This window comes from Lepus europaeus, chromosome 3 (assembly GCF_033115175.1).
Source record: "Lepus europaeus isolate LE1 chromosome 3, mLepTim1.pri, whole genome shotgun sequence".
NCBI classification, from domain to species: domain Eukaryota; kingdom Metazoa; phylum Chordata; class Mammalia; order Lagomorpha; family Leporidae; genus Lepus; species Lepus europaeus.
Genome location: NC_084829.1, coordinates 32,939,329 through 33,083,507, shown reverse-complemented (window position 1 = coordinate 33,083,507; position 144,179 = coordinate 32,939,329). Strand labels below are relative to the sequence as shown.

At 37.7% G+C, this 144,179-nt stretch overlaps 1 protein-coding gene across 1 annotated transcript; it reads left to right on the top strand.

Moving 5' to 3' along the window:
• The first annotated feature begins 45,414 nt into the window (after positions 1–45,414).
• On the top strand, positions 45,415–125,191 carry LOC133756493 (butyrophilin subfamily 1 member A1-like). Its single transcript, XM_062187167.1, has 7 exons — positions 45,415–45,424; positions 45,535–45,984; positions 119,441–119,461; positions 120,963–120,989; positions 123,270–123,296; positions 124,476–124,502; positions 124,677–125,191. Exons 1-7 carry the CDS (start codon positions 45,415–45,417, stop codon positions 125,189–125,191), a joined length of 1,077 nt encoding a protein of 358 aa, XP_062043151.1.
• Positions 125,192–144,179: the final 18,988 nt, after the last annotated feature.

Genomic DNA, 144,179 nt, shown 5'->3' with positions numbered 1-144,179 from the left:
AAGGTCCAATGCCTTCTATAAATTTTCAGAATCATGTATTTGGAAACACCTCTTAAATATCTAACATGGTGCAGTTTGTTTAACTAGTAAACTTAAGCACAACCATATAAAATGTTTTTAGTTTCTTTCTTTTTTTTAATTTTTTTATCAAACATTTATTTAATGAATATAAATTTCCAAAGTACACCGTATGGATTACAATGGCTTCCCCCTCCCAAAACTTCCCTCCCACCCGCAACCCTCCCCTCTCCCGCTCCCTCTCCCCTTCCAATCACATCAAGATTCATTTTCAATTCTCTTTATATACAGAAGATCAGTTTAGTATATATTAGGTAACGATTTCAACAGTTTGCCCCCATATAGCAACACAAAGTGAAAAAAAATACTGTTGGAGTACTAGTTATAGCATTAAATAAGAGTGTACAGCACATTAAAGACAGAGATCCTACATAATATTTTTTTAAAAAATTAATTAATTTGCTATGCCATTTCCAATTTAACAACAGGGTTTTTTTTTCATTTCCAATTATCTTTATATACAGAAGATCGATTAAGTATATAATTAGTAAAGGTCTCATCAGTTTGTACCCACGCAGAAACACAAAGTGTAAAAATACTGTTTCAGTACTAGTTATAGCATCACTGCACATTAGACAACACATTAAGGACAGATCCCACATGGGATGTAAGTACACAGTGACTCCTGTTGCTGACTTAACAATTTGACACTCCTGTTCATGGCGTCAGTTGTCTTTTGCATGTATCCTCTCTTTGTGAACTTTTGGTGCTGTGGTGACCAGAGACGTAGAGGCATCTGAACTCAGATTTTCTTCCAGGAGCATGGCTACCATGATAATGAGAATCAATAGCATAGATTTGTTGGGAATCATAGATAGTATCAAAGAGTCCTGGAAATTAAAGCCCAAATAACGTACAAAATATTTTCCATGCGCCGGCCCCGTGGCTGAACAGGCTAATCCTGTGCCTTGTGGTGCTGGCACTCCGGGTTCTAGTGTCGGTGGGGCACCGGATTCTGTCCCGGTTGCCCCTCTTCCAGGCCAGCTCTCTGCTATGGCCCGAGAAGGCAGTGGAGGATGGCCCAAGTGCTTGGGTCCTGCACCTGCATGGGAGACCAGGAGAAGCACCTGGCTCCTAGCTTCAGATCAGCATGATGCGCTGGCTGTGGCGGCCATTGGAGGGTGAACCAACGGCAAAAAGGAAGACCTTTCTCTCTGTCTCTCTCACTATCCACTCTGCCTGTCATAAAAAATAATAATAATATTTTATATGTTTACCTGCAGAACTAATATTGCCATTCATTTTCAGTCAAGAAAATTCCCTCCTTTTATCTAATTCTGTATATCATGTTACTTAGACAAAATTCGTTTTCCAGCAGCATGGTTGTTTGTGTGCCTATGTGTGTGTGCCGATATATTGAGTATAATTTTGCATTGCGTTTATATAAGTCGGAATTTCCTTATCCATTTTAAAACAAGAATATTTATATTGATTTTATCCATCTTATTTTCAGATGAATCTCAGAGAAATAATGGTAAATATTGTTTTTCATTCCCTTATACCCTCAAAATATTAGAAAATTCTTAACTTTGCATTCCACAACAAGACTATTTATATTGATTTTTTCATTGTATTTTTAGAGGAACTTCAGAAAAGATGTGGTAAATATTCCCTGACGGCCTTTACTCCCTTGACGTTAAAAATGATTGCTCTCTTGTTGTCTTTTGCATTTATTCCCTCTTCCCCTAATTACATGCCTTGATTTACACTTCTCCTGAATGTCTACTTTCTTCCCATTTATGGTGACTACTGGATTTCTCCCATATTCAGTTCTCTCTATTTCTCTTTGCCTTCATTTTCTATCATTCACCTTCCTTTTTTGTTTAGGCATGGCTTTCTTCCCTAGAGACATCTATTTATTCTGTGTCCAGATTCTTGACACACAAACATGTAAACCAAATGCATGCAAATATCCTCCTTCTTTTGTTCTGTATAGCTTGTTACTTAGAGAAAATTCGTTGTCCATCAGCATGTGTGTGTGTTTATGTGTGTGTATGTCCTCACCTTGAGTTTAAGTTTTGAATTGCATTTTTCATTAAAAGGAATTTCCAATGCTTTGTCTAACCAGAATATTAATTTGATTTTTTTCCATTTATTTTCAGATGAACTTCTGAGAAAAAATGGTAAATATTGTCTGACAGCCCTTTATACCTTATAATGTTTTCTTGATGTCTTTAACTCTCTCTCTCTCTTCTCATAGATGGCATCCTTTAGCTCTCCCTTCTCCAGACATGTGCTCTTCTGCCTTCCTCATTGTATTTTTTCGCTACTGCTCACTCTTATATCATGATCTCATCATTTTCCCCTCTTCTTTTCTATTCTTTATCATTCCGTTTTCATTTTTTATTCTATGTCATTCATTTCATATAAACGTTGCTTTTGTACTCCAAATGTCTCTGAAGTTTCATTATGATTGGTGAGATGATGAGAGTTAAGCAAATAGGCACATACTTTCCATTCAATACATAATTTCTGAAAAACTTCCTTGATTTAAGACCTTTATCAGATATTCCAAACTATAAGTGTCCATACTTTGCATGTAATAACTCCTCACCCTTAGGAAATGATTTAAAATTGCCAATTTGTTTGTGATTAACTTATATTTCATTTATATTTTTCATTTCAAGTGATTTAGTTAAGGTATAGTGTTATTTTCCTTCCTGGAATGCATATGAAGTAACATCCTTTTTTTTCCATGAAGAAAATTGTACCAAGCGTCATTTTATCTGGAAGACTATACTTTTCCTTCATAGAGAGAAAGTTTTGATGAATACAGGAGAAATGGCAAAAGAACCAGAAAGAAATAACACAACAAAATGAATTTCTTAAAAAACGTGAGAAATATAAATATGTAAACATCATATAAAATCTTGAAGCTTAATAAAGTGCATCAATGGTCAAGGAACAATCTAAAACAATATCTATGAATTCTAGATTATCAGCTCATCTTTCCAAAAGTATATGTAAACTTTTTAAGGAATATCGCTGAAGCTTAATGTCATGTATTAGGAATTAGATGGAATAAGAAATATTTTGGTCTTGTAATTCTTAAAATAGCTGTGGAAAACTAAATCTTTCTTAAACAACTTAAATATGGCCTCAAAGTTTTCATCATAAATTTCTCAGCGAATTATTCACGTTGGTTATTTAAATAAAACTATGCTTTTATTTTATGTACATAAAATGCATGCTGTACATTTCCATTGTAACAAAATTGCACAGTAGCCTTTTACTTTGATTCGTTCAAGTTTAATTTTTACATTTTCTTTATTTACCTAGGTGAGCAAATTTCAATTATTTCATATATACAGATTTAGGAGCATAGTGATACTTCCCGCCCAAAACTCTTTCCTCCTCCATTTATTTATTTTTCTTGTTTAATTTTATTTCTCTCACGCACTTGAGTCAGTCACCAACATCCGTTTTATTCAATAATTTTTCTTAGTTTTAATAAAAGATTTATAGGCTAGGAAACTGCCTCCTTACATGTAAGATATGGAGTAGGAAGGACCTTACTTAAAGCATTGTCACTTGATTGTTGGAACTTCTCCTGAGGCACATGATAAAAACCACAAGATAATACTTCATCAAAGATAATTTAAAAGTTCTGCCAATTGACAACTCAATTAAATCCTAATGGAAGTTCATTAACTGTGAATAATTAGAGATTATGACGTTTGCAAAAATATAGTCCCAGATATAATGGTAATTTGCTTTCTTCATGGCTCTCATATCTTCTAAGAAGGCTTTGTAGGTCATCAGAGATTGAGGAGAAAAATGGGTTGATTAATGTACAAAGTTATAGCTAGATAGGAGTAAGCAGTGCTGGGATGCTTCTGTGCAGTAGGGTGATAACAGATAGTATTAATGTATTGAACATTTCTCTAATTTAAAACACCCAGAAGATAGGATTTTGGATGTTTTCATTACAAAGAAATGCTAGATCTTTGAAGACATAGATATAGTTACCTCCATCAGACATTACACAATGTATACATGTACAAAAACATCACTAAGTGCCCACAAAAATGTATAATTTTATGTTCATTAAACATTTTAAGAAGTCTTGATCATACTATAATGTTAAATACTAATTCTAAAAATTATTTATACTTAAAGATATCTTGTTGATTCTGACATTATAGCGAAATCTTGGAAAATTAAAATATCAATTTCAACACACTAATGCCAAGATAATATGTGTTATAAAATATAATTACCTATAGAAGAAGGCAATGCATAGTCTCGTACAGGAGGCTTCAGTTTATGGAAAATCTCCATCATCTATTTTTAAATTTTATTTATTCATTTAATTTAAAAGAGACAGACATACAGAGACAGAAAGATTTCCAATTCTCTGGTTTATTCCCTAAAGCCTACAAAAGTCAGGCTGGGCCAGGTCACATTCAGGCACCAAGAACTCAATCTGGGTTTCCCATGTGGGTAGCAAGGATCGAGTAACTGAGTATCACAGCTGTTTCCTTGGTATGCACTAGCAGGAAGCTGGTCTCAGAGTGGAGCCAGGATTGGAACCCTTATGAAATGAGATGCTGACATTCCAAGCAGTGGGTTAACCAGGGCTCTAAATGTCCAACTCATTTTTTAACAAAAGTAAATGTTTTTATTTATTTATATAAAAGGTAGAGACACAGAGAGACAAACAGAAAGTATCATCTTGTAATTCCATTTTCCACTTTTCAAAGCCCTTCCATTCATGTGTGTGTACATATGTGTGTATGTGTATGTGTATGTGTATGTTGGCTTCGCTGAATTACTTTGATACTTTAATCTATAAAATAAATATGTGTGGCATAAATCTTAGTCCATTTTTCCTCCATTTTTGTATTTTCTATATTCCCTCTTTTCAATATTCTGAGCTAGAAATGTATTTCCTTATCAGTTTGTTGATTTTTTAATAATTATATTTATCCTACCACTTATATTTATTCTGCTAATTTATTTTAACAATAGAAGTTTAACTCATTTTCATATTCTTTGATAGTTTTAGCTGACTTTTTTTTTCTTTTTTTTAAACTTTAATGAATATAAATTTCCAAAGTGCAGCTTATGGATTACAATGGCTTCCCCCTCCCATAACTTCCCTCCCACCCGCAACCCTCCCCTCTCCCGCTCCCTCTCCCCTTCCATTCACATCAAGATTCATTTTCAATTCTCTTTATATACAGAAGATCAATTTAGTATATATTAAGTAAAGATTTCAACAGTTTGCACCCACATAGAAACACAAAGTGAAACATACTGTTGGAGTACTAGTTATAGCATTAAATCACAATGTACAGCACATTAAGGACAGAGATCCCACATGAGGAGCAAGTGCACAGTGGCTCCTGTTGTTGACCCAACAAATTGACACTCTAGTTTATGGCGCCAGTAACCACCCTAGGCTGTCGTCATGAGTTGCCAAGGCTATGGAAGCCTTCCAAGTGCGCCGACTCTGATCATATTTAGACAAGGTCATAAAGGAAGACAGGGTGAGGATAGTAACCAATGATCCTAAGAGTGGCATTAACCAGGTCTGAACAATTATACAGCATTAAGTGGGGAAGAGGACCATAAGTACACACAGGTTGGGAGTAAAGCCATTGGAGGTAGAGTAGAGGTTATGATTACGAAGGAATGAGGCCCAAGTGCGCTAGACAGGGTCTAGAACAAAGGACAGAGTCATTATTGGAGGAGCTAAGAAAGGTGCTGTCTAAGCTACAATTAAGTTTTCTGATTGAGAGGCAAATAGAACCTGACAGAAGGGGCTTGATAAGAATCTGGTGGGCTTTAGGCCTTGTAAGTTAAGAGGCCCAGACCTATCTATCTCTTCACATGGGGTATATCCTAAGGGAGGTGTGAACCTCCTTGGGGAAGGCACTCTGTTGACTTTCATTACTTAGCTGGCCTGGGAGGAGAGCTGGCCAGGTAAAGGCAGGTGGCATCTCTAACAAGAAATTTACAGTTCTGCCTGCAGTGTTGCTGACCCTACTTGGGCGTCCCCTCAGCTGCAGTGGTCATTTTCGAAGCTGGGCTGAGTGAAGGGCTTTTTAGCTTAGAGCCAATAAGATCTGTGGCTCTGACCTGGGCATCCTTCGACTCCAGGGCAGGTCCATTTCCAGTGATCCAACTCTTGGCAGAGCTGCCAGGGCTCTTCACAAGCTGACTTCTGCTGAAGCCCAGGCTTACCACATTGAAAGCCACTGCAGTGGACTGGCCTGTTGGGTCTCCTTGAGGGCAGATCACTGTACAGATCAGCCAGTAATAGGCCTGCCACCCATTGCTTCTGATGCCTAGCTTGCTTGTCCTCCTGGTTTGTGTTAAAGCAGACCAGAGGATGCAAGTCAAGGGAGTGCCCAAGTCCCATCTCTAATCTTCGGTGGCCTGAACTACAAGTCTATAGTCACAGGCATGTTCTGTAGTAGTTTTTCTAAGGCAGACAATGCCCATGAGGAGAATAATATTCTCACTTAAAAACTTTCTTTCCCTTTGGTCTGAAAGGGAGGTTTTTTCTACTTACTGTTTACTTCGCTGATGGTGAAGTAAATCTAGCTATGAGATTATTATTTAAGCTCTTATTTTGGCTATGCTGTTACAGAAAAATGTTAGCCATCTCTTTTATAAGGTCTAAAGATTAAATTGTGCATCCTACAGATTCCTTCATAATAGAATTAGTTTCCTACCTTGAGGAGAATAGAGAAATGAAAGAACAAGTTGGGCTTAGAATAGAGAAATGAGGGAGCCAAGTCCTAGATCGCTTGCTGACAATAGCAATATCACATGAATACTTAGCAAACCGTTTCACCCATTAGATAACAACTTAAGAAAACATTTACCAGAAGGTCCAATGCCTTCTATAAATTTTCAGAATCATGTATTTGGAAACACCTCTTAAATATCTAACATGGTGCAGTTTGTTTAACTAGTAAACTTAAGCACAACCATATAAAATGTTTTTAGTTTCTTTCTTTTTTTTAATTTTTTTATCAAACATTTATTTAATGAATATAAATTTCCAAAGTACACCGTATGGATTACAATGGCTTCCCCCTCCCAAAACTTCCCTCCCACCCGCAACCCTCCCCTCTCCCGCTCCCTCTCCCCTTCCAATCACATCAAGATTCATTTTCAATTCTCTTTATATACAGAAGATCAGTTTAGTATATATTAGGTAACGATTTCAACAGTTTGCCCCCATATAGCAACACAAAGTGAAAAAAAATACTGTTGGAGTACTAGTTATAGCATTAAATAAGAGTGTACAGCACATTAAAGACAGAGATCCTACATAATATTTTTTTAAAAAATTAATTAATTTGCTATGCCATTTCCAATTTAACAACAGGGTTTTTTTTTCATTTCCAATTATCTTTATATACAGAAGATCGATTAAGTATATAATTAGTAAAGATCTCATCAGTTTGTACCCACGCAGAAACACAAAGTGTAAAAATACTGTTTCAGTACTAGTTATAGCATCACTGCACATTAGATAACACATTAAGGACAGATCCCACATGGGATGTAAGTACACAGTGACTCCTGTTGCTGACTTAACAATTTGACACTCCTGTTCATGGCGTCAGTTGTCTTTTGCATGTATCCTCTCTTTGTGAACTTTTGGTGCTGTGGTGACCAGAGACGTAGAGGCATCTGAACTCAGATTTTCTTCCAGGAGCATGGCTACCATGATAATGAGAATCAATAGCATAGATTTGTTGGGAATCATAGATAGTATCAAAGAGTCCTGGAAATTAAAGCCCAAATAACGTACAAAATATTTTCCATGCGCCGGCCCCGTGGCTGAACAGGCTAATCCTGTGCCTTGTGGTGCTGGCACTCCGGGTTCTAGTGTCGGTGGGGCACCGGATTCTGTCCCGGTTGCCCCTCTTCCAGGCCAGCTCTCTGCTATGGCCCGAGAAGGCAGTGGAGGATGGCCCAAGTGCTTGGGTCCTGCACCTGCATGGGAGACCAGGAGAAGCACCTGGCTCCTAGCTTCAGATCAGCATGATGCGCTGGCTGTGGCGGCCATTGGAGGGTGAACCAACGGCAAAAAGGAAGACCTTTCTCTCTGTCTCTCTCACTATCCACTCTGCCTGTCATAAAAAATAATAATAATATTTTATATGTTTACCTGCAGAACTAATATTGCCATTCATTTTCAGTCAAGAAAATTCCCTCCTTTTATCTAATTCTGTATATCATGTTACTTAGACAAAATTCGTTTTCCAGCAGCATGGTTGTTTGTGTGCCTATGTGTGTGTGCCGATATATTGAGTATAATTTTGCATTGCGTTTATATAAGTCGGAATTTCCTTATCCATTTTAAAACAAGAATATTTATATTGATTTTATCCATCTTATTTTCAGATGAATCTCAGAGAAATAATGGTAAATATTGTTTTTCATTCCCTTATACCCTCAAAATATTAGAAAATTCTTAACTTTGCATTCCACAACAAGACTATTTATATTGATTTTTTTCATTGTATTTTTAGAGGAACTTCAGAAAAGATGTGGTAAATATTCCCTGACGGCCTTTACTCCCTTGACGTTAAAAATGATTGCTCTCTTGTTGTCTTTTGCATTTATTCCCTCTTCCCCTAATTACATGCCTTGATTTACACTTCTCCTGAATGTCTACTTTCTTCCCATTTATGGTGACTACTGGATTTCTCCCATATTCAGTTCTCTCTATTTCTCTTTGCCTTCATTTTCTATCATTCACCTTCCTTTTTTGTTTAGGCATGGCTTTCTTCCCTAGAGACATCTATTTATTCTGTGTCCAGATTCTTGACACACAAACATGTAAACCAAATGCATGCAAATATCCTCCTTCTTTTGTTCTGTATAGCTTGTTACTTAGAGAAAATTCGTTGTCCATCAGCATGTGTGTGTGTTTATGTTTGTGTATGTCCTCACCTTGAGTTTAAGTTTTGAATTGCATTTTTCATTAAAAGGAATTTCCAATGCTTTGTCTAACCAGAATATTAATTTGATTTTTTTCCATTTATTTTCAGATGAACTTCTGAGAAAAAATGGTAAATATTGTCTGACAGCCCTTTATACCTTATAATGTTTTCTTGATGTCTTTAACTCTCTCTCTCTCTTCTCATAGATGGCATCCTTTAGCTCTCCCTTCTCCAGACATGTGCTCTTCTGCCTTCCTCATTGTATTTTTTCGCTACTGCTCACTCTTATATCATGATCTCATCATTTTCCCCTCTTCTTTTCTATTCTTTATCATTCCGTTTTCATTTTTTATTCTATGTCATTCATTTCATATAAACGTTGCTTTTGTACTCCAAATGTCTCTGAAGTTTCATTATGATTGGTGAGATGATGAGAGTTAAGCAAATAGGCACATACTTTCCATTCAATACATAATTTCTGAAAAACTTCCTTGATTTAAGACCTTTATCAGATATTCCAAACTATAAGTGTCCATACTTTGCATGTAATAACTCCTCACCCTTAGGAAATGATTTAAAATTGCCAATTTGTTTGTGATTAACTTATATTTCATTTATATTTTTCATTTCAAGTGATTTAGTTAAGGTATAGTGTTATTTTCCTTCCTGGAATGCATATGAAGTAACATCCTTTTTTTTCCATGAAGAAAATTGTACCAAGCGTCATTTTATCTGGAAGACTATACTTTTCCTTCATAGAGAGAAAGTTTTGATGAATACAGGAGAGATGGCAAAAGAACCAGAAAGAAATAACACAACAAAATGAATTTCTTAAAAAACGTGAGAAATATAAATATGTAAACATCATATAAAATTTTGAAGCTTAATAAAGTGCATCAATGGTCAAGGAACAATCTAAAACAATATCTATGAATTCTAGATTATCAGCTCATCTTTCCAAAAGTATATGTAAGCTTTTTAAGGAATATCGCTGAAGCTTAATGTCATGTATTAGGAATTAGATGGAATAAGAAATATTTTGGTCTTGTAATTCTTAAAATAGCTGTGGAAAACTAAATCTTTCTTAAACAACTTAAATATGGCCTCAAAGTTTTCATCATAAATTTCTCAGCGAATTATTCACGTTGGTTATTTAAATAAAACTATGCTTTTATTTTATGTACATAAAATGCATGCTGTACATTTCCATTGTAACAAAATTGCACAGTAGCCTTTTACTTTGATTCGTTCAAGTTTAATTTTTACATTTTCTTTATTTACCTAGGTGAGCAAATTTCAATTATTTCATATATACAGATTTAGGAGCATAGTGATACTTCCCGCCCAAAACTCTTTCCTCCTCCTTTTATTTATTTTTCTTGTTTAATTTTATTTCTCTCACGCACTTGAGTCAGTCACCAACATCCGTTTTATTCAATAATTTTTCTTAGTTTTAATAAAAGATTTATAGGCTAGGAAACTGCCTCCTTACATGTAAGATATGGAGTAGGAAGGACCTTACTTAAAGCATTGTCACTTGATTGTTGGAACTTCTCCTGAGGCACATGATAAAAACCACAAGATAATACTTCATCAAAGATAATTTAAAAGTTCTGCCAATTGACAACTCAATTAAATCCTAATGGAAGTTCATTAACTGTGAATAATTAGAGATTATGACGTTTGCAAAAATATAGTCCCAGATATAATGGTAATTTGCTTTCTTCATGGCTCTCATATCTTCTAAGAAGGCTTTGTAGGTCATCAGAGATTGAGGAGAAAAATGGGTTGATTAATGTACAAAGTTATAGCTAGATAGGAGTAAGCAGTGCTGGGATGCTTCTGTGCAGTAGGGTGATAACAGATAGTATTAATGTATTGAACATTTCTCTAATTTAAAACACCCAGAAGATAGGATTTTGGATGTTTTCATTACAAAGAAATGCTAGATCTTTGAAGACATAGATATAGTTACCTCCATCAGACATTACACAATGTATACATGTACAAAAACATCACTAAGTGCCCACAAAAATGTATAATTTTATGTTCATTAAACATTTTAAGAAGTCTTGATCATACTATAATGTTAAATACTAATTCTAAAAATTATTTATACTTAAAGATATCTTGTTGATTCTGACATTATAGCAAAATCTTGGAAAATTAAAATATCAATTTCAACACACTAATGCCAAGATAATATGTGTTATAAAATATAATTACCTATAGAAGAAGGCAATGCATAGTCTCGTACAGGAGGCTTCAGTTTATGGAAAATCTCCATCATCTATTTTTAAATTTTATTTATTCATTTAATTTAAAAGAGACAGACATACAGAGACAGAAAGATTTCCAATTCTCTGGTTTATTCCCTAAAGCCTACAAAAGTCAGGCTGGGCCAGGTCACATTCAGGCACCAAGAACTCAATCTGGGTTTCCCATGTGGGTAGCAAGGATCGAGTAACTGAGTATCACAGCTGTTTCCTTGGTATGCACTAGCAGGAAGCTGGTCTCAGAGTGGAGCCAGGATTGGAACCCTTATGAAATGAGATGCTGACATTCCAAGCAGTGGGTTAACCAGGGCTCTAAATGTCCAACTCATTTTTTAACAAAAGTAAATGTTTTTATTTATTTATATAAAAGGTAGAGACACAGAGAGACAAACAGAAAGTATCATCTTGTAATTCCATTTTCCACTTTTCAAAGCCCTTCCATTCATGTGTGTGTACATATGTGTGTATGTGTATGTGTATGTGTATGTTGGCTTCGCTGAATTACTTTGATACTTTAATCTATAAAATAAATATGTGTGGCATAAATCTTAGTCCATTTTTCCTCCATTTTTGTATTTTCTATATTCCCTCTTTTCAATATTCTGAGCTAGAAATGTATTTCCTTATCAGTTTGTTGATTTTTTAATAATTATATTTATCCTACCACTTATATTTATTCTGCTAATTTATTTTAACAATAGAAGTTTAACTCATTTTCATATTCTTTGATAGTTTTAGCTGACTTTTTTTTTCTTTTTTTTAAACTTTAATGAATATAAATTTCCAAAGTGCAGCTTATGGATTACAATGGCTTCCCCCTCCCATAACTTCCCTCCCACCCGCAACCCTCCCCTCTCCCGCTCCCTCTCCCCTTCCATTCACATCAAGATTCATTTTCAATTCTCTTTATATACAGAAGATCAATTTAGTATATATTAAGTAAAGATTTCAACAGTTTGCACCCACATAGAAACACAAAGTGAAACATACTGTTGGAGTACTAGTTATAGCATTAAATCACAATGTACAGCACATTAAGGACAGAGATCCCACATGAGGAGCAAGTGCACAGTGGCTCCTGTTGTTGACCCAACAAATTGACACTCTAGTTTATGGCGCCAGTAACCACCCTAGGCTGTCGTCAGGAGTTGCCAAGGCTATGGAAGCCTTCCAAGTGCGCCGACTCTGATCATATTTAGACAAGGTCATAAAAGACAGGGTGAGGATAGTAACCAATGATCCTAAGAGTGGCATTAACCAGGTCTGAACAATTATACAGCATTAAGTGGGGAAGAGGACCATAAGTACACACAGGTTGGGAGTAAAGCCATTGGAGGTAGAGTAGAGGTTATGATTACGAAGGAATGAGGCCCAAGTGCGCTAGACAGGGTCTAGAACAAAGGACAGAGTCATTATTGGAGGAGCTAAGAAAGGTGCTGTCTAAGCTACAATTAAGTTTTCTGATTGAGAGGCAAATAGAACCTGACAGAAGGGGCTTGATAAGAATCTGGTGGGCTTTAGGCCTTGTAAGTTAAGAGGCCCAGACCTATCTATCTCTTCACATGGGGTATATCCTAAGGGAGGTGTGAACCTCCTTGGGGAAGGCACTCTGTTGACTTTCATTACTTAGCTGGCCTGGGAGGAGAGCTGGCCAGGTAAAGGCAGGTGGCATCTCTAACAAGAAATTTACAGTTCTGCCTGCAGTGTTGCTGACCCTACTTGGGCGTCCCCTCAGCTGCAGTGGTCATTTTCGAAGCTGGGCTGAGTGAAGGGCTTTTTAGCTTAGAGCCAATAAGATCTGTGGCTCTGACCTGGGCATCCTTCGACTCCAGGGCAGGTCCATTTCCAGTGATCCAACTCTTGGCAGAGCTGCCAGGGCTCTTCACAAGCTGACTTCTGCTGAAGCCCAGGCTTACCACATTGAAAGCCACTGCAGTGGACTGGCCTGTTGGGTCTCCTTGAGGGCAGATCACTGTACAGATCAGCCAGTAATAGGCCTGCCACCCATTGCTTCTGATGCCTAGCTTGCTTGTCCTCCTGGTTTGTGTTAAAGCAGACCAGAGGATGCAAGTCAAGGGAGTGCCCAAGTCCCATCTCTAATCTTCGGTGGCCTGAACTACAAGTCTATAGTCACAGGCATGTTCTGTAGTAGTTTTTCTAAGGCAGACAATGCCCATGAGGAGAATAATATTCTCACTTAAAAACTTTCTTTCCCTTTGGTCTGAAAGGGAGGTTTTTTCTACTTACTGTTTACTTCGCTGATGGTGAAGTAAATCTAGCTATGAGATTATTATTTAAGCTCTTATTTTGGCTATGCTGTTACAGAAAAATGTTAGCCATCTCTTTTATAAGGTCTAAAGATTAAATTGTGCATCCTACAGATTCCTTCATAATAGAATTAGTTTCCTACCTTGAGGAGAATAGAGAAATGAAAGAACAAGTTGGGCTTAGAATAGAGAAATGAGGGAGCCAAGTCCTAGATCGCTTGCTGACAATAGCAATATCACATGAATACTTAGCAAACCGTTTCACCCATTAGATAACAACTTAAGAAAACATTTACCAGAAGGTCCAATGCCTTCTATAAATTTTCAGAATCATGTATTTGGAAACACCTCTTAAATATCTAACATGGTGCAGTTTGTTTAACTAGTAAACTTAAGCACAACCATATAAAATGTTTTTAGTTTCTTTCTTTTTTTTATTTTTTTTATCAAACATTTATTTAATGAATATAAATTTCCAAAGTACACCGTATGGATTACAATGGCTTCCCCCTCCCAAAACTTCCCTCCCACCCGCAACCCTCCCCTCTCCCGCTCCCTCTCCCCTTCCAATCACATCAAGATTCATTTTCAATTCTCTTTATATACAGAAGATCAGTTTAGTATATATTAGGTAACGATTTCAACAGTTTGCCCCCATATAGCAACACAAAGTGAAAAAAAATACTGTTGGAGTACTAGTTATAGCATTAAATAAGAGTGTACAGCACATTAAAGACAGAGATCCTACATAATATTTTTTTAAAAAATTAATTAATTTGCTATGCCATTTCCAATTTAACAACAGGGTTTTTTTTTTCATTTCCAATTATCTTTATATACAGAAGATCGATTAAGTATATAATTAGTAAAGATCTCATCAGTTTGTACCCACGCAGAAACACAAAGTGTAAAAATACTGTTTCAGTACTAGTTATAGCATCACTGCACATTAGATAACACATTAAGGACAGATCCCACATGGGATGTAAGTACACAGTGACTCCTGTTGCTGACTTAACAATTTGACACTCCTGTTCATGGCGTCAGTTGTCTTTTGCATGTATCCTCTCTTTGTGAACTTTTGGTGCTGTGGTGACCAGAGACGTAGAGGCATCTGAACTCAGATTTTCTTCCAGGAGCATGGCTACCATGATAATGAGAATCAATAGCATAGATTTGTTGGGAATCATAGATAGTATCAAAGAGTCCTGGAAATTAAAGCCCAAATAACGTACAAAATATTTTCCATGCGCCGGCCCCGTGGCTGAACAGGCTAATCCTGTGCCTTGTGGTGCTGGCACTCCGGGTTCTAGTGTCGGTGGGGCACCGGATTCTGTCCCGGTTGCCCCTCTTCCAGGCCAGCTCTCTGCTATGGCCCGAGAAGGCAGTGGAGGATGGCCCAAGTGCTTGGGTCCTGCACCTGCATGGGAGACCAGGAGAAGCACCTGGCTCCTAGCTTCAGATCAGCATGATGCGCTGGCTGTGGCGGCCATTGGAGGGTGAACCAACGGCAAAAAGGAAGACCTTTCTCTCTGTCTCTCTCACTATCCACTCTGCCTGTCATAAAAAATAATAATAATATTTTATATGTTTACCTGCAGAACTAATATTGCCATTCATTTTCAGTCAAGAAAATTCCCTCCTTTTATCTAATTCTGTATATCATGTTACTTAGACAAAATTCGTTTTCCAGCAGCATGGTTGTTTGTGTGCCTATGTGTGTGTGCCGATATATTGAGTATAATTTTGCATTGCGTTTATATAAGTCGGAATTTCCTTATCCATTTTAAAACAAGAATATTTATATTGATTTTATCCATCTTATTTTCAGATGAATCTCAGAGAAATAATGGTAAATATTGTTTTTCATTCCCTTATACCCTCAAAATATTAGAAAATTCTTAACTTTGCATTCCACAACAAGACTATTTATATTGATTTTTTTCATTGTATTTTTAGAGGAACTTCAGAAAAGATGTGGTAAATATTCCCTGACGGCCTTTACTCCCTTGACGTTAAAAATGATTGCTCTCTTGTTGTCTTTTGCATTTATTCCCTCTTCCCCTAATTACATGCCTTGATTTACACTTCTCCTGAATGTCTACTTTCTTCCCATTTATGGTGACTACTGGATTTCTCCCATATTCAGTTCTCTCTATTTCTCTTTGCCTTCATTTTCTATCATTCACCTTCCTTTTTTGTTTAGGCATGGCTTTCTTCCCTAGAGACATCTATTTATTCTGTGTCCAGATTCTTGACACACAAACATGTAAACCAAATGCATGCAAATATCCTCCTTCTTTTGTTCTGTATAGCTTGTTACTTAGAGAAAATTCGTTGTCCATCAGCATGTGTGTGTGTTTATGTGTGTGTATGTCCTCACCTTGAGTTTAAGTTTTGAATTGCATTTTTCATTAAAAGGAATTTCCAATGCTTTGTCTAACCAGAATATTAATTTGATTTTTTTCCATTTATTTTCAGATGAACTTCTGAGAAAAAATGGTAAATATTGTCTGACAGCCCTTTATACCTTATAATGTTTTCTTGATGTCTTTAACTCTCTCTCTCTCTTCTCATAGATGGCATCCTTTAGCTCTCCCTTCTCCAGACATGTGCTCTTCTGCCTTCCTCATTGTATTTTTTCGCTACTGCTCACTCTTATATCATGATCTCATCATTTTCCCCTCTTCTTTTCTATTCTTTATCATTCCGTTTTCATTTTTTATTCTATGTCATTCATTTCATATAAACGTTGCTTTTGTACTCCAAATGTCTCTGAAGTTTCATTATGATTGGTGAGATGATGAGAGTTAAGCAAATAGGCACATACTTTCCATTCAATACATAATTTCTGAAAAACTTCCTTGATTTAAGACCTTTATCAGATATTCCAAACTATAAGTGTCCATACTTTGCATGTAATAACTCCTCACCCTTAGGAAATGATTTAAAATTGCCAATTTGTTTGTGATTAACTTATATTTCATTTATATTTTCATTTCAAGTGATTTAGTTAAGGTATAGTGTTATTTTCCTTCCTGGAATGCATATGAAGTAACATCCTTTTTTTTTCCATGAAGAAAATTGTACCAAGCGTCATTTTATCTGGAAGACCATACTTTTCCTTCATAGAGAGAAAGTTTTGATGAATACAGGAGAGATGGCAAAAGAACCAGAAAGAAATAACACAACAAAATGAATTTCTTAAAAAACGTGAGAAATATAAATATGTAAACATCATATAAAATTTTGAAGCTTAATAAAGTGCATCAATGGTCAAGGAACAATCTAAAACAATATCTATGAATTCTAGATTATCAGCTCATCTTTCCAAAAGTATATGTAAGCTTTTTAAGGAATATCGCTGAAGCTTAATGTCATGTATTAGGAATTAGATGGAATAAGAAATATTTTGGTCTTGTAATTCTTAAAATAGCTGTGGAAAACTAAATCTTTCTTAAACAACTTAAATATGGCCTCAAAGTTTTCATCATAAATTTCTCAGCGAATTATTCACGTTGATTATTTAAATAAAACTATGCTTTTATTTTATGTACATAAAATGCATGCTGTACATTTCCATTGTAACAAAATTGCACAGTAGCCTTTTACTTTGATTCATTCAAGTTTAATTTTTACATTTTCTTTATTTACCTAGGTGAGCAAATTTCAATTATTTCATATATACAGATTTAGGAGCATAGTGATACTTCCCGCCCAAAACTCTTTCCTCCTCCTTTTATTTATTTTTCTTGTTTAATTTTATTTCTCTCACGCACTTGAGTCAGTCACCAACATCCGTTTTATTCAATAATTTTTCTTAGTTTTAATAAAAGATTTATAGGCTAGGAAACTGCCTCCTTACATGTAAGATATGGAGTAGGAAGGACCTTACTTAAAGCATTGTCACTTGATTGTTGGAACTTCTCCTGAGGCACATGATAAAAACCACAAGATAATACTTCATCAAAGATAATTTAAAAGTTCTGCCAATTGACAACTCAATTAAATCCTAATGGAAGTTCATTAACTGTGAATAATTAGAGATTATGACGTTTGCAAAAATATAGTCCCAGATATAATGGTAATTTGCTTTCTTCATGGCTCTCATATCTTCTAAGAAGGCTTTGTAGGTCATCAGAGATTGAGGAGAAAAATGGGTTGATTAATGTACAAAGTTATAGCTAGATCGGAGTAAGCAGTGCTGGGATGCTTCTGTGCAGTAGGGTGATAACAGATAGTATTAATGTATTGAACATTTCTCTAATTTAAAACACCCAGAAGATAGGATTTTGGATGTTTTCATTACAAAGAAATGCTAGATCTTTGAAGACATAGATATAGTTACCTCCATCAGACATTACACAATGTATACATGTACAAAAACATCACTAAGTGCCCACAAAAATGTATAATTTTATGTTCATTAAACATTTTAAGAAGTCTTGATCATACTATAATGTTAAATACTAATTCTAAAAATTATTTATACTTAAAGATATCTTGTTGATTCTGACATTATAGCGAAATCTTGGAAAATTAAAATATCAATTTCAACACACTAATGCCAAGATAATATGTGTTATAAAATATAATTACCTATAGAAGAAGGCAATGCATAGTCTCGTACAGGAGGCTTCAGTTTATGGAAAATCTCCATCATCTATTTTTAAATTTTATTTATTCATTTAATTTAAAAGAGACAGACATACAGAGACAGAAAGATTTCCAATTCTCTGGTTTATTCCCTAAAGCCTACAAAAGTCAGGCTGGGCCAGGTCACATTCAGGCACCAAGAACTCAATCTGGGTTTCCCATGTGGGTAGCAAGGATCGAGTAACTGAGTATCACAGCTGTTTCCTTGGTATGCACTAGCAGGAAGCTGGTCTCAGAGTGGAGCCAGGATTGGAACCCTTATGAAATGAGATGCTGACATTCCAAGCAGTGGGTTAACCAGTGCTCTAAATGTCCAACTCATTTTTTAACAAAAGTAAATGTTTTTATTTATTTATATAAAAGGTAGAGACACAGAGAGACAAACAGAAAGTATCATCTTGTAATTCCATTTTCCACTTTTCAAAGCCCTTCCATTCATGTGTGTGTGTACATATGTGTGTATGTGTATGTGTATGTGTATGTTGGCTTCGCTGAATTACTTTGATACTTTAATCTATAAAATAAATATGTGTGGCATAAATCTTAGTCCATTTTTCCTCCATTTTTGTATTTTCTATATTCCCTCTTTTCAATATTCTGAGCTAGAAATGTATTTCCTTATCAGTTTGTTGATTTTTTAATAATTATATTTATCCTACCACTTATATTTATTCTGCTAATTTATTTTAACAATAGAAGTTTAACTCATTTTCATATTCTTTGATAGTTTTAGCTGACTTTTTTTTTCTTTTTTTTAAACTTTAATGAATATAAATTTCCAAAGTGCAGCTTATGGATTACAATGGCTTCCCCCTCCCATAACTTCCCTCCCACCCGCAACCCTCCCCTCTCCCGCTCCCTCTCCCCTTCCATTCACATCAAGATTCATTTTCAATTCTCTTTATATACAGAAGATCAATTTAGTATATATTAAGTAAAGATTTCAACAGTTTGCACCCACATAGAAACACAAAGTGAAACATACTGTTGGAGTACTAGTTATAGCATTAAATCACAATGTACAGCACATTAAGGACAGAGATCCCACATGAGGAGCAAGTGCACAGTGGCTCCTGTTGTTGACCCAACAAATTGACACTCTAGTTTATGGCGCCAGTAACCACCCTAGGCTGTCGTCAGGAGTTGCCAAGGCTATGGAAGCCTTCCAAGTGCGCCGACTCTGATCATATTTAGACAAGGTCATAAAAGACAGGGTGAGGATAGTAACCAATGATCCTAAGAGTGGCATTAACCAGGTCTGAACAATTATACAGCATTAAGTGGGGAAGAGGACCATAAGTACACACAGGTTGGGAGTAAAGCCATTGGAGGTAGAGTAGAGGTTATGATTACGAAGGAATGAGGCCCAAGTGCGCTAGACAGGGTCTAGAACAAAGGACAGAGTCATTATTGGAGGAGCTAAGAAAGGTGTGTCTAAGCTACAATTAAGTTTTCTGATTGAGAGGCAAATAGAACCTGACAGAAGGGGCTTGATAAGAATCTGGTGGGCTTTAGGCCTTGTAAGTTAAGAGGCCCAGACCTATCTATCTCTTCACATGGGGTATATCCTAAGGGAGGTGTGAACCTCCTTGGGGAAGGCACTCTGTTGACTTTCATTACTTAGCTGGCCTGGGAGGAGAGCTGGCCAGGTAAAGGCAGGTGGCATCTCTAACAAGAAATTTACAGTTCTGCCTGCAGTGTTGCTGACCCTACTTGGGCGTCCCCTCAGCTGCAGTGGTCATTTTCGAAGCTGGGCTGAGTGAAGGGCTTTTTAGCTTAGAGCCAATAAGATCTGTGGCTCTGACCTGGGCATCCTTCGACTCCAGGGCAGGTCCATTTCCAGTGATCCAACTCTTGGCAGAGCTGCCAGGGCTCTTCACAAGCTGACTTCTGCTGAAGCCCAGGCTTACCACATTGAAAGCCACTGCAGTGGACTGGCCTGTTGGGTCTCCTTGAGGGCAGATCACTGTACAGATCAGCCAGTAATAGGCCTGCCACCCATTGCTTCTGATGCCTAGCTTGCTTGTCCTCCTGGTTTGTGTTAAAGCAGACCAGAGGATGCAAGTCAAGGGAGTGCCCAAGTCCCATCTCTAATCTTCGGTGGCCTGAACTACAAGTCTATAGTCACAGGCATGTTCTGTAGTAGTTTTTCTAAGGCAGACAATGCCCATGAGGAGAATAATATTCTCACTTAAAAACTTTCTTTCCCTTTGGTCTGAAAGGGAGGTTTTTTCTACTTACTGTTTACTTCGCTGATGGTGAAGTAAATCTAGCTATGAGATTATTATTTAAGCTCTTATTTTGGCTATGCTGTTACAGAAAAATGTTAGCCATCTCTTTTATAAGGTCTAAAGATTAAATTGTGCATCCTACAGATTCCTTCATAATAGAATTAGTTTCCTACCTTGAGGAGAATAGAGAAATGAAAGAACAAGTTGGGCTTAGAATAGAGAAATGAGGGAGCCAAGTCCTAGATCGCTTGCTGACAATAGCAATATCACATGAATACTTAGCAAACCGTTTCACCCATTAGATAACAACTTAAGAAAACATTTACCAGAAGGTCCAATGCCTTCTATAAATTTTCAGAATCATGTATTTGGAAACACCTCTTAAATATCTAACATGGTGCAGTTTGTTTAACTAGTAAACTTAAGCACAACCATATAAAATGTTTTTAGTTTCTTTTTTTTTTTAAATTTTTTTATCAAACATTTATTTAATGAATATAAATTTCCAAAGTACACCGTATGGATTACAATGGCTTCCCCCTCCCAAAACTTCCCTCCCACCCGCAACCCTCCCCTCTCCCGCTCCCTCTCCCCTTCCAATCACATCAAGATTCATTTTCAATTCTCTTTATATACAGAAGATCAGTTTAGTATATATTAGGTAACGATTTCAACAGTTTGCCCCCATATAGCAACACAAAGTGAAAAAAAATACTGTTGGAGTACTAGTTATAGCATTAAATAAGAGTGTACAGCACATTAAAGACAGAGATCCTACATAATATTTTTTAAAAAAATTAATTAATTTGCTATGCCATTTCCAATTTAACAACAGGGTTTTTTTTTTCATTTCCAATTATCTTTATATACAGAAGATCGATTAAGTATATAATTAGTAAAGATCTCATCAGTTTGTACCCACGCAGAAACACAAAGTGTAAAAATACTGTTTCAGTACTAGTTATAGCATCACTGCACATTAGACAACACATTAAGGACAGATCCCACATGGGATGTAAGTACACAGTGACTCCTGTTGCTGACTTAACAATTTGACACTCCTGTTCATGGCGTCAGTTGTCTTTTGCATGTATCCTCTCTTTGTGAACTTTTGGTGCTGTGGTGACCAGAGATGTAGAGGCATCTGAACTCAGATTTTCTTCCAGGAGCATGGCTACCATGATAATGAGAATCAATAGCATAGATTTGTTGGGAATCATAGATAGTATCAAAGAGTCCTGGAAATTAAAGCCCAAATAACGTACAAAATATTTTCCATGCGCCGGCCCCGTGGCTGAACAGGCTAATCCTGTGCCTTGTGGTGCTGGCACTCCGGGTTCTAGTGTCGGTGGGGCACCGGATTCTGTCCCGGTTGCCCCTCTTCCAGGCCAGCTCTCTGCTATGGCCCGAGAAGGCAGTGGAGGATGGCCCAAGTGCTTGGGTCCTGCACCTGCATGGGAGACCAGGAGAAGCACCTGGCTCCTAGCTTCAGATCAGCATGATGCGCTGGCTGTGGCGGCCATTGGAGGGTGAACCAACGGCAAAAAGGAAGACCTTTCTCTCTGTCTCTCTCACTATCCACTCTGCCTGTCATAAAAAATAATAATAATATTTTATATGTTTACCTGCAGAACTAATATTGCCATTCATTTTCAGTCAAGAAAATTCCCTCCTTTTATCTAATTCTGTATATCATGTTACTTAGACAAAATTCGTTTTCCAGCAGCATGGTTGTTTGTGTGCCTATGTGTGTGTGCCGATATATTGAGTATAATTTTGCATTGCGTTTATATAAGTCGGAATTTCCTTATCCATTTTAAAACAAGAATATTTATATTGATTTTATCCATCTTATTTTCAGATGAATCTCAGAGAAATAATGGTAAATATTGTTTTTCATTCCCTTATACCCTCAAAATATTAGAAAATTCTTAACTTTGCATTCCACAACAAGACTATTTATATTGATTTTTTTCATTGTATTTTTAGAGGAACTTCAGAAAAGATGTGGTAAATATTCCCTGACGGCCTTTACTCCCTTGACGTTAAAAATGATTGCTCTCTTGTTGTCTTTTGCATTTATTCCCTCTTCCCCTAATTACATGCCTTGATTTACACTTCTCCTGAATGTCTACTTTCTTCCCATTTATGGTGACTACTGGATTTCTCCCATATTCAGTTCTCTCTATTTCTCTTTGCCTTCATTTTCTATCATTCACCTTCCTTTTTTGTTTAGGCATGGCTTTCTTCCCTAGAGACATCTATTTATTCTGTGTCCAGATTCTTGACACACAAACATGTAAACCAAATGCATGCAAATATCCTCCTTCTTTTGTTCTGTATAGCTTGTTACTTAGAGAAAATTCGTTGTCCATCAGCATGTGTGTGTGTTTATGTGTGTGTATGTCCTCACCTTGAGTTTAAGTTTTGAATTGCATTTTTCATTAAAAGGAATTTCCAATGCTTTGTCTAACCAGAATATTAATTTGATTTTTTTTCCATTTATTTTCAGATGAACTTCTGAGAAATAATGGTAAATATTGTCTGACAGCCCTTTATACCTTATAATGTTTACTTGATGTCTTTAACTCTCTCTCTCTCTTCTCATAGATGGCATCCTTTAGCTCTCCTTTCTCCAGACATGTGCTCTTCTGCCTTCCTCATTGTATTTTTTCGCTACTGCTCACTCTTATATCATGATCTCATCATTTTCCCCTCTTCTTTTCTATTCTTTATCATTCCGTTTTCATTTTTTTATTCTATGTCATTCATTTCATATAAACGTTGCTTTTGTACTCCAAATGTCTCTGAAGTTTCATTATGATTGGTGAGATGATGAGAGTTAAGCAAATAGGCACATGCTTTCCATTCAATACATAATTTCTGAAAAACTTCCTTGATTTAAGACCTTTATCAGATATTCCAAACTATAAGTGTCCATACTTTGCATGTAATAACTCCTCACCCTTAGAAAATGATTTAAAATTGCCAATTTGTTTTGTGATTAACTTATATTTCATTTATATTTTCATTTCAAGTGATTTAGTTAAGGTATAGTGTTATTTTCCTTCCTGGAATGCATATGAAGTAACATCCTTTTTTTTCCATGAAGAAAATTGTACCAAGCGTCATTTTATCTGGAAGACTATACTTTTCCTTCATAGAGAGAAAGTTTTGATGAATACAGGAGAGATGGCAAAAGAACCAGAAAGAAATAACACAACAAAATGAATTTCTTAAAAAACGTGAGAAATATAAATATGTAAACATCATATAAAATCTTGAAGCTTAATGAAGTGCATCAATGGTCAAGGAACAATCTAAAACAATATCTATGAATTCTAGATTATCAGCTCATCTTTCCAAAAGTATATGTAAGCTTTTTAAGGAATATCGCTGAAGCTTAATGTCATGTATTAGGAATTAGATGGAATAAGAAATATTTTGGTCTTGTAATTCTTAAAATAGCTGTGGAAAACTAAATCTTTCTTAAACAACTTAAATATGGCCTCAAAGTTTTCATCATAAATTTCTCAGCGAATTATTCACGTTGATTATTTAAATAAAACTATGCTTTTATTTTATGTACATAAAATGCATGCTGTACATTTCCATTGTAACAAAATTGCACAGTAGCCTTTTACTTTGATTCATTCAAGTTTAATTTTTACATTTTCTTTATTTACCTAGGTGAGCAAATTTCAATTATTTCATATATACAGATTTAGGAGCATAGTGATACTTCCCGCCCAAAACTCTTTCCTCCTCCTTTTATTTATTTTTCTTGTTTAATTTTATTTCTCTCACGCACTTGAGTCAGTCACCAACATCCGTTTTATTCAATAATTTTTCTTAGTTTTAATAAAAGATTTATAGGCTAGGAAACTGCCTCCTTACATGTAAGATATGGAGTAGGAAGGACCTTACTTAAAGCATTGTCACTTGATTGTTGGAACTTCTCCTGAGGCACATGATAAAAACCACAAGATAATACTTCATCAAAGATAATTTAAAAGTTCTGCCAATTGACAACTCAATTAAATCCTAATGGAAGTTCATTAACTGTGAATAATTAGAGATTATGACGTTTGCAAAAATATAGTCCCAGATATAATGGTAATTTGCTTTCTTCATGGCTCTCATATCTTCTAAGAAGGCTTTGTAGGTCATCAGAGATTGAGGAGAAAAATGGGTTGATTAATGTACAAAGTTATAGCTAGATCGGAGTAAGCAGTGCTGGGATGCTTCTGTGCAGTAGGGTGATAACAGATAGTATTAATGTATTGAACATTTCTCTAATTTAAAACACCCAGAAGATAGGATTTTGGATGTTTTCATTACAAAGAAATGCTAGATCTTTGAAGACATAGATATAGTTACCTCCATCAGACATTACACAATGTATACATGTACAAAAACATCACTAAGTGCCCACAAAAATGTATAATTTTATGTTCATTAAACATTTTAAGAAGTCTTGATCATACTATAATGTTAAATACTAATTCTAAAAATTATTTATACTTAAAGATATCTTGTTGATTCTGACATTATAGCGAAATCTTGGAAAATTAAAATATCAATTTCAACACACTAATGCCAAGATAATATGTGTTATAAAATATAATTACCTATAGAAGAAGGCAATGCATAGTCTCGTACAGGAGGCTTCAGTTTATGGAAAATCTCCATCATCTATTTTTAAATTTTATTTATTCATTTAATTTAAAAGAGACAGACATACAGAGACAGAAAGATTTCCAATTCTCTGGTTTATTCCCTAAAGCCTACAAAAGTCAGGCTGGGCCAGGTCACATTCAGGCACCAAGAACTCAATCTGGGTTTCCCATGTGGGTAGCAAGGATCGAGTAACTGAGTATCACAGCTGTTTCCTTGGTATGCAATAGCAGGAAGCTGGTCTCAGAGTGGAGCCAGGATTGGAACCCTTATGAAATGAGATGCTGACATTCCAAGCAGTGGGTTAACCAGTGCTCTAAATGTCCAACTCATTTTTTAACAAAAGTAAATGTTTTTATTTATTTATATAAAAGGTAGAGACACAGAGAGACAAACAGAAAGTATCATCTTGTAATTCCATTTTCCACTTTTCAAAGCCCTTCCATTCATGTGTGTGTGTACATATGTGTGTATGTGTATGTGTATGTGTATGTTGGCTTCGCTGAATTACTTTGATACTTTAATCTATAAAATAAATATGTGTGGCATAAATCTTAGTCCATTTTTCCTCCATTTTTGTATTTTCTATATTCCCTCTTTTCAATATTCTGAGCTAGAAATGTATTTCCTTATCAGTTTGTTGATTTTTTAATAATTATATTTATCCTACCACTTATATTTATTCTGCTAATTTATTTTAACAATAGAAGTTTAACTCATTTTCATATTCTTTGATAGTTTTAGCTGACTTTTTTTTTCTTTTTTTTAAACTTTAATGAATATAAATTTCCAAAGTGCAGCTTATGGATTACAATGGCTTCCCCCTCCCATAACTTCCCTCCCACCCGCAACCCTCCCCTCTCCCGCTCCCTCTCCCCTTCCATTCACATCAAGATTCATTTTCAATTCTCTTTATATACAGAAGATCAATTTAGTATATATTAAGTAAAGATTTCAACAGTTTGCACCCACATAGAAACACAAAGTGAAACATACTGTTGGAGTACTAGTTATAGCATTAAATCACAATGTACAGCACATTAAGGACAGAGATCCCACATGAGGAGCAAGTGCACAGTGGCTCCTGTTGTTGACCCAACAAATTGACACTCTAGTTTATGGCGCCAGTAACCACCCTAGGCTGTCGTCAGGAGTTGCCAAGGCTATGGAAGCCTTCCAAGTGCGCCGACTCTGATCATATTTAGACAAGGTCATAAAAGACAGGGTGAGGATAGTAACCAATGATCCTAAGAGTGGCATTAACCAGGTCTGAACAATTATACAGCATTAAGTGGGGAAGAGGACCATAAGTACACACAGGTTGGGAGTAAAGCCATTGGAGGTAGAGTAGAGGTTATGATTACGAAGGAATGAGGCCCAAGTGCGCTAGACAGGGTCTAGAACAAAGGACAGAGTCATTATTGGAGGAGCTAAGAAAGGTGTGTCTAAGCTACAATTAAGTTTTCTGATTGAGAGGCAAATAGAACCTGACAGAAGGGGCTTGATAAGAATCTGGTGGGCTTTAGGCCTTGTAAGTTAAGAGGCCCAGACCTATCTATCTCTTCACATGGGGTATATCCTAAGGGAGGTGTGAACCTCCTTGGGGAAGGCACTCTGTTGACTTTCATTACTTAGCTGGCCTGGGAGGAGAGCTGGCCAGGTAAAGGCAGGTGGCATCTCTAACAAGAAATTTACAGTTCTGCCTGCAGTGTTGCTGACCCTACTTGGGCGTCCCCTCAGCTGCAGTGGTCATTTTCGAAGCTGGGCTGAGTGAAGGGCTTTTTAGCTTAGAGCCAATAAGATCTGTGGCTCTGACCTGGGCATCCTTCGACTCCAGGGCAGGTCCATTTCCAGTGATCCAACTCTTGGCAGAGCTGCCAGGGCTCTTCACAAGCTGACTTCTGCTGAAGCCCAGGCTTACCACATTGAAAGCCACTGCAGTGGACTGGCCTGTTGGGTCTCCTTGAGGGCAGATCACTGTACAGATCAGCCAGTAATAGGCCTGCCACCCATTGCTTCTGATGCCTAGCTTGCTTGTCCTCCTGGTTTGTGTTAAAGCAGACCAGAGGATGCAAGTCAAGGGAGTGCCCAAGTCCCATCTCTAATCTTCGGTGGCCTGAACTACAAGTCTATAGTCACAGGCATGTTCTGTAGTAGTTTTTCTAAGGCAGACAATGCCCATGAGGAGAATAATATTCTCACTTAAAAACTTTCTTTCCCTTTGGTCTGAAAGGGAGGTTTTTTCTACTTACTGTTTACTTCGCTGATGGTGAAGTAAATCTAGCTATGAGATTATTATTTAAGCTCTTATTTTGGCTATGCTGTTACAGAAAAATGTTAGCCATCTCTTTTATAAGGTCTAAAGATTAAATTGTGCATCCTACAGATTCCTTCATAATAGAATTAGTTTCCTACCTTGAGGAGAATAGAGAAATGAAAGAACAAGTTGGGCTTAGAATAGAGAAATGAGGGAGCCAAGTCCTAGATCGCTTGCTGACAATAGCAATATCACATGAATACTTAGCAAACCGTTTCACCCATTAGATAACAACTTAAGAAAACATTTACCAGAAGGTCCAATGCCTTCTATAAATTTTCAGAATCATGTATTTGGAAACACCTCTTAAATATCTAACATGGTGCAGTTTGTTTAACTAGTAAACTTAAGCACAACCATATAAAATGTTTTTAGTTTCTTTTTTTTTTTAAATTTTTTTATCAAACATTTATTTAATGAATATAAATTTCCAAAGTACACCGTATGGATTACAATGGCTTCCCCCTCCCAAAACTTCCCTCCCACCCGCAACCCTCCCCTCTCCCGCTCCCTCTCCCCTTCCAATCACATCAAGATTCATTTTCAATTCTCTTTATATACAGAAGATCAGTTTAGTATATATTAGGTAACGATTTCAACAGTTTGCCCCCATATAGCAACACAAAGTGAAAAAAAATACTGTTGGAGTACTAGTTATAGCATTAAATAAGAGTGTACAGCACATTAAAGACAGAGATCCTACATAATATTTTTTAAAAAAATTAATTAATTTGCTATGCCATTTCCAATTTAACAACAGGGTTTTTTTTTTCATTTCCAATTATCTTTATATACAGAAGATCGATTAAGTATATAATTAGTAAAGATCTCATCAGTTTGTACCCACGCAGAAACACAAAGTGTAAAAATACTGTTTCAGTACTAGTTATAGCATCACTGCACATTAGACAACACATTAAGGACAGATCCCACATGGGATGTAAGTACACAGTGACTCCTGTTGCTGACTTAACAATTTGACACTCCTGTTCATGGCGTCAGTTGTCTTTTGCATGTATCCTCTCTTTGTGAACTTTTGGTGCTGTGGTGACCAGAGATGTAGAGGCATCTGAACTCAGATTTTCTTCCAGGAGCATGGCTACCATGATAATGAGAATCAATAGCATAGATTTGTTGGGAATCATAGATAGTATCAAAGAGTCCTGGAAATTAAAGCCCAAATAACGTACAAAATATTTTCCATGCGCCGGCCCCGTGGCTGAACAGGCTAATCCTGTGCCTTGTGGTGCTGGCACTCCGGGTTCTAGTGTCGGTGGGGCACCGGATTCTGTCCCGGTTGCCCCTCTTCCAGGCCAGCTCTCTGCTATGGCCCGAGAAGGCAGTGGAGGATGGCCCAAGTGCTTGGGTCCTGCACCTGCATGGGAGACCAGGAGAAGCACCTGGCTCCTAGCTTCAGATCAGCATGATGCGCTGGCTGTGGCGGCCATTGGAGGGTGAACCAACGGCAAAAAGGAAGACCTTTCTCTCTGTCTCTCTCACTATCCACTCTGCCTGTCATAAAAAATAATAATAATATTTTATATGTTTACCTGCAGAACTAATATTGCCATTCATTTTCAGTCAAGAAAATTCCCTCCTTTTATCTAATTCTGTATATCATGTTACTTAGACAAAATTCGTTTTCCAGCAGCATGGTTGTTTGTGTGCCTATGTGTGTGTGCCGATATATTGAGTATAATTTTGCATTGCGTTTATATAAGTCGGAATTTCCTTATCCATTTTAAAACAAGAATATTTATATTGATTTTATCCATCTTATTTTCAGATGAATCTCAGAGAAATAATGGTAAATATTGTTTTTCATTCCCTTATACCCTCAAAATATTAGAAAATTCTTAACTTTGCATTCCACAACAAGACTATTTATATTGATTTTTTTCATTGTATTTTTAGAGGAACTTCAGAAAAGATGTGGTAAATATTCCCTGACGGCCTTTACTCCCTTGACGTTAAAAATGATTGCTCTCTTGTTGTCTTTTGCATTTATTCCCTCTTCCCCTAATTACATGCCTTGATTTACACTTCTCCTGAATGTCTACTTTCTTCCCATTTATGGTGACTACTGGATTTCTCCCATATTCAGTTCTCTCTATTTCTCTTTGCCTTCATTTTCTATCATTCACCTTCCTTTTTTGTTTAGGCATGGCTTTCTTCCCTAGAGACATCTATTTATTCTGTGTCCAGATTCTTGACACACAAACATGTAAACCAAATGCATGCAAATATCCTCCTTCTTTTGTTCTGTATAGCTTGTTACTTAGAGAAAATTCGTTGTCCATCAGCATGTGTGTGTGTTTATGTGTGTGTATGTCCTCACCTTGAGTTTAAGTTTTGAATTGCATTTTTCATTAAAAGGAATTTCCAATGCTTTGTCTAACCAGAATATTAATTTGATTTTTTTTCCATTTATTTTCAGATGAACTTCTGAGAAATAATGGTAAATATTGTCTGACAGCCCTTTATACCTTATAATGTTTACTTGATGTCTTTAACTCTCTCTCTCTCTTCTCATAGATGGCATCCTTTAGCTCTCCTTTCTCCAGACATGTGCTCTTCTGCCTTCCTCATTGTATTTTTTCGCTACTGCTCACTCTTATATCATGATCTCATCATTTTCCCCTCTTCTTTTCTATTCTTTATCATTCCGTTTTCATTTTTTTATTCTATGTCATTCATTTCATATAAACGTTGCTTTTGTACTCCAAATGTCTCTGAAGTTTCATTATGATTGGTGAGATGATGAGAGTTAAGCAAATAGGCACATGCTTTCCATTCAATACATAATTTCTGAAAAACTTCCTTGATTTAAGACCTTTATCAGATATTCCAAACTATAAGTGTCCATACTTTGCATGTAATAACTCCTCACCCTTAGAAAATGATTTAAAATTGCCAATTTGTTTTGTGATTAACTTATATTTCATTTATATTTTCATTTCAAGTGATTTAGTTAAGGTATAGTGTTATTTTCCTTCCTGGAATGCATATGAAGTAACATCCTTTTTTTTCCATGAAGAAAATTGTACCAAGCGTCATTTTATCTGGAAGACTATACTTTTCCTTCATAGAGAGAAAGTTTTGATGAATACAGGAGAGATGGCAAAAGAACCAGAAAGAAATAACACAACAAAATGAATTTCTTAAAAAACGTGAGAAATATAAATATGTAAACATCATATAAAATCTTGAAGCTTAATGAAGTGCATCAATGGTCAAGGAACAATCTAAAACAATATCTATGAATTCTAGATTATCAGCTCATCTTTCCAAAAGTATATGTAAGCTTTTTAAGGAATATCGCTGAAGCTTAATGTCATGTATTAGGAATTAGATGGAATAAGAAATATTTTGGTCTTGTAATTCTTAAAATAGCTGTGGAAAACTAAATCTTTCTTAAACAACTTAAATATGGCCTCAAAGTTTTCATCATAAATTTCTCAGCGAATTATTCACGTTGATTATTTAAATAAAACTATGCTTTTATTTTATGTACATAAAATGCATGCTGTACATTTCCATTGTAACAAAATTGCACAGTAGCCTTTTACTTTGATTCGTTCAAGTTTAATTTTTACATTTTCTTTATTTACCTAGGTGAGCAAATTTCAATTATTTCATATATACAGATTTAGGAGCATAGTGATACTTCCCGCCCAAAACTCTTTCCTCCTCCTTTTATTTATTTTTCTTGTTTAATTTTATTTCTCTCACGCACTTGAGTCAGTCACCAACATCTGTTTTATTCAATAATTTTTCTTAGTTTTAATAAAAGATTTATAGGCTAGGAAACTGCCTACTTACATGTAAGATATGGAGTAGGAAGGACCTTACTTAAAGCATTGTCACTTGATTGTTGGAACTTCTCCTGAGGCACATGATAAAAACCACAAGATAATACTTCATCAAAGATAATTTAAAAGTTCTGCCAATTGACAACTCAATTAAATCCTAATGGAAGTTCATTAACTGTGAATAATTAGAGATTATGACGTTTGCAAAAATATAGTCCCAGATATAATGGTAATTTGCTTTCTTCATGGCTCTCATATCTTCTAAGAAGGCTTTGTAGGTCATCAGAGATTGAGGAGAAAAATGGGTTGATTAATGTACAAAGTTATAGCTAGATAGGAGTAAGCAGTGCTGGGATGCTTCTGTGCAGTAGGGTGATAACAGATAGTATTAATGTATTGAACATTTCTCTAATTTAAAACACCCAGAAGATAGGATTTTGGATGTTTTCATTACAAAGAAATGCTAGATCTTTGAAGACATAGATATAGTTACCTCCATCAGACATTACACAATGTATACATGTACAAAAACATCACTAAGTGCCCACAAAAATGTATAATTTTATGTTCATTAAACATTTTAAGAAGTCTTGATCATACTATAATGTTAAATACTAATTCTAAAAATTATTTATACTTAAAGATATCTTGTTGATTCTGACATTATAGCAAAATCTTGGAAAATTAAAATATCAATTTCAACACACTAATGCCAAGATAATATGTGTTATAAAATATAATTACCTATAGAAGAAGGCAATGCATAGTCTCGTACAGGAGGCTTCAGTTTATGGAAAATCTCCATCATCTATTTTTAAATTTTATTTATTCATTTAATTTAAAAGAGACAGACATACAGAGACAGAAAGATTTCCAATTCTCTGGTTTATTCCCTAAAGCCTACAAAAGTCAGGCTGGGCCAGGTCACATTCAGGCACCAAGAACTCAATCTGGGTTTCCCATGTGGGTAGCAAGGATCGAGTAACTGAGTATCACAGCTGTTTCCTTGGTATGCAATAGCAGGAAGCTGGTCTCAGAGTGGAGCCAGGATTGGAACCCTTATGAAATGAGATGCTGACATTCCAAGCAGTGGGTTAACCAGGGCTCTAAATGTCCAACTCATTTTTTAACAAAAGTAAATGTTTTTATTTATTTATATAAAAGGTAGAGACACAGAGAGACAAACAGAAAGTATCATCTTGTAATTCCATTTTCCACTTTTCAAAGCCCTTCCATTCATGTGTGTGTGTACATATGTGTGTATGTGTATGTGTATGTGTATGTGTATGTGTATGTGTATGTTGGCTTCGCTGAATTACTTTGATACTTTAATCTATAAAATAAATATGTGTGGCATAAATCTTAGTCCATTTTTCCTCCATTTTTGTATTTTCTATATTCCCTCTTTTCAATATTCTGAGCTAGAAATGTATTTCCTTATCAGTTTGTTGATTTTTTAATAATTATATTTATCCTACCACTTATATTTATTCTGCTAATTTATTTTAACAATAGAAGTTTAAGTCATTTTCATATTCTTTGATAGTTTTAGCTGACATTTTTTTTCTTTTTTTTAAACTTTAATGAATATAAATTTCCAAAGTGCAGCTTATGGATTACAATGGCTTCCCCCTCCCATAACTTCCCTCCCACCCGCAACCCTCCCCTCTCCCGCTCCCTCTCCCCTTCCATTCACATCAAGATTCATTTTCAATTCTCTTTATATACAGAAGATCAATTTAGTATATATTAAGTAAAGATTTCAACAGTTTGCACCCACATAGAAACACAAAGTGAAACATACTGTTGGATACTAGTTATAGCATTAAATCACAATGTACAGCACATTAAGGACAGAGATCCCACATGAGGAGCAAGTGCACAGTGGCTCCTGTTGTTGACCCAACAAATTGACACTCTAGTTTATGGCGCCAGTAACCACCCTAGGCTGTCGTCAGGAGTTGCCAAGGCTATGGAAGCCTTCCAAGTGCGCTGACTCTGATCATATTTAGACAAGGTCATAAAGGAAGACAGGGTGAGGATAGTAACCAATGATCCTAAGAGTGGCATTAACCAGGTCTGAACAATTATACAGCATTAAGTGGGGAAGAGGACCATAAGTACACACAGGTTGGGAGTAAAGCCATTGGAGGTAGAGTAGAGGTTATGATTACGAAGGAATGAGGCCCAAGTGCGCTAGACAGGGTCTAGAACAAAGGACAGAGTCATTATTGGAGGAGCTAAGAAAGGTGCTGTCTAAGCTACAATTAAGTTTTCTGATTGAGAGGCAAATAGAACCTGAAAGAAGGGGCTTGATAATAATCTGTTGGGCTTTAAGCCTTGTAAGTTAAGAGGCCCAGACCTATCTATCTTTTCACATGGGGTATATCCTAAGGGAGGTGTGAACCTCCTTGGGGAAGGCACTCTGTTGACTTTCATTACTTAGCTGGCCTGGGAGGAGAGCTGGCCAGGTAAAGGCAGGTGGCATCTCTAACAAGAAATTTACAGTTCTGCCTGCAGTGTTGCTGACCCTACTTGGGCGTCCCCTCAGCTGCAGTGGTCATTTTCGAAGCTGGGCTGAGTGAAGGGCTTTTTAGCTTAGAGCCAATAAGATCTGTGGCTCTGACCTGGGCATCCTTCGACTCCAGGGCAGGTCCATTTCCAGTGATCCAACTCTTGGCAGAGCTGCCAGGGCTCTTCACAAGCTGACTTCTGCTGAAGCCCAGGCTTACCACATTGAAAGCCACTGCAGTGGACTGGCCTGTTGGGTCTCCTTGAGGGCAGATCACTGTACAGATCAGCCAGTAATAGGCCTGCCACCCATTGCTTCTGATGCCTAGCTTGCTTGTCCTCCTGGTTTGTGTTAAAGCAGACCAGAGGATGCAAGTCAAGGGAGTGCCCGTGTCCCATCTCTAATCTTCGGTGGCCTGAACTACAAGTCTATAGTCACAGGCATGTTCTGTAGTAGTTTTTCTAAGGCAGACAATGCCCATGAGGAAAATAATATTCTCACTTAAAAACTTTCTTTCCCTTTGGTCTGAAAGGGAGGTTTTTTCTACTTACTGTTTACTTCGCTGATGGCGAAGTAAATCTAGCTATGAGATTATTATTTAAGCTCTTATTTTGGCTATGCTATTACAGAAAAATGTTAGCCATCTCTTTTATAAGGTCTAAAGATTAAATTGTGCATCCTACAGATTCCTTCATAATAGAATTAGTTTCCTACCTTGAGGAGAATAGAGAAATGAAAGAACAAGTTGGGCTTAGAATAGAGAAATGAGGGAGCCAAGTCCTAGATCGCTTGCTGACAATAGCAATATCACATGAATACTTAGCAAATAGTTTCACCCATTAGATAACAACTTAAGAAAACATTTACCAGAAGGTCCAATGCCTTCTATAAATTTTCAGAATCATGTATTTGGAAACACCTCTTAAATATCTAACATGGTGCAGTTTGTTTAACTAGTAAACTTAAGCACAACCATATAAAATATTTTTAGTTTCTTTCTTTTTTTAAATTTTTTTATCAAACATTTATTTAATGAATATAAATTTCCAAAGTACACCTTATGGATTACAATGGCTTCCCCCTCCCAAAACTTCCCTCCCACCCACAACCCTCCCCTTTCCCGCTCCCTCTCCACTCCAATCACATCAAGATTCATTTTCAATTCTCTTTATATACAGAAGATCAGTTTAGTATATATTAGGTAACGATTTCAACAGTTTGCCCCCATATAGCAACACTAAGAGAAAAAAAATACTGTTGGAGTACTAGTTATAGCATTAAATAAGAGTATACAGCACATTAAAGACAGAGATCCTACATAATATTTTTTTAAAAATTAATTAATTTGCTATGCCATTCCAATTTAACAACAGGTTTTTTTTTCTTTTCCAATTATCTTTATATACGGAAGATCGATTAAGTATATAATTAGTAAAGATCTCATCAGTTTGTACCCACGCAGAAACACAAAGTGTAAAAATACTGTTTCAGTACTAGTTATAGCATCACTGCACATTAGATAACACATTAAGGACAGATCCCACATGGGATGTAAGTACACAGTGACTCCTGTTGCTGACTTAACAATTTGACACTCCTGTTCATGGCGTCAGTAATCTCCATAGGCCCTAGTCATGAGTTGCCAGGGCTATGGAAGCCTTTATAGTTCGCTGACTTTGATCTTATTCTGATAGGGTCATAGTCAAAGTGGAAGTTCTCTCCTCCCTTCAGAGAAAGTACCTCCTTCTTTGATGGCCCCGTTCTTTCCACTGGGATCTCACTCCCAGAGATCTTTCGTTTAGGTCTTCTTTTTCTTTTTTTCCCATGATATCTTGGCTTTCCATGCCTACAATACTCTCATGGGCTCTTCAGCCAGATCCGAATGCCTTATGGGCTGATTCTGAGGCCAGAGTGTTGATTAGGACATCTGCCATTCTATGAGTCTGCTGTGTATCCCACTTCCCATACTGGATCTTTCTCTCCCTTTTTGATTCTATCACTTAGTATTAGCAGACACTTGTCTTGTTTGTGTGATCCATTTGACTCTTACACCTATCAGTGTCATCAATTGTGAACTGAAATTGATCACTTGGACTAGTGATCACTTGGACTAGTGTACATTGGTACATGCCACCTTGATGGGATTGTATTGGAATCCCCTGGCACAATTCTAACTCCATCATTTGGGGCAAGTCTGATTGAGCATGATGCAGAGATTCAGGTCACCCGAATTAAAATGTATCTTTGATTAATTTTAGCAGCTTAAATTTATGGACAATCTTATCTATAAGCCAATTAAAATAAAGCTCTTAATAAAATTTTCCTATGTGGACATACAATATGTACACACGTATAACATAAAATAATAGACCAATACAGCAATTTTAATAATAGCTTTTAAAATCTTTAACTCTTTTTGTAGATTGCCAATTGATTTGAATTGCTTTTTGTTTTTAGTAACCTCAGTTAACCATACTTTCTCTCAGTTGGTACTGTTAATACATTATTGGCTTCATCTGTTTACAGAGCCATCCCAAAGTACTGAATACAATAGAAGTGGCTGGAAAAAGTCCATAGGAACCTATAGGAGGACAGCTAAACCCAGAACCAACAACACTTTAGTTTTATGAGCAGCAAATCATATATAACTGTGGATGACAAAAGACTTTAAGTTGCCATGTTTAAAATTATAAACTCATCAACCAACAAGAGGCACTTGCTTACTTCACAGTATTTTTGAAAGCACCTGTAGGATTTTACAAGAATGTAAATCTTTAGGCTTCTGGGGCTTTCTCATTAAGATAACTATCATGTCTAGTAACACAAGATCATCAGACTTTTTTAATTCTCAAACATTTGTATTAATAGCATTTTCCATTATAGAAACTTAAAATTTGTACCGTGTCACATCTTGACAGTACTTCTAATATAATCCCAATAGCCTGATTAGTTGGTGTCTCTATAAGATGAGAGACATAGGTCCTTTGATTTTTTCAGTTGGGCCCAAACTGGAAAAACCAAAGTCCAAGATTTACTGGAAATTTTAGAGTCCAGATTGTTTGAAACTTTGATTTTTTGAATGCCTGTCAAGAATGCCAAGAAGGCTCAAAATTCAAAATATGTGGTTGAAATAAGATTCCTTAAAATCATGACATAACATAGACCAAATTTGATCATTGTTACAAGGTGATTATTCAAATCTTTGAAAATAAGCACATATTTAAATAACCCAGAGCTCTTAATAAAAATTCAGCTGTTTTTGAACAATTAGAATGTAACAGACATCAAGAGAACATAATAGATTACTTTAACACATTGCTTTAACAGAGCATCAGAGTTTAATTCTATGTCAAAGAGATATTGAGCTTCCTGTGATATTTTGCTGTGAGGTTTCCTTCCTTTACCTTCTTTCATAATGGTGACCATGTTTCTGTGTTTCTGTGTATAACACATCTTTAAGCACCTTTGGAAGGGCTGGACAAGTGGCGACAAATTCTTTCAGTTTCTGTTTGCTATGAAAAGTCTTTATTTCACCTTCATTCACAAATGAGAGCTTTGCAGGAAATAATATTCTGGGCTGGCAGTTTTTCTCTCTTAGTACCTGGGCTATGTCTCGCCATTCCCTTCAAGCTTGTAGGGTCTCTGATGAGAAGTCTGCTGTGAGTCTAATTGGAGATCCTCTAAGAGTAACCTGACATTTCTCTCTTGCACATTTTAGAATCTTTTCTTTATGTTTCACTGTGGTGAGTTTGATTACAAAATGTCGTGGTGAGGATCTCTTTTGGTCATGTTTATTAGGGGTTCTATAAGCTTCCTGTACTAAGATGCCTCTGTCCTTCTCCAAACCTGGGAAATTTTCTGCTAGTATCTCACTAAAAAGGCCTTCTAATCCTTTCTCCCTCTCCATGCCTTCAGGAACTCCTAGAACCCGAATGTTAGGTTTTTTAATAGTATCCTGTAGATTCCTGACAGTATTTTTTAGATTTCTAATTTCTTCTTCTTTTCTTTAGTTTGCCTGTTTCCTTTCCTGTTCTCTGTCTTCTAAGTCCAATATTCTCTCTTCTGCTTCACCCATTCTGTTTTTAAGGCTCTCTAATGTGTTTGTCATTTGATCTATTGAATTCTTCATTTCATTATGGTTTCTCATCACTATCACAGTTTCTTGTTCTACTAGTTGTTTCATTTCATTTTGATTCCTCCTTAATATTTAATTTTCACAAGGGAGATTTTCTATCTTGTCCATTAAAGATTTCTGTAGTTCAAGAATTTTTTTTTATTTTTGGCAGGCAGAGTGGACAGTGAGAGAGAGAAAGAGAGAAATGTCTTCCTTTTGCCGTTGGTTCACCCTCCAATGGCCGCCGCGCTGATCCGATGGCAGGAGCCAGGTGCTTATCCTGGTCTCCCATGGGGTGCAGGACCCAAGCACTTGGGCCATCCTCCACTGCACTCCTGGGCCACAGCAGAGAGCTGGCCTGGAAGAGGGGCAACCGGGACAGCATTGGTGCCCCGACCCGGACTAGAACCCGGTGTGCCGGCGCCGCAAGGAGGAGGATTAGCCTGTTGAGCTACGGCGCCGGCCTGTAGTTCAAGAATTTGTTTTTGAGAGCTTCTTAATGTTCTTATCAATTTTTTTTGATCCGCTTCTTGCATTTCTTCTATCTCATCATCTTCATAATCTTGAATTGGGGTATCTTTTTCATTTGGGGGCATCATAGTGTCTTCCTTGTTCTTGTTACCTCGTTTTTTGCGTTTGTTGTTTGGCATGTTGGAGATATTTGGTTTCTTCACTGTGTTGTTTTTTCTTGTTATACTATGGCTCTGGGTTAAGTGGACTGTCTGCTTTCAGTGGAGCCTTAGAGGCTTGAGATCGGTGTGGCCTGAGAGCTCTGTTTGGTTCCTCAGGGTTGAGGGTGTTTCAAAGGTGACACTCCCAGTTTAGGCGTGGTAAATCTCTCTTTCTTTCATTCTTTTTTTTTTATTCAAAAGGGAAGTAATTCCACACAGCTGAACGTAATTGGATGTAGTTATTTGAATGATATACCCACAGGAGCCAGAGATCGGAAGCTCTTTCCCAAGGACCACACAGGGAATCTCTGCTGCCCTCAGTGTGGGCTCCAATTCTCCTGCAGTCTCCCACTGGGTTGCCAAGTTAGATGCTAATCTCCTGTTATTTCACCCCTCCCCCCAGAGTCAGGTTTTTCTGCAAGGCTCAGGGCCGGTGCAGACCTGAGGTCGCCCTGCTTATGACGTATGTCCAAAATGGTGCCTGCTCTTTGTCTTGCTCGCCTTTAGGGGTGAGTGGAGAGAGAGAAACTCGTGTCCGTATCGGTCACTATTTTTTTCCCTCTCTCTCTTCTAGTTAGCCTGGTGAACTTTTCCCCACGGAGTTTCAAGCCTCGTTCCCTCTAGTCTCCTCTTCCCGCTTTCCCGCTTGTGTCTCGGGCTGTTGCGGTTCGGCTCACCTTGCGTTCCAGCACTGGTGTGTTGAGTCTGCCGCTGGTGTCCCGAACTTGGGCTCCCACGCTCTCCACGCAGGTCCACTGTGAATCACTAGTTCCAGAAGAGTTTCCTCTGCTGTTTCTTCCCCTACTCTTCCCTGCACCTGCAGTATCTCCACTTTTAGTAAACTGTCTCTTCCCGGACTATCAGTGTGCTCCCTTCCTATTCCGCCATCTTGCTGCTCTCCTTAGCTAACATTTTGAGATTTTATTTTAAATGACAAATATTATTTTTGGAAATTTGTGGCGTATAATGTGATGTTTTGATTCATGTATACATTGTAGAATAATTCAATCAGGTTAATTAACACATCTGGCATCAATTTATAATTTTTGTTGTAAGAATATAAAAATTCTGCTTTTTAAAGGAACTTTGAAATTTATATTACTAATAACTGTGGTCAATATGGTCTAAAACCTATTACTCAAGCTTAATGGAAACTTGGCACATTTTGATCAACCTCTTTCCTTTCTGTGTCCTTCTTCCCTTTTTAGCTTTTTTCTATTTTAATTTATTTAAGGTATCCAAATTGCATTATTTCATACATATATATCCAGAAATTTCTACACCATTTCTATGGTATTCCTTTTTTAAGATTTCTCATGTGAAAGCCCATAATATTGGCATTCTATATCTACTTATTACACTTAGCATAATATACTCTAACTATATCCATGTTATCCTTTGACATTTATATGAATTTTCCATTTTATTTTTCAGAAGAACTTCAGGGAAAAATTGGTAATTTTTCTGATATTTTTTCTTATTGATAGATTTGTGTGTGTTTTTTTTTCTGTCTTTTGACTCTTCACTTCATCTCTACTCTTTTCTGATTTTTCTTCTTGTGGAGCTCAAATTAAACTATTTATCTTCTATTTCACTCCATGAACTTTCATCTTATTAAGTTTCCCTCTGATCCTCCCCCTTCCTTTCTCTTTATCCCTTTTCCTCTCTGTACTGTATGTTCTTCGGCTTCTTCTGTCTTGCAGAAAATTGTTGTATCTTCAATATAACGTTATGAGATGAATAGAGGAATACAGTTCTTTCCACTGAATAGAAAACTTCCTTTAATTGTGTTCTACAACATATTTTCTGTAGCAGAGTGCTCATTATTTTTCACATGATGATATCTTAATTATTAACTGTGGATATTAGACTCCAAAATTCCTGGAAGATGTAAGTTCCACCTTTTATTGGCCTTTATACAGTTAGTATATACTAATATCAAATATAGTCTGGGGACTTGTTAATTTGTATTACTCAATTGTATTTTAAATAATCCTAGCTATTAACTATTTTCCCATGATCTTACAATCCTCTCTTTGCAATCATAGCTACTACTGCTCCTTCTTTTTGGTCTATGAATTTTGATCTATGATTTTTTTCTCATGTCATGACCTTAGTATGCATTGTTAGGTAAATTCCATTGGAAATATATTTTTAAAATACAAGACTTTGTTCTAAGATATTTCTACAAATTTTAGTGCCAAATTATAAGCATTAAAAGGAGCCTTCAAAAAGTTTGGAAAATGTAAATTATGAAAAAAACTAGATATAAATGTCAACATTTTTGTACCAAAATAAAACTTAACTTTTAATTCTTTTCATACAAAATTTCTGAAGCACCTTGTATTTTATTTACACCTCATATAGTTTTCTTCCAATTGGAGTGAAGTTTTCAGTTAGAATGTGCTTTAGAGATTTCTCTTACAGCTAATGAAATGAACATGATCTGCTCAATATTGCAGGCATGGACACTGACAGATATATGGTTTGAATTGTGTATTCTTTATAATATTAACAAAACCTGACTCATGAAGGTATGTTTTGTATATTTTTCTCTCAGATAGGAGGAAGGCTCAATATATGTTAGGTGAGTAATTATTATCTCTAGGAAACCTCCATTCCTATATCTTCAATGTGTTCAGTCTATATCTGTGTCCTATAACAATTATAGGATTCACGTAGTCACTGATTCCTTCAGATAAAAGTAGGCTCAATTCAAATTCAGTGAGTAATCCTTCTCTCGCCAAAAATTTTCATTTTTCTGTCTCTTTGGGATTCAACCCCTATCTTAACCTCTATAGTAATTGGTTATGATATAAAAATGCAACAAACAATGTCTATGTGGCAAAAACGAATTTCAATAAATCCCCCCTTAAATAAAATTTAAAAGTGTTTCAACATTGGGGTGAATATTTTTTAAAGATTTTATTTATTTATGTATTTGAGAGGTAGTTTTACAGACGGTGAGAGGGCGAGACAGAGAGAAAGGTCTTCCTTCCATTTGTTCACTCCCCAAATGGCCGCAATGGCCAGAGCTGTGCCAATCCGAACCCAGGAGCCATGTGCTTCCTCCAGGTCTCCCATGTGGGTGTGAGGGCCTAAGCACTTGGGCAATCTTCTACTGCTCTCTCAGGCCATAGCAGAGAGCTGGATTGGAAGAGGAGCCGCCGGACTAGAACTACCAGCCATATAGGATGCCAGCGTCCCAAGTGCAGGAATATTCCTACTGTGCTATGGCACTGGCCCCTGGGGTGAATATTATATTAGATTTTTATGATCTTATTTTTTAAAAATTTAAAATAAAATTTTAATTTCAGAATTATTTTAAATTTACAAAATAAAAATTGTGTAGTACAGAGTTCCCATATACTCCACATTCATCTTCCCCTTATTACCATCTTATATTGTTATATTTGTCACACTTAAGAAACCACAACAAAGTTCACTATTACTAATGTCTCATATGAGTATTTGTGACAATTAATGGAGCATACCCAGCTGATCCTATTTTTTTAGCCAAACTCCCTCTATCTTTCCCACCCCCTCCCTTGCAGCCTGTGGTGGTCACTACTCTGTGTCCATATTGAGGTTTTTGTTGTTGCTGTTTTCTTCTTTTAGCCCCCATATATGGTAGAGAACATGCAGTATTGTCCTGCTGTGTTTGGCTTATTTTCCTTAACATGATATACTCCAGTCCCATCTATTTTCCTGCAAATGATAAGATTCATACTTTTTTGTTGTTGAATAATATTACATTATATTGGTGTTATGTGTATATGTCTGTATACATACATACAAACATTTTCTTTATTCATACATCTGATGATGGATACGTTGGTTGATTCCTTTATCACAGTTACTAGGAATAGTGCCACAATAAACATAGTGGAGCAAATATCTCTTTTCTGACATAAAATTAATATAAAAATATCTCAGGAGGCCGGCGCCTTGGCTCAACAGGCTAATCCTCCACCTAGTGGCGCCGGCACACCAGGTTCTAGTCCCGGTCGGGGCACCGGATTCTGTCCCGGTTGCCCCTCTTCCAGACCAGCTCTCTGCTGTGGCCCAGGAGTGCAGTGGAGGATGGCCCAAGTGCTTGGGTCCTGCACCCCATGGGAGACCAGGATAAGCACCTGGCTCCTGCCATCGGATCAGCGCAGTGCGCCGGCCGCAGCGCACCAGCCACGGTGGCCATTGGAGGGTGAACCAACGGCAAAAGGAAGACCTTTATCTCTGTCTCTCTCTCACTAGCCACTCTGCCTGTCAAAAAGTAAAAAAAATAATAATAATAAAATTATTTTAAAAAAATATCTCAGGAACTCAAAAACTCAACAACAACAACAACAAATCCAGTTGAGGCTGGCGCCGTGACCCAACAAGCTAATCCTCCACCTGCGGCGCTGGCACACCAGGTTCTAGTCCCAGTTGGGGTGTCGGATTCTGTCCCGGTTGCTCCTCTTCCAGTCCAGCTTTCTGCTGTGGCCTGGGAGTGCAATGGAGGATGGCCCAAGTCCTTGGGCCCTGCACCTGCATGGGAGACCAGGAGAAGCATCTGGCTCCTGGCTTCAGATCAGCGCGGTGTGTTGGCCACAGCGTGCTGGCCGCAGTGTCCATTTGGGGATGAACCAATGGAAAAGGAAGACCTTACTCTCTGTCTCTCTCTCTCTCTCTCACTGTCCACTCTGCCTGTCAAAAAAAATCCAGTTGAGAAATCAACAGAAGACAAGAATAGACAGTTCTCAAAAGACTAAAAACAAAATGTCAATAATATATGAACAAATGCTTAGTTTCACTAGCCTTCAAAACTTCAATGAGATATCACCTCACTCCAGTTAGAAGAGCTATTATCAAAAAATAAATAAATAGAAATAAATATTAGTGAAGATATGGGAAAGAGCAACTCAGTTGATGCGAATAAAAACTAGTAAAACACTATGGGAAATAGTATGAAGACTTCCTTTTTTCACTGTTTAAATAATTTTCATTAAAGTAAGAATTTTATAATCCAAATTATGTTTTCTTCCTCAGTCATCATTTCCTTTAACAGAACTAACATTCTGTGCTAGTTCACGTTAAAAAAATTACAAAATTAAAGCACGGAATGTTATTACATTTTGTACTTGCTAAAAATTCTTTTTTCCAGGATCTATAATACATTATTTTGTCTTCTTATTTTACTTTGTTGCTGCTGTTTTTAAATCAATAAGTAAGATAGGACTACCATTATGCTTGCTAGGCCTGGCATTAGCTCAGTACATACGGTTTTACATTTCCATTCCTTTTTTACTTATTTTATATTTTGCAATGTTTTACCCATAATGTTTAAGGCTTTGTTGATTATATATTTTATCTCTGGTGAGGCACGAGTTTCTTTTAGTGGTCCCAACAGCTGCAACAGCAGTGTCACTGTTCCCTGTTTTCTGGGCAGCCTTTTCAGGTAGTACAGCTAGAACTTCATCAACTTTACAACACAAAGACTATGCAGGCTCAAGCATATGAAAAAGTTCAGAATTATTAATCTACAACAACATGCCAGAGGTTTTACAAGCAAGAGTAGAGTGTGAATGTACTGTTTCAGAACAGCCATATGATCCAGCAATCTCTGCTAGATATATATCCAGAATACATAAAATCATTGTGATTCTGCATTCTTCATGCCCTTTCTACACCTTTTCTCTTTCCACTTTCCTTTATTTCTTGCTCCCAACTTCACATGCCTACCTTTTATTGCTTTAATTTTTCTACATTTCCTCCACTTGATCATTTTCATCATCATGTCTTTGAAATCTGGAATACCAGAATAGAGGTGAGAAAAAGAAAGCACTGAAGATGTAGAGAAGGAAATGTGAGAAAAATGCTGGATGATATCGAGAAGTGCAATGATAAAAAGACACAGAAGGAAAAAAAATAAAGGATTATCAATTTTCTTCTCTTGCAGACTGGAGGAAAGCAGCATTATATCCTGGTAAGTGACACGGTTTCAAATAATAACCTATTATTTAAGATATTATACATGAGCATCTTCAATGTACAAAACATCATGAAGGAAAAGAAATCCAAAGCATATCTCCCATAAAAATGACATAATGCTACAAAATTTAAGACACTGGGATGAGTATTTTGACACAGAAGTTAAGCTCCTGCTCAGGACACCTGCATTCAATACTGGAGTGCTGATGAGTTCAAGTTCCTCTACTTCCAATCCAGCTTCCTACTCATGCACCTGGGAAGAGAGCAGATGATGGTCCAAGTACTTGGTTCTCTACCACTGCAAGGAGACTTGGATGGAGTTCTGGGCTCCTGGCTTTAGGCTAGCCCATTCTTACTCATTGCTGTAGATGAAACAGCTCTTGTTCTGTTTCTCTTCTCAACCCTCCATCACTTTACTATTCAAATAAACCTAAAATTTTAACACATATTGGATTGGAACATTATATTTTAATCTTTGTAAATCTTTGTATCATCTTACACTTTGAGGGAAAGTAGAATGGTAATTATGTACTAAAATTTGAACAAAGCAAAATAAGTTATTGAGTCAAAGTCACCATATTCCCTATTTCCTCCCCAACCTCTAAAAAGATAAAGGACTGCTATCTTGTAGAATTTTTTAAATGGGGAAAGTATTGGCATGGGTCAAGTCTTCAAGTCAGACATAATTTAGCAAGCTATAAACTGAAGGGCAAGGCTATGTAAGAGAATTTTCTTTAGTTGCTATTATTTTAAACTAAACCTGGGGAATTCATACTGTAAATGGTCAGGTAGCTTTCTTTCTCATATGGTGGTTCTCATGTTGATATATTTCTTGCAGATTGGAGGAAAGAAGAGTTCCAGGCTGGTGAGTCTATGATGGTGTACAGGGATCCTGTTCTTTGTGCATAGTCTCACACAAAGATGGGTAGAGGTTAGCAGAATCCACCTAGGGCCAGAGCAGCTCTCACAGAATAGTTTCTCTAGCCCCAGACTTCTGAGACTTTCCCTAGTTAGATGATGATGATTCTCTTGTCTTTGTAGTAAACGTGACCCTGGATGCAGACACTGCCCATCCTGCCCTCTTCCTGTCTGAACAGAGACGTGTAACATGGCAAGAAGAGAAGAAAGATCTCCCTGCCTCCCCACAGAGATTCGATTCCCTTCCCTGTGTGCTGGGTCAGCTGAGTATCACCTCGGGGAGATACTACTGGGAGGTAGATATTGGGGACACAGTTTCCTGTGATCTGGGAATCTGTAGAGACAATGTAACAAGGAATGGGAGAGTAACAATATCCCCACAAAATGGTTTCTGGGCCATCAGGATTTATGAGGGGGATTTCTGGGCTCTCACTTCCCCGGAAACTCATCTAACTATGAGAGAGTCCCCACGTAGGGTGGGGATATTCCTGGATTATGAAGATGGAGATGTGTCGTTCTATAACATGACAGATGGATCCCATATTTACACCTTTACCCGGATTTTGTTCCAAGGTGCCTTAAGACCTCTTTTCAGGCTTTGGAACTCTGACTCAGGCACCTTGATCATTGTCCACTGAAGGAGAACAGAGTGATGTTGTAATTTATAAGTGCACCCTATTTCACAAAATAATGACGTTGAGTCCCAACGTTGATTGCAATGGCAACTATTGAGAAATTGCATTTTTTTTTCTTTCTCCTGATTGGTTCATTGTCTAAATGGAGCTGTGGGCACAGATTTCTGATTGTTCTTTACCACTAATTTTCCTCTTCCTTAGTAATAGATTTCCCGACCTATTATACTCTAGTTTAATATTAGATTTCCTAGCCTCCTCTGCTGCATGTGACTAGATGTTGGCCAGTATAATGTATGTTAAATTGTGTAGTCTGACTTCTGATATTTTCCTTTAAAGGGAAATTATATGTCTTTCTTTGCTGTTTACTTTTTCTACTGGCTAGATATGAAATGATACATAATTACTTGAAGCATATTTTTGAGAGTGAAATAAGAAATGGAAAACACATAGACATTGTGATTTTAAATTTTTGACAACTTATTCTAAATATTCTTGTTTAACACAAGACTTCTTTGGAAAATAAACCTTTATATCTTTAAGCCATTAGTGTATTTTTGTGTGTCTTATTAGGAGATCTAATTCTAACTGATGTGCACTCCTCTTCAGGATGGCAGCAGACTTCCACATGTGAAACAGGAGGTTTAGCATCCTGAACTGCACACTTATCTTTTGTACCTATCCACTGCTTCAGTCTCTTCTGACTTCAATTCCCACCCTTTTCTACTTAAATAGGAATGAACAATAACTTCAAACATTTCCTTACTAGTAAGTGAAAACTTGCGCTCTTTGTCCTTCTGTGACATTTTCTTAGCAAAATCCCAAATATGGATGTTTCTATCCTTTGTGACACTAGCAGATAATGGGCTTTAAAACTTCATAGGTCTGAGCAGACTGGTACCTTGTATATTTGTTGTATCTTTCACAACCTAGATGACAACACTACCCCCCATGCTTTTCCAGCCATCTACATTTCCTTATATTTGTCCAATCAACTTTTAAAATAGTTCACTTATTTGAAGTTTCTATTCTACCCTCCCTTGTTCTCAATAAAGTACTCTGTTCCCACTTAGAAAATCAAAGTAACAATTATTATAATCCATTAGAAGGGAACTGTCTCACCTTTATAACAACAAATAAAACAATGCTATCTATCTGGGAATCTCCATTACTCCTTGCAGTGTCCGGCGTATAACAAATCTTCCGAGGCAGACAAATCAATTAATTCACAAGCATTTGTTGGGGTTCCGCTCCCGGGTGAGGTTCCAGGGCCCCAACAGAGCAACAGAGCAGGGGCCGGGGAAGTCGCGTGTCAGAGATTGGGAGAGCTCCTTTTATAGATTCAGGGCATGGGAGTTAAAGGTTGAGGCAGGTCTGATCCTCATTGGTTAACATTTAGGCACCTGCAGGGACCTTGACAAGGACTTTTCTTCCCCACAGGTACAGGTAGGGACTTCTCCATTCCCAGAAATATAGGCCTTCCTCCTTGCAGATCTCAAAGCTACCATCCCGACCTTTTGATGATAGGAAAGGGGGTGATGATGAGTCTCTCTGGCTACTTCCTGCTGACTGGGGACATTGTCTACAGGGGCCCACTGTGGGTATCTTGGAGCTCCACAGGGACAGGCATGTATGGATGGAGAAGCACCTCGTTGACTGCCTGGTTGCTGAAGGCCTCGGTTCATTCCATTATCACCTGCCGTAAACACTTAAACAGACACTGCAGTATACAAGTCAGGGTGAGAATAGCAACCAATGATCCTAAGAGTGGCATTAACCAGGTAATGAAAGGATTTCATAGAGGAGAGAAAATGAGGGAGGGTCTCTGGACCCTTGTGAGGATTGTTTGATGGATGTGGTTTAAATCTGATCCCAGCCAAGACTGTGAGAAAGGCCACTCAGCTTTTGCAGGTAGAGGGGTTTGTCTGTAGAGAAATTCTGAATAATCATATAACATTAAGTGGAGGAGAGGACCATCAATACACACAGGTTGGGAATAGAGCCATTGATGTTATAGTAGAGGCTATGATTACAAAGGAATGAGACCCAAGTGGGCTAGACAGGGTCTAGAACAAAGGACAGAGTCATTATTAGAGGAGCTAAGAAAGGTGTGTCTAAGCTACAATTAAGTTTTCTGATTGAGAGGCAAATAGAACCTGACAGAAAGGGCTTGATAATAATCTATTTGGCTTTAGGCCTTGTAAGTTAAGAGGCCCAGACCTATCTATCTCTTCACATGGGGTATATCCTAAGGGAGGTGTGAACCTCCTTGGGGAAGGCACTCTGTTGACTTTCATTACTTAGCTGGCCTGGGAGGAGAGCTGGCCAGGTAAAGGCAGGTGGCATCTCTAACAGGAAATTTACAGTTCTGCCTGCAGTGTGGTTGACCCTACTTGGCCGTCCCCTCAGCTGTGGTGGTCACCTTGGAAGCTGGTAGCCAAGCTTATAGCCAATAAGATCTGTGGCTCTGACCTGAATTCCTTTGACTCCAGGGCAGGTCCATTTCCAGTGATTCAACTCCTGGCTGGCAGAGCCGCCAGGGCTCTTCACAAGCTGACTTCTGCTGAAGCCCAGGCTTACCACACTGAAAGCCACCGCAGTGGACTGGCCTATTGGGTCTCCTTGAGGGCAGATCACTGTACAGAACAGCTATCAATAGGCTGCCACCTATCTTTATGTTTCTGATGGCTAGCTTTCTTTTCCTCTTGTTTTTTGTTAAAGCAGACCAGAGGATGCAAGTCAAGGGGGTGCTCAAGTCCCAGATCACTTACTGACAATAGTAATGTCAAATGAAAATTTAGATAGCAGCTTCAATCATTAGATAACAAATATAGCACTGTCAATATTAACTTTTTAAACTCTTTAACTGTTTTTTAATTTACCAATTGATTCGAATTTCTGCTCTTAGTAACCTCAGTTAACCATACTTTCTCTCAATTGGAACCTATAGTACATTATTGGCTTCATCTGTTTGCAACACCATCCCAAAGTACTGAATACAATAGATGTGGCTGGAAAAAGTCCATCAGAACCCATAGGAGGACAGCTAAACACAGAACCAACAATGCTTTAGTTTTATGAGCAGTGAATCTGATATATAAAACTATGGATGACAAAACACTTTCAGTTGCCACGTTTAAAATTATAAACTTATTATAAACTCAACAAGAGGCACTTGCTTACTTCTCATAGCATTTTTGAAAACACCTGTAGGATTTTATAGAACATTTAACTCTTTAGGCCTCTGTGGCTTTCTCATTAAGATCCAAGATTTCTTCTGTAACCTACTGTGACATCCACACACCCTCTTAAACTTACTTGGAACATTCCATCATTTCCATTCCTGTCTAGAGTAAACTAGCCATCAGGATAAAGTCAATCTTACAAACTTTGTCCTTGCTTTATTCAAAATAACTCTTTCCCTTTAACCTTCCTTACCAAATGCACATTTCTATAATATTTTTAACACAAATCTAACATGCTGAGTATACAAGAGTTTACAATAAATTAGCAGTTACACCTAAATAACTTAAGATGCTGATATGATATATCTCTACTTGAATTCAATTAAAATTAAAATTGCATCCATCTAAAACAAGTACTAATTACCCATTGCTGTTTCATTGAGTACTGATTACCCAGAACCCTTTAAAATAAATTGCAAAAATTAACTCAGCAAGTTACAAAGCAACATTTTCAAAGGTAGTGATCTTCCTAAATTCAAAGAAAAGAAACCAGAGGAGGAGGCTAGAGAGCCACGTGTGCAGGAACAGGTCCTTTTAAAACTTTGCCAGAGGGCAGCCAGGGAAGCAGGAGCAGCGAATCCCATTAGGATTGGGGTGAGGAGCTTGACACTGGTGGTTGGGCCACGTGGCCACCTGGCTTCCAGCAATGGCAGCAGGGAGAGGCAGGACATGGGGTGGGGCAGGGCGGAAGAATGCGAATATGGGGGCGGAAGGTTCCTGGCTAGCTGTGGCGTCCCCAGGAACTCAGGAGGGTCTGAAAAGGTGGAGGGTGGAGAGTTTGGCAGTAACACAGAAGAGGCATCCTTAGGAGGTGGGGGCCCGATCTTGGCCAGCAAGACCTGGGCTGTGGAGCAGGCAGAGAGGAAAGTAGGAGAGAAGGGAGTAGGACAGGAGCAGAGGTTACAGAAAGCCTGGACATATGGGACCAAGGTGTTTCGGCACCATCTGCAAGGTGTCTGGCGTATAACAAATCTTCTGAGGCAGACAAATCAATTAATTCACAAGCGTTTATTGGGGTTCCGCTCCCGGGTGAGGTTCCACGGCCCCAACAGAGCAACAGAGCAGGGGCCGGGGAAGTTGCGTGTCAGAGATTGGGAGTGCTCCTTTTATAGATTCAGGGCATGGGAGTTAAAGGTTGAAACGGGTCTGATCCTTATTGGTTGACCTTTAGGCATCCACAGGGACTTTGACAAGGACTTTTCTTCCCCACAGGTACAGGTAGGGACTTCTCCATTCCCGGAAGTATAGGCCTTCCTCCTTGCGGATCCCAGAACTACCACTCCTCCCTCTCAGTTACATTAATACAAACAACTTCTTCCTATATAAGGAACAACAGCTATTCTCTCCATCAGTCCTATACTGACCTGCCTGGTTTGGGGAACAATCAGTTATTTCTCTTACTTTTTCTACTTACTCCTTCTCATGAATCTTAAAAAACTCAAATTCTGCCCAATCAAAAGTGTAAGAGTAAATTTTCCATGAACTCTATATCCTCCTATATATTCTTCTTTTTCCTTATATAATCAAAATCCTCAAAATAGTTATCTAACTACATAATGTTTTCCAATCTTCATATTTCTCTTAAATGTTCTCTGTTCTAATGATTGAATTGTGTCCTACCCTCAGTCTCACATGTGAACTTCTAATCTCTAGTATCCAATAATGTGACTCTATTTGGCTATAGGATTATTGCAGATGCAATTACGTAAGATGACATTACACTGAATGAGGGTGTGTCTTTAATACAATATGACTGGTATCCTTATGAAAACGTGAAATTGATACAACTTTCCAGCACATAGGGAGAATCCAAAAGCATAACATCTACATGAATGTCATAGAGATTTTCTCTTATTTTTGTCTAGTAGCTTTTCAGCTTCACATTTCACATTCATCTTTTTAACACTTTTTAATTAAATTTTTATGAGGTGATGGCCTAATTGTATGCCTATACATCTACAGCAGTTTGAAATGAAGGAGTACCATACCTTTCTAGAAAGTAGAGCTAATAACTGCACAGCCACCATCTTCCAGAGGTCACAAAATAAGTCTCGACAAATTTAAAATAGCAGAAATCAGATCAATGTCTTTTCTGAACACACTGCAATAAAACCAGAAAAAAATTACTAGATAAGTATTGGGAAACATATAAGTACACAGACATTAGACAGCTTACTCCTGAACAATCAATGGATTCAGACACATACAATCAGAAATGAAAATGGAGACAATATGATTGACATCAAAAATATAAAATTGTGGCCGGCGCCGTGGCTCAACAGGCTAATCCTCCGCCTTGCGGCGCCGGCACACCGGGTTCTAGTCCCGGTCGGGGCACCGATCCTGTCCCGGTTGCCCCTCTTCCAGGCCAGCTCTCTGCTGTGGCCAGGGAGTGCAGTGGAGGATGGCCCAAGTGTTTGGGCTCTGCACCCCATGGGAGACCAGGAGAAGCACCTGGCTCCTGCCATCGGAACAGCGCGGTGCGCCGGCCGCAGCGCGCTACCGCGGCGGCCATTGGAGGGTGAACCAACGGCAAAAGGAAGACCTTTCTCTCTGTCTCTCTCTCACTGTCCACTCTGCCTGTCAAAAATTAAAAAAATATATATAAAATTGTAGGAGATTACCATTAACAATTGTATGACAACAAATTTGATACACTATGAGAAACAATGACCAGATCAGCCCTTGTCTTGACTGTTGAGGAAAACTTACTATTTTATTCCTTTTAGTATTTTTTGTCCCACTTAATACCATTGGTTGAACTCTGTAATTAATACACAGTTATTCTTAGGTGTTTAAAATTAACTAAAAAGTGATCTTTGTTAAATATAAGAGTGGGGATAAGAGAGGGAGGAGATATACAGTTCAGCACATGCTCAATGGGACTTATCCCTAATGGTAGAGCTAGAAATGTGCCAGGGGATTCCAATTCAATCAAATCAAGGTGACATGTACTAATGCCATCTCACTTGTTAAAGTGTTCAGCTTAAGTGCATAATTGGTCAAAAAGATAGGTTAAGTGCCAAAGAGATTTCACAAATAAGACCAGTGTCTGCAAATAATGAAGGATAGAATTAATAGGGAGAGAATGATCCTACAGTGGAAGCAGGATACACAGCAAACTCATAGAGTGGCAAATACCCTAAACAGCACTCTGGCCTCAGAATCAACTCTTGGGGCATTTGGATCTGGCTAAAAGGTTCATAAGAGTCTCGCAGACATGGAAAGCCAAGACACTGTGGCAAAAACGACCTGAATGAAAGATCTCGGTGAATGAGATCCTAGCAGTAGAATGGGCCATCAAAGAAGGAGGCACCTTTCTCTGAAAGGAGGAAGGAACCTCCACTGTGATATAGCCTTGTCTAAATAAAATCAGAGTTCGTGAATGCAGGAGGCTTCCATAGCCTTGACAGCTCATGGCAAGAGCCTCGGGTGATTACTGACATCATAAATAAGAGTGTCAATTATTAAGTCAACAACAGGAGTCACTCTGCACCTGCTCCCTATGTAGGATCTCTGTCCTTAACGTGTTGTACTATGAGAATTAACAGTAAAACTACCAGTAGAACAGTACTCTGTGTCTTGTGTGGTTGTGTGGGTGCAGTCTATTGAAATCTTTACTTAGTATATACTAAGTTGATCTTCTGTATATAAAGATAATTGCAAATGAATCTTGATGAAGAGTGTGATGGGAGAGGGAGTGGGAGACAGGATGGTTTTGGGTAGGGGGGAGTTTATGGGGGGAAAAGCCACAAAAATGCAAAAGTTGTACTTTGTAAATTTACATTTATTAAATAAAAAATAAAGTTAAAAATGCCAAATTCTTAAATATGTATAAATCAGCAATATGAAATCATGATTAGGGTGCCTGAGGAGATCAATAAATAGTATAAATATTCAGCTAATAACAAAAAATTTCCCTTCAAAGTAAAGCCCAAGACCAACTGGCTTCACTGCTGAATTACACAAAAGATTTAAACAAGAATTAACAAAAATCTTCTTAAAAAATTTAAAGAAATGGAAGAGGAGGGAATTCTTCCAAATTTACATTATTCACTCAACATTACATTCATACCAAAACCAGAAAAGGCCACAACAAAAAAAGAACATTTGGGGCCAATCTCCTTAATGAATATGAGTGCGAAAGCCCCCAGCAAAATACTAGCAAATAGAATTGAACAGCCCACTAAAATATCTTCCAGCATGATTAAGTAGGGTTCATACCAGAGATGCAAGGATAGCTCAAAATATGTAAATCAATAGACATGATACCCCAACAATAGAATGAAGGACAAAACCAATATGACCATCTTAAGAAATGCAGATTAGGCATTTAATAAAATCCACATCCTTAATGGTAAAAACTCTCACCAAATTTACTATACAGGAAACATATGTCAACATATTAAACCCATATATAACACGTCAATAAATAACATCATATTGAATGGGGAAAATCTGAAGTTTTCTAAGATCTTGCACTATACAGGGGTGTCCACCTTCATCACTTTTATTAAACATAGCCCAGGTGGCCCAGCTAAACCATTAAACAAGAGAGGGGAAAAAAAAGTATCAAAAAGTATCAAACTGCAAAGGACTAAGTCAAACTGTTGCCGTTGCATAATCTTATATTATAGGAAATCCCTAAACTCCACTGAAAAGCTGTTAAAACAAATAAAACAAATTAAGCAAAGTTGCAGAAGATAGTCAATGTAAAAAAAAAAGTAGTGTTGTTAGATACAAATAGTGAACTATCTGGAAAAGAAGGTTATCCCTATAGGACTTTTTAATTGCTCAACTTTTTAATTAGCAGAGCATTAAGCCTTTGACTATAATGTCATTTTAAAAGGTTATCTCAAAAATTTTAAAAAAGGGGGGGGGAGAGAGAAAAGAAGCAAGGGAGGGAGAGAGGGAAAGAAAGAGGGAAGAGGAGGGAGGAAAAAAGACATTATATTCTTAGAATTCCATCTTGAACAATATTAAATCTGTTCTCTTTATATTAATATCATAAAAATAAAATTAAGAAAAGGAAAGCAATCCCATTCCCAATAAATACAAAAAGTGAAATTCCTGTGAATAAATTTAACCAAATAGAGGACGAATCTCTACCATGAGACATGAAACTGAAGCTATTAAAAGAAAACCTAGAGAAAACACCTCACAATATTGGAATTGGCGAGGATTTTATATATCAGACTGCTAATTGCACAGAAAATAAAAACCCAATAAACAAATGTAATTTAGTCAAACTAAAGAGCTTCAGCCAAACAAAGAAAACAATACCTTGATGCAAACTACAGAATTCAGAAAATATTTGTGATCTATACATCTTTACAGAATATGTAAAAAAAAACTTAAATAACACAAGAAGAAAGCATCCAATCCAATTAAAAATGCACAACAGATTTAAACACATTCATCAGAAGAAGACATAAAAGAGACCAACAGATAGATCAAAGTGCTCAACATCAGTAACCATCAGGGTCATTTCATTTTTACTTGTTGATCTTAGTGGAGTAGTAAGTGTTTGACAATAATGTAAACTTAAAACATTATCTCAAATTTTTTTATGGAGAAAAAAGTAACTTTGGATTACACAAAGCACTACAGAGTCTTGGATAATTTCACTGTCCTGCTCTTTGGTAGTAAGACTCGAATAAGAGAGTGGAGCAGAGCTGAGACAGATTCATGCTTTTAAGTTCATGAGCTGCTTGTCATTCCTTCCCTGCTCTGTGTTAGCTTAACAACCCATCTGACAATCAGATGACTCCTCCCCCGGATGTACCTCCCCTCACCTGGGACATGGGGACAGTACTATGTAACCACTCCCCTTCTCTAAGTTCATAGGAAGCCTGGTAAAGGGAAGGGGATCACTCTTTCCCACTCTCCTCCTCTCTCTCTCTCTCTCTCTGCTCTCATGGACCCAGTAAAAATAAGTAGATCTTTACTTTTCCTGGCCCACTCTCCCTAAATAAGACCTCATGTGCCTGTGTATTCTTCTCACTCTATAAATAATCATTACCACACTGCATGCTGTGTTTCTGCCTGTGCTTACACAATTCTTCTCTATGTAAAAGACAAGAGTCTGGAATAGAGATTTAGGCCATGCCCAGCTCACAACAACACTAGGTGACGTATGGCAGGTCACAACTTTCATACGGCATGTTTCTCAGCAAAGTTTCTTTTATATCCTGCTACTCTTAAAAAATGAAGCATAGGATGAAATCAGGAACTGTGAACTTGCATGTACTAGATTCTATATTTTAAACATATATACAGCTAAGCCCTTATTAAATAGTCACATCATTACATGCAAGGCTTGAATGCTGCACATGGTAAATATCAAGACACCACATTTGCAGGTCCATGGGCCACCATGGTCTTCAAACAATTCTCCATTGTGTTCAAAAGAAAAGTGTGCATGAGACAAAAACAATGTTTGGTTTGAGTATGCTCTGCCATATTGACTGCACAAGTACTGAGCTGAAGGAATTACAGTTGGCATCTGTGATAAACTGTGCCCAGTTTCAACACTGTAGCTCTCATTTTCAAGGTTAACATAAAATTAAACAAGCATGGGATGAAGATAAGCACAAGTAATAATTTCAGTATGCAACACCTAAAATGGTCCTAATATTCCCTAAATAGAAGAATTTGGACATGTATGCTATCCTTTCATATTATTTTTTTTAATTTTTATTTAATGAATATAAATTTCCAAAGTATAGCTTATGGGTTACAATGGCTTCCCCCCTCCCATAACTTCCCTCCCGCCCGCACCCCTCCCCTTTCCCGCTCCCTTTCCCCTTACATTCATGTAAAGATTCATTTTCAATTCTCTTTGTATACAGAAGATCAGTTTAGTATATATTAGGTAAAGATTTAAACATATTGCCCATATAGCAACATAAAGTGAAAAAACTACCATTGGATTACTAATTATAGCATTAAATAGCAATGTACAGCACATTAAAGACAGAGATCCTACATAATTTTTTTTTCAAATTAATTAATTTTCTATGCCATTTCCAATTAACACCAGGTTGTTTTTTTTTTCATTTCCAATTCTCTTTATATACAGAAGATCACTTCAGTATATAATTAGTAAAGACCTCATCAGTTTGTGCCCACACAGAAACACAGAGTGTAAAATACTGTTTCAATACTAGTTATAGCATCACTTGGCTTTAGAGGACACATTAGGGACAGATCCCACATGGGGTGTAAGTACACAGTGACTCCTGTTGCTGACTTAACAATTTGACACTCCTGTTCATGGCGTCAGTAATCTCCCTAGGCTCTAGTCATGAGTTGCCAGGGCTATGGAAGCCTTTAGAGTTCGATGACTTTGATCTTATTCCGATAGGGTCATAGTCAAAGTGGAAGTTCTCTCCTCCCTTCGGAGAAGGGTACCTCCTTCTTTGATGACCCCGTTCTTTCCACTGGGATCTCACTCCCAGAGATCATTCATTTAGGTCTTTTTTTTTTCCATGATATCTTGGCTTTCCATGCCTGCTATACTCTCATGGGCTCTTCAGCCAGATCTGAATGCCTTAAAGGCTGATTCTGAGGCCAGAGTGTTGTTTAGGACATCTGCCATCCTATGAGTCTGCTGTGTATCCCACTTCCCATGTTGGATCTTTCTCTCCCTTTTTGATTCTATCAGTTAGTATTAGCAGATACTTGTCTTGTTTGTGTGATCTTTTGACTCTTAGACCTATCAGAGCTATCAATTGTGAGCTGAAATTGATCACTTGGACTAGTGCGATGGCATTGGTACATGCCATCTTAATGGGATTGTGTTGGAATCCCCTGGCACATTTCTAACTCCACCATTTGCGGCCAGTCTGATTGAGCATGTTCCAAATTGTTCATCTCCTCCCTCTCTTTTTCCACTCTTAGATTTAACAGGGATCACTTTTCAGTTAAAATTTAAACACCTAAGAATAATTGTGTGTTAATTACAGAGTTCAACCACTAGTACTAGAACAACAACAACAACAACAAATACTAAAAAGGATAAAGTATTACATTGTACATCTAAAGTCAGGACAGGAGCTGATCAGTTCATTGTTGCTTATAGTGTCCATTTCACTTAACAGGTTTCCCCTTTGGCGCTCAGTTGTCACCGATCAGGGAAAACAAATGATATTTGTCTCTTTGGGACTGGCTTAATTCACTCAGCATGATGTTTTCCAGATTGCTCCATCTTGTTGCAAATGACTGGGTTTCGTTGTTTCTTACTGCTGTATAGTATTCTATGGAGTACATGTCCCATGATTTCTTTATCCAGTCTACTGTTGATGGGCATTTGGGTTGGTTCCAGGTCTTAGCTATTGTGAATTGAGCTGCAATAAACATTAATGTGCAGATGGCTTTTTTATTTGCCAAATTAATTTCCTTTGGGTAAATTCCAAGGAGTGGGATGGCTGGGTTGTATGGTAGGGTTATGTTCAGGTTTCTGAGGAATCTCCAGACAGACTTCCATAGTGGCTTAACCAGTTTGCATTCCCACCAACAGTGGGTTAGTGTCCCTTTTTCCCCACATCCTCTCCAGCATCTGTTGTTGGTAGATTTCTGAATGTGAGCCATTCTCACCGGGGTGAGATGGAACCTCATTGTGGTTTTGATTTGCATTTCTCTGATTGCTAGTGATCTTGTACATTTTTTCATGTGTCTGTTGGCCATTTGGATTTCCTCTTTCGAAAAATGTCTATTGAGGTCCTTGGCCCATCTCTTCAGTGGGTTGTTTGTTTTGTTGTTGTGGATTTTCTTGATTTCTGTGTAGATTCTGGTTATCAATCCTTTATCTGTAGTATAGTTTGCGAATATTTTTTCCCATTCTGTTGGTTGCCTCTTCACTTTCCTGACTGTTTCTTTCGAAGTACAGAAACTTCTCAATTTGATGCAATCCCAAATGTTAATTTTGGTTTTGACTGCCTGTGCTGTTGGAGTATTTTCCAGGAAGTCTTTGCCTGTGCCTATATCTTGCAGGGTTTCTCCAATGCTCTCTAATAATTTGATGGTTTCGGGTCGTAGATTTAAGTCTTTAATCCATGTTGAGTGAATTTTTGTGTAAGGTGATAGGTATGGGTCTTGCTTCAAGCTTCTGCATGTGGAAATCCAATTTTCCCAGCACCATTTATTGAATAGACTGTCCTTATTCCAGGGATTAGATTTGGATCTTTGGTCAAATATAAGTTGGCTGTAGATGTTTGGATTGATTTCTGGTGTTTCTATTCTGTTCCATTGGTCTATCCATCTGTTTCTGTACCAGTACCATGCTGTTTTGATAACAACTGCCCTGTAGTATGTCCTAAAATCAGGTATTGTGATGCCTCCGGCTTTGTTTTTGTTGTACAGGATTGCTTTGGCTATTCGAGGTCTTCTGTGTCTCCATATGAATTTCAGCATCATTTTTTCCAGATCTGAGAAGAAGGTCTTCGGGATCTTGATGGGTATTGCATTGAATGTATAAATTGCTTTTGGGAGAATAGACATTTTGATGATATTGATTCTTCCAATCCATGAGCATGGAAGATTTCTCCATTTTTTGGTATCCTCTTCTATTTCTTTCTGTAAGGTTTTGTAGTTTTCATCGTAGAGATCTTTAATGTCTTTGGTTAAGTTTATTCCAAGGTATTTGATTGTTTTTGTAGCTATTGTGAATGGGATTGATTTTAGAAGTTCTTCCTCAGCCGTGGCATTGCCTGTGTATACAAAGGCTGTTGATTTTTGTGCATTGATTTTATATCCTGCTACTTTGCCAAACTCTTCGATGAGTTCCAGCAGTCTCTTAGTAGAGTTCTTTGGGTCCCCTAAATAAAGAATCATATCATCTGCAAAGAGGGATAGTTTGAGTTCTTCCTTCCCAATTTGTATCACTTTAATTTCTTTTTCTTGCCTAATAGCTCTGGCCAAAACTTCCAGAACTATATTGAATAGCAGTGTTGAGAGAGGGCATCCCTGTCTGGTACCAGATTTCAGTGGAAATGCTTCCAACTTTTCCCCATTCAATAGGATGTTGGCCGTGGGTTTTTCATATATTGCTTTGATTGTATTAAGGAATGTTCCTTCCATACCCAGTTTGCTTAGAGTTTTCATCATGAAAGGGTGTTGTATTTTATCAAATGCTTTCTCTGCGTCTATTGAGATAATCATATGGTTTTTCTTCTGCAGTCTGTTAATGTAGTGTATTGCGTTGATTGTTTTGCGAATGTTGAACCATCCCTGCATACCGGGGATGAATCCCACTTGGTCTGGGTGGATGATCTTTCTGATGTGTTGTTGCATTCTATTGGCCAGAATTTTATTGAGTATTTTTGCATCTATGTTCATCAGGGATATTGGTCTGTAATTCTCTTTCAATGTTGCGTCTCTTTCGGGCTTAGGAATTAAGGTGATGGTGGCTTCATAGAAAGAATTTGGGAGGATTCCCTCTTTTTCGATTGCTCTGAATAGTTTGAGTAGAATTGGAGTCAGTTCTTATCTAAATGTCTGGTAGAACTCAGCAGTGAATCCATCTGGCCCTGGGCTTTTCTTTGTTGGGAGGGCCTTTATTACTGTTTCAATTTCTGTGTCAGTTATTGGTCTGTTTAGGTTTTCTATGTCTTCCTGGCTCAATTTAGGGAGGTTGTATGTGTCCAAGAATCTGTCCATTTCTGATAGATTTCCCTGTTTGCTGGCATACAAGTCCTTGTAGTAATTTCTGATGATTCTTTTTATTTCTGTGGCGTCTGTTGTTACGTTTCCCATTTCATCTCTGATCCTATTGATTTGGGTCTTTTCTCTTCTTTTTTTAGTTAGTTGGGCCAATGGGGTGTCAATTTTGTTTATTTTTTCAAAAAACCAGCTCCTCGTTTGGCTGATTTTTTGTAATGTTTTTTTGGATTCAATCCTGTTGATTTCTTCTCTGATTTTAATTATTTCTCTTCTCCTACTGGGTTTGGGTTTGGTTTGCTGCAGATTTTCTAGATCCTTGAGATGACTTGAAAGCTCATCTATTTGGTGCCTTTCCAATTTCTTGATGTAGGCACCTATTGATATAAACTTTCCTCTTAACACTGCTTTTGTTGTATCCCATAGGTTTTGGTATGTTGTGCTGTTATCCTCATTTACTTCCAGAAAATTTTTGATTTCTCTTTTAATTTCTTCTATGACCCATTGTTCATTCAGGAGCATGTTGTTCAATCTCCATGTGTTTGCACGTGCTCTAGGGATTCCTGAGTTGCCAAGTTCCAATTTCATTCCTTTGTGGTCTGAGAAGCTGCATGGTATGATTCTAATTCTTTTGAATTTGCTGAGACTTGCTTTATGGCCTAGTATGTGGTCAATCCTAGAGAGGGTTCCATGTACTGCTGAGAAGAATGTAAAGTCCTTAGATGTAGGATGAAATGTTCTGTAGATATCTGTTAGATCCATTTGGGCTATAGTGTCATTTAAATCTACTGTCTCCTTGTTGATCTTCTGTCCTGTTGATCTGTCTATCTCTGAGAGTGGAGTATTGAAGTCCCCCAGTACTATTGTGTTGGGGTCTAAGTCTCCCTTTAAGTCCCTTAACAAGTCTTTTAAATAAGCTGGTGCCCTGTGATTAGGTGCACATACATTGATAATCGTTATATCTTCCTGTTGAATGGATCCCTTAATCATTATATAGTGCCCCTCTTTGTCTCTCCTAACAGTTTTTGTGGTAAAGTTTATGTTGTCCGATATTAAGATGGCAACGCCCGCTCTCTTTTCATTTCTGTTGGCGTGGTATATCTTTTTCCTGCCTTTCACTCTCAGCTTGTATGGATCATTGTTGGATAGATGGGTTTCTTGTAAGCAGCAAAAGGATGGGTTTTGTTCCTTAACCCAATCAGCCAAGCGGTGTCTTTTAACTGGACAGTTCCAGCCATTAACATTCAATGTGACTATTGAGAAGGAGTAACTTTGCCCTGCCATTAGCCAAAGATACTTTCTAATATATGGTTTGAGATTCCTGTGATCTTTTGGTGTGAGGTTTCCTACCTTTACCTTCTTTCATATTGGTGACCGTGTTTCTGTGTTTCTGTATGTAACACATCTTTAAGCATCTTTTGCAGGGCTGGACGAGTGGCGACAAATTCTTTCAATGTCTGTTTGCTGTGAAAGGTCTTTATTTCACCTTCATTCATAAATGAGAGCTTTGCAGGATATAATATTCTGGGCTGGCAGTTTTTCTCTCTTAGCACCTGGGCTATGTCTCGCCATTCTCTCCTAGCTTGCAGGGTTTCTGAAGAGAAGTCAGCTGTGAGTCTAATTGGAGATCCTCTGAGAGTAATCTGGCGTTTCTCTCTTGCACATTTTAGGATCTTTTCTTTGTGTTTCACTGTGGTGAGTTTGATTACGACGTGTCGTGGTGAGGATCTCTTTTGGTCATGTTTATTAGGGGGTCTATGAGCTTCCTGTATTAGGATGTCTCTGTCTTTCTCCAAACCTGGGAAATTTTCTGCTAGTATCTCACTAAAAAGGCCTTCTAATCCTTTCTCTCTCTCCATGCCTTCAGGTACTCCTAGAACCCGAATGTTGGGTTTTTTAAGAGTATCCTGTAGATTCCTGACAGTATTTTTTATATTTCTGATTTCTTCTTCTTTTCTTTGATTTGATTGTTTCCTTTCCTGTTCTCTGTCTTCTAAGTCTGATATTCTCTCTTCTGCTTCGTCCATTCTGTTTTTAAGACTCTCTAATGTGTTTGTCATTTGATCTATTGAATTCTTCATTTCATTATGATTTCTCATCACTATCACCATTTCTTGTTCCACTAGTTGTTTCAATTCATTTTGATTCCTCCTTAATATTTCATTTTCACGAGAGAGATTTTCTATCTTGTCCATTAAGGATTTCTGTAGTTCAAGAATTTGTTTTTGAGAACTTCTTAATGTTCTTATCAATTTTTTGAGATCTGCTTCTTGCATTTCTTCAATCTCCTCATCTTCATAATCTTGAATTGGGGTGTCTTTTTCATTTGGGGGTGTCATAGTGTCTTCCTTGTTCTTGTTACCTCGGTATTTGCGTTTGTTGTTTGGCATGTTGGAGATATTTGGTTTCTTCACTGTGGTGTTTTTTCTTGTTACACTATGGCTCTATATTAAGTGTACTGTCTGCTTTCAGTGGTGCCTTAGAGGCTTGAGATGAGTGTGGACTCTATCCTTTCATATTATGCCAAGGTTGCTCTGAGACTTCCACGATTGAGTAATAAAAGACATTGAGCTCTGTGATACTGTGAAATATACATTTGGTCTTTGCATCTAATTTCCTGGAACATGGTTTCCAAAATCCTTGAACTCCCTGGAATGATGAGAATGTCTTCAGTGCATTAATGAGATAACTGGAGCCTAAGGGATCCTAGATAGTTTTGGAATGGGGGCAGATCATCTGAAAAACCAAGGCATACTTAGAGCTTTGCGATGTTGAATCACATCTCCCAACCTCCATGGAAGGGGGAAGGGCTGATGATTGAGTTTTTCACCACAAGGACTATATATTGAGAGTTCCAAACAGCTGGAGAGGTGGAAGTTTCTGGATAGTGGCACTACCAGAAAGCATATGCAAACTCTACACCCCCTCACATTCTTTACCCTATGTATCTCTGCCATCTGTCTATTCATCTGTACCTTCTGAAATAACCTTTATAATAAATGAGCAAATATATTAAATTTTGTGACCCACTCTCTTATATTAGTCATACCCAAGGAAGTAATTATGGGGACCTTATATTTTTAGCTGTTGGATCAGAAATGTTAACAACTGACTACCTGTGACTGGCATCTGAAATAGAGGCCCATCTATGGATCTGACCCGGCCACTGTGGACTATGACACAGTCATTAGGTAGACAGTACCAGAATAGGCACCCAGTTGGTGTCTCATGGAGAATTGCTTGAAATGTGGGGAAACAATCCTCATACATCTGGTTTTAGAAGTGTTGAGAGTAGGAAGAGAAAAAGCACACATACCCCACCACCGGTTTCTCAAAGCCTCTTTGTCATCTTCTCAATCTCTTTCTTGGATCACTCACTGCAGAAAGCAAGCCACCTTTCAGGCGCAGCCCTTGGAGGAAGCCACCATGGCAAGGAACTTGGGCCTCTTAAGACGACATGAGTAGCACATCTTGGAAGCACATCCTTCATCCTTCATCAATCCTTCAGGTGTCTGACACCAGAGCTGACCTTAACTGCAGTTCTGTGAAACTTTAAGCCAGAAACATCAGCTAAACCACCTTAGATTAATTATCAGAGATGTTTTGTGATGTTTGTCATCTTCAGCTGCCGAATTATACAATAGTTTGTTACGTAGCAATGGGCACAGCCCAGACTGACAGAGAAACCGTTTATGATTAATTAAATCAACATCTAAGCAAAATCTTGGAAGGCAGTGCCTGGAGAGTTTTAGAAAGTATATTTAACCGAACTATTCACTGCTTGAAAATGTGTAAATTATGTATAGCAATTGTCATTAACCTCCAGCAGAATCAGAGGCAATTATTCCACTCCATGTGTTAACCATGTCTCTTATTTTCTATATTCTGATACAATGACCAATTGGGCTATTCTGACCATAGAGGGTTTGGCCTTCCCAGGGTTAAACAGTTACTAGACATAGTAAACAATTGGCCATAAAATGTGCTTTCCAAATAAAAACCATCAATCTAAAACCACATCTTTAATGGAGCCTTCACCTGCTCCAGTCACCACAGACCAAAAAACAAATAAGTACAAATAATAGCTATGCCCAAAATTTGCTGAAATTTTTGAAACAAGTAAAAACCTGCCTATTTACCTTGCTAATTCATTCTCTTGGGCTCTAGTCTATGTCTCCCTTCCCTCTGACTCATGACCATGCAAAGTGCTTACTCATGTTGCCTTCCTAAAGCATGTCTTGTACTCTCCTCTGGGACTGATAACAAAATACTATACTTTCTTTCATTTTTTAAGCTTAATTTACTTATGATTGATAAATATAAATAGCACAAATGGTATATATTTAAAGCACACATGCGTCTTGAAATTTTATGTACATATACACACATTGCGAAATGATCAACACAATCCATGTAATTAACCTATCAACTACCTCGTGTAGTTATCATTTTTGGCTAATTTTACTTCTCATTACATCTTTTAGGTCCACGTATACTGTTCCAAACAGCAGGATCTCTTTCTTAATGCTGAATTATATTTCATTTTACAAGAATACTCTTAAAAGTATCTCAGTCAAGTGGAATTAAAAGATGTTTATTTTGGGAAAAAATTGAAATTCATATTCAGCCTTATTTTTTTAAGGTTTATTTATTTGAAAGTCAGAGTTACACAGAGAGAGGAGAGGCAGAGAGAGAGAGAGAGGTATGTCTTCATCTGATGGTTCACTCCCCAACTAACCACAACGCTGGAGCTATGCCTATCTGAAGCCAGGAGCCAGGGGCTTCTACTGGGTCTCCCATGTGGGTTCAGGGACCCAAGGGCTTGGGCCATCTTCTACTGCTTTCCCAGACCATAGCAGAAAGCTGGATCAGAAGTGGAGCAGCCTGCTCTTGAACTGGCACCCATATGGGATGCCGGTGCTTCAGGCCAGGGCATTAACCTTGCTGCACCACAGCACCGGCCCCTCATATACAGCTTTTTAACAACATACACTTTCTGTGATCTTTTGGAAGACCATCACATGCCAATTTTTCTTTTAAAAGTTCTTTATTAATATGAATAGAACAAATTTCATTTATTCTACAGATTTATATGATTATAAGGTAAACATATTCCCAACCCTTTTTCTTTCCCTCCCACTCTCCCCTCCATTTTTTTCATTAATTTTTGCAAAAACAAAATTTCTATAATCACTGGGTGAATGCAACACTAACGATAATATTCAACTACCAAAAAATAGAAAGACCACGGTTCCACATGAGTATAAAAGAGGGGTAAAAATAACAATCAAATCACAAGATATCTATTTTATTCCTATATTTTTTGTGTTCTATATTAGCTACCACATATCAGAGAAAATATATGATATTTATCTTTTGGGTACTGGTGTATTTCACTAAGCACGATAATCTCTTGTTGCATCCATTTTGTTGCAAAAGAGAGAATTTCATTCTTTTTTGATGGCTGAGTAGTATTCTATAGTTTACATACACTACATCCAGTTACGTGTCAGTGGAAATTTAAGATAGTCACATATCTCAACTGTAGTGAATAATGATGCAATTAACACAAGAATGCACTCATCTCTTCGAGATAGTGATGTTATTCCCACTGGATGTATACCTACAAGTGCACTGCTGGCTCATATGCTAGTTCCCTTTTTAATTTTTGGAAGAGCCATAATACTGTTTTCTATAATGGCTACATGAAGTTACATCCCCGGTAATGTTACACAAGAGTTCCCTTTTCTTCACAGCCTCAAAATTTATTTTTTTTTTTTACTTTTTGAATACACTAATTGGTGTGAGCTCATATTTCATTGTGGTATAGATTTACATTTTCATGATGATTACTGTTATTGAGCACTTTTTCATATATTAGGTGCTCATTTGCAAATCTTCTTTGAAAAATGTCCATTTGAATCATTTGCCCATTTTTAAACCAGTTCATTGTTTTCTTGCTATTGAGCTGTATGGATGCTTTGTATATTTTGTATGTTATTCATTTGCATTGTATACATGGTTTGCAAACGTTTCCCCCATAATACAGGTTTGCTTTTTATTTGATTGTTTTCTTTGATGTATAAAAACTTTAATGATTTCTCACTCATTTTTGTTCTCATTGTTATGCCTTTTGTGGTTGTGTCAAAAACTAATTTTCAAGACAAATTTTATGAAACTTTTCTCCAAATTTCAGATTTTATTTATCTGAAAGATAGAGTTACTGATAGAGAGATCTTCCATCCACTGATTCATACCCCAAATGGTCACAATGGCTGTAGCTCGGCCAGGCTAAAGCCAGGATCCAGGAGCCCCCTCCAGGTCTCCCACTTGGGTTCAGGGTCCAAGCACTTGCGCCACCCTCTGCTGTTTTCTCAGGCATTTTAGCAGGGAGCTAGATTAGTAGTAGAGCAGCCGTGACTTGAACTGGCACCCTCATGTGATGCCGCTGCTGCAGCTTACCCCTCTATGCCACAATGCCAGCCCACTGTTCAAGTCTTTTGGCTATATACCTAATAGTGAGAATGGGAATCCTGGATTATATGGCAAGTTTATTTCTAGTTTTTAGAGAAATCTCCACACTATTTTCCACAGTGGCTGTGCTAACTTACATTCCCAACAACACTATATAAGTGTTCTCATTTCTCCATATCCCTGTCAGCATTTGTTACTGTGTGTTTTGGATTTTAGCCATTCTGACAGAGGTGAGGTGATATCTCATTGTGGTTTAGATTTGCTATTCCCTGATGACTAGTGATGTTGAGCATTTTTTCATATATTTGTTGGCCATTTGTATCTCTTCTGTTGAGAACTGTCTATTGAAGACTTTTGCCCATTTCTCAACAGGATTGGTTGTTTTTATGTTGTTGAGATTATTTAGTTACTGATATATTTGGGATATTAATCCTTTGTCCAATAGGTGGTTTGCAAATATTATCCCATTCTATTGGAAGGCTCTTGACTCTGTTGATTGTTTCCTTTGTTGTGCAAAGCTTCTGAATTTAAAATAACCCCAGTTGTTTAATTTTTCTTAATTGACTGTGCTTTGAGGGTCTTATTCAGTAAGTTAGCCCAACACAAATATCTTGGAATATTCCCGGTATTTTTTCTTCCAGCAATTTCATTGTTTCAGGACTTAAATTTAGGTCTGTGATCCATCTTGAGTTGATTTTGTATATGGTGAGAAGTATGGATCTAATTTCATTCTTCTACATATGTACATTTTATTTTGCCAAAATCATTTGTTGAAGAAATTATCCTTACTCCACTGTATGGTCTAAGTAATTTTGTCAAAAATAAGTTGGCTGTATGTATGTGGATTCATTTCTGGGCTCTACATTCTGTTTCATTTATCTATGTATCAGTTTTCACATCAGTGCCATGCTGTTTTAATTATTATAGCTTTTTAAGATGCTTTAAATTCAGGTATTGTGATCCCTCTAGCTTGATTTTTGTTGTTCAGGATCACTTTGCCGATCCGAAGCCAAGAGCCAGGAGCTTCTTCTGAGTCTCTCACGTGGGTGCAGGGGCCCAAGGACTTGGACCATCTTCTACTGCTTTCCCAGACCATAGCAGAGAGCTGGATTGGAAGAGGAGCAGCCAGGACTACAACCGGAGCCCATATGGGATGCCGGCACTGCAGATGAAGGATTAACTTACTGCGCCATGATGCCAGCCCCTCAGGATCACTTTGAGTATTCTGGTTCTTTTATGATTCCTATGAATTTTAGGATTGCTTTTTCTAATTTTGTATAGAATGTCATTTGTATTTTGATAGAGAGTGCATTGAATCTGTAGATTGCTTTGGGTAGTATAGACATTTCAGTGATATTGATTTTTCTAATCCATAAGCAAGGAATATTTTTCCATTTTGGTGTCCTTGATGATTTATTACATCAACATTGTCTTTAAATACACATTTATACTCCTCTCTCTTTCTCTCCTCCTCTCTTTCTATCTCACTCTTCTTTATGATATTCTCATAATACAACTTGACTTGCTTGGTGTTGTCTGCAAATCCTATAGTTTTTTTTATTCCTTTCATTTTTTTTCCTCCACTACTGTCTACTTTCAGAACATTTATCTTCTGTCACACAGATTCTTCCATTTGCTCAAATCTGTTTAGTGTATTTCTAACTTCATTCATTGTAATATTCAATATTAGCACTTCTCCTGGGTTCTTTTTTTTAAAATTTCACTTAACTGAACTTCTCATTTTCTCCTTATACTGTTTTCATTTTTGAGGTCTATATCTGTGTTCTCTTGTAGGTCATGAACTTCCTTAGAACAATTATTTTTAATTCTGTGACAATTTTTAGATTTCTTTTAGGAACTATTTTTATTGCTTTAGAGTCAATTACTCGAAGTTTATTGTGTTCTTTTGGTGGTGGTGTTGTTTCTTTGATTCTTAGGGATTATTACAGCTTCGTGTAGGTATTCACACATTTGAAGTAGTAGCCATCTTTTCCAAACACTATGGATTGACATTGGTGAAGAAAAAACTTGAGCTGTTACTTAGATAGACATTCAGGAACATGGCTGGTCACAAGAGCAGTCGAGCAACATTGGGTGCCAAAGTGTTTCTGCCCTGGGGTGGACATGGTCACAGTGTCATGTTGGCTAAGACAGTTAGTGTCCATGGCATTACAATTGCATGATCTTGGAAGTAAGAAATGCAGGGGATCTCTGGATGCAAGGGTTAATGATGACCTCAGTGGCACTTTTGTTTTTAGTATCAGGGAATCAATCCAGGCAGCTGTGGGGATTGAGACCAGACATACTCATGACTGAGCTACAGAGGCTTGCTATAAGTACATACGTGGCAACAGAGCCTGGCTTCAGGAATGCTTACTTTAGTAAAGCCAGGAGCTGGGGCCAATGCAGACTGTGTGAATAATCACAGCAGTGGGATCTGGCTCTCTGTATACACACAGCTACAACATTAAATGTTAACAACGGGCACATGTGCAGCTTTGTGGCCAGCTGTGGACACAAACGTGATGACGGGATCTGATAACAGATGCTGGTACCAGGTAAAGGAGCTTCAGCTGGCAGCATTCACATTTCCAGCAGCAGTAGCCTGCTTTAGGAGCCATCTGTATGCACATAGTTGTAAGGGAGCCTGAAGACACAGATAGTTGGGGAAACAGAAACCTGCAGCAGGGACCCAGGTCATTTGTGTGTTTGTGCACAGTGACTGTACTGGGTCATGTATGGATTTCTTTAATTCATGATTTTTCTTCCCTTCTGAGAAAGACTGTGATTAATCTCTTGAATTCTGTTTCAGGTGTTTCATCACTCTCTTCATCTGCACATCTAATATTGAAGTGTTGTGTTCATTGGGGGTTATGTTGTCTTCCTTATTCGTGTTTTTTGAATTTCTAGATTTATTCTAAGGCCTTTTGGGAAATACTTGTTGATTTTTTCCTATGATGGATTTTCTCTTTGAACTATGTTGCTGTGACTAAGTGGATTGTCTGCTCTTTCAATGAATCCACAGAGGCATGTGCTGGGTCTCTAGTGAGCTCTGGTCAGTGCTTCAGGATTGGGTGAGTATCCAGCGTGACACCTATGTTAGATTGTGGATCTCCTTAGCAGGAAGGAGGCTATGATCACCTATCTTGGGGTAATCATACTCTCAGCTCTTCCCTTCCAAGGTGATCAGTACCTAGGTGTTAGCCTGATGAACTGTAAAAAGGATCTGTGCAGTCCTTAGTGTTAGCATGGATTCTGCTGCAGTGACCCACACCTGGGAGCTCTAAGCCTGTGGAGCCACACCCCGTGATTGTCCAGAGAACCACCTATACCCTGCACCCTCTCTTGCAGTCACTGATTTCCCACAGTCTCCGCACAGAGGGCTCCCACAGTCCTTGGGTGCAGAGGACCTGCTCTGTTCTGCTGGCCTTTCCTGTCTACAGAGATGCAGAGCTGTTCCCAGAGACAGCTGAGCTGTCTGTGGGTGCCCTGCCTAGGGGATTTGAACCCCAGAGCCTACGATATCTTGAGAGGTTGTGGACTCTACACAGTCCAAGTGGGTGCACGGCCCCTGTAAATCACCCCAACCAGATTCAGTCAGTGGGGAACTTGGATTTTTCCTCTGGTAAAATCTGTGGACGATGGCCATTTCACAATGGCTCCTTCTCCCCACCTGTTGCCGTTTGCATGCAACCAAACTGCTGCTGCCTCCAATGCTCCTCTTTCTCATTTTTAAAGGGAAAAGTTTAGGTTATTGATTTAGGATGGTTCTACTTTTTGTGCTCTTACATACAAAGTTCCAAACCTCCTTCCAGGCACTGCATTAATTACATATTATACATTTTGGTTTGTACAATTTTCATTATCATTCAATACAAAATATTTTTAAATTCACTTTTGATTTTTTCTTTGGTCCATGGCTTAGTTGTTTTGTTTAATGTCCAAATTTTAATTAAGTTCGGGCTGGCGCCGTGGCTCAACAGGCTAATCCTCCACCTTGCGGCGCTGGCACACCAGGTTCTAGTCCCACTGGGGCACCGGATTCTATCCCGGTTGCCCCTCTTCCAGGCCAGCTCTCTGCTATGGCCCAGGAAGGCAGTGGAGGATGGCCCAAGTCCTTGGGGCCTGCACCCGCATGGGAGACCAGGAGAAGCACCTGGCTCCTGGCTTCGGATCAGCGCAGTGCGCCGGCTGCAGCGGCCATTGGAGGGTGAACCAATGGCAAAAAGGAAGACCTTTCTCTCTCTCTCACTATCCACTCTGCCTGTCAAAAATTAAAAAAATATATATTTTTAATTAAGTTCAAATTTTGCTTCCACTTTGATTTTAAATTTAATTCCATTTTGAGTAAATAATGCCCTTTTAAATTTTTATAAATTTGTTTTCTTGCCTAGAATATTGTCTATAATGGGAAATGCATTACTTAAGCTTGAAAATAATGTGTGTTGTGTTGTTGCTGGGTGTAGTGCTCTGCGGTTGTTAGTGAGATCATGTTACTAATAATGCATAAATTTTCACATCATTTTCATTTTCAATGTAGTTGTTTAATCAGTCATTGTGAGTTATTGAAAGACTTGACAGTTACTTTGAAATCATTTCTCATACCATTAATTTTAGGCAATTGCTTTATATACTAAGAATTCTGTGTTTAGGAGTGAAGGTGGTTATACCTGTTAGATCTTGCTTCTGTATCAATAACTTACCATTATAAAATATTTCTTTTTTCTGCAATAGCTTTTTGTGTGTTAGATTCTACTTTCCCTGAAATTGTTATTTTTTATTTTTATGCTTGAATAATAATTATTTTCTTGTTTTGTTTTTATCCAATCTTGCTTTTGAATATAAATTTTATTTCTTGCAAACTACATATACTTGGATGATGATCATATCTCTATCTCTTGCTTGGGGTATTAATATGTTTAAATTTAACATATTTTCAAAAAATGTTCTATTAATACTATTGGTTGAACTCTGTAATTAACATGCATTTATTCTTAGCTGTTTAAATTTAACTGAAAAGTGATCCCTGTTAAATATAAGAGTGGGAATAAGAGAGGGAGGAGATGTACAATTTGAGACATGTTCAGTCAGACTTGCCCCAAATGGTGGAGTTAGAAATGTGCCAGGGGATTCCAATACAATCGCTTCAAGGTTGCATGTACCAATACCATCTCACTAGTCCAAGTGATCAATTTCAGTTCACAATTGATCACACTCATAGGTCTAAGAGTTAAAGGGATCACACAAACAAGACTAGTTTCTGCTAATACTAACTGATAGAATCAAAAAGGGAGAGAACGAAACAACTTGGGAAGTGGGATACACAGTAGACTCATAGAATGGCAGATGTCATAAACAGCACTCTGGCCTCAGAATCAGCCTTTAGGCATTTGGATCTGGCTGAAGAGCCCATGAGAGTATTTTATGGAATGCCAAGACACTCAGGCAAAAAAAAAAAAAAACCTTAATGATAGATCTCTGTGAGTGACATCCCAGTAGAAAGAAGGGGGCCATCAAAGAAGGAGGTACCTTTCTCTAAAGGGAAGAGAGAACTTCCACTTTTTTCCCATTTTTTTATTCAGAAGATCAATTTAGTATATATTAAGTAAAGATTTCAACAGTTTGCACCCACATAGAAACACAAAGTGAAACATACTGTTGGAGTACTAGTTATAGCATTAAATCACAATGTACAGCATATTAAGGACAGAGATGTGGGAACATGAGGAGCAAGTGCACATTGACTCCTGTTGTTGACCCAACAAATTGACACTCTAGTTTATGGCGCCAGTAACCACCCTAGGCTGTCGTCATGAGTTGCCAAGGCTATGGAAGCCTTCCAAGTGCGCCGACTCTGATCATATTTAGACAAGGTCATAAAAGACAGGGTGAGGATAGTAACCAATGATCCTAAGAGTGGCATTAACCAGGTCTGAACAATTATACAGCATTAAGTGGGGAAGAGGACCATCAGTACACACAGGTTGGGAGTAGAGCCATTGGTGGTAGAGGTTATGATTACGAAGGAATGAGGCCCAAGTGCGCTAGACAGGGTCTAGAACAAAGGACAGAGTCATTATTGGAGGAGCTAAGAAAGGTGCTGTCTAAGCTACAATTAAGTTTTCTGATTGGGAGGCAAATAGAACCTTGATAATCTGTTGGGCGGCTTGATAATCTGTTGGGCTTTAGCCCTTGTAAATTAAGAGGCCTGGACCTATCTATCTCTTCACATGGGGTATATCCTAAGGGAGGTGTGAACCTCCTAGGGGAAGGCACTCTGTTGACTTTCATTACTTGGCTGGCCTGGGAGGAGAGCTGGCCAGGTAAAGGCAGGTGGCATCTCTAACAAGAAAGTTGTGGACAGCACTGTTGGAGATGTACTCAATCATCATCTCATCACCTGTCCACAGACACTTCCTGAGAGCACTGCAGCTCTGTTCTGGTCTCTAGGATCCGGGTCAAGTGTGTGGTTTCTTTTTAATATTTGATGGAAGCTAGATTTCAGTGAAATGGTGGGCCAGCAAAGCAGGATGTGGCCTTCTAATTTTGGGGGGAATTGGATAAAAGAGTCTCAGACAGAGACTCTGTCTGACCTTTTGCTACTATCTGGAGAACGAGGATAAAAACACTAACCGCGAAACTTCGTCATATCACTGTATACATCCTATTGAAGAATTTTAAATGATTTAAAATTCCACTATGAAAAATTTCTTCTACCTGTATTCTTTAAATTGATAATTTGAAACTTCAGTGAAGTGAGCGGTTTTACATTTAATTAGTTTTTTCTATTTGTTAAAATCATACACTGTACTATTAACCCACAAAATGCATTTTATGGTAACCTGTATTTCACAGTGGAGTTTCAAAAATGATAGGTTTTTCATTTATTGATACCTACAAATGAATAAAAAGCAGTTATTCTTAAACCAACCCATCAGTGAAAAGGCAGGGAATGTCAGGCAGTATATAAATGCAAACCCAACTATGCTTTCTACAGGAAAACCTCAACTCAATGTAACTGAGGAATATGAAATATTAAGTGACTACTCTTCTTCTTGCTCAGAATAAAAGAGCACAGAACATTTCTTAAATTTATTTCTTAAATATTATGTTCTGATAATCTGTATCAACATGTGCATCACTCAGTACTCTTCAAATTAATCAGAAAATACATGACATGCATGTATAAATTTGCTATGTCAAATCTTTGTTTAAAAAATACTTGTTTACTTATGATGTCTATAAGCTGAAAGCATTTTCCCCTTGAAATCATATATTTTGAAAATATTTCCTGTAAAATATAATAAGAATAGTTCAGTGATAAACTTTAGGAATTAAATACAAACATCTGATCATCATTTCTTTTTTAACCTTTATGAGATTTTATAGTCTCTGAAACATCCTTATTGATAATAAAATGACAAGAAGAAACCAAACATAATTAGATTTTTAAAGGATGTAAATAATGTCTGGGAACACCTTACATATTTATTATCTGCTTTAATAATTGAATCCTAGAGCTAATCAATGAAATACACCGAAATTAATAATTTAACTAGATCAAAAATAGAGAGAAAATTACAGATATAAAATGTGAAAAAATAAAAAAATAATACTCATAAAGCTAAGAGGAAAAAAATTGTATAGAGAATGGAATGTGACTTGAAATACTGGGAAGGGGCTTCAAAAAGTTCAAGGAAAATGGAGTTAAAAGATAAAAATACAAATTTTATTTCTCAACTTAAGGAAAATCTAGTTCAAAAGAATTTTGTAAGAAATGATATCAGTAATTCAGTCCATCCACAAATAATGGAGAGTTCTAGAAACTTAACCATTTTAGAGCAGTCTTCTTTGCATTATTAACTAGAGTAGCCTTTATTTTTTTTAATTAGCAAATTAAAAGAAGGCAGAAGCAGCCAAACAGCGACAAAGAGGTGTAAACCTAATGATTTTCCATCAATCTGTTACAGTTCACAACTAAACACTGGCTCTTCAGTTAAGGTGATATTTTTTCTAGTAACAAAAAGTCCTAAGTAATTTATCATTTAAGAATTCAAGATAGAAATTCCTTACTCATTATTTATAAATTTCAAGGTTCTATTTTTAGTAGAGTGTTATGGAGTTTTTTTTCTGTGTGTATGTTATTGCATATATATTCTAGAAACAATGTAATCCTAAATCCACATTTTTCAATGTAGTTTCTGGAGGATATTTTTACCATAGACTTAGAATGAACAAATACATTTTAAGCAATTAAAATTCTATATTCCAGATTTTTGAGGACTTACAATTGCAGTTTTGTGCCCAAATGCATCTTTGGATTTTCTGAATGCAGCAAATCAAACTGAGCTTTGATAAAGTTTGAATTAGTTTGAGGAAAGTTGTGTATTGTTAAAAATAAAAAAGTAGTAAACAGAATACTCCTATTTCCCAAATGTGTTAAATACTATTTTAGTAGAAAAAAGAGTATTTATTGTATTTCCCTTAAAATTATGAGGTAGTGTGCATAAAACAGAATGAGCCAATAATTTCTTCAAGGAAATAAGGTCTGAATTTTTTCCCCATTGACTGTAAGGCTATTTCCTTAGGTTTTAGTAGGTGTTTGGTTTCTGTTAATCTCTGCATGCTGTAGTGATAAATGTTACATTATAAATTGATGTTGGCATGCATTTACTATTAGGCAGAGTATTGTAAACAGCGTTTAATGGAAAACATAAGCTGAATGTCTGTTTATGAGTTAAATTTACATATTTAGACGATTTTAAAATTAGGTGTTAAAACTTGCATAATATTAGTTTTATTTAAAAAAGACTGGCTTTTTAAACAAAAATATTAGTATGATATTTTAAGGTGTGAAATGTATGTAAGTAAATGATGATAATAACACCAAGGTCAGGAAGAAGAAATGGAAGTAAAATTTGACAAATTTTTTATGATATGTGAGATGTATAAGTAATATCACTTGGGTTTATGAATTAAAACTGATATTTAGGCAAGCAAAAATAGACAAATCCCCAATTTCATTTGGTGATTTCAATATTCTCTTCATAATAATTTATTTTAAAAACTTAAAGAGAATTACTAAATACACAGAGGACATAACACTAACAATGAACACTGTAATATAATTATGCAATTACAGAACACGTTACCTAACAACAGAACAACATTATTTTTGAGTTCACACAAGTCATTTTCCAAAATAATATTCTAAGCTGCTAACCAGACATCAAGATATTGCTTGTTGGAATGGAAGAATTAATATTTTTAAATGTCTATACTTCTAAAGAAATCCACAGATTCAATGCAATGCCTTTCAAAATACCAATGACACATCTTAGAGAATTAAGAAAAACCCTAAAATTCACATGGAACCTCAAAAGATCCAAGATAACTAAAGCAGTCCTGAACAAAAATCAAGCTTTAGGCATCAATATACTTGATTTCAAAGCCTTCTATGAATCTACAGCAATTAAATAGCACGATGCTGACATAAAAACTGACACAAAAATTCATGGAACAGAATGGAGAACCCAGAAATTATTCCATTTACAAATGGCCAACTAATTTTTGACAAAGCGCCAATAGCATACACCAGAGAAAGAATAATCTCTTCATTAAATAGTGCCATCAAAATTGGAAATACATGTATAGGTGAATGACTTTAGATCCCACCTCTCATCATATAAAAATCATCCCATGGTGAATCAAAGACCTAAATTTAAACCCGAAGCAATGAAATTTCTAGAAAAAAACACAGAGAAAACACTTCAAGACATTCGTGTATGCAACAACTTTTTGCATAAGATCCCAAAAGCACAGGCAACACAAAGAAAACTAGACAAATGAAATTATATGAAACTCAGGAGCTTCTGCCCAGCAAAGGAAACAAAAGAGTGAGGAGACATCCAACAGAATGGGAGAAAACACTTGCAAACTACCTGACAAAGGATTAATATCCAGAAAACATCAAGAACTCAAATATACTTGTTGCACTTATTAAAAAAAGAAATGGAGCCGGCGCTGCGGCTCACTAGGCTAATCCTCCGCCTTGCGGCGCCGGCACACCGGGTTCTAGTCCCGGTCGGGGCGCCGGATTCTGTCCCGGTTGCCCCTCTTCCAGGCCAGCTCTCTGCTGTGGCCCAGGAAGGCAGTGGAGGATGGCCCAAGTCCTCGGGCCCCGCACCCACATGGGAGACCAGGAGAAGCACCTGGCTCCTGCCATTGGATCAGCGCGGTGTGCCGGCAGCAGTGGCCATTGGAGGGTGAACCAACGGCAAAAAGGAAGACCTTTCTCTCTGTCTCTCTCTCTCACTGTCCACTCTGCCTGTCTAAAAAAAAAAATGTAGAAATAGAACCTTCATATGACTCATTGAACCCACCATTAAGTATATATCCTAAAGACATGAAATCATTATTATATCAAAGAGATACCTGCTCCACCATGTTTATCGCAGCCCTGTTCACCTTAGCCAAGATATAGAATCAACCATATTTCCATCTTCCAAAGAATGAATAAAGAAAATATACACACAAGGGATACTATTCAGTTATGAATATGAACAAAATATTGGGGCCTGGATCTGTGGCATAGCTGGTAAAGCCATCGCCTGCATCCCATTGGGTGCCAGTTAAAATCATGGTTGCTCCACTTCTGCTGAGCCTGAGAGAGTAACAGATGGTTCAAGTCCTTGGGCCTTTGCATCCATGTGGGAGACCCAGAAGAAGCGTCTGGCTTGTGGCTTCGGACAGGCCCAGCTCTGGCCGTTGTGGCCATTTGGGGAGTGAACCCACAATGGGAGATATCTCTCTCTCTCTCTCTCTCTCTCTCTCTCTCTCTCTCCCTCTCCCTCTCCCTCTCCCTCTCTCTCCCTCTCTCTGTCTTTCTAATATGCCTTTCAAATAATTAATAATTTTTTTTTAAAAAAAAGGATGAAATCCTGTCATTTGTAGTAAAATGGAAAGTACTGGAGGACAGTCAACTAAAATAAGCCAGGCACAGAAAGACAATTACCACATCTTCTCCCTCATATGTGGGAGCTTAAAAAACAAAAACCTCTATCTGAACATAGAATGGTGTATACTAGAGACTATGTTGAAGTGGGTAGAGCAAGTTTGCAATATAGAACACCAAATTAGAACAGATGAAAGGAATAAACCCCTAGTGTTACACAGCGTAGTGGGGAGACTACAGGTCATAATAATGTGACTTTTTGGATAAACAAATAGAAGAAAGAAGCTTCTGACCTCCAATTATAAAGTAGTATAAGGAAGAGCAAATGTTGATTATCCTGTTTTGATAATTACATGTTGTATACAAGTATTGAAATACTACACTGTAACCCAAGAATTGTGCATTTATTGTTAATAAAAGATTTAAATAATATATAAAACAATCAGTAAGCAATTAACAATGTGATAGGTGTTCCTACCTATCAATGTTAGCCTAGAAAATAAATGGGTTACATCCCTGAGTAGGATATGAGTTTTCCAAAAGGATAAATATGCAAGACCCAACTATATGCTGCCTACAGGAAATTCACTTCACAGTTAAGATACATATAAACTGAATGTGAAGGATTAGAGGAAGATATTTTATGCAAATGGAAATCAAAATTGAGCAGGAGTAGTGATAGTTATATTTAATAAAACAAATTAAAAAAACTGTAAATAGAGACAAAGAAGGGCCTTATTTATTACTGAAAGGATTGATTCATCAGTAAGATACAACACTAGAACACTAAAATATAAAGCAAACATAATTAGATATAAAGAAAGAGCTAGATTCTGTTACATAATAGTATGGGGCTTTCAGCACCCCACTGTCATTAATGGAGAGATCATCTGGACATAAAATCTACAAGGACACATCTGAGTAGAATCATACTGTACAGAAAATGAATCTAGTAAGCCTTTGTAGAACATTGCACTTAACAGCTGCAGAATATACATTCTTCTCATACGTGCATAATAATTTCCAGGAAAGACCATGTATTAGGTCATAAATTTAAAACATCTAAACCCTGTATCTTTTCAGACCACAATGGAATAAAAAATCAATGATAAAATGAACAAAGGGAAATTTACAATACTCTGAAATGAAAAACATGCTCATTAAAGGGAGGAGAGAACTTAGACTTTGACTATGACCTTGTCTTAATAAGATTGGAGTCAGCAAACTCAAAATGCTTCTATGGCCTTGGCAACTCACGACAAGAGCCTAGGGTGATTAATAATGCCATAAACAAGAGTGTCAATTTGTTGGGTCAACAACAGGAGTCACTGTTCACTTACTCTTCATGTAGGATCTCTGTACTTAATGTGTTGTACAATGTGAATTAATGCTATAACTAGTACTCAAACAGTATTTTTCACTTTGTGTTTCTATGTGGGTGCAAACTGTTGAAATCTTTACTTAATTTATACTAAATTGATCTTCTGTATATAAAGATAATTGAAAATGAATCTTGCTGTGAATGGAATGGGAGAGGGAGTGGAGGATGGGAGCGTTGCAGGTTGGAGGGAAGATATGGGGGGAAGCCATTGTAATTCATAAACTGTACTTTGGAAATTAATATTATTAAATAAAAGATAAAAATGACCAATAGATCACTGAGGAAATGAAAATCAAATAAAATTTTTGAAATAAAATGTAAATGAAAACACAAGTCATCAAAATCAGATATTTAGACAGTGTGAAGTATAAGTCAGTAACTGCATCACTAACAATTGATTATGCACCTCAATGACTTAGAAAACAATAAACATTCTGAAATTAGTAGAAGCAAGAAATAATATAGCTCAGAGCAGAAATAAATGGAACAGATTAAAAATAGCATAAAAGATAAACAAAATTGAACTATTGTAATTTTTGAAAAAAGCTTACAAAGTCAAAAAGAGTAAAAACAAAACCAGATCTGAAAAAGGAGACATTGCAACCAATACTACTGAAACACAAGGAATCAAAAGAAACTTATAGGAATCACCACATACTAACGATTTGAAAAAATACATAATAATCCCTGGATATGTACAATTTAACCAGATTAAATCAAAGAAATGCAGAAAATTGAAACCAACCAAGTATCAGAAAGAAGACTGAAAAGCTAAAAGTCTCTCATCAAAGAAAATCCCAGGACCTGATGGCTTTAAGTTGGGTTCCACATAAATATTTAAAGAGGAACTAACTCCATTTGCTCTTAAACTGTTCAAAAGATTAAAAAGGATGGGGCTGCCACATTATTTATTAAAAACCTACATTGTTTTGTTACCAGAAAAAAACAAAGGAACATACAAGCAATATTATTGCAAACATCTTCAGTAAATGTTGATGCAGAATTCTTTTTTTAAAAGATTTTATTTATTTTATTTGAGAGTTAGAGTTACAGACAGTGAGAGGGAGAGACAGAGAGAAAGGTCTTACATCCATTGGTTCACTCCCCAAATGGCCACAACAGTCGTAGTTGCGCTGATCCGAAACCAGGAGCAAGGCACTTCCTCCTGGTCTCCCATGTGGGTGCAGGGGCCCAAGGACTTAGGCCATCTCCCAGTGCTTTCCCAGGCCATAACAGAGAGCTGGATTGGAAGTGGAGCAACCAGGACTAGAACCGGTGCCCATATGAGATGCCAGCACAGCAGGCTGAGGATTAACCCACTGCACCATGGTGCTGGTCCCGATGAAGAATTCTTAACAAATCTAGAAATTTTATGACTTTTAATTCATAGAACTGTCAATAGTAGTATTTGTAGTCACTGTTCCCCCTGTTGTCCATGTGAGCAGTGTTAATATCAGGTCTCTTTCTTATAGCTGCAATCTATTATTTGCAAGATGCCTTGAGACATTAAAAACCAAATGCATCTGGAACCATTAAGCAATGCTTTTATTTTAGAACTGTAATTTGGCTATATTAAAATTCAAATTGGAATGAAATAGTAGTAATGGCCTAAGACTATAGTCTGTTTCACAAGCTTTATATACTGTTCATAATTTCTTTTTTTTTATTAAACTTTTATTTAATGAATATAAATTTCCAAAGTATAGCTTATGGGTTACAATGGCTTCCCCCCTCCCATAACTTCCCTCCCGCCCGCAACCCTCCCCTTTCCCGCTCCCTTTCCCCTTCCATTCATGTAAAGATTCATTTTCAATTCTCTTTGTATACAGAAGATCAGTTTAGTATATATTAGGTAAAGATTTCAACATTTTGCCCATATAGCAACATAAAGTGAAAAAACTACCATTGGATTACTAATTATAGCATTAAATAGCAATGTACAGCACATTAAAGACAGAGATCCTACATAATTTTTTTTTCAAATTAATTAATTTTCTATGCCATTTCCAATTAACACCAGGTTGTTTTTTTTTTCATTTCCAATTCTCTTTATATACAGAAGATCACTTCAGTATATAATTAGTAGAGACCTCATCAGTTTGTGCCCACACAGAAACGCAAAGTATAAAAATACTGTTTCAGTACTAGTTATAGCATCACTTGGCTTTAGACTACACATTAGGGACAGATGCCACATGGGGTGTAAGTACACAGTGACTCCTGTTGCTGATTTAACAATTTGACACTCCTGTTCATGGCGTCAGTAATCTCCCTAGGCTCTAGTCATGAGTTGCCAGGGCTATGGAAGCCTTTAGAGTTGGCTGACTTTGATCTTATTCCGATAGGGTCATAGTCAAAGTGGAAGTTCTCTCCTCCCTTCGGAGAAGGGTACCTCCTTCTTTGATGGCCCCGTTCTTTCCACTGGGATCTCACTCACAGAGATCTTTCATTTAGGTCTTTTTTTTTTTTCCATGATATCTTGGCTTTCCATGCCTGCTATACTCTCATGGGCTCTTCAGCCAGATCCGAATGCCTTGAGGGCTGATTCTGAGGCCAGAGTGTTGTTTAGGACATCTGCCATCCTATGAGTCTGCTGTGTATCCCACTTCCCATGTTGGATCTTTCTCTCCCTTTTTGATTCTATCAGTTAGTATTAGCAGATACTTGTCTTGTTTGTGTGATCTTTTGACTCTTAGACCTATCAGAGATATCAATTGTGAGCTGAAATTGATCACTTGGACTAGTGCGATGGCATTGGTACATGCCATCTTAATGGGATTGTGTTGGAATCCCCTGGCACATTTCTAACTCCACCATTTGCGGCCAGTCCGATTGAGCATGTTCCAAATTGTTCATCTCCTCCCTCTCTTTTTCCACTCTTAGATTTAACAGGGATCACTTTTCAGTTAAAATTTAAACACCTAAGAATAATAGTGTGTTAATTACAGAGTTCAACCAATAGTACTAGAACAACAACAACAACAACAAATACTAAAAAGGATAAAGTATTACATTGTACATCTAAAGTCAGGACAGGAGCTGATCAGTTCATTGTTGCTTATAGTGTCCATTTCACTTAACAGGTTTCCCCTTTGGCGCTCAGTTGTCACCGATCAGGGAAAACAAATGATATTTGTCTCTTTGGGACTGGCTTAATTCACTCAGCATGATGTTTTCCAGATTCCTCCATCTAGTTGCAAATGACTGGGTTTCGTTGTTTCTTACTGCTGTATAGTATTCTATGGAGTACATGTCCCATAATTTCTTTATCCAGTCTACTGTTGATGGGCATTTCGGTTGGTTCCAGGTCTTAGCTATTGTGAATTGAGCTGCAATAAACATTAATGTGCAGATGGCTTTTTTATTTGCCAAATTAATTTCCTTTGGGTAAATTCCAAGGAGTGGGATGGCTGGGTTGTATGGTAGGGTTATGTTCAGGTTTCTGAGGAATCTCCAGACAGACTTCCATAGTGGCTTAACCAGTTTGCATTCCCACCAACAGTGGGTTAGTGTCCCTTTTTCCCCACATCCTCTCCAGCATCTGTTGTTGGTAGATTTCTGAATGTGAGCCATTCTCACCGGGGTGAGATGGAACCTCATTGTGGTTTTGATTTGCATTTCTCTGATTGCTAGTGATCTTGAACATTTTTTCATGTGTCTGTTGGCCATTTGGATTTCCTCTTTCGAAAAATGTCTATTGAGGTCCTTGGCCCATCTCTTCAGTGGGTTGTTTGTTTTGTTGTTGTGGATTTTCTTGATTTCTGTGTAGATTCTGGTTATCAATCCTTTATCTGTAGTATAGTTTGCGAATATTTTTTCCCATTCTGTTGGTTGCCTCTTCACTTTCCTGACTGTTTCTTTTGAAGAACAGAAACTTCTCAATTTGATGCAATCCCAAATGTTAATTTTGGTTTTGACTGCCTGTGCTGTTGGAGTATTTTCCAGGAAGTCTTTGCCTGTGCCTATATCTTGCAGGGTTTCTCCAATGCTCTCTAATAATTTGATGGTTTCGGGTCGTAGATTTAAGTCTTTAATCCATATTGAGTGAATTTTTGTGTAAGGTGATAGGTATGGGTCTTGCTTCAAGCTTCTGCATGTGGAAATCCAATTTTCCCAGCACCATTTATTGAATAGACTGTCCTTATTCCAGGGATTAGATTTGGATCTTTGGTCAAATATAAGTTGGCTGTAGATGTTTGGATTGATTTCTGGTGTTTCTATTCTGTTCCATTGGTCTATCCATCTGTTTCTGTACCAGTACCATGCTGTTTTGATAACAACTGCCCTGTAGTATGTCCTAAAATCAGGTATTGTGATGCCTCCGGCTTTGTTTTTGTTGTACAGGATTGCTTTGGCTATTCGAGGTCTTCTGTGTCTCCATATGAATTTCAGCATCATTTTTTCCAGATCTGAGAAGAAGGTCTTCGGGATCTTGATGGGTATTGCATTGAATGTATAAATTGCTTTTGGGAGAATAGACATTTTGATGATATTGATTCTTCCAATCCATGAGCATGGAAGATTTCTCCATTTTTTGGTATCCTCTTCTATTTCTTTCTGTAAGGTTTTGTAGTTTTCATCGTAGAGATCTTTAATGTCTTTGGTTAAGTTTATTCCAAGGTATTTGATTGTTTTTGTAGCTATTGTGAATGGGATTGATTTTAGAAGTTCTTCCTCAGCCGTGGCATTGCCTGTGTATACAAAGGCTGTTGATTTTGTGCATTGATTTTATATCCTGCTACTTTGCCAAACTCTTCGATGAGTTCCAGCAGTCTCTTAGTAGAGTTCTTTGGGTCCCCTAAATAAAGAATCATATCATCTGCAAAGAGGGATAGTTTGAGTTCTTCCTTCCCGATTTGTATCCCTTTAATTTCTTTTTCTTGCCTAATAGCTCTGGCCAAAACTTCCAGAACTATATTGAATAGCAGTGTTGAGAGAGGGCATCCCTGTCTGGTACCAGATTTCAGTGGAAATGCTTCCAACTTTTCCCCATTCAATAGGATGTTGGCCGTGGGTTTTTCATATATTGCTTTGATTGTATTGAGGAATGTTCCTTCCATACCCAGTTTGCTTAGAGTTTTCATCATGAAAGGGTGTTGTATTTTATCAAATGCTTTCTCTGCGTCTATTGAGAGAATCATATGGTTTTTCTTCTGCAGCCTGTTAATGTAGTGTATTACGTTGATTGTTTTGCGAATGTTGAACCATCCCTGCATACCGGGGATGAATCCCACTTGGTCTGGGTGGATGATCTTTCTGATGTGTTGTTGCAATCTATTGGCCAGAATTTTATTGAGGATTTTTGCATCTATGTTCATCAGGGATATTGGTCTGTAATTCTCTTTCAATGTTGCGTCTCTTTCTGGCTTAGGAATTAAGGTGATGGTGGCTTCATAGAAAGAATTTGGGAGGATTCCCTCTTTTTCGATTGCTCTGAATAGTTTGAGAAGAATTGGAGTTAGTTCTTCTCTAAATGTCTGGTAGAACTCAGCAGTGAATCCATCTGGCCCTGGGCTTTTCTTTGTTGGGAGGGGCTTTATTACTGTTTCAATTTCTGTGTCAGTTATTGGTCTGTTTAGGTTTTCTATGTCTTCCTGGCTCAATTTAGGGAGGTTGTATGTGTCCAAGAATCTGTCCATTTCTGATAGATTTCCCTGTTTGCTGGCATACAAGTCCTTGTAGTAATTTCTGATGATTCTTTTTATTTCTGTGGCGTCTGTTGTTACGTTTCCCATTTCATCTCTGATCCTATTGATTTGGGTCTTTTCTCTTCTTTTTTTAGTTAGTTGGGCCAATGGGGTGTCAATTTTGTTTATTTTTTCAAAAAACCAGCTCCTCGTTTGGCTGATTTTTTGTAATGTTTTTTTGGATTCAATCCTGTTGATTTCTTCTCTGATTTTAATTATTTCTCTTCTCCTACTGGGTTTGGGTTTGGTTTGCTGCAGATTTTCTAGATCCTTGAGATGACTTGAAAGCTCATCTATTTGGTGCCTTTCCAATTTCTTGATGTAGGCACCTATTGATATAAACTTTCCTCTTAACACTGCTTTTGTTGTATCCCATAGGTTTTGGTATGTTGTGCTGTTATCCTCATTTACTTCCAGAAAATTTTTGATTTCTCTTTTAATTTCTTCTATGACCCATTGTTCATTCAGGAGCATGTTGTTCAATCTCCATGTGTTTGCATATGCTCTAGGGATTCCTGAGTTGCCAATTTCCAATTTCATTCCTTTGTGGTCTGAGAAGCTGCATGGTATGATTCTAATTCTTTTGAATTTGCTGAGACTTGCTTTATGGCCTAGTATGTGGTCAATCCTAGAGAGGGTTCCATGTACTGCTGAGAAGAATGTAAAGTCCTTAGATGTAGGATGAAATGTTCTGTAGATATCTGTTAGATCCATTTGGGCTATAGTGTCATTTAAATCTACTGTCTCCTTGTTGATCTTCTGTCCTGTTGATCTGTCTATCTCTGAGAGTGGAGTATTGAAGTCCCCCAGTACTATTGTATTGGGGTCTAAGTCTCCCTTTAAGTCCCTTAACAAGTCTTTTAAATAAGCTGATGCCCTGTAATTAGGTGCATATACGTTGATAATCGTTATATCTTCCTGTTGAATGGATCCCTTAATCATTATATAGTGCCCCTCTTTGTCTCTCCTAACAGTTTTTGTGGTGAAGTTTATGTTGTCCGATATTAAGATGGCTACGCCCGCTCTCTTTTCATTTCTGTTGGCGTGGTATATCTTTTTCCAGCCTTTCACTCTCAGCTTGTATGGATCATTGTTGGATAGATGGGTTTCTTGTAAGCAGCAGAAGGATGGGTTTTGTTCCTTAACCCAATCAGCCAAGCGGTGTCTTTTAACTGGACAGTTCCAGCCATTAACATTCAATGTGACTATTGAGAAGGAGTAACTTTGCCCTGCCATTAGCCAAAGATACTTTCTAATATATGGTTTGAGATTCCTGTGATCTTTTGGTGTGAGGTTTCCTACCTTTACCTTCTTTCATATTGGTGACCGTGTTTCTGTGTTTCTGTATGTAACACATCTTTAAGCATCTTTTGCAGGGCTGGACGAGTGGTGACAAATTCTTTCAATGTCTGTTTGCTGTGAAAGGTCTTTATTTCACCTTCATTCATAAATGAGAGCTTTGCAGGATATAATATTCTGGGCTGGCAGTTTTTCTCTCTTAGCACCTGGGCTATGTCTTGCCATTCTCTCCTAGCTTGCAGGGTTTCTGAAGAGAAGTCAGCTGTGAGTCTAATTGGAGATCCTCTGAGAGTAATCTGGCGTTTCTCTCTTGCACATTTTAGGATATTTTCTTTGTGTTTCACTGTGGTGAGTTTGATTACAACGTGTCGTGGTGAGGATCTCTTTTGGTCATGTTTATTAGGGGTTCTATGAGCTTCCTGTATTAGGATGTCTCTGTCTTTCTCCAAACCTGGGAAATTTTCTGCTAGTATCTCACTAAAAAGGCCTTCTAATCCTTTCTCTCTCTCCATGCCTTCAGGTACTCCTAGAACCCGAATGTTGGGTTTTTTAAGAGTATCCTGTAGATTCCTGACAGTATTTTTTAGATATCTGATTTCTTCTTCTTTTCTTTGATTTGACTGTTTCCTTTCCTGTTCTCTGTCTTCTAAGTCTGATATTCTCTCTTCTGCTTCGTCCATTCTGTTTTTAAGACTCTCTAATGTGTTTGTCATTTGATCTATTGAATTCTTCATTTCATTATGATTTCTCATCACTATCACCATTTCTTGTTCCACTAGTTGTTTCAATTCATTTTGATTCCTCCTTAATATTTCATTTTCACAAGAGAGATTTTCTATCTTGTCCATGAAGGATTTCTGTAGTTCAAGAATTTGTTTTTGAGAACTTCTTAATGTTCTTATCAATTTTTTGAGATCTGCTTCTTGCATTTCTTCAATCTCCCCATCTTCATAATCTTGAATTGGGGTGTCTTTTTCATTTGGGGGTGTCATAGTGTCTTCCTTGTTCTTGTTACCTCGGTTTTTGCGTTTGTTGTTTGGCATGTTGGAGATATTTGGTTTCTTCACTGGGGTGTTTTTTCTTGTTACACTATGGCTCTATATTAAGTGGATTGTCTGCTTTCAGTGGTGCCTTAGAGGCTTGAGATGGGTGTGGATTGAGAGCTGTGTTTGGTGCCTCAGGGCTGAGGGTGTGTCAAAGATGAGACTCCCAGGTTAGGTGTGGTAAATCTCTTTCTTTTTTGATTTAAAAGGGAAGTAATTCCGCACAGCTGAATGTAATTGGAGGTAGTTAGCAGGCAAATGATATACCCTCAGGAGCCAGAGATCAGAAGCTCTTTCCCACGGACCACACAGGGAATCTCTGCTGCCCTCAGTGTGGGCTCCAATTCTCCTGCAATCTCCCACTGGGTTGCCAAGTTAGATGCTAATCTCCTGTTATTTCACCCCTCCCCCCAGAGTCAGGTTTTTCTGCTAGGCTCAGGGCTGGCACAGACCTGAGGTCGCCCTGCTTATGACGTATGTCCAAAATGGTGCCTGCTCTGTCTTGCTCGCCTTTGAGAGGTGAGCGGAGAGAGAGAAACTTGTGTCCGTATCGGTCGCTTTTTTTAATTTTTTTCCTCTCTCTCTTCTAGTTAGCCTGGTGAACTTTTCCCCACGAAGTTTCAAGCCTCGTTCCCTCTAGCCTCCTCTTTCCGCTTGCCCGCTGGTGTCTCGGGTTATTGTGGTTCGGCTCACCTCGCGTTCCAGCGCTGGTGCGTTGAGTCTGCTGCTGGTGTCCCGAACTTGGGCTCCCACGCTCTCCACGCAGGTCCACTGTGAATCTCTAGTTCCGGAAGAGTTTTCTCTGCTGTTTCTTCCCCTACTCTTCCTTGACCCTGCAGTATCTCCACTTATATTAACCTGTCTCTCTCTCCAGCCTAATAGTGTGGTCCCTGCCTATTCCGCCATCTTGCCGCCTCCTCCTGTTCATAATTTCATCATCATAACACTTTAAAATAGAGCCTGTAATAGAATTTCCAGGAGTCTCCTTTATTCTGTTATACATTGTATATCTGTGATGTAGATCACTAACATCTTTAATGCAAAATGTACAAATAGAGAAAGCAATTGGAAGTGATGCTTGTATATGTAAATATATATGTACAGTTATAACCATGTTAAATTTTTTACTCTTTAATTGAATTATGGATTTTTATTAAAAGTTACCTTTTTAATAATAGTAGCATTTAGATGTAATTTATTGACCTCAGTGAGCAGATTTTGTTGTTACATTATTCCCATTGTTCACTTCATAGTAACCTAAACATTGCAAAACTATCTATTTGGCCCTAAAATGTAGAAGAAATGAAAATGTGAGGATTACAGCTCCCAGGCATTAAGATCTGGTTTCTACACTGTCAGGTTGAGCTCTAACCATCAAGAGGGAGGAGCATAGAGCAGATGTGCAGCCTGGAAGCACCTGGCTGTGTCTGTCTCATTATGAATGAAGGCTGAAGAGCCCATGAGAGTATTGTAGGCATGGAAAGCCAAGATACCATGGAAAAGAAAAAAGAAGATCTCTGTGAGCCTAGGGAGATTACTGATGCCATGAACAGGAGTGTCAAATTGTTAAGTCAGCAACAGAAGTCACTGTGTACTTACACCCCATGTGGGATCTGTCCTTAATGTGTTGTCCAATGTGAAGTGATGCTATAACTAGTACTGAAACAGTATTTTTACACTTTGTGTTTCTGCGTGGGTACAAACTGATGAAATCTTTACTAATTATATACTGAATCGATCTTCTGTATATAAAGATAATTGGAAATGAAAAAAAACCTGGTGTTAATTGGAAATGGCATAGAAAATTAATTATTTTTTTAAAAAAATATTATGTAGGATCTCTGTCTTTAATGTGCTGTAGACTCTTATTTATTGCTATAACTAGGACTCCAACAGTATTTTTTTTTCACTTTGTGTTGCTATATGGGGGCAAACTGTTGAAATCGTTACCTAATATATACTAAACTGATCTTCTGTATATAAAGAGAATTGAAAATGAATCTTGATGTGATTGGAAGGGGAGAGGGAGCGGGAAAGGGGAGGGTTGTGGGTGGGAGGGAAGTTATGGGAGGGGGAAGCCATTGAAACCCATAAGCTGTACTTTGGAAATTTATATTCATTAAATAAATGTTTAATTAAAAAAGATTTATTTATTTATTTGAAAGTCAGAGTTACACAAAGAGAGCAGAGGCAGAGAAAGAGAGGTCATCAGTTCACTAGTTCACTCCCCAGATGGCTGCAACAGCCTGAGCTGCGCCAATACAAAGCCAGGAGCCAGGAGCTTCTTCCGGGTCTCCCCATGGGTGCAGGGGCCCAAGGACTTGGGCCATCTTCTACTGCTTTCCCAGGCCATAGCAGAGAGCTGGATTGGAAGAGGTGCAACCGGGACGAGAACCGGCGCCCATATGGGATGCCGGCACTTCAAGCCAGGACGTTAACCTGCTGCACCACAGCACCGGCCCCATAAAACTTAAAATTAATATTGCCATGATGCTTCCTTCTCACCCCTCTCAGTACTAACTCTTTTATTCATAAATAACCACCACAATCATATCTATCAACTGGTTAGATTTTGGATTATAGCAGTAGAAATAATTTTAAAAAGAAAGAAATATTTCCATATACCTGTTGGAGACAGAAACACCATGGCATTTGCATTTGGATTTGATGTTTCTATAAATGTGGTCTACTGCTGAATGAATACTGGTTTTCAGTAGGTAGAAATGTGTGAAGGCATTTCAAAAACCCTCTAGTCTAAACATTTATGTTGGCTAAATGGATAAGAAACCAAGACCCCATTATACAAAAGTTTTAGAAACTCACTTCAAAAATAAGATAAACATAGACTGAAATTGAAGGGCTGAAAAAAGATGTACCAGGTATATGGAAAACAGAAATGAGCAGAAGTAGCTATCCTCTTATCAGGTAAAACTGACTTTTAACCAAAAACTGTAAAAAGAGACGAAGAAGGACATTACATTTTGATAACAGGAATGAATCAAGAAGAAGATAAAACTATTATATTACACACCTAACACAAGACAATCCAGATACATATAGCAAATACTATTAGACCTAAAAGGAGAGAGAGATTTCAATACAGTAATGGTAAGTGACTAAACCATTCCACTCTCATTAATGGGTAGATAATTCAGACAGAAAATCATCAAAGATACATCAGAGTTAAGGCATACTATTGAGCAAATGAAACTAACAGACATTTACAAGACATTTCACCCAACAGCAACAAAGTACACATTTTTCTCATTAGTACATAGAACATTTTCTATGACAGACTACATATTGGGCCAGAAATCAAGTCTAAGTAATTTAGTAAGATTGAAATCATAACATGTATTTTCTCAGACCACAAAAGAATTAACTAGAAATCAAGAACAAGAAAAAAAAATTGAGCACTCTCAAATACATGGAAATTCAACAACATGCTACTGAATGAAAAAGGGTCATTGAAGAAATTAAAAAGGAAATAAAAAAATTTCATTGAAATAAATTAAAATGAATACACAACATATCAGAACCTGTGAGATACAACAAAGGCAGTATTAAGAGGGAAGCTTGTAGCATCAATTATTTTTTAAAAGAAGAAATTATTTTTTTTGACAGGCAGAGTGGACAGTGAGAGAGAGAGAGAGAGGGAGAAAGGCCTTCCTTTTCCGTTGGTTCACCCCCCAATGGCCGCTGCGGCCGGTGCACAGCCCTGATCCGAAGCCAGGAGCCAGGTGCTTCTCCTGGTCTCCCATATGGGTGCAGGGCCCAAGCACTTGGGCCATCCTCCACTGCACTCCCAGGCCACAGCAGAGAGCTGGACTGGAAGAGGAGCAACCAGGACAGAATCTGGCACCCCAACTGGGACTAGAACCCAGGGTGCCAGTGCCGCAGGCAGGGGATTAGCCTAGTGAGCTGCGGCGCGGGCCAGATGAAATTATTTTAAAACAATTATTTTATAAAAGAAAAATGTCTCAGCTATATGATCTAATAATGCATCTTGAAGACTTAGAAAAATGAGAATTCAAATCTCAAATCAGCAGGAGGTGAGAAATAATAAGGAGCAGAACAGAAATAAATTGAAACTAAAATAACAACACAAAAGATAAAAAAACATAAAAGCCATTTTTGGTAAACAAAACAAAATAGACAAACTTAGCCAGGCTAACAAAGAAAAAAGGAAAAACTCAAATAAATCAGGGATTATAAAAGGAGACTTTATGACCAACACCACTGAAATACAAAGGATCATAAGAAACTACTATGACAAACTATACAATAAAAAATGAGAAAACTTAAAATGGATAAATTCATGGACATGTAAAACTTTCCAAGATTAAATCAAGAATATATAGAAAATCTAAACAGGCCTATAATAAACAAATATATTGAAGCAGTAATTACAAGTCTTTCATCAAGGTGAATTCCAGGACCTGATGGCTTTACTACTGATTTTACAAAACATTAAAATAGGAATTAACTCCAATACTTTCCAAACTATTCCAAATAATTAACAGAATGAAAATATGCCAATTCTTCTTATGAGACCAGTATCACCCTTGTAAGAAAAATTTTTATTATTCATTTCTGATGGATATTCTTTGTCAGGTTAATATATACACATAATGATATGAAAACCAAAGACACCACATGAAAAGAAGGCTACAGACTATATGTCCTTGATGAACATAGAAGCAAAAATTCTCAACAAAACACTTGTAAATCTCAGGAAGGCTTGTGGTGGGTGTTGACGCAATATGATTTCTGTACAGTGTTCCAAATGTGAAAGTGAAGAAATTCAATGGTGGGCAGGTTAACGGTGGCAGTAATTATGACTTTTTTTAAGGTAGCCAAATGCTTCATCATCTAGTGATGCTCATGAATGGATGAACAAAATTCCCTCTGTCCCTATCTACTATCCAGTGAAAACACAGCTAAGGGAATGGATATGGCAGAATCACTGGGGAAAGAATACCTGTTGAGCTTGACTCTAGTCTGTCACGATAAAGAGACATGAGAGGTGCAGAATAAGTGGGAGCCCCAGGTGCCCTCTCACCCCATGAGAGGGTGGGGTGGGATCCACCAGCGAAAAATAAAACAAAAAGACTAGCAAAGCTAATTCAAAACTATATCAAAAACATCATACATCATGATCAAGAGATGCAAGGATAAGTGTTCAACATTTGCAAATAGGTAAATGTCATAAATCATATCAACAGAATGAAGTACAAAAATCACATGGTCATCTCCATAGATGCGGAAAAAGTATTTGATAAGATTCAATAACCCTTCATGATAAAAATCCTCCATAAATTAGGTATATAAGGAACATATCTTAAAATTATAAAGGCTACATATGATGAATCAACATACAATATCATACCAAATGGGGAAAATATTTCTTATATCTGGAACAAGACAAGGATGTCCACTTTCACCACTATTATTCAATATAGTACTGAAAATATTAGTAAGAGTAATCAGGAAGGAGAAAGAAACAAAGGGCATCAAAATTAGAAAGTATGAAGTCAAAATGAAGTTCTCAGATGACATGATGTTGTACATGGAAAAACATAAACACTCCACAAAAGCTGTTTGAACTGATAAACCAACTCAGCAAAGTTGTACATTACGAAATCAGCATACTAAAAAACAGTACCTCTTCTATTCACTAATGATGAACTCACTGAAAGATAAATCAAGGAAGAAATCCCATTCATAATAGCCATCAAAAATCAAATATTTAGGAATAAATTTAATCAAAGAGGTGAAAGGTTTCTACAATGAAAACTGTGAAAACATTGATGAAATAAATGATCAAGGACACAAAAATATAAAAAAATATTACTTGTTAATGGATTGTAAGGGTCAACATCATTACAATGTCTATACAGAGGCTGGCCTGTAGTACAGTGGTTTAAACCACCACCTTTGATTCTGGCATGTCATATGAGCACTAGTTCAGGTACTGGCTGCTCAACTTCTGACCCAGCTCCTGCTAATGTGTCTGAGAAAGCAGCAGATGATGACCCAAATATTTGCCCACATGCCACCTACCCACCCATTTATATAAATATAAAGATAAGTATAAAAATAAATATACTTACCACATACATGCCACACACTCATCCATTTATAAATATAAATATAAATAATATAAATATAAAATTAGAAGCCTATTTGGGGAAAAACTATTAATTTCAAATATATGCTCGTGAAATGGCTCACACTCATCAATAAATAAGGATATAGGCACAGAAATTCTATGTATCTCATAAGTTTCCACTATTACAAATGAACAAATAAAACAGTACTTTGTGCAGGATGGTTTAGTTTTCAGGACAAATGTTTTGATGACAACAGCTAGAAATATTATTTTAGGAATGCGAAAGTGGGTTAGTATGGACAAATTAATCAATGTTACCTAAAGTAGGAAAATAGGTGAAATTTATATCATCATATCAATTGATTAATAAAAAGAATGTTTTGTAGTTTTGACATGAAAACTTTCCCAGAAAACAATAAAAAGATTGTTTAATAGCAAATGTGTTTACTAAAAAACAAAAGCATTAGGACAAATGCCACATGCAATGTAGAATTACCAAAAGTTCACAAGTTGGAATCGTATATCACATGAATATACTTACTATTCACCCTTTTTTGAAAAATGGAAGGGGGATCCTAGTCTAAGCCAATAAACAAGAAAAGAAGAAGGGGGGATGAAGAGAGGGATAAGGAGGAGCTGCTAAATAGTATACAGACTAGGTTAGAAAAAAACAGCATATCATTTACTAGTGACATAACTGTGTATGTGGAAAATCCAAAATCACAGAAAAATACTAGAGTTAATTCTTGTCTTAGGAACGTTGATGGATACAAGATCACTATTTAAAAGTGACTCTATTTTCATATTCTACAGGAAAAAAAATTCTATGAAATTGAATTAAGAAATAATACAGTTTACAATACTGTCATTAATATGCCTGTTTTCAAAAAATAGTCTGTATATATGTGTTTAAAATGTACCCTTGGAACAAATATAGCAAAATGTTAAAAATTGTTAAATATTTTTAAATAATCACCCTTCTTTTTCTTTAAAAGATTTATTTATTTATTTGAAAGTCAGAGTTTCAGAAAGAAAAGAAAAAGAGAGAGAGAATCTTCCATCTGCTGGTTCACTCCTCATGCATAGTTTTTTATTAAGATCTATTTCCAATTAACTTTATACATGTAGCATTGTTCTTATAGTTTAATATTGCTTTGGCAATAGTGGCCTTTTTTTTCTAGTTCTGTGCAGAATGTCCTGACACCAAAGGAAACTCCAAAGCAATAAACCATTTAATAGACAGAAAAGGATACTTTCTAATGCTAAGACCCAGTCAATAATAAATATATGCAGATATGTTTATTATGTACAAAATAATGTAATACTCACATTATAAAATGAAAATTACAGATGTAGGTATAAGTAGAAAAATACTATAATAGATTTTAGTACAGCACCTTCAGAATAAGACTAAGGTACAAAAAAGTTACAAATAAATAAAAAATAAAATCAATGAAGTACTTCTTATGGCAATACATTGAATACTATATTCATATAACAAAGAATATATACATTCTTCTTAAGCACATACAGAGCATTCACAAAATTATTTATATATCAGGGCAAAAGAAAATATTAATAGATTCCTTAAAATATAAACATTACAAAAAGATATCAGGGCCAAATATACTAAATTATTAAATTAAAATTTTCATAAAATGTGACAAACATGATTTAAAACAGAAATCCAAGTAACAAAATATCCACCTATCTGAAAAATTAAATAATTTCTACTTAAAGCTCTTTTGTGAGGAGATAACACAGATTATAAGATTTCTAAAAAATAATGATAATGAAAATGCTACCTATAAGAGTCAATGTATATATTTAAAGCAATGAATAGTCAGAAAATCACACCCCTAAAACATTTTGAAAATGAAAATCAATTAACAACTCAGGAAAAACTTTTTCTTTTAGTTTGGATTTTTCTTATTTACATAATAGTTGCAAAGATAGTACAGAGAGTTCCTATATACTCTTCTCACAGATTCCTCTAATTTTTTTAATGTACATACTGTTTATTTTGTTACAGTTTACATCATGCCATGATACACAAGATCAGAGCTAATGAGTGTTAATAAATTCCAGGCAGGTAGTCCAACTACCCATCATGCAATGCAAAGGATACAAGATATCTGTATATGTAGTTGAATAAAGGTTAATATTTATTTATTTTAGTTTTTAAAATTTTAATTAGTTTTTAACAGATTCAATGTGACTTGTAGATAGAATTCTAAGAACATAATGATATATCTGTCCTTCCTCCCTTCTCCCTCAAAGACAGAGAGATAAATAGAGAGTGTGTGCTCCCATACTCTTATTTACTCCCCAAATGCCTAAAATGGCCAGGACTGTGCCAGGCTACAGCCAGGACCTGGGAACTCAAAATAGGGTTCCTTTGTGGGTGGTGGAGCACAATTACTTGAGCCATCATTGTTACCTTAGAAGGAAATGGGTCAGGATCTGGAGCTGGGTGTGGAGGGACTGAGGTAATCAAATATGGGATATAGGTATCTTAACCACTAGAGTAAAGATTTTGAAAAAAAATATTTTTATTCAGATTAAGATTTTCATTTATTTATTTAAATTAACAAATATCAAAATGCACATTTATGGAATATAACATGATGTTCTGATATATGTATCACTGTATCATGCTTTAATCAAACTAATTAACTTATCAGTCACCTCATGATCTCCTGCCTTCATTCCACCTCTCCAGAACCATGCATGCCAGTGTAAAACCTACTGTACAGGAAAAACTTTTTAAAGAACAGCAAAGGTCGGCGCCTCGGCTCATTAGGCTAATCCTCTGCCTGCGGCGCCAGCACCCTGGGTTCTAGTCCCGGTCGGGGCACCAGATTCTGTCCCAGTTGCCTCTTTTCCAGTCCAGCTCTCTGCTGTGGCCCAGGAAGGCAGTGGAGGATGGCCCAAGTCTTTGGGCCCTGCACCCGCATGGGAGACCAGGAGAAGCACCTGGCTCCTAGCTTCGGATCAGCGCTGTGCGCCGGCCGCAGCAGCCAATGGGGGGTGAACCAATGGAAAAAGGAAGACCTTTCTCTCTGTCTCTCTCTCTCTCACTGTCCACTCTGCCTGTCCAAAAAAAAAAAAAAAGAACAACAGAAAAACTAAGAAGTAAGTTATAAATATAACTGCAAAAATTATGGATGTAAGAATAGTTAATCAGGTAAATTGTGATTTTTCAAAAAAGATACAAAATAGATCATTAGTTAATTAACGTAAGTTAAAAAGGAGCAATGGAGCAATTACATATCTGCGAAATATGGGATGACAAAGGTAAAATGACTATTGACACAAAGAAAAAACCTTTTAGAAATCAAATTTTGTATACTTATGCAAATAAATTTAAAAACCTAGGAGTAAGGACAGCTTTGAGACATATACACTTTGCAGTTAGATAGGAAGCTTAAACCTACTGATTCCCATAGGACAAGACAAAATAAAGAAGGAATGATCCCACAGAATACAAGACTGATTCTTTCAGAGGAAAAATTTACCAAATGTTTAAGGATCAGAGTCTCAATGGTACACAAATTGTATACAAATTATATCAGAGCAAATAAAATAAAACCTCCAAATTTTTATTATCGAGCTAATATAACCTTGATATCTATACCTGAAAATATTTCACAAAAAGAGGAAACCACATGCATTCAATGCATAAACATTTAACACAGAGAACCAGGATACTCTGTTTGAAAGGGACAGTTACCCTCACATTCCACTGAGGAAACCATGACCCATAGCACAATGTAACAGTGCATGTTATGGATTAGCAGGGCAACCTAGAATAAAACCCAGTTGTCCTGAGTATTTTCCTTCTATCTCATTTGACCTTTTTAGGATTTTTTAACTTTATAGGCTTAGAGATGGATGAGGTTGGAGTTAGACCATATATAAATCTATAAAGAATGTTCTGGTAGCTGTCTAATTATCAAGACAGAGAATACTAAGAATGGGCCCCTGGATATTTGATTAAATAAGCCAGATACACAGACAGTTACCACATGTTTTCTCTAATATAGATTAGTGTATAAAATATATGGATGCTACACTATTTGGTAAATAGATATTTATTCAGTGTTCTCTTCACTGGAGTATATCCCCATGCATACTCATTTTCTCACTTCATGATTCTTGGCATGAATTCCATATTAGGTGATATTAATATAATGTTCAAGAAAATAGTATGTAGGCATATCACGTTTATATTTAAGCAAATATGTCAAAATGTTAAACATTAAATCTGCATGTGCTAATTGGCCTTTTTTGTATACTTTTCTACTATTTGAAATATTCTAAATTAAAAATTGAAGTAAAGTTCTTTGGGTCCCCTAAATAAAGAATCATATCATCTGCAAAGAGGGATAGTTTGAGTTCTTCCTTCCCAATTTGTATCCCTTTAATTTCTTTTTCTTGCCTAATACCTCTGGCCTAAACTTCCAGAACTATATTGAATAGCAGTGTTGAGAGAGGGCATCCCTGTCTGGTACCAGATCTCAGCGGAAATGCTTCCAACTTTTCCCCATTCAATAGGATGTTGGCCGTGGGTTTTTCATATATTGCTTTGATTGTATTGAGGAATGTTCCTTCCATACCCAGCTTGCTTAGAGTTTTCATCATGAAAGGGTGTTGTATTTTATCAAATGCTTTCTCTGCATCTATTGAGAGAATCATATGGTTTTTCTTCTGCAGTCTGTTAATGTAGTGTATTACGTTGATTGTTTTGCAAATGTTGAACCATCCCTGCATACCAGGGATAAATCGCACTTGGTCTGGGTGGATGATCTTTCTGATGTGTTGTTGCATTCTATTGGCCAGAATTTTATTGAGGATTTTTGCATCTATGTTCATCAGGGATATTGGTATCATTCTCCGAAGGGAGGAGAGAACTTCCACTTTGACTATGACCCTATCGGAATAAGATCAAAGTCAGCGAACTCTAAAGGCTTCCATAGCCCTGACAACTCATGACTAGAGCCTAGGGAAATTACTGACGCCATGAACAGGAGTGTCAAATTGTTAAGTCAGCAACAGGAGTCACTGTGTACTTACCCCCCATGTGGGATCTGTCCTTAATGTGTTGTCCAATGTGAAGTGATGCTATAACTAGTACTGAAATAGTATTTTTATACTTTGTGTTTCTGTGTGGGTACAAACTGATGAGGTCTTTACTAATTATATACTGAATTGATCTTCTGTATATAAAGATAATTGGAAATGAAAAAAAAACAACCTGGTGTTAAATTGGAAATGGTATAGAAAATTAATTAATTTGAAAAAAATATTATGTAGGATCTCTGTCTTTAATGTGCTGTACACTGTTATTTAATGCTATAACTAGTACTCCAACGGTAGTTTTTTTCACTTTGTGTTGCTATATGGGGCAAACTGTTGAAATCTTTACCTAATATATACTAAACTGATCTTCTGTATATAAAGAGAATTGAAAATGAATCTTGATGTGAATGGAAGGGGAGAGGGAGTGGGAAAGGGGAGGGTTGCGGGCAGGAGGGAAGTTATGGGAGGGGGGAAGACATTGTAATCCATAAGCTGTACGTTGGAAATTTATATTCATTAAATAAGAGTTTAATAAAAAAAACAAGCTGAAAGTTTAAAAAAAATTGAAGTAAAACAGGAATGAAAAATCAACTGATGGAAAGGGATAACATATTTTCGAACTATTCATCTGACAAAGAATTACTATCCAGAATATATAAGGAGCTTAAAAAATTCAACAACTAAAAGACAAACAATACAGTTAAGATATGGTTTGAGGTGGGCATTTGGATTAGCAGTTGAAAGGCTGGTAAAGTTGACGATGCCCCACATCTAAGTGCTTGGGGTCCATTCTTGGTTCCATTCTCAATCCAGTTATCTGCTAATGTGAGCCCTAATAGGAAAGTTGGGTCCTTGCTACTCATAGCTCCCTTGGGAGCTCTGGATTGGTTTTCTGGAGCCAGGTTCTAACTTGTCCAGCACTAGCTATTGGAGCATATTGAGAGTGAAACAGCAGATTGGATCTCTCTCTCTTTGTCTCTCTCTCTCTAATAATAATAATAATGATTTAAAAATGCTCAAAGTATCTGAAAATACACTTATCCTAAGGAAAAATGCAAATGGCCCACAAATGCATGAAAAAAAAAACCCCTTCAATATTACTACCCCAATCATCTGGGCACTTTGGGGTTCACCCTCCACTTGTGTCACCACCACTGCCATTGCGACCACCACTGGCCTAGTTACCATTATACCCCAAAGAGAAGTTGCAGCTGCTGCAGCCAGCCCTAATCACCATAATCATAACCATGAGCAGCAAGGCAGAGAGATAATAGTGCCTGCCACTTCCCCTGCCGTTCCTGCCCTCAGGGTAGCAAGTTCCAGTCCGGTGCCACGGGAGGCACAGGGAGCAGCGGTCTGGGAGGGCTCACATCCATAGTACCTACCAGTGAGAACAACAACAACAAAAAAAAAACTCACTGAAAGTTTGGAGAACAGTAAAATGGTTCCATATTAGAAATGGATATACTGTGGTTTCATCAACAGAAATGGCAGCAAGGGAGAAGTATTTGTATACCAGGCTGCCATAAAGAATAACCCAAGGAAGTCCCTTCCCAGTGTAGGAGGTGGAGAGATTGTGGAGTTTGATATTGTTGGAGAAAGGAGTGGGGGAGGCAGCAAATGTTAGAGGTTTTGTGGAGCTCCAGTACAAGGCAGTAAACATGCAACAGACCTTAATGATTATAGAAGTTCTCCATGTCATAGGATCCTCCACGCAATGACCAGAATTACCAGAATAGTGAGAATGGGGAAAAAGAATGAAGGATCTGAGACTGTTTCTGAAAGCCAGGCCCAACAATGCTGGCCCTACCACAGGCAAAGGTTCCCACCTCACTGTATGCAGAGATCCTGGGGGGCCCGACCACTATATTTCAACCCTGCTATGCAGGAAAAAGTGATGGAAGGTGCTGACAACCAGGGTGCAGGAGAAGGTAGATCAGTGAGACAGAATATGTATCATTCAGGGTTGTAGACGATTCTGCAGAGATCTTCCTCACTAAAGAGGATCAGGAGAATCAAGGAGATGAGTCCCAATGTCAGCAGCCACCTCAATGCTGGTACAGCTTCAACTTCAAAAACTGAGGTAGATGCCCAGAAAACCCTAAACCACAAGGTAGCAGAGTCAAACGCAGTAGAGCCACCAGCTGAAAATTCATAGGCTCCTGAGGCTGCACAGAGTGGGACTGAGTAAAAGCCATTTACCATCTCTACTGCCATCTGGTTTAGTCATCTTTGTACCTGCCTTTAGATAGATAGATAGATAGATAGATAGATAGATAGATAATGGAAGGAAGGAAGGAAGGAAGGAAGGAAGGAAGGAAGGAAGAGAGGAAGGGAGGGAGGGAGAGAGGAAGGGGGGAGGGAGGAAGGAAGGAAGATAGATCTTTTTAAAAAAGTAATAACCCAGGGCTGGTGCTATGGCGTGGCAGATAAGAACACTGCCTGCGGAGCCAGCATCCCACATTGGCACTGGTTCCAGTCTTGGCTGCTCCACTTAAAATCGAGCACTCTGCTATGGCCTGGGAATGCAGTACAAGATGGCCCAAGTCCTTGGGCCCCAGTACCCTCATTGGAGACCCGGAAGAAGCTCCTGGATTCTCGTTTCAGATCAGTGCAGCTCCAGCCTTTGCAGCCAACTGGGGAGTGAACCAGTGGATGGAAGACCTCTCTCTCTCTCAGGCTCTCCTTCTTTCTCTGTGTAAATCTGACTTTCAAATAAATAAATAAATCATTTTTAAAAATCTTTTTAAAAATAGTAATAACCGATTTCATTAACATTGACAATTTTCTTTTCTCCATTTCCTTTTTTTTTTTTTTGGACAGGCAGAGTGGACAGTAGAGGGAGACAGAGAGAAAGGTCTTCCTTTTTGCCATTGGTTCACCCTCCAATGGCCGCCGCAGTAGGCGCGCTGCGGCTGGCGCACCGCGCTGTTCCGATGGCAGGAGCCAGGTGGTTATCCTGGTATCCCATGGGGTGCAGGGCCCAAGCACTTGGGCCATCCTCCACTGCACTCCCTGGCCATAGCAGAGAGCTGGCCTGGAAGAGGGGCAACCGGGACAGGATCGGTGCCCCGACCGGGACTAGAACCCGGTGTGCCGGTGCCGCAAAGCGGAGGATTAGCCTAGTGAGCCACGGCGCCGGCCTCTCCATTTCCTTTCTAATAAAAGAGTGATAGAGGAAGAGTCGGAGAGATCTTCCATCTGCTTGCTCACTTCCCAAATGGCCATAATGACCAGGGATGAGCCAGGCTGAAGCCAAGAGCCCAGAACTTCATTTGGGTCTCCAATATAGGTCACAGGGCCCCAAGTACTTGGGTCATCTTCCATTGCCTTCCCAGTTGCACGATCAAGCAGCTGGATCAGAAATGGAGCAGCTGGGACTCAAACCAGTACTCAAATATGGGATGCCAGTATCACAAGCCTAAAGCTGACCACATTTCTTGTCTGACTTCTCTTAATACTTCATTCGTTTTTTTTTAAGATCACCTCCAGGTAAAACATGGGCACCTAAGTAATTATTTCAGGTCCAACTTTCAAGGAACCAAAATAAGGAAGAGGAAGATATGGGACAGAAAATATAGAGACTTCACCAAAATAATGGAAAGGAAAGTGACACCTCACCAGAATTGGAAAGCCATTTTTCCAGATCAGAGTAGAAGACAAAAACCTAAGACATCTGTGAAACTGAGAGAGTACTTCATATATTGAGGTGTGTGTGTGTGTGTGTGTGTGAAGAGAGAGAGAGAATTATTTTCATTATTTTGGAATTTCTGTGTTAACAGCTAGCAAATTATTTTAGGATGAGTTAGAGATAAGAACATTGACAAGTAGATGCTTTATTAAGCATTAAACATTTTTATTAATAATTATATATCTTATTAGATATAGCATGATAATTCAATACATATATATATAAGTACTACACAACAGTGTAATTCATAGTTCCCCTTGTTTGACATAACTTTATGATTAAAGGATTGGGGTTTCTTTCTTCCATTTGTTCATACAATATGTACTGGTTTGTTGTGAGCTATAGTCTCCCCACTATGCCATGTACCAGTAGGAAGTTATACATTTAGTCTGATTCTCATTTTATACCCACTACCCAAACTCTGTCTATAAAGAGGCAAGACCTAAATCCAGAAAAAAATTAATTACAAGCTAAAAATTTACTCTTATTTTACTAAATGGTTTTATGGTGAATCACATTTATGTGGCAATTTTAAGATACAAAATAAATTACTTAACTGCCTAGAGTTGCATAAACCCATTTGGATGGTGGCTGAAAACATGTCCATGCCTTATGTTAATTGGAAGTTGAGGTGCCGAAGATTGAAAAACTCTTCTTCCTAATTGATCAATTCCTTCTTCCAAATAAAAAATAATCTAAGATCTAAACATTAACAAATAGATATATAAAAATATAGTTTTCTAATTTGTTTGCTAAATGAAAAGCCCAAATTCTGCAAAGGGTAGAAAGAAGGTAAGAATAAGAGTGAGGAATTTTACAAGAGAATGAATGTTGAAGAGATTTGCACTGAGTCCCTGTTTTTCGTATGGAAGAGGAGGAACAAACTCATAAGAGAGCAAGTTATGTCAGAGGTAAAATTTAAGGAAACTGATTGAGCAATAAATGCAATAAACAATAGGGAGAGAGTTTAGAGAAGGTTAGAAAAGCTATGTAGGGATTTAGAATCTCAGTAACCTAGCCTATGTGTTGAGAACTAACGTCTTGTCTATGGTTCTCCAGAGCATGTGGCATTAAGCCTCACAGACAACAACTAAGATTATTCTGTTTGAGTAATAAAGTGAACTGATAGCAACTCTATCACTCTCTGTTTTTCAGATGACATAGTAGAAAACAGTGAGTTCCATTTCACACTAAACATACAGCCATTTTATTATTTGGCCAAGTGGTTCCTTGTTCCTTGTTTTTCCACTGTTCTTGAAACAAACATGTTCCTCAGATATTGCATTTTTTAAAATTACATTATTATTCCTTACTCTTTCTAAATTGCTTATATAATTCTTTTCATTTTTGTTTTAACTTCACCAGTTATTAATGTAACAAAATGTTCTTTAAATAGATTTACATATATGAACAATTTTTGACAATAGATTCCTTAATTGTATTAAAGTGTAACTGGGTGATGGGCAAGATGGTGGTACAGCAACAGGATGATCTGAGTCATGCGGAGTGAAATAGTTAAAAAGGAGAAAGGATACACGCTGGATATAGAGCCATGGGAAATTCACACCGGGAAGACCAGGAATCCAACAGAGACTGGGAAGGTCTATGCTGAAAGAGCAAATAAGAAAGGGAAGCAGTGGAGGCATGGCAGAGATGCAGAATGGGGAGGCTGGCACCAGCCCCAGAAGACCAGGTTAAATGGGAAATGTTGGATCCATGGAGCTGCAGATAGCAGTGGGAGGGGAATCTTGGTAAACTGCATTTGAAGTTCCATGCAGGAAAAAAAGAGAAGGTATAGAGGAACAGAGAGGTCAGGCACCCCCCTTTCCATCAAATTTTGCCCCTCCCCTCAACAGGACCTGCAACCAGCTGGGAAAAGCCATATTGTTTATTTAAACTTTTGACATAACCAGGGGGCTAACATCTTTGCCTCACCTGCACATGCCTATCAATTGCCGGGGCCATCTCACCACATCCCTCACCTTGGAACAAGAACCACAACTTTTCAGAGTAATTTCTTCCCCACCACACAAGCCATACAAAAAGGTGAAGTCCTGAATATCAAAAACTCAAGCTTGTTTCATGCACCAGTGAGAAGAGAGCCAGGCCCCAATAGGCAGAGCTAAATGCCCCAGAGCTCATACCCACCCCCATTACAACTGAGAAGTAAGCTGGACCCCAGGAAGCTGGACTGCATGCTTCCACTTGCAGCGCACAGATACATAGCAGCTCACATCAGAGGGAAACCTCAGCTCCAGCACAAGACACAAAGAGAAAGGCAACCAGACTATATATATATATATATATATATATATATATATATATATATATACAACTGCTGAAAAACAAAGGAAAAAAACCCTAAATTAGAATAAGGAGGACATTATGAGCCCCTCAAAGGAGCACTACAACTCTTCAATAATAGTTGAAGATGAAGAGATTGAGAACATGCCAGAAACAGATTTCAGAAAATTCATTGTCAGATTACTTAGAAGCAATCAGAATCAAATTTATGATCTAAATGAAAAGCATTCCCAAGAAATTGAGATGTTAAAGAGAAGTCAGAATGAAATACTAGAAATGAGGAATTCAATAGATCAAATAAAAAATGCAGTGTAAAGCCTTAACAACAGAATAGGCAAGACAGAAGAAAGAATATCAGAACTAAAAGACAAATTTCTGGAAATATTACAGTCAGACCAAATAAAAAAGAAGAAATTAGAAAACTGAAAAACACCATTGATGATTGACAAGATTCTATCAAATGGCCCAACATACCGGCCCTAGGAATTGTGGAAGGCATGGAAAGAGAGAAAGGATTAGAAGGCTTTCTTAATGAAATAATAGCAGAAAACTTCCCCTTCTGGAGAAAGAGACATTCAAGTACAGAAAATGCACCGGGCCGGCACCGTGGCTCAACAGGCTAATTCTCTGCCTTGTGGCGCCGGCACACCGGGTTCTAGTCCCGGTCGGGGCGCTGGATTCTGTCCTCGTTGCCCCTCTTCCAGGCCAGCTCTCTGCTGTGGCCAGGGAGTGCAGTGGAGGATGGCCCAAGTCCTTGGGCCCTGCACTCGCATGGGAGACCATGGCTTATCCTGGCTTTCTCTCTGTTTCTCTCTCTCACTATCCACTCTGCCTGTCAAAAAAAAAAAAAAAGAAAGAAAAAAAAAGAAAATGCACAAAACTCCCAATAATCCTAACCAGAAAGATCTTCACCATGACACATTGTAGTAAAACTCTCCACAGTAAAACATAAAGAAAAGATCTTCAAATGTGGTTGAGAGAAACACTAAATCACATTCAGAGGAAATCCAATTAGTCTCACTGCAGACTTCTCATCAGAAACTCTATAGGCAAGAAGAGCATAGAGAGATATATTCCAAGGCCTAAGAGAAAAAAAAAAAAGTCCACCCAGAATACTGTACCTGTAAAGTTCTCATTTATGAATGAAGGAGAAATAAGGATTTTCCACAATAAACAGAAATTGAAAGAATTTGTAACTACTCACCCAGCCCTACAAGTGCTAAACACAGAAACACAGAAACAGGAACATCACTATGAAAGTAGATGAATGCAGAAAATAACCCAGCAAAAGTATAAAGGAAATTCAAAATCCAAACAGGACTATTTATGGAAACATGGCCAGGCAAAGTCAGTACATAACAATAGTCAGCCTGAATGTAAATTACCTCAACTCCTCAGTTAAAAGACAGAATGGCTGAATGGATTAAAAAAAGAAAACCCATCTATTTGCTGCCTACAAGAAACACATCTCACCAACAAAGATGCACACAGACTGAAAGTGAAAGGATTGAAAAAGAAAATTCATACTAACAAAAACCAAAAAAGAGCTGATGTGGTCATCCTAATAAAAGACAAAATAGACTTTAACACAAAAACTATTAATAAAGACAATGAATGACACTATATAATGATTAAAGAATCAATTCAACAGGAAGATGTGACTATTATAAATGTATTTCCACCTAATTACAGGGCAGCTAGCTATTTAAAAGAAATGTTAAGTGGTTTAAAGGGAGATATAGACTCAAATACAATGGTAACGGGTGACTTCAATACCACACTTTCAGAAATGGACAGATCGGGGTCAGTGCCATGGTACACTTGGTTAATCCTCCATCCATGGCACCAGCATCCCATATGGGTGCCGGTTCGAGTCCCAGTTGCTCCTATCCAGTCCAGCTCTCTGCTGTGGTCTGGGAAAGCAGAAGATGGCCCAAGTGCTTGGGCCCCTGCACCCACATGGGAGACCAGAAAGAAGCACCTGGCCCTTGGCTTCAGATGGGCGCAGCTCCAGCTGTTGCAGCTATTTGGGGAGTGAACCAGTAGAAGCAGGACCTTTCGCTCTGTCTCTGTCTCTCTCTCTCACTGTCTGTAACTCTACCTGTCAAATAAAAAATAAAATCTTAAAAAAAAGAAATGGACAGAACAACCAAACACAAAAATCAATAAGGAAACAACAGAATTAATCAACATTACAGACCAAATAGAGCTGATAGATATCTACAGAGCCTTCTACCCTATAGTCACAAAATGCCCATTTTTCTCACAATTGCATGGAACATTCTCTAGGATTGACGACACGCAAGGCCATAAAACAAATCTCAGCAAATTTAAAAAAAAATCAAAATCATACCATCTATTTTCTCAGACCACAATAGAATGAAGCTGGAAATCAGCAATTCAGGAATCTCTAGAATATATGCAAACACACGGAGACTGAACAACACACTCTAGAATAAACAGTGGGTAATAAAGAAATCAAAAAATTTCTGGAAAAGAATTCAGATGACAATACAACATACCAAAATTCATGGGGTACAGCAAAAGCAATGTTAAGAGGAAAATTTATAGCAATTTGTGCCTATATCAAGATATTGGAAAGGCACCAAATAAATGAACTTTAAATGCATCTCAAGGATCTAGAGAAAAAGAAAACAGAAATCAAAACCCCAAACTAGGAGACAAGAAATAATTAAAATCAGAGAAAAAAAATCAACAAAATTGAAACCAAAAAACCAATACAAAAGATAACCAAAAAAAGAGTTGGTTATTTGAAAAAATAAAAAAAAAAATCGACACATCATTGGCCCAACTAACAAAAAAAAAAAAAAATGGAGCGAGAAGACCCAAATCAACAACATTAGAGGGGCTGGCACTGACTGTGGTGTAGCGGGTAGAGCTGCTACCTGCAGTGCTGCCATGCCATATGTGCATCAATTCAGGTCCCAGCTGCTCCACTTCCAATCCAGTTTTCTGCTATGGCCTTGGAAAGCAGTAGAGCATGGCCCAGGTCCTTGGGCCCCTGTACCTATCTGAGAGGCCTGGAGCAAGCTCCTGGGTCTTGGCTCCTAGCTTCAGATTGGCGTAGCTCTGGCCATTGTGGCCAACTGAGGAGTAAACCAGCAGATGGAAGACCTCTCTCTCTCTCTCTCTCTCTCTCTCTGCCTCTCCTTCTCTCTGTGTGTAACTCTGGATTCAAAATAAATAAATCAATCTACAAAAAATTAGAGATGAAAAAGGAAATTTAACAGCAGATACCACAGAAATAAAAAAGAACCATCAGAAATTCCTACAAATAGCTGTATGCCAACAAATTGGGCAATCTAGAAAAAATGGAGAGATTCCTGGGCACACACAACCTGCATAATTGAGCCATGAAGACATAGAAAACTTCAACAGATTAATTATGAAGATAGAAATTGAATCACTAATAAATACCGTTTCAACAATGAAAAATCCAGGACTGGACAGTTTTACTGCTGAATTCTATCAGACATTTAAAGAAGAACTAACTCCAATACTTCTCAAGTTATTCAAAACAATTGAAAGGGAGGGAATCTTCCCAAATCCTTTCTATGAAGCCAGAAACACCTTAATTCCTTAACCTGGAAAAGAGGCAGCAGAGAAAGAGAACTACAGACCAATTTCCCTGATGAACATAGATGCAAAAATCCATGACAAACTCCGGCCAATCAAATCCAGCAAGACATCAGAAAGATCATTCACTGGGACCAAGTGGGATTTATACCTGCTATGTAGGGATGGTTCAACACTTGAAAAGTCAATCAATGTGATACATCATATTAACAAACTGAAGAACAAAACCCAAATGATTATCTCAATAGATGCAGAAAAAGCATTTGACAATATACAATACACTTTTTTTGACAGGCAGAGTTAGAGAGAGAGATACAGAAAGAAAGGTCTTCCTTCCATTGGTTCACCCCCCCAAAATGGCCACTACAACCAGCGCGCTGCGCCAATCCGAAGCCAGGAGCCAGGTGCTTCTTCCTGGTCTCCCATGTGGGTACAGGGCCCGAGGACTTGGGCCATCCTCCACTGCCTTCCCAGGCCACAGCAGAGAGCTGGACTGGAGGAGGAGCAACCAGGACTGAACCAGTGCCTGAACCGGGACTAGAACCCGGGATGCTGGCACTGCAGGCAGAGGATTAGCCTAGTGCACCATGGCACCAGCCAAAATACAATACACTTTAATGAAGAAAATTCTAAGCACATTGGGTTTAAAAGGAACCTTCCTCTCAACACAATTGAGGCAATTTATGACAAACTGACAACCAGCATCTTATTGAGTGGGGAAAAGTTGGATGCATTCCCAGTGAGATCTGGAACCAGACAAGGATGCCCACTCTCACCACTGGTTTCAATATAGTCCTTGAAGATTTAGCCAGAGGCATTAGGCAATAAAAAGAAATCAAAAGGATTCAAATTGTGAAAGAGGAAGTCATACTATCTGTATTGCAGATGACATGATTCTATATATATAGCAGATCCAAAAGACTCCACAAAGACTATGGGAACTCATAAAAGACTTTGATAAAATAGCAGGATATAAAATCAATACCCAAAATTCAATAGCCTTTGTATACATAGACAATGCCATGGCTAAGAACTTCTAAGATCAATCTCATTCACAATAGCTACAAAAAAAAATAACTTGGAATAATTTAACCAAAGATGTCAAAAGATCACTATGATAGGCCGGCGCCGTGGCTCAACAGGCTAATCCTCTGCCTTGCGGCGCCAGCACACTGGGTTCTAGTCCCAGTCGGGGCACCGAATTCTGTCCCGGTTGACCCTCTTCCAAGCCAGCTCTCTGCTGTGGCCAGGGAGTGCAGTGGAGGATGGCCCAAGTGCTTGGGCCCTGCACCCCATGGGAGAACAGGATAAACACCTGGCTCCTGCCATCAGATCAGCGCGGTGTGCCGGCCACAGTGCGCCTACCGCAGCGGCCATTGGAGGGTGAACCAACGGCAAAGGAAGACCTTTCTTTTTTTTTTTATTTATTTATTTTTTGACAGGCAGAGTGGACAGTGAGAGAGAGAGACAGAGAGAAAGGTCTTCCTTTTGCCATTGGTTCACCCTCCAATGGCCGCCGCGGTAGCGTGCTGCGGCCGGCGCACCGCGCTGTTCTGATGGCAGGAGCCAGGTGCTTCTCCTGGTCTCCCATGGGGTGCAGGACCCAAGGACTTGGGCCATCCTCCACTGCACTCCCTAGCCACAGCAGAGAGCTGGCCTGGAAGAGGGGCAACTGGGACAGGATCGGTGCCCCGACCGGGACTAGAACCCGGTGTGCCGGCGCCGCAAGGCGGAGGATTAGCCTAGTGAGCCACGGCGCCGGCCAAAGGAAGACCTTTCTCTCTGTCTCTCTCTCTCTCTCACTGTCCACTCTGCCTGTCAAAAAAAAATCCCTATGATGAGAATTACAACATATTAAAGGAATATTTTGAAGAAGATACAAAAAAATGGAAAAAAAAAAAACTTCCATGTTCATGGATTGTAAGAATCAATATAATCAAAATGTCCATTTTTCTGAAAGCAATTTACAGATTCAATGTAAATCCAAATAAAATACCTGACGTTCTTCTCATATATAGAAATTCATATGGAAAAACAGGAGACCTTGAATAGCTAAAGCAATCTTATTCAACAAAAACAAAGCTGGAGACATGACAATGCCAGAATTCAAGACATAATAATCAAAGCAGCCTGATACTGGTACAAAAACAGATAGACAGACCAATGGAATAGAACAGAAATGCCAGAAATCAATCCAAGAATCTACAACCAACTTATATTTGACTAAGAGGCTAAAGGCAATCCCTGGAGCAAGGACAATCTCTTCAACAAATGATGCTGTGAAAACCAGATTTCCACATGCAGGAGTATGAAGCAGGACCCCTACCTTACACCTTACACAAAAATCTATTCAAAATGAATTAAAGACCTTAATCTATGACCTGATACCACCAAATTATTAGAGAACATTAAGGAAATCCTGTGCCAGACATTGGCACAGGCAAAGAGTTCCTAGAAAAGACACCAGCAATCAAAGCCAGAATTCACAAATGGGATTATTTCAAATTGAGATGCTTCTGTACTACAAAAGAAACACTTAGGAAAGTGAATAGGCAACCGACGGATTGGGAGAAACTATTTGCCAACAAATAAAGGATAAAGGATTAATAACCAGAATATATAAAGAGATCAAGAAACTTCATGGCAACAAAACAAACAATGCAGTTAAGAAATGGGCAAAGGACTTAAACACACATTTTTCAAAAGAGGAAATCCAAATGGCATCAGACACATGAAAAAATACTCAGGATCACCAGCCATCAGAGAAATGCAAATCAAAGCCACAGTGAGGTTTCACCTTAGCCAAGAATGGCTTTTCATACAGAAATTAACAAACAACAGATGCTGGTGAGGGTGTAGGGAAAAATATACCCTAATCCACTGTTGGTGGGAAAGCAAACTGGTAAAAACACTATGGAAGACACTATGGAGATAGCTAAGAAATCTGAATATAGTCCTACCATACGGCCCAGCCATCCCGTTCCTGGGAATTTACCTAATAGAAATAAAATCAACAACTAAAAGTTATCTGGACTTTGATGTTTATTGCAGCTCAAATCACAAAAGCTAAGACAAGTAATCAACCTAAATGCCCATCAACTGAAGTCTGGATAAAGAAAATATGGGATATGTACTCTATGAAATATTACAGAGCAGGAAAAAATGAAATCTTGTCATTTGCAACAAAATGGATGAATCTGGAAAATATCATATTTACTGAAATAAGCCAATCCCAAAGGGAAAAATACCATATGGTCTCCTTGATCTGAGATAACTAACAGCACCTAAAAGGAAACCAGTAGATGTAAAATTGACACTATGAGAAGCAATGACTTGAATAGCCCTGTCTTGACTGTCAAGTATTTTTTCTTAATTTGTGAATTTGCTTCTGAGTAACCCTATATTAATCTTTTAATTCAGTTTTAGTTATTTAATCAATCTCTTCATCTTCACATCCTAATACTGAAGTGTTGTGTTCCTTTTGGGTTTCATGTTGTCTTCCTCATTTTTGTTTCTTTTATTTTTGCATTTATATTTGGGCATTTGTGGAAATAATTGTTGGTCTTTTCCTTGATGGATTTTATCTTTAACTATACCTCTGTGGCTTAGTGGAGTGTCTTCTCTTTCAGTGAATACCCAGAGGTGTAGCCAGGTGGCTCCAGTTAGTGCTCCTGGGTGAGGGTAATTATAGGGTGATATCCAAGTTGGGCATGCTACATCTCTTTTTAGCAGAAAGGTGAGTCTGATCACTTCCCGTTCATGTAATCATACTCTCACCTCCTCTCTTCCAAGGTGGTCAGTCCCTCTGTTATCCCACAGTGGGTGCCAATATTCATCTGCAGTGCTGTATAAACCACACAAATGATCCATGCAGTCCTCAGTGTGAGCACAGATGTCATTGTAATGATGCACCCTCAGTAATCAGGGAGCTCTAAGCATGTGGAACCACTCACATTGATTGCCCAGAGATCAGACTATACCTTTTCGTTCAGTCACAGCATCCCCACAGTCTCAGACACAAGGCTCCCACAGTCATGCATGCAGATAATCCATTCCTTTCCACTATCCTGTCCCATCCACAGAGAGGCAGAGACTTTCCCTGAACCAGCTGGGCATGGCTGCTCTGCCTATACAGTTTGAGTCCAGGAAACTGTGATATATTAAGAGGCTGGGGGCACCTTACAGTCCTACATGGATCCCCAGGTCCCCGTTAATCCTCCCAACTAGACTCAAAATCAGTGGGTAACATGGATTTTTCGCTCTGAATCTCTGGGTCACACGCATGCACAAGAGTTGCCAGCCAAATGTTATCTTCTCCGCTCTGGTTGCCAGGAGCTTACACCCAAGCTGCAGCCACTGATATTGGCATCTCATCTCAGCCAGTTGCTGGGTGCACACACAAGAGCTTCCACAGCAGCTGCTTATACCCAAAATGGCACCTGTTCTCTCTCAGCCAGTTACCAGGCACTGTTGTGGGAGGAATGGGGAGAGAGAAACATGCCACTTTTTTTCACTGAGTCAGCAAGTACCATAATCCCCTTAGTGCTGCAGGCCATTCCCTCCCTCTAGCTATATCACCAGTGACATTGGCTGTTGCAGTCTGATATCACCTTACTCTTCAAAGTGGGCACTTTCTCCAGCTCTCAGATGCTGGGGTCCTGTGTTGTGGCTGTGCTCTTGATGTGCATTTGCACTTTCCACAACAATCCGTGCCATTCCTCTTCCTTCTGTGGATGTTCCACTGTGTTTTTTTTCTCTATCTGTCCCCTGAGAATCTAATGCATCTATTTCTGTGCAGATGATCCTAATCGAATCTTTAAATAGAAGAGAATAGACACTGAAGAGGTTGAGTTAACTGAGCACCAAAGGGGAAACATGTTGGAGTGAAATGGACACTATAAGAAACAGTGATCTGATCAGCTCTTGTTCTGACTGTTGATGTACAATGTAACACTTTATCCATTTTAGTATTTTTTGTTCTAGTACTAGTGGTTGAACTCTGTAATTAACACACAATTATTCTTAGGTGTTTAAATTTTAACTGAAAAGTGATCCCTGTTAAATATAAGAGTGGGAAAAAGAGAGGGAGGAGATGTACAATTTGGGACATGCTCAATCGGACTTGCCCCAAATGGTGGAGTTAGAAACGTGCCAGGGGATTCCAATACAATCCCATCAAGGTGGCATGTACCAATGCCATCTCACTAGTCCAAGTGATCAATTTCAGTTCACCATTGATGGCTCTGATAGGTCTAAGAATCAAAGGGATCACACAAACAAGACAAGTGTCTGCTAATACTAACTGATAGAATCAAAAAGGGAGAGAAATATCCAACATGGGAAGCGGGATACACAGCAGACTCATAGAATGGCAGATGTCCTAAATAGCACTCTGGCCTCAGAATGAGCCCTTAAGGCATTCGGATCTGGCTCAAGAGCCCATGAGAGTATTGTAGGCATGGAAAGCCAAGACACTCTGGCAAAAAAAAAAAAAAAGAAGAAGACCTAAATGAAAAATCTCTGCGAGTGAGATCCCAGTGGAAAGAACGGGGCCATCAAAGAAGGAGGTACCTTTCTCTGAAGGGAGCAGAGAACTTCCACTTTGACTATGACCCTGTCGGAATAAGATCAAAGTCGGCGAACCCTAAAGGCTTCCATAGCCTTAGCAACTCATGACTAGAGCCTTGGGAGATTACTGATGCTATAAACAAGAGTGTCAAATTGTTAAATCAACAACAGGAGTCACTGTGTACTTACATCCCATGTGGGATCTGTCCCTAATGTGTTGTCTAATGTGCAGTGATGCTATAACTAGTACTAATAAAGTATTTTTCACTTTGTGTTTCTGTGTGGGTGTAAACTGACGAAATCTTTACTTAGTATATACTGAATCAATCTTCTGTATATAAAGATAATTGAAAATGAAAAAAAAACTTGGTGTTAAATTGGAAATTGCATAGAAAATTAATCAATTTTTAAAAAATATCATGCAGGATCTCTGCCCTTAATGTGCTGTACATTGTGATTTAATGCTATAACTAGTACTCCAACAGTATTTTTCACTTTGTGTTTCTATGTGGGGGTAAACTGTTGAAATCTTTACTTAATATATACTAAACTGATCTTCTGTATATAAAGAGAATTGAAAATGAATCTTGATGTGAATGGAAGGGGAGAGGGAGCGGCAAAGGGGAGGGTTGCAGGTGGGAGGGAAGTTATGGGGGAGGGAAGCCATTGTAATCCATAAGCTATACTTTGGAAATTTATATTCATTAAATAAAAGTTAAAAAAAAGAATCCTCTTTCTTTGAGTCTTTTAAAATGTGCACACCAACATTCTTCATTGCTCAAGGCTCAGTGTAACTCTGCCTTTTATCCTATTATTCCAGTACTCCTAAATATATTTAACCTCTTCTTGCATGACATTTTGCTCTTTCCAAAAGCAATAACTTTACCTTTATATTTATATTTTAGACTAAAAAATATGAACTGTATGACTACTCTTCCTTCTGAGTTCTAGAACCTAGAATTTTTCTTGAAGGCTAGATCACTTAGTACTTTTTTTTTATTTTTCAGAGGCACCTTAGAAACAAACTTGTTTCTCTGACAACCCTTATATCTGCACCATGGCGCCTTCCCTTTGATATGCTCTTCCTCTTCATTAGCATGGACCTTATTTTTCCTGAATGTCTACTGTTCCTTCTCATATTTTGACTACTAGACTTCTTGTATATTAAGTTCTCTACCTTCTTTCTGTCCCTTATGTTTCTGTCTCATCTTTTATCCATTGTCTTTTTTCTTCAGATTCCTCATCTTTATTCCTTATAAACATTGGCTCTTTCTTCAAGAAATACAGCTTGTAATTATAATATAAATGGAAAGTATGTTACAGCAAAACTTAGAAAAAATAAGAAAGGAAAGAGGGAAGATGGGAAGAAAGAAAGGAGGGTATGTGGAAAGTATATGTTCTTAAAGCTACACATGAAATATAGGAAATTTGTTCTCTTTATATAAATTAACTAATCAAACAGAAAAGAAAAAGTTCTGTATGGATCCATTGATGTAAATGTGACCATAGGCTTAGAAGAATATAACCCTGGATTTCCTGCAAGAACAATGGTTTAGGATTCTCGAATTCAGTGTCTGTGGTGACTCAATAAAACATTGCTACTACAGTAGAGAGAATCAGCATTATCTATTTACTGTGAGTCAAAGAACAAGTAATAAAATCCAAAATAACATAAAAAAGGAGTCAATAGCAATTTAATAAGATAAGCATAACATATTTCTAGAATGTTTATAAATATATTCCATTCCCCAATTTCATTGTATAGATTATGATTTAAAACAAAAATGAACTATTCGCCACTGTGTATGAATATCCTGAGAGTCCTGAATTTGCATTTTATGATAAATTGAATTATCTTTTAAATTTGTTCTCAATAATATTTACATTGATTTTTTTTCCATTTTACTTTTAGGAAATCTTCTGTATACCAATGGTAAATGTTCCTTGGAAGCCCTTACTCCCCCATCACTTTTACCATTTTTAATAAGTTTGCATTTTCTTAAACTTTGCTTCCCATAGAAAGCGTATTTATTTTTATTTTTCCATCTTATTTTTCAGAAGAACTTCAGAGAAATTTTGGTGAATATTCCCTGACAGCATTTACTTCCATTCCATGTTAAAATGACTGCTCTCTTTGTTATTTATTTTTATTTTTCCACTTTATTTTTCAGAAGAACTTCAGAGAAATTTTGGTAAATATTCCCTGAGAGCATTTACTCCCATGCCACTTTAAAATGACTGCTGTCTTGTTGTCTTTTACATACGTTTCCTTCTACCCTAATTTCAGCCCTTGATTCACCCTTCACCTGAATGTCTACTCGCCCCCCATATGTTAACTACTGAATTTCTTCCTTAGGTAAATTCTCTCCATTTTCTTTTCCCATCATTTTCCATCATTCCCCTTCCTTTTTTGTTCAGCCATAACTTTACTTCACTATACACATCTATTCATTCTGTGCCCAGATTCTTCACACACAAGCATATAAAACAAATTGATGTTTTAGTAGCATGGTGACCAGAGACTTAGAAGCATCTGAACTCAAATTTTTTTCCAGGTCCAATGGCCCAGGAGTTGCTAACTCAGGGTTGATCGTGACTCAATAGAACGTTGCTACCATGATAATAAGAATCAATATCAATATCATATATTTACTGGAATCAAAAACAGTATCAAAGATAAGAACCCTAATAATAAAAGCCAGAATAACATACAAAACATAAAGATATTTTATATGGTAACCATCAGAACTAATATTTCTGTTTTTTCTCAGTGAGGCAGTGAGAAATATTCTGTTTTTTCTCAGTGAAGGTTTCCTCGTTTTCTTTAATTCTGTATAGCATATTACTTAGACAAAATTAGTTTTCCAGCACTTTGTGTGTGTGTCTGTGTGTGTGCCTGTATTCTGAGTTTTAACTTTGTGCTGCATTTTTCCTAAGTTAGAATTTTCTTCACCTTGCTTCCCATAACAACAATATTTATATTAATTATCCCATCTTATTTTCATATGAACTTCAGAGAAATAATGCTAAATATTGTCTGACAACCCTTTATTGCATATCATCTAAAATGTTTTCTTGATGTCTTTAACTTTCAATCTCTTTTCTCCAAGATGCCATCCCTTAGCTCTCCCTTCTCCAGATATCTATTCTTCCCTCCTCATTTTATCGTTTGGTTATGGGCCTCTCATATTATGTTCTCACCATTTCTTTTTCCTTATCTTTCCACTCCTATCTCATTCCTTTTTTGTTTTTTCATTCCATGTCATTCTTTTGCTATAAATGTTGTTTCTTCTGTATTCCTCTGAAGTTTCATTATGATTTTGGTGAGATGATGGGGGTTAAACAAATAGACACAGAGTTTCAATTCAATATATATAATTTCTGGAAAACTTCTCTTGATTTAGGACCTTTATCAGATATTCCAACTATAAGTGTCCATTGCTTTGCACATTTTACTTCCCCAACCTTAACAAATATAAAAATTTTCAGACTTGTTTGTGATGAATTTATACTTCATATATATTTTCATTTCATGTGAATTAGTTAAGAGATTATGTGATTTTCCTACCTGGAATGGATATGAACTAACGGCATCTTATTTTTTCCATGAAAAAAACTGTACCAAGAGCCATTTTATTTCTGTAAAACTATACTCTTCGTTCATATAGAGAAGGTGCTGAAGAACCCAGGAGAGATGGAAAAAGAACCAGGAAGAAATAACACAACAAAATGAATTTCCTAAAAAAATGTGGGACAAAAAACATATAAAAATTGAAGTGTCAAAAAATGCAAAAACTGCCAAGGAACAATCTAAAAATACCTGTGAATTATAGATTATGAGCTCATCTTTCCAAAAATATATGTAAGCATTTTAAAGAATATCACTGAATCCTAATGAAAGGTATTAGGAAAGAGATGGAGTAAGAAAGTTTAAAATACAGTCTTCAAACATTTTGATCATGTGATTCTTTACTTAGTATATACTGAATCAATCTTCGGTATATAAAGATAATTGAAAATGAAAAAAAAAAACTTGGTTTTAAATTGGACATTGCATAGAAAATCAATTTTTAAAAAATATCATGTAGGATCTCTGTCCTTAATGTGCTGTACATTGTGATTTAATGCTATAACTAGTATTCCAACAGTATTTTTCACTTTGTGTTGCTATGTGGGTGCAAACTGTTGAAATCTTTACTTAATATATACTAAACTGCTCTTCTGTATATAAAGAGAATCTGCTCTCTGGGCCTCGCGTCAGCAGGCCGTGCGGCGCCTTCTGGGTGAATCCCGGTGCACGCTGCCGCGGCCGCCCCTCTGGGGGAGGGGGGGTGGCGGGCGCAGGCAGAGCAGGTGTGCCAAGTGCCTGGCCTTTTCACGTGTCCCGAGGGTCAGGCTGTGGGTCTCTCCTTGGAGCGGTGTGAGAGCGAAGCGGGAGCTGCGGCTCTGGGGCCATGGCAGGACAGGCATTTAGGAAGTTTCTTCTGCTCTTTGACCGGGTCTTGGTGGAGAGGAGCGCTGCAGAAACAGTAACCAAAGGAGGCATTATGCTCCCTGAAAAATCTCAAGGAAAAGTATTGCAAGCAACGGAAAAAAAAAATGAATCTTGATGTGAATGGAAGGGGAGAGGGAGCGGGAAAGGGGAGGGTGTTTGCGGATGGGAGGGAAGTTATGGGGGAGGGGGGGAGAAAGCCACTGTAATCCATAAGCTGTACTTTGGAAATTTATATTCATTAAATGAAAGTTTTAAAAAAAACAATTTCTAAAAAATCCTGATCATACTATAATGTTAAATATTCTAAAATATTCTAAAAATTATAGTTTACTTAAAGATATCTTGTTTAACCTGAAATACTCAGAGAAATCTTGGAAAATTAAAATATCAGTTTCAACATACTAATACCAAGATGTTATATGTTAAAAAATACAATTACCTATAGAGAAAGGCAATGCACAGTCCCATACAGGAGGCTTCAAACAGTTCATTGAAAATTCCCATGATCTAGTTTTAAATTTTATTTATTCATTTAATCTGAAAGAGACAAACATACAGAAACAGAGGGAGACTTCCAATTCTCTGGTTTATTCCCTAAAGCCTACAAAAGTCAGCCTGGGCCAGGTCAAAGCCAGGAGCCAAGAACTCAATCTGGGTCTCCTATGTGGGTAGCAAAGACCTAATAACTGAGTAATCACAGTTGCTTCCTTGAGTGTGCATTAGCAGGAAGCTGGTCTCAGAGGTGGAGCGAGGACTTGAACCATTATGAAATGAGAAGCTGACGTTCCAAGCAGTGGGTTAACTACTGCTCCAAATGCCCAACCCATTTTTTTTAAAAAGTCTATCTATTTATTTGAAAGGTAGAGACGCAGAGAGACAAGCAGAAGTCATCATCTTGTAATTCCATTTTCCACTTTTTGAAGCTCTTTCATGCATGGGTGTGTGTGTGCATGTGTGTGTGTGCATGTGTGTGTGTGTTTTGGATTAATTGAATTACTTTGATAATTTAATCTATAAAATAAATATGTATGGTATAAATCCTAGTTAGTCTTTCTTTCCAATTATTTACATTCTTTCATCCATTTTTAGCTTTTCTTTATTCCACCTTTTCAATTTTCTAAGCTAGAAATGTGCTTGCTCATCAGTTTGTTGATATTTTTATAATTATATTTATCCTACCAGTTATATTATTTCTGCCAATTTATCCTTTACACCAGAAGTTTAACTCATTTTTATATTCTTTGACGGTTTTCCTTAACATTTTGAAGTTTTATTTTATTTGACAAATTAATTTTGCATATTTGAGGAGTATAATATGATGTTTTGATTCATATATGCATTGTAGAATAACTTGATCAAGTTAATTAACACATCTGGCATCAATTTATTATTTTTGTGGTAAGAGTATTAAAAATCTGCTTATTAAATGGACTTTGAAATTTACATTGCTATGAACTGTGGTCACCATATAATCTAAAACTTATTCCTCCAGTTTAACTGAAACTGCACATTTTGATCAACCACTTTCCTTTCTCTGTCCCTCCTTCTCTCTTCAGTTTTTTCTTTATTAGTTTTATTTAAGGTATACAAGTTGCATGTATCCTATACCTATAGTATCAGGCCTCTTAAGCTTCCTGTAATAAATTTTCTACACTGTTTCTATGGTATTGCTGTTTTAAGATTTTAAATGTGAAAACACACAATATTTGTCGTTCTGTATCTACTTACTACACTTAGCATAATGTACTCTAACTATATATGTGTTGTCTCTTTACATTTATATGAATTTTCCATTTTATTTTTCAGAAGGACTTCAGGAAGACATTGGTAATTTTTCTGACATTTTTCTTACTTACAGATTTCTTAGACATTTTTTGCCATCTTTTGACCCTTCACATCATCTCAACTCCTCTCTGCTTTTCCTTCCTGTGGATTTCAAATTAGATTATTTATCTTCTATGTGACTTTGTGAACTTTTCTCTTAAAGTTTCCTTCTGATCCTCTCCTCCTTCTCTTCATCCTTTTTCATTCCTGTACTGTATGTTCTTTGGTTTCTTCATCTTGCAGATAATTGTTGTGTCTTCAATATAAGGTTGTGAGATGAAAGATATATGGTCAAGAGGAATATAGTTGTTTCCACTGAATAGAAAGCTTCCTTTAATTGTGTCCCACAACACAAAATCTGTAGTAGAGCACTCATTATTTTTCACATGATAATATCTTAATTATTAACTGTGGATATCAGACTCCAAAGTTCCTGAAAGATATAAGTTCCTCCTTTTATTAACCTTTTAAACATTCAATATATACTAACATCAAATGTAGTCTTGAGACTTGCTAATCTGTATTACTCGACTATGTTTTTAAATAATTCTAGGTATTAAGTATTTTCTGATGATCTTATCTGATAATCTTCTCTTTCAACTATAGTTACTACCGCTCTTCTTTTTGGTCTACTCAGTTATGAATTTTTCTCCTTTCATGACCATAGCATGCATTGTTAGATAAATTCCATTCAAAACATATCTTTAAAATCTAGGGCCTTGTCCTAAGATATTTCTACAAATTTTAGTGCCACTTTATAAGAATTAAAAGGGGTCTTTAAAAACTTTGTGGAGCCGGCGCCGCGGCTCACTAGGCTAATCCTCTGCCTTGCGGCGCCGGCACACTGGGTTCTAGTCCCGGTCGGGGCACCGAATTCTGTCCCGGTTGACCCTCTTCCAGGCCAGCTCTCTGCTGTGGCCAGGGAGTGCAGTGGAGGATGGCCCAAGTCCTTGGGCCCTGCACCCCATGGGAGACCAGGAGAAGCACCTGGCTCCTGCCATCGGATCAGCGCGGTGCGCCGGCCGCAGTGCGCCAGCCGCGGCGGCCATTGGAGGGTGAACCAACGGCAAAAGGAAGACCTTTCTCTCTGCCTCTCTCTCACTGTCCACTATGCCTGTCAAAAATTAAAAAAAAAAAAGAAAAAGAAAAAACTTTGTGGAAAATGTAAATAATGAAAAAACTATTCATAGATGTCAAAATTTTTGTACCAAAATAAAACTTGTCATTTAATTCTTTTCACACAAGATTTCTGAAGCACCTTGTATTTAACTATTTTTTTTTCTTCTTTTCTTTTTTTTTTTTACCTCAGATAGTTTTCTTCTAATTGGAGTGAAGTTTTCAGTTAGAATGTACTTTAGTTTTCTTTTACTGCTAGTGAAATGAACATGATCTGCCCAGTATTGCAAGCATGAACACTGGCAGATAAATGGTTTGAACTGTATATTCTTTATACTGTTAACTAAACCTATCTCATGAAGGGATGTCTTGTATATTTTTCTCTCAGATAGGAGGAAGGCTCAATATAAGTCTGGTAAGTAATTATTATCTCTAGGAAACCGCCATTCCTATACCTCCCATGGGTTCAGTCCATTTCTGAGTCCTACAGCAATTAAAGGATGCATGTTGACATTGCTACTCTCAGATAGAAGAAGGCTCAACCCAAATTCAATAAGTAATCATACTCCCGCAAAAATTCCATTTTGCTGTCTCTTTTGGATTCAACCCCTAACTTAAGCTCTATAGTAATTAGTTAGGATACAACGATGCAACAAACAGTGCCTCTTTGACAAAGAAGAATTTCAGTAACCCCCCCTTAAATACAATCTAAAAGTATTTCAACATTGGGTTGAATATTATATTAGAATTTTATGATCTTATTTTTAAAAATTTTAAAATAACCTTTTAATTTCAGAATTATTTTAAATTTACAAAACAAAAATTATGTAGTACAGAGTTCCCATATACTCCACACTCATCTTTCCCTTATTACCATCTTATATTAGTGTATTTGTCACACTTAAGAAACCACACCCAAATTCACTATTACTAACATCTCATATTAGTATTTGTGACAATTAATGAACCACATCCAATTGATCCTATTTTTTTAACCAAACTCCCTCTATCCTCTCCACCCTTGCAGCCTGTAGTGGTCACTATTCTGTGTCCATATTGAAGCTTTTGTTGTTTCTGTTTTCTTCTTTTAGCCCCCATATAAGGTAGAGAACATGCAGTATTGTCCTTCTGTGTCTGGCTTATGTTGCTTAACATGATATACTTCAGTCCCATCTATTTTGCTGCAAATGATAGGATTTAATTCTTTTTGTAGTTGAATAATGTTCCATTGTATTTGTGCGTGTGCATGCGTGTGTGTGTATACGTATATATACATACATACATACATACATACATACATATGCTTTATTCATACATCTGATGATGGATACCTTGGATGATTTCTTATCAGTTATTGCGAATAGTGACACAATAAATATAGTGGAGCAAATATTTCCTTTTGGACATAAGATTAATATCCAAAATATATCAGGAACTCAAAACTCAACAACAACAAAAAATCCAGTTGAGAAATTGACAGAACAGTTCTCGAAAGACTAAATACAAATTGTCAATAACATATGAACAAATGCTTAATATCACTAGCCTTCAAAACCACAATGAGATATCACATACCCCCAGTTAGATTAGCTATTATCAAAAAGACAGAAATAAATATTAGTAATGATATGGGAAAGAGCAAGTCAGTTGATGGGAATATAAATTAGTAAAATCATTATGGAAAATAGTATAAAGGTTTTTTTCACTGTTTAAGAAATTTTTATTAAAGTAAGACTTTCATAATCAACATTTTGTTTTCTTTCTCAGTCATAAATTCTGTAAAACAGAGCTTATATTCTGTGCTATTATATGGTAAAAGAATTAAAGAAACAGAATGCTATAAATTTTGTACTTGCTGAAATACTTTTTTCCAGAATATATAAAACATTCATTTTCTTTATATTTTACAATATTTTGTTGTTTTGTTGCTGCTGTCTTTAAATCAATAAGTAACCTAGGGCTAGCATTATGCTTGCTAGACCTGGCATTTTTTTGGTATGTGGGGTTTAAAATTTCCTTTCTTTTTTTATTTATATTCTATTTTGCAATGCTTTTCCCATAATATTTAAGGTTTTATTGTTTAGATATTTTTCTCTGGTGAAGCACGAGTTTCTTTTAGTGGTTCCTGATCAATTATAAACAACTGGAACAGCAGTGTCACTGTTCAGTTTTCTGGGCAGCCTCTTTAGCTTAGTGGCCTTGTGGTACAGCTAGAGCTTCATCACCTTTACAACAGAGAGACTGTAGAGACTCAAGCCTATGAAGAAATTCTGAATTATTAATCTCTGACAACATGCCAGTGATTTTACTGGTAAGAGAGGAGTGTACTGCTTCAGAACAGCCATATGATCCAACATTCTCTGCTACTGGGTATATATCCAAAAGACATAAAATCATTGTTATTCCTGATTCATCATGCCATTTTTACACCATTTACTCTTTCCTCTTTCCTTTATTTCTTGCTCCCACCTTCACATTTCTACTCTTTTATTGCTTTCATTCTTCTAAATTTCCTCCTTGATCATTTTCATCATCATGTCTTTGAAATTTGGAATACAAGGATAGAGGTGAGAAAAAGAAAGCACAGAAGATGTAGAGAAGGAAGTGTGAGAAAAATGCAGGATGATATTTGAAGCATAATGAGAGAAGACACAGAAGGAAAAAATAAAGGATTTCCTATTTTCTTCTCTTGCAGACTGGAGGAAAGCAGCATTATACGCTGGTAAATGAAACAGTTTCTAATAATAAACTATTATTGAAGATAATGCTTTGGATTTATTTTCCTTCATGGTGTTTTATACATTGAAGATGTTCATGTATAATATCTCCCATTAAAATGACACACTGCTACAAAGTTTTAACACATTGGGGTGGGTATTTTGAGCAGAAGTTAAGCCACTACTCAGGATACCTGCATCTGATACTAGAGTGCTGATGAGTTCAAGTTCCTCTGCTTCCAATCCAGCTTCCTACTAATGCACCTGGGAAGGGAGCAGATGACGGCCCAAGTGCTTGTTTCTCTACCACCACAAAGGAGACATGAATGGTCTGGGCTCCTGGTTTAGGCTAGCCCATTCTTACTCATTGCAGTAGATGAAAGCTCTCATTCTCTGTTTCTCTCCTCAACCATCCATCACTTTACTGTTCAAATAAACTTAAAATTTTAACACATATGCTATTGAAACATTAAATTTTAATCTTTGTAAATCTGTGTATCACCTTATTTTTTGAGGGAAGGTAGAATGGTAATTATATACTAAAATTTAAAGAAACAAAGCAAAATGCAATTTGTTGAGTCAAGTTCACCATATTCCCTATTTCCTCTCCAACGTCTAAATAGATGAAAGGCTGTTATCTTGTAGAATTTTTTTTATTTGACAAGTAGAGTTATAGACAGTGAGAGACAGAGAGAAAGGTCTTCCTTCCATTGGTTCACTCCTCTAATGGCCGCTACAGCCGGCGCTATGCCAATCTGAGCCAGGAGCCAGGGGCTTCCTCCCGGTCTCCTATTCGGGTGCAAGGACCCAAGCATTTGGGCCATCCTCCACTGCCCTCCCAGGCCACAGCAGAGAGCTGGACTGGAAGAGGAGCAACTGGGACTAGTACCTGGCGCCCCAATCAGGACTAGAACCCGGGTGCCAGCGCCCCAGGCAGAGGATTAGCCAAGTGAGCCACGGCGCCAGCCCTCTTGTAGAATTTCTTAAATGAGTAAGCATTGGCATGGGTCATGTCTTCAAGTCAAACATGATTTGGGAGGCTATAAAATGAAAGACAAGGATATAAAAGAGAGTTTTCTTTAGTTGCTGCTATATTTAACTAATCCTCAGAAATTGGTATTCTGAATGGCCAGGCAACTGTCTTTCTCAGATGGTGGCTTCTCATGTTGATATATTTCTTGCAGATTGGAGGAAAGAAGAGTTCCAGGCAGGTGAGTCTATGATGGTGTAGAAGGTACCATGTTCTTTGTGCATAGTCTCACACAAAGATGGGCAGAAGTTAGCAGAATCCACCTTGGGCCAGAGAAGCTCTCACAGAATAGTTTCTCTGGCCCAGGAATATTGAGATCTATCCTAGAGAGATGACAGTCCTCTTGTCTTTGCAGTACACATGACCATGGATGCAGACACTGCCCATCCTGCCCTCTTCCTATCTGAACAGAGACGTGTAACATGGCAAGAAGAGAAGCAAGATCTCCCTGCCTCCCCACAGAGATTCGATTCCCTTCCCTGTGTGCTGGGTCAGCTGAGTATCACCTCCGGGAGATACTTCTGGGAGGTAGATATTGGGGACACAGTTTCCTGTGATCTAGGAATCTGTAGGGACAATGTAACAAGGAAGGGGAGAGTAACAATATCCCCACAAAATGGTTTCTGGGCCATCAGGATTTATGAGGGAGAGTACTGGGCTCTCACTTCCCCAGAAACTCATCTCACTCTGAGAGAGTCCCCCAGTAGGGTAGGGATATTCCTGGATTATGAAGATGGAGACGTGTCATTCTATAACATGAAAGATGGATCCCATATTATCAGCTTTACCCAGGAAACATTCCAAGGTGTCTTAAGACCTCTTTTCAGGCTTTGGAACTCTGACTCAGGCACCTTGACCATTGTCCACTGAAGGAGAGCAGAGTGATGCTGTAATTCAGAAGTGTACCCCATTTCACAAAATGATGACTTTGAGTCCTAATGTTGATTGCAATTCCAGCTAACTATTGCAAAATTGCATTTTTCTTTCTCCTTATTGATTCATTGTCAAAATGAAGCTGTGGGGCACAGATTTCTGATTGTTCTTTACTACTAATTTTCCTCTTCCTTAATAATAGACTTCCTGAGCTATGATAGTCTAGTTTAAATATTAGGTTTCCTAGTCTTCTTTGCTGTATGTGACTAGATGACGGCCAGTATAATATATGTTGAATTGTGCTGTCTGACTTCTGAGATGTGTACTTAAAGGGAAATTATATGTCTTTGTTATTTACTATTTTGTTTGATAGATATGACATGATAGATGTAACTTGATGAATATTTTTGAGCATGTAATAAGACATGGATAACATAAAAGACATTATTAGTTTAAATTTCTGACAACTTATTGTAACTACTCTTGTTTAACACCAGATATATTTTCTTTGGAAAATAAACCTTTATATCTTTAAGCCATTTGTATATTCTTTGTGTTTTTTATGATGACATCTAATCCTACCTCACACATACTCCTTTTCAGCATGGCAGCAGACACCTTCAGTTGAATACTCAGATGAAATAGGAGGCTTAATGTACTGACCTGCAAACATAGCTCTTTCTACTCATCCAGTCTTCAGTTTCATCAGACTCATTTTTTTCTGGCCTGTCAGTCTCTCCTGACTTCAGTTACCACCCTTTCCTACTTAAAATAGGAATGGATGATAACTTCAAGTATTTCTTTACTAGCAAATGAAAGCTCTGCCCTCCTTATCCTTCTGTGACATCATCTTATCAAGACCCCAAATATGGGGTTGCTCATACCAACAGCTTAACATGTTATAAAAATCCAAACAAATGAACATACTGGTACCTTATATACTTTTTGTACCTTTCACAACCTGGATGCCAACACTATTTCCCATGCTTTTCCAGCCACCTGAATTTCCTTGGATTTATCCATCAGCCTTTAAAATAATCTATTTATTTAAACTTTCAATTCGTTCAGTTTTATTCTCAATAAAGTACTGTGTTACCACTTAGAAAATCAAAGTAATCATAATTAGAATCCATCATAAGAGAACTATCTCATCTTTCTAACAACAAATAAAACAATTATATCTAAATCAGGATGTCTCCATTACTCCTCCCTCTCGGGTGTATTAATACAAACAACCTCTTCCTGTTTAGGGAACAACATCTAATCTCTCCATCAACCCTATACTGACCTACCTTGTATGGGGAACTATCAGTTATTTCACCTAGCTTTCCTACTTAGTCCTTATAATGAATATAAAAATCTCAAACACTGTTCATATTAAAACTGCAAGAATAAAATTTTCCATGAACTCTGTATCCTCCTGTGTACACATCTTTGCCTTATGTAATCAAAATTCTCAGAATAATTATCTGAATATGTAATACATTTTCCATTGTTCACATTTCTCTCCAGTGTTTTCTGTTTTAATGATTGAATCACATGGTGAATTTCTAACCTCTAGGATCTCAGAATGTGCCTTTATTTCCCTATAGGATTACTGCAGATATAATTAATTAAGATACGATTACAATGAAGTATCCCTAATATAATGTGACTGGTATCCTTATAAGAAGAAGAAATTGGTACAACCCTGCAGCATTTAGGGAGGATTCAAAAGAATAACAAATACATGAATGTCACAGAGATTTTCCCCTATTTTTCTTCTAGTTCTCTGTAGTACCACATTTTTTCAAAGATTCATCTATTTATTTGAAAGGCAGAGTTACAGAGAGAGAGAGGGAGAGACAAAACCATCTTCCATCTGCTGCTTCACTCCAGAAATGACTGCAATGGCGAGAACTGGGCCGATCCAAAGCCAGGAGCCAGGAACTTATTCAAGGTGCCTCGAGGGGCAAAAACTTTGGCCAACTTCCACTGCTTTCCCAGGCCAGATCACGGAGTTGGATTGGAAAAGGAGCACCAGGACATGACTGATGCCCATATGGAGGTCCTGACACTACAGGCCATGGCTTAGCCTACTGCACCACAGCACTGGCCCCAAGAGTTTCACATTTTACATTCAACCTTTTAACACCTTTTTAATTAAATTTTGTGTGAGGTGAGTGCCTAATTCCATTATTATGCATTTTCAAAAGTTTGAAATGATGACGTGCCCTACCTTATTAGAGAGCAGGGCCAATAACTGCGTAGCTCTTCATCTTCTAGAAGTCACAAAACAAGTCTCAATAAATTTAAAACAGCAGAAGTCAGATCTAGTATCTTTTCTTTTTTTTTTTTATTAAACTTTTATTTAATGAATATAAATTTCCAAAGTATAGCTTATGGGTTACAATGGGTTCCCCCCTCCCACAACTTTCCTCCCGCCCGCAACCCTCCCCTTTCCTGCTCCCTTTCCCCTTCCATTCATGTAAACATTCATTTTCAATTCTCTTTGTATACAGAAGATCAGTTTAGTATATATTAGGTAAAGATTTCAACATTTTGCCCATATAGCAACATCAAGTGAAAAAACTACCATTGGATTACTAATTATAGCATTAAATAGCAATGTACAGCACATTAAAGACAGAGATCCTACATAATTTTTTTTTTCAAAATAATTAATTTTCTATGCCATTTCCATTTTAACACCAGGTTGTTTTTTTTTTTCATTTCCAATTCTCTTTATATACCGAAGATCACTTCAGTACATAATTAGCAAAGACCTCATCAGTCTGCGCCCACACAGAAACGCAAAGTATAAAAATACTGTTTCAGTACCAGTCATAGCATCACTTGGCTTTAGACGACACATTAGGGACAGATCCCGCATGGGGTGTAAGTACACAGTGACTCCTGTTGCTGACTTAACAATTTGACACTCCTGTTCATGGCGTCAGTAATCTCCCTAGGCTCTAGTCATGAGTTGCCAGGGCTATGGAAGCCTTTAGAGTTCGCTGACTTTGGTCTTATTCAGATAGGGTCATAGTCAAAGTGGAGGTTCTCTCCTCCCTTCGGAGAAGGGTACCTCCTTCTTTGATGGCCCCGTTCTTTCCACTGGGATCTCACTCACAGAGATCGTTCATTTAGGTCTTTCTTTTTTCTTTCCATGATATCTTGGCTTTCCATGCCTGCTATACTCTCATGGGCTCTTCAGCCAGATCTGAATGCCTTGAGGGCTGACTCTGAGGCCGGAGTGTTGTTTAGGACATCTGCCATCCCATGAGTCTGCTGTGTATCCCACTTCCCATGTTGGATCCTTCTCTCCCTTTTTGATTCTATCAGTTAGTATTAGCAGATACTTGTCTTGTTTGTGTGATCTCTTTGACTCTTAGACCTATCAGAGCTATCAATTGTGAGCTGAAATTGATCACTTGGACTAGTGCGATGGCATTGGTACATGCCATCTTGATGGAATTGTGTTGGAATCCCCTGCACATTTCTAACTCCACCATTTGCGGCCAGTCCGATTGAGCATGTTCCAAATTGTTCATCTCCTCCCTCTCTTTTTCCACTCTTAGATTTAACAGGGATCACTTTTCAGTTAAAATTTAAACACCTGAGAATAATTGTGTGTTAATTACTGAGTTCAACCAATAGTACTAGAACAACAACAACAACAACAAATACTAAAAAGGATAAAGTATTACATTGTACATCTAAAGTCAGGACAGGAGCTGATCAGTTCATTGTTGCTTATAGTGTCCATTTCACTTAACAGGTTTCCTCTTTGGCGCTCAGTTGTCATCGATCAGGGAAAACAAATGATATTTTTCTCTTTGGGACTGGCTTAATTCACTCAGCATGATGTTTTCCAGATTGCTCCATCTTGTTGCAAATGACTGGGTTTCATTGTTTCTTACTGCTGTATAGTATTCTATGGAGTACATGTCCCATAATTTCTTTATCCAGTCTACTGTTGATGGGCATTTGGGTTGGTTCCAGATCTTAGCTATTGTGAATTGAGCTGCAATAAACATTAATGTGCAGATGGCTTTTTTATTTGTCAAATTAAATTCCTTTGGGTAAATTCCAAGGAGTGGGATGGCTGGGTTGTATGGTAGGGTTATGTTCAGGTTTCTGAGGAATCTCCAGACAGACTTCCATAGTGGCTTAACCAGTTTGCATTCCCACCAACAGTGGGTTAGTGTCCCTTTTTCCCCACATCCTCTCCAGCATCTGTTGTTGATAGATTTCTGAATGTGAGCTATTCTCACCGGGGTGAGATGGAACCTCATTGTGGTTTTGATTTGCATTTCTCTGATTGCTAGTGATCTTGAACATTTTTTCATGTGTCTGTTGGCCATTTGGATTTCCTCTTTCGAAAAATGTCTATTGAGGTCCTTGGCCCATCTCTTAAGTGGGTTGTTTGTTTTCTTGTTGTGGATTTTCTTGATTTCTTTGTAGATTCTGGTTATCAATCCTTTATCTGTAGTATAGTTTGCGAATATTTTTTCCCATTCTGTTGGTTGCCTCTTCACTTTCCTGACTGTTTCTTTTGAAGTACAGAAACTTCTCAATTTGATGCAATCCCAAATGTTAATTTTGGTTTTGACTGCCTGTGCTGTTGGAGTATTTTCCAGGAAGTCTTTGCCTGTGCCTATATCTTGCAGGGTTTCTCTAATGCTCTCTAATAATTTGATGGTTTCGGGTCGTAGATTTAAGTCTTTAATCCATGTTGAGTGAATTTTTGTGTAAGGTGATAGGTATGGGTCTTGCTTCAAGCTTCTGCATGTGGAAATCCAATTTTTCCAGCACCATTTATTGAATAGACTGTCCTTATTCCAGGGATTAGATTTGGATCTTTGGTCAAATATAAGTTGGCTGTAGATGTTTGGATTGATTTCTGGTGTTTCTATTCTGTTCCATTGGTCTATCCATCTGTTTCTGTACCAGTACCATGCTGTTTTGATAACAACTGCCCTGTAGTATGTCCTAAAATCAGGTATTGTGATGCCTCCGGCTTTGTTTTTGTTGTACAGGATTGCTTTGGCTATTCGAGGTCTTCTGTGTCTCCATATGAATTTCAGCATCATTTTTTCTAGATCTGAGAAGAAGGTCTTCGGGATCTTGATGGGTATTGCATTGAATGTATAAATTGCTTTTGGGAGAATAGACATTTTGATGATATTGATTCTTCCAATCCATGAGCATGGAAGATTTCTCCATTTTTTGGTATCCTCTTCTATTTCTTTCTGTAAGGTTTTGTAGTTTTCATCGTAGAGATCTTTAACGTCTTTGGTTAAGTTTATTCCAAGGTATTTGATTGTTTTTGTAGCTATTGTGAATGGGATTGATTTTAGAAGTTCTTCCTCAGCCGTGGCATTGCCTGTGTATACAAAGGCTGTTGATTTTTGTGGATTGATTTTATATCCTGCTACTTTGCCAAACTCTTCGATGAGTTCCAGCAGTCTCTTAGTAGAGTTCTTTGGGTCCCCTAAATAGAGAATCATATCATCTGCAAAGAGGGATAGTTTGAGTTCGTCCTTCCCGATTTGTATCCCTTTAATTTCTTTTTCTTGCCTAATAGCTCTGGCCAAAACTTCCAGAACTATATTGAATAGCAGTGGTGAGAGAGGGCATCCCTGTCTGGTACCAGATTTCAGTGGAAATGCTTCCAACTTTTCCCCATTCAATAGGATGTTGGCCGTGGGTTTTTCATATATTGCTTTGATTGTATTAAGGAATGTTCCTTCCATACCCAGTTTGCTTAGAGTTTTCATCATGAAAGAGTGTTGTATTTTATCAAATGCTTTCTCTGCGTCTATGGAGAGAATCATATGGTTTTTTCTTCTGCAGTCTGTTAATGTAGTGTATTACGTTGATTGTTTTGCGAATGTTGAACCATCCCTGCATACCGGGGATGAATCCCACTTGGTCTGGGTGGATGATCTTTCTGATGTGTTGTTGCATTCTATTGGCCAGAATTGTATTGAGCATTTTTGCATCTATGTTCATCAGGGATATTGGTCTGTAATTCTCTTTCAATGTTGCGTCTCTTTCGGGCTTAGGAATTAAGGTGATGGTGGCTTCATAGAAAGAATTTGGGAGGATTCCCTCTTTTTCGATTGCTCTGAATAGTTTGAGAAGAATTGGAGTTAGTTCTTCTCTAAATGTCTGGTAGAACTCAGCAGTGAATCCATCTGGCCCTGGGCTTTTCTTTGTTGGGAGGGCCTTTATTACTGTTTCAATTTCTGTGTCAGTTATTGGTCTGTTTAGGTTTTCTATGTCTTCCTGGCTCAATTTAGGGAGGTTGTATGTGTCCAAGAATCTGTCCATTTCTGATAGATTTCCCTGTTTGCTGGCATACAAGTCCTTGTAGTAATTTCTGATGATTCTTTTTATTTCTGTGGCGTCTGTTGTTACGTTTCCCATTTCATCTCTGATCCTATTGATTTGGGTCTTTTCTCTTCTTTTTTTAGTTAGTTGGGCCAATGGGGTGTCAATTTTGTTTATTTTTTCAAAAAACCAGCTCCTCGTTTGGCTGATTTTTTGTAATGTTTTTTTGGATTCAATCCTGTTGATTTCTTCTCTGATTTTAATTATTTCTCTTCTCCTACTGGGTTTGGGTTTGGTTTGCTGCAGATTTTCTAGATCCTTGAGATGACTTGAAAGCTCATCTATTTGGTGCCTCTCCAATTTCTTGATGTAGGCACCTATTGATATAAACTTTCCTCTTAACACTGCTTTTGTTGTATCCCATAGGTTTTGGTATGTTGTGCTGTTATCCTCATTTACTTCCAGAAAATTTTTGATTTCTCTTTTAATTTCTTCTATGACCCGTTGTTCATTCAGGAGCATGTTGTTCAATCTCCATGTGTTTACACGTGCTCTAGGGATTCCTGAGTTGCCGATTTCCAATTTCATTCCTTTGTGGTCTGAGAAGCTGCATGGTATGATTCTAATTCTTTTGAATTTGCTGAGACTTGCTTTATGGCCTAGTATGTGGTCAATCCTAGAGAGGGTTCCATGTACTGCTGAGAAGAATGTGAAGTCCTTAGATGTAGGATGAAATGTTCTGTAGATGTCTGTTAGATCCATTTGGGCTATAGTGTCATTTAAATCTACTGTCTCCTTGTTGATCTTCTGTCCTGTTGATCTGTCTATCTCTGAGAGTGGAGTATTGAAGTCCCCCAGTACTATTGTATTGGGGTCTAAGTCTCCCTTTAAGTCCCTTAACAAGTCTTTTAAATAAGCTGGTGCCCTGTAATTAGGTGCATATACGTTGATAATCGTTATATCTTCCTGTTGAATGGATCCCTTAATCATTATATAGTGCCCCTCTTTGTCTCTCCTAACAGTTTTTGTGGTAAAGTTTATGTTGTCCGATATTAAGATGGCTACGCCCGCTCTCTTTTCATTTCTGTTGGCGTGGTATATCTTTTTCCAGCCTTTCACTCTCAGCTTGTATGGATCATTGTTGGATAGATGGGTTTCTTGTAAGCAGCAAAAGGATGGGTTTTGTTCCTTAATCCAATCAGCCAATCGGTGTCTTTTAACTGGACAGTTCAAGCCATTAACATTCAATGTGACTATTGAGAAGGAGTAACTTTGCCCTGCCATTTGCCAAAGATATTTTCTAATATCTGGTTTGAGATTCCTGTGATCTTTTGCTCTGAGGTTTCCTTCCTTTACCTTCTTTCATATTGGTGACCGTGTTTCTGTGTTTCTGTATGTAACACATCTTTAAGCATCTTTTGCAGGGCTGGACGAGTGGCGACAAATTCTTTCAATTTCTGTTTGCTGTGAAAGGTCTTAATTTCACCTTCATTCACAAATGAGAGCTTTGCAGGATATAATATTCTGGGCTGGCAGTTTTTCTCTCTTAGTACCTGGGCTATATCTCACCATTCTCTCCTGGCTTGTAGGGTTTCTGATGAGAAATCAGCTGTAAGTCTAATTGGAGATCCTCTGAGAGTAATCTGTCGTTTCTCTCTTGCACATTTTAGGATCTTTTCTTTGTGTTTCACTGTGGTGAGTTTGATTACAACGTGTCGTGGTGAGGATCTCTTTTGATCATGTTTATTAGGGGTTCTCTGGGCTTCCTGTACTAGGATGTCTCTGTCCTTCTCCAAACTTGGGAAATTTTCTGCTAGTATCTCACTAAAAAGGCCTTCTAATCCTTTCTCCCTTTCCATGCCTTCAGGAACTCCTAGAACCCGAATGTTGGGTTTTTTAATAGTATCCTGTAGATTCCTGACAGTATTTTTTAGATTTCTGATTTCTTCTTCTTTTCTTTGATTTGACTGTTTCCTTTCCTGTTCTCTATCTTCTAGTTCCGATATTCTCTCTTCTGCTTCATCCATTCTGTTTTTAAGGCTCTCTAATGTGTTTGCCATTTGATCTATTGAGTTCTTCATTTCATTGAGGTTTTTTTTCATTATCGCAGTTTCCTGTTCCACTAGTTGTTTCATTTCATTTTGATTCCTCCTTAATATTTCATTTTCACGGGAGATATTTTCTATCTTGTCCATTAAGGATTTCTGTAGTTCAAGAATTTGTTTTTGAGAACTTCTTAATGTTCTTATGAATTTTTTGAAATCTGCTTCTTGCATTTGCTCTATCTCTTCATCTTCATAATCTTGCATTGGCGTGTCTTGTTCACTTGGGGGCGTCATAGTGCCTTCCTTGTTCTTGGTACCTCCGCTTCTATGTTTCTTGCTTGGCATGTTAGAGATAATTTGTGGTGTTTTTGTTTTTGTTTTTTTTCTCTCGTTATACTATGCCTCTAAGTGAGCTGTCTGTTTTGTTGGAGCCTTAGGGGCTGTGATGGGTGTGGCCAGAGAGCTATGCTTGTTTCTTGAGGTTTAAGGCTGTGTAAAGAGCGACTCTCCCAGATTATTTGCTCCTTGCTGGGACGCTCTCTCTCTCTCTCTCTCTCTCCCTCTCTCTCTCTCTTTTTTTTTTTGACTCAGTTGGGAGTGGAGTTGAGGGTAGTTGAAATCTAGCCTCTGTGAGTATTCGTTTGATCTACCCCTGGGACCATACACAGAGTTTATGCAGCCCTCAATGTGTTCTCCAGTTTCGCTAAAGATACTGAGTTTGGCTGAGCTTTACATATGTAAAATCGCGGTGCTCTTTGTTTTGCTTGGTGAGTGAAGGGAGAGGCCTCTGTTCCCCCTCCCCCCAATGTCTCGGACTTCTCAGGTCTTTGTCTTTCTTACCCTCCTCCGTTCCCGCTTGGCAAGTTAGAGATAATTTGTGGTGTTTTTGTTTTTGTTTTTTTTTCTCTCGTTATACTATGCCTCTAAGTGAGCTGTCTGTTTTGTTGGAGCCTTAGGGGCTGTGATGGGTGTGGCCAGAGAGCTATGCTTGTTTCTTGAGGTTTAAGGCTGTGTAAAGAGCGACTCTCCCAGATTATTTGCTTCTTGCTGGGACGCTCTCTCTCTCTCTCTTTTTTTTTTTTTGACTCAGTTGGGAGTGGAGTTGAGGGTAGTTGAAATCTAGCCTCTGTGAGTATTCGTTTGATCTACCCCTGGGACCATACACAGAGTTTATGCAGCCCTCAATGTGTTCTCCAGTTTCACTAAAGATACTGAGTTTGGCTGAGCTTTACATATGTAAAATCGCGGTGCTCTTTGTTTTGCTTGGTGAGTGAAGGGAGAGGCCTCTGTTCCCCCTCCCCCCAATGTCTCGGACTTCTCAGGTCTTTGTCTTTCTTACCCTCCTCCGTTCCCGCGCTGGCGAGATTCTGTGGCTCTGGCTCGCCGCTCGGCTCGTCTCGGTTGGTTTTCCACGCGGTGGGTTCCCTGTAAGTCCTCTGTGTCTCCTCCACAAGGTCCGGAAGCGATTCCTCTGCAGTTTTTTTCTTGAGTCTTTTCCTGAGGCTACAGTAATTCCACTTTTATGAAAGTTTATTTTCCCAAACTAAGGCACACGTCCTCACTATCCGCCATCTTGGCTCCGCCCCCGATCTAGTATCTTTTCTGAACACACTGCAATAAAACCAGAAAAAAATAACTACAGGATTAGAATCCACGCAAGTATATAGAATTAAACAACTCACTCCTGAACAGACAATGGATTCATATACATACAATCAGAAATGAAAATAGAGACATGACTGACACCACAGAAATACAAAAGATTGTAGGCCAGGGCTGGCGCTGTGGTGCAGCAGGTTAAAGCCCTGGACTGAAGAGCCAGCATCCCATATGGGTGCCGGTTCTAGTCCCAGCCGCTCCTCTTCTGATCCAGCTCTCTGCTACGGCCTGGGAAAGTAGTAGAAGAAGGTCCAGGTCCTTGGGCCTCTGCACCCACATGGGAGACCTGGAAGAAGTTCCTGGCTCCTGGCTTCAGATCGGTGCAGCTCCAGCCATTGCGTCCATCTGGGGAGTGGACCAGCAGGTGGAAGACCTCTCACTCTGTCTCTACCTCTATCTGTAACTCTTTTAAATAAATGAAATAAATCTTTAAAAAATTTTAGGAGATTACCATTAACAATTATATGAAAACAAATTTGATTACCTAAAAGTGGACAAATTCTTAAGCATGTATAATTAACTCATAATCAGAATGCCTGAGCAGATCAATAAAGAGAGGAATATTGGGAGGGGAACGGCAAGATGGCGGAATAGGAAGGGAGCACCCTGATAGTCCAGAAAGAGACAGTTTAATAAAAGTGGAGATACTGCAGGTTCAAGAAAGAGTAGGGGAAGAAACAGCAGAGGAAACTCTTCCGGAACTAGTGATTCACAGTGGACCTGCGTGGAGAGCATGGGAGACCAAATTCGGGACACCAGTGGCAGAATCAACACACCAGCACTGGAACGTGAGGTGAGCCAAACCTCAGTAGCCCGAGACATCAACAGGAAAGTGCAAAGAGGAGACTAGAGGGAACGAGGCTTGAAATTCCATGGGGAAAAGTTCACCAGGCTATATAGAAGAGAGGGGAAAAAAAAGTGACCGATACAGGCACGAGTTTCTCTATCTCCACTCACCTCTCAAAGGCGAGCAAGACAAAGATCAGGTGCCATTTTGGACATACGTCATAAGCGGGGCGACCTCAGGTCTGCACCAGCCCTCAGCCAAGCAGAAAAACCTGACTCTGAGATGGGGGGTGAAATAACAGAATATTAGGACCTAGTGAATGTGTGGTGCTAATGAACTGAGACTGTGAAAAAAAGAGACGGTGGGGGAGAGAACTCACGGAATTCACATGAGTACTCTCCAGAGATGCTACAATTCGGTAACCTTGGCAACCCAGTGGAAGACTGCAGGAGAATTTGAGCCCACACTGAGGGCAGCACAGATTCCCTGGGTGGTCCTTGGGAAAGAGCTTCCAATCGCTGGCTCCTGTGGGTATATCATTCGCCTGCTAATTACCTCCAATTCCGCTCAGCTGTACGGAATTACTTCCCTTTTGAATCAAAAGAAAGAAAGAAAGAGAGAGAGAGAGAGAGAGAGAGAGAGAGAAAGAAAGAGAGAGAGAAAGAAAGAAAGAAGGAAGGAAGGAAGAAAGAAAGGAGAGAGAGAGAGAGAGAGAGAGAGAGAGAGAGAGAAAGAAAGAAAGAAAGAAAGAAAGAAAGAAAGAAAGAAAGATTGATTTACCATGCCTAACCTGGGAGTGTCACATTTGGCACACCCTTAACCCTGAGGAACCAAACAGAGCTCTCAGGCCACACCCAGCTCAAGCCTCTAAGGTGCCATCAAAAGCAGACAGTACACTTAATACAGTCATAGTATAACAAGAAAAAACACCATAGCAAGGGAGGAAGAATCCAAAGAATATGTCTACAATGCCAAGCAACAAATGCAGAAACCGGGGAAACAAGAAAAAGGAAGAAATTATGACACCCCCAAATTAACAAGACACCCCAATTCAAGATTATGAAGATGATGAGATAGAAGAAATGCAAGATACAGATTTCAAAAAATTTATGATAAGAACAATTAGAAATGTTCAAAAACAAATGCTTGAGCTACGGAATTCCTTACTGGACAGGATAGAAAATCTACTTTGAGAAAATGAAATCTTCAGGAGGAATCAAAATGAAATGCAGAAACTAGTAGAAGAGGAAAGTGTGATAGTGAAGAGAAATAAAAATGAAATGAAGGACTCAATAGATCAAATGACAAACACATTAGAGAGCCTTAAAAACAGAATGGGTGAAGCAGAAGAGAGAATATCAGACTTAGAAGACAGAGCACAGCAAAGTATACAGTCAAACCAAAGAAAAGAAGAGGAAATAGGAAATCTAAAAAATATTGTCAGGAATCTACAGGATACTATTAAAAAACCCAACATTCGGGTTCTAGGAGTTCCTGAAGGCATGGAGAGGGAGAAAGGATTAGAAGGCCTTTTTAGAGAGATACTTGCAGAGAACTTCCCGGGTCTGGAGAAGGACAGAGACATCCTAGTACAGGAAGCTCATAGAACCCCTAGTAAACATGACCAAAAGAGATCCTCACCACAACATGTAGCAATGAAATTCACCACAGTGAAAATAAAGAAAAGGTTCTAAAATGTGCAAGAGAGAAACGCCAGATTACTCTCAGAGGATCCCCAATTAGACTCACAGCAGACTTCTCATCAGAAACTCTATAAGCTGGAAGGGAAGGGCGAGACATAGCACATGTACTAAGAGAGAAAAACTGCCAGCCCAGAATATTATATCCTGCAAAGCTCTCATTTGTGAATGAAGGTGAAATAAAGACCTTTCATTGCTAACAGAAATTGAAAGAATTTGTCGCCACTCATCCAGCCCTGCAAAAGATGCTTAAAGATGTGTTACACACAGAAACACAGAAACACGGTCATCAATATGAAAGAAGGTAAAGGAAGGAAACCGCACAGCAAAATATCACAGGACACTCAAAGCATATATTGGAAAATATCTTTGGCAAATGGCAGGGCAAAGTTACTCCTTCTCAATAGTCACATTGAACGTTAATGTCCTGAACTGTCCAGTTAAAAGACACTGATTGGCTGATTGGGTTAAGGAACAAAACCCATCTATTTACTGCTCACAAGAAACACATCATTCCAACATAGAAGCATACAGACTGAAAGTGAAAGGCTGGAAAAAGATATACCATGCCAACAGAAATGAAAAAAGAGTGGGCTTAGCCATCTTAGTATCACACAAAATAAACCTTAACACAAAAACTGTTAAGAAAGACAAAGAGGGGCACTATATAATGATTAAGGGATCAATTCAACAGGAAGATATAATGATTATCAATGTATATGCACCTAATTACAGGGCACCGGTTTATTTAAAAGATTTGTTAAGGGATTGAAAGGGAAACTTAGACTGCAATACAATAGTACTGGAGGACTTCAATATTCCACTCTCAGAAATAGACAGATCAACAGGACAGAAGATCAACAAGGAGACAGTAGATTCAAACGACACTGTAGCCCAAATGGATCTAACAGATATATACAGATCTTTCAATCCTACATTTAAAGAATTTACATTTTTCTCAGCAGTACATGGAACCTTCTCTAGGATTGACAACAAACTAGGCCATAAAGCAAGTCTCAGCAAATTCAAAAGAATTAGAATCATACCATGCAGCTTCTCAGACCATAAAGGAATGAAGTTGGAAATTAGCAACTCAGGAATCCCTAGAGCATATGCAAACACATGGAGAGAGAACAACATGATCGTGAATGAACAATGGGTCATAGAAGAAATCAAAAATTTTCTGGAAGTAAATGAGGATAACAGCATAACATGCCAAAACTTATGGGATACAGCAAAAGCAGTGTTAAGAGGAAAGTTTATATCAATAGGTGCCTACATCAAGAAATTGGAAAGGCACCAAATAAATGAGCTTTCAAGTCATCTCAAGGATCTAGAAAAACTGCAGCAAACCAGATGCAAATCTAGTAGCAGAAGAGAAATAATTAAAATTAGAGAAGAAATCAACAGGATTGAATCCAAAAAAAAAAACATTACAAAAAATCAGCCAAAAGAGGAGCTGGTTTTTTGAAAAAATAAACAAAATTGACACCCCACTAGCCCAACTAACTAAAAATAGAAGAGAAAAGACTCAAATCAATACAATAAGAGATGAAAAAGGAAACATAACAACAGACACCTCAGAAATAAAAAGAATCATCAGAAATTACTACAAGGACTTGTATGCCACCAAGCAGGGAAATCTATCAGAAATGGATTGATTCCTGGACACATGCAACCTACCTAAATTGAGCCAGGAAGACATAGAAAACCTAAACAGACCCATAACTGAGGCATAAATTGAAATAGTGATAAACTCCCTCCCAACAAAGAAACGCCCAGGACCAGATGGATTCACCGCTGAATTCTACCAGACATTAAAGAAGAACTAACTCCAATTCTTCTCAAACTATTCAAAACAATCAAAAAAGAGGGAATCCTCCCAAATTCTTTCTATGAAGCCAGCATCACCTTAATTCCTCAGCCGGAAAAAGATGCAGCATTGAAAGAGAATTACAGACCAATATCCCTGATGAACATCGATGCAAAAATCCTCAATAAAATTCTGGCCAATAGAATGCAACAACACATCAGAAAGATCATCCACCCAGACCAAGTGGGATTTATCCCTGGTATGCAGGGATGGTTCAGTGTTCGCAAAACAATCAATGTGATACACCACATTAACAGACTGCAGAAGAAAAACCATATGATTATCTCAATAGATGCAGAGAAAGCATTCAATAAAATTCAACACTCTTTCTTGATGAAAACTCTTAGCAAACTGGGTATGGAAGGAACATTCCTCAATACAATCAAAGCAATATATGAAAAACCCACGGCCAACATCCTATTGAATGGGGAAAAGTTGGAAGCATTTCCACTGAGATCTGGTACCAGACAGGGATGCCCACTCTCACCACTATTATTCAATATAGTTCTGGAAGTCTTAGCCTGAGCTATTAGGCAAGAAAAAGAAATTAAAGGGATACAAATTGGGAAGGAAGAACTCAAACTATCCCTCTTTGCAGATGATGTGATTCTGTATTTAGGTGATCCAAAGAACTCTACTAAGAGACTACTGGAACTCATCGAAGAGTTTGGCAAAGTAGCAGGATATAAAATCAATCCACAAAAATCAACAGCCTTTGTATACACAGGCAATGCCAGGGCTGAGGAAGAACTTCTAAGGTCAATTCCATTCACAATAGCTACAAAAACAATCAAATACTTTGGAGTAAACTTAACCAAGGACATTAAAGATCTCTACGATGAAAATTACAAAACCTTAAAGAAAGAAATAGAAGAGGATACAAAAAAATGGAAAAATCTTCCATGCTCATGGATTGGAAGAATCCATATCATGAAAATGTCCATTCCCTCAAAAGCAATTTATGAATTCAATGCGATACCAATCAAAATACCAAAGGCATTCTTTTCAGATCTGGCAAAAATGATTCTGAAATTCATATGGAGACACAGGAGACCTTGAATAGCTAAAGCAATCTTGTACAACAAAAACAAAGCCGGAGGCATCACAATACAAGATTTCAGGACATACTACAGGGCAGTAGATATCAAAAGAGCATGGTACTGGTACAAAAGCAGATAGATAGAACAATGGAACAGAATAGAAACACCAGAAATCAATCCAAACATCTACAGCCAACTTATATTTGATCAGGAATCCAAAACCAATCCCTGGAGTAAGGACAGTCTATTCCATAAATGGTGCTGGGAAATTTGGATTTCCACTTGCAGAATCATGAAGCAAGACCCCTACATTTCACCTTACACCAAAATTCACTCAACATGGATTAAAGACTTAAATCTACAACCAACACCATAAAATTATTAGAGAGCATTGGAGACACACTGCAAGATATAGGTACTGGCAAAGACTTCTTGGAAAAGACCCCAGAAGCACAGGTAGTTAAAGCAAAAATTAACATTTGGGATTGCATCAAATTAAGAAGTTTCTGTACTTCAAAAAAACAGTCAGGAAAGTGAAGAGGCAACACAGAATGGGAAAAAATATTTGCAAACTATGCAACAGATAAAGGGTTGATAACCAGAATCTACAAAGAAATCAAGAAACTCCACAACATCAAAACAAACAACCCACTTAAGAGATGGTCCAAGGAACTCAATACACATGTTTCAAAAGAGGAAATCCAAATGGCCAACAGGCACATGAAAAAATGTTCAGGATCACTAGCCATCAGGGAAATGTAAATCAAAACCACAATGAGGCTTCACCTCACCCCGGTTACAATGGCTCACATTCAGAAATCTACTAACAACAGATGATGGCAAGGATGTGGGGAAAAAGGGACATTATCCCAATGTTGGTGGGAATATAAACTGGTTAAACCACTATGAAAATCAGCCTGGAGATTCCTCAGAAACCTGAAAATAACCCTACTGTACATCCCAGCAATCCCACTCCTTGGAATTTATCCAAAAGAAATTAAATTGGCACACGAAAAAGCTGTCTGCACCTTAATGTTTATTGCAGCTCAATTCACAATAGCTAAGACCTGGAACCAACCCAAATGCCCATCAACAGTAGACTGGATAAAGAAAGGATAAAGAAATTATGGGATATCTACTCTATAGAATACTATACAGCAGTCAAAAACAATGAAACCCGGTCATTTGCAACAAGATGGAGGAATCTGGAAAACATTTTGCTGAGTGAAATAAGCCAGTCCCATAGGGACAAATATCATATGTTCTCCCTGATTGTGACAACTGAGTACCACAGGGGAAACCTGTTGAAGTGAAATGGATACTATGAGAAACAGTGATTGATCAGCTCTTGTCCTCACTGCTGATGTACAATGTAATACTTTATCTATTTTAGTATTTTTTTTGTTCCAGTACTATTGGTTAAACTCTATTTAACACACAATTATTCTTAGGTGTTTAAATTTTAACTGAAAAGTAATCCCTGTTAAATTTAAGAGTGGAAAAAGAGAGGGAGGAGATTTACAATTTGGGACATGCTCAATCGGACTTGCCCCAAATGGTGGAGTTAGAAACGTGCCAGGGGATTCCAGTACAATCCCATCAAGGTGGCATGTACCAATGCCATCTCACTAGTCAAAGTGATCAATTTCAGTTCACAATTGATCACACTGATAGGTCTAAGAGTTAAAGGGATCACACAAACAAGACTAGTGTCTGCTAATACTAACTGATAGAACGAAAAAGGGAGAGAACGATCCATCATGGGAAGCGGGATACACAGCAGACTCATAGAATGGCAGATGTCCTAAATAGAACTCTGGCCTCAGAATGAGCCCTAAAGGCATTTGGATCTGGCTGAAGAGTCTATGAGAATATTTTAGGCATGGAAAGCCAATACACTCTGGAAAAAAAAAGAATACCTAAATGAAAGATCTCTGTGAGTGAGATCTCAGTGGAAAGAACGGGGCCATCAAAGAAGGAAGTACCTTTCTCCGAAGGGAGGAGAGAACTTCCACTTTGACTATGACCCTGTCGGATAAGATCAAAGTCGGCGAACTCAAAAGGCTTCCATAGCCTTGGCAACTCATGACTAGAGCCTTGGGAGTTTACTGACGCCATAAACAAGAGTGTCAAATTGTTAAGTCAACAACAGGAGTCACTTTGTACTTACGTCTCATGTGAGATCTGTCCTTAATGTGTTGTCCAATGTGAAGTAGTGCTATAACACTACTAAGTTATAGCACTACTTAGTGCTATAACTACTGAAACAGTATTTTACACTTTGTGTTTCTGTGTGGGTGCAAACTGATAAATCTTTACTTAATATATACTATACTGATCTTCTGTATATAAAGATAATTGAAAATGAATCTTGATGTGAAAGGAATGGGTGAGGGAGCGGGAGATGGGGGAGTACATGTGGGAGAGAAATTATGTGGGGGGAAGCCACTGTAATCCATAAACTGTACTTTGAAAATTTATATTTACTAATAAAAAATAAATAATAAAAATAGTAGAAATATTGAATTAATAATAAAAACTTAGCCATCAAGAAAAGCCCAGGACCAGATGGCTTTAGTGGTGAATCAAAGCAAACATTTAAAACAATTAACAAAAATCTTCTTAAACTATTTCAAAAAGTAGAAGAAGAAGAAAAGGACATTATATTCTTAGAATTCCATCTATGACCAATATTAAAAATGTTCTCTTTATATTAATATCATAAAATAAAATTAAAAAAAGAAAGCAACCCCATTCCCAATAACTACAAAAAAAAAATTCCTGAGAATAAATTTAACCGAATAAGTGAAGGTCTCTACAAATGAAAACTTAATCACTGATGAAAAAATTGAAGAGGGCATAAAAAATGGGAAAAATCCTGTATTCAAGTATTGGAAGTATTAGAAGAATCAGTTCCATCAAAATGTGCCTATACCCAAGTCGAATTGCAGCTTTAATATAATCCTTAATAAGATCTCAACGACATTTTTCAAATAAATAGAAAAAAACAGTATTAAAATCTGTATGGAACCACAAAAAAACCAAAAAGCCAAGGTTAGATTGAGCAAAGAGAAAAGGCAGAGGGTATTATACCACCTGACTCTAAAATATATTACAAAACTACAGTAATTAACACAGTGTGATGCTGGCACTAAAAATAAATAAACCAATAAATAACTGTAGATCAAGGTAGAATAGTGACCCTGGAATTAAACCCTTGCATCTATAGCCAACTATTTTGACAAAAGTGTTCAGACCATAGATGTGAAAAAAAGATAATATTTTAATAAATAGTTCTTGGAAAATATGAGAGCCACAAGAGGAAAAATGAAAAATGTACTCCTTTTACCATGTACAAAACTCAATTCTAAGTAGATTGAAGACTTAAATGTAAGACATAAAATCTGACATTATTTAGAAAAATGTAGAGAGAACCCTTCATGGCATTGGAATGGACAAGGATTTTATATATCAGACTGACAAAAGCAGAGAAAATAAAAGCCAAAATAGATAAATGGTATTTCATCAAACCAAAGAGGTTTTGCAAATCAAAGAAAAGCAAT

What these genes read in the sequence shown, in the direction of transcription:
- LOC133756493 (XM_062187167.1), top strand. An exon ending in AGGACTTCAGGAAGACATTG is followed by an intron (nt 119,462 to 120,962) that starts GTAATTTTTCTG and finishes TTTTTCTCTCAG; the next exon opens with ATAGGAGGAAGGCTCAATAT. An exon ending in GAAAGCAGCATTATACGCTG is followed by an intron (nt 123,297 to 124,475) that starts GTAAATGAAACA and finishes TATTTCTTGCAG; the next exon opens with ATTGGAGGAAAGAAGAGTTC.